The 137105-nt window shown below is 40.2% G+C and overlaps 16 protein-coding genes and 1 pseudogene across 41 annotated transcripts; 7 read left to right on the forward strand and 10 right to left on the reverse strand.

Moving 5' to 3' along the window:
• Nucleotides 1-953: 953 nt before the first annotated feature.
• On the reverse strand, nt 954-22025 carry LOC115742376 (DExH-box ATP-dependent RNA helicase DExH8). Its single transcript, XM_030676612.2, has 14 exons — nt 21723-22025; nt 20339-20516; nt 19115-19288; nt 18494-18641; nt 7114-7428; nt 6228-6374; nt 5976-6156; nt 4704-4981; nt 4492-4611; nt 4274-4418; nt 3907-4175; nt 3636-3827; nt 1751-2287; nt 954-1425 (listed from the first exon to the last, which is right to left on the reverse strand). The coding sequence occupies exons 1-14, from the start codon at nt 21886-21888 to the stop codon at nt 1210-1212; spliced, it is 3066 nt and encodes a 1021-aa protein (XP_030532472.1). The 5' UTR covers nt 21889-22025; the 3' UTR covers nt 954-1209.
• Nucleotides 22026-23561: 1536 nt separating this feature from the next.
• LOC115742379 (SWI/SNF complex subunit SWI3A) lies at nt 23562-27375 on the reverse strand. Of its 4 annotated transcripts, XM_030676620.2 has the most exons (8): nt 27189-27375; nt 26525-27099; nt 25755-25802; nt 25094-25597; nt 24625-24791; nt 24491-24540; nt 24228-24385; nt 23562-23996 (listed from the first exon to the last, which is right to left on the reverse strand). In XM_030676620.2, exons 1-8 carry the CDS (start codon nt 27265-27267, stop codon nt 23805-23807), a joined length of 1773 nt encoding a protein of 590 aa, XP_030532480.1. In that variant the 5' UTR covers nt 27268-27375; the 3' UTR covers nt 23562-23804. The 4 variants fall into 4 exon arrangements, with proteins under 4 accessions (XP_030532480.1, XP_048138743.1, XP_048138742.1 ...); XM_048282786.1 differs by lacking the exon at nt 25755-25802 and having other exon boundaries at nt 24228-24395; nt 24495-24540; nt 25094-25594; XM_048282785.1 differs by lacking the exon at nt 25755-25802 and having other exon boundaries at nt 24228-24395; nt 24495-24540.
• A 4562-nt stretch (nt 27376-31937) lies between these two features.
• LOC115742397 (NADH dehydrogenase [ubiquinone] iron-sulfur protein 5-B) lies at nt 31938-35145 on the forward strand. Its single transcript, XM_030676660.2, has 2 exons — nt 31938-32222; nt 34800-35145. Exons 1-2 carry the CDS (start codon nt 32073-32075, stop codon nt 34899-34901), a joined length of 252 nt encoding a protein of 83 aa, XP_030532520.1. The 5' UTR covers nt 31938-32072; the 3' UTR covers nt 34902-35145.
• A 3676-nt stretch (nt 35146-38821) lies between these two features.
• LOC115742388 (serine/arginine-rich-splicing factor SR34) lies at nt 38822-44234 on the forward strand. Of its 7 annotated transcripts, XR_007199282.1 has the most exons (16): nt 38866-38938; nt 39130-39222; nt 40320-40385; nt 40463-40537; nt 40625-40736; nt 40826-40872; nt 41005-41062; nt 41353-41402; nt 41521-41577; nt 41681-41781; nt 41861-41955; nt 42682-42781; nt 42870-42991; nt 43245-43278; nt 43654-43742; nt 43918-44234. XR_007199282.1 is itself a non-coding variant. In XM_030676638.2 (14 exons), the coding sequence occupies exons 2-14, from the start codon at nt 39136-39138 to the stop codon at nt 43919-43921; spliced, it is 870 nt and encodes a 289-aa protein (XP_030532498.1). In that variant the 5' UTR covers nt 38822-38938; nt 39130-39135; the 3' UTR covers nt 43922-44234. The 7 variants fall into 7 exon arrangements, 1 of the variants encoding a protein (XP_030532498.1); XR_007199281.1 differs by having other exon boundaries at nt 42682-42991; XR_004015554.2 differs by having other exon boundaries at nt 42870-43278.
• A 2250-nt stretch (nt 44235-46484) lies between these two features.
• LOC115742382 (beta-glucosidase 11) lies at nt 46485-51359 on the forward strand. Its single transcript, XM_030676629.2, has 13 exons — nt 46485-47141; nt 47297-47360; nt 47842-47897; nt 48099-48174; nt 48277-48348; nt 48458-48545; nt 48770-49025; nt 49245-49360; nt 49735-49955; nt 50368-50396; nt 50528-50615; nt 50734-50824; nt 50949-51359. The coding sequence occupies exons 1-13, from the start codon at nt 47010-47012 to the stop codon at nt 51187-51189; spliced, it is 1530 nt and encodes a 509-aa protein (XP_030532489.1). The 5' UTR covers nt 46485-47009; the 3' UTR covers nt 51190-51359.
• Nucleotides 51334-53687, reverse strand: LOC115742393 (universal stress protein PHOS34-like). 2 transcript variants are annotated; one of them, XM_030676654.2, is made up of 4 exons: nt 53274-53687; nt 52528-52613; nt 51894-52015; nt 51334-51631 (listed from the first exon to the last, which is right to left on the reverse strand). In XM_030676654.2, the coding sequence occupies exons 1-4, from the start codon at nt 53467-53469 to the stop codon at nt 51544-51546; spliced, it is 492 nt and encodes a 163-aa protein (XP_030532514.1). In that variant the 5' UTR covers nt 53470-53687; the 3' UTR covers nt 51334-51543. The 2 variants fall into 2 exon arrangements, with proteins under 2 accessions (XP_030532514.1, XP_030532513.1); XM_030676653.2 differs by having other exon boundaries at nt 52528-52622.
• A 146-nt stretch (nt 53688-53833) lies between these two features.
• On the reverse strand, nt 53834-56849 carry LOC115742394 (universal stress protein PHOS34-like). Its single transcript, XM_030676655.2, has 4 exons — nt 56568-56849; nt 56308-56402; nt 54359-54480; nt 53834-54132 (listed from the first exon to the last, which is right to left on the reverse strand). The coding sequence occupies exons 1-4, from the start codon at nt 56740-56742 to the stop codon at nt 54045-54047; spliced, it is 480 nt and encodes a 159-aa protein (XP_030532515.1). The 5' UTR covers nt 56743-56849; the 3' UTR covers nt 53834-54044.
• LOC115742375 (ABC transporter C family member 4) lies at nt 56252-78819 on the reverse strand. 2 transcript variants are annotated; one of them, XR_007199279.1, is made up of 13 exons: nt 78632-78819; nt 75651-77828; nt 75208-75528; nt 75017-75103; nt 74315-74932; nt 74048-74212; nt 73535-73829; nt 72933-73147; nt 72488-72793; nt 72288-72351; nt 71951-72190; nt 71592-71797; nt 56252-56262 (listed from the first exon to the last, which is right to left on the reverse strand). XR_007199279.1 is itself a non-coding variant. In XM_048282516.1 (12 exons), the coding sequence occupies exons 2-12, from the start codon at nt 77745-77747 to the stop codon at nt 71697-71699; spliced, it is 4509 nt and encodes a 1502-aa protein (XP_048138473.1). In that variant the 5' UTR covers nt 77748-77828; nt 78632-78819; the 3' UTR covers nt 71387-71696. The 2 variants fall into 2 exon arrangements, 1 of the variants encoding a protein (XP_048138473.1); XM_048282516.1 differs by lacking the exon at nt 56252-56262 and having other exon boundaries at nt 71387-71797.
• Nucleotides 59027-60400, forward strand: LOC115742386 (annotated as a pseudogene).
• On the reverse strand, nt 61537-67314 carry LOC115742383 (RNA polymerase II-associated protein 3-like). Its single transcript, XM_030676630.2, has 12 exons — nt 67105-67314; nt 66474-66554; nt 65869-66006; nt 65638-65762; nt 65190-65311; nt 64947-65029; nt 64540-64686; nt 63884-64018; nt 63472-63672; nt 62890-62984; nt 62702-62799; nt 61537-61901 (listed from the first exon to the last, which is right to left on the reverse strand). Exons 1-12 carry the CDS (start codon nt 67144-67146, stop codon nt 61798-61800), a joined length of 1371 nt encoding a protein of 456 aa, XP_030532490.1. The 5' UTR covers nt 67147-67314; the 3' UTR covers nt 61537-61797.
• A 9303-nt stretch (nt 78820-88122) lies between the features above and the next one.
• LOC115742392 (uncharacterized protein OsI_027940) lies at nt 88123-90718 on the forward strand. Of its 9 annotated transcripts, none has more exons than XM_048282893.1 (7): nt 88171-88289; nt 89071-89275; nt 89658-89811; nt 89897-89940; nt 90028-90036; nt 90097-90166; nt 90389-90718. In XM_048282893.1, exons 1-7 carry the CDS (start codon nt 88285-88287, stop codon nt 90478-90480), a joined length of 579 nt encoding a protein of 192 aa, XP_048138850.1. In that variant the 5' UTR covers nt 88171-88284; the 3' UTR covers nt 90481-90718. The 9 variants fall into 9 exon arrangements, with proteins under 9 accessions (XP_030532503.2, XP_048138850.1, XP_048138852.1 ...); XM_048282895.1 differs by having other exon boundaries at nt 90103-90166; XM_048282897.1 differs by having other exon boundaries at nt 88175-88289; nt 90103-90166; nt 90392-90718.
• Nucleotides 90719-91582: 864 nt separating this feature from the next.
• Nucleotides 91583-93889, forward strand: LOC115742387 (syntaxin-related protein KNOLLE). Of its 2 annotated transcripts, none has more exons than XM_048283038.1 (3): nt 91583-91745; nt 92080-92653; nt 93186-93889. In XM_048283038.1, the coding sequence occupies exons 2-3, from the start codon at nt 92080-92082 to the stop codon at nt 93551-93553; spliced, it is 942 nt and encodes a 313-aa protein (XP_048138995.1). In that variant the 5' UTR covers nt 91583-91745; the 3' UTR covers nt 93554-93889. The 2 variants fall into 2 exon arrangements, with proteins under 2 accessions (XP_048138995.1, XP_030532496.2); XM_030676636.2 differs by having other exon boundaries at nt 93192-93889.
• A 302-nt stretch (nt 93890-94191) lies between these two features.
• On the forward strand, nt 94192-98274 carry LOC115742384 (WD repeat-containing protein GTS1). Its single transcript, XM_030676632.2, has 8 exons — nt 94192-94417; nt 94602-94809; nt 94931-95026; nt 95451-95525; nt 95667-95777; nt 96282-96373; nt 96778-96862; nt 97741-98274. The coding sequence occupies exons 1-8, from the start codon at nt 94272-94274 to the stop codon at nt 98107-98109; spliced, it is 1182 nt and encodes a 393-aa protein (XP_030532492.2). The 5' UTR covers nt 94192-94271; the 3' UTR covers nt 98110-98274.
• A 283-nt stretch (nt 98275-98557) lies between these two features.
• LOC115742395 (probable U6 snRNA-associated Sm-like protein LSm4) lies at nt 98558-101366 on the reverse strand. 3 transcript variants are annotated; one of them, XM_030676656.2, is made up of 8 exons: nt 101221-101366; nt 100994-101039; nt 100668-100709; nt 100427-100525; nt 100216-100293; nt 99560-99599; nt 99130-99297; nt 98558-98835 (listed from the first exon to the last, which is right to left on the reverse strand). In XM_030676656.2, the coding sequence occupies exons 2-8, from the start codon at nt 100994-100996 to the stop codon at nt 98813-98815; spliced, it is 453 nt and encodes a 150-aa protein (XP_030532516.2). In that variant the 5' UTR covers nt 100997-101039; nt 101221-101366; the 3' UTR covers nt 98558-98812. The 3 variants fall into 3 exon arrangements, with proteins under 3 accessions (XP_030532516.2, XP_030532517.2, XP_048138702.1); XM_030676657.2 differs by having other exon boundaries at nt 100994-101040; nt 101224-101365; XM_048282745.1 differs by lacking the exons at nt 100994-101039; nt 101221-101366 and adding an exon at nt 100830-100856.
• A 1380-nt stretch (nt 101367-102746) lies between these two features.
• Nucleotides 102747-111298, reverse strand: LOC115742377 (DNA mismatch repair protein PMS1). 4 transcript variants are annotated; one of them, XM_048282396.1, is made up of 12 exons: nt 110788-111296; nt 109949-110272; nt 108386-109417; nt 108044-108199; nt 106911-107176; nt 106697-106823; nt 106286-106354; nt 106053-106126; nt 104944-105009; nt 104200-104303; nt 103393-103574; nt 102747-103227 (listed from the first exon to the last, which is right to left on the reverse strand). In XM_048282396.1, exons 1-12 carry the CDS (start codon nt 111025-111027, stop codon nt 103108-103110), a joined length of 2760 nt encoding a protein of 919 aa, XP_048138353.1. In that variant the 5' UTR covers nt 111028-111296; the 3' UTR covers nt 102747-103107. The 4 variants fall into 4 exon arrangements, with proteins under 4 accessions (XP_048138353.1, XP_048138352.1, XP_048138350.1 ...); XM_048282395.1 differs by having other exon boundaries at nt 102747-103208; nt 108044-109417; nt 110788-111298; XM_048282393.1 differs by having other exon boundaries at nt 102747-103232; nt 108044-109417; nt 110788-111298.
• Nucleotides 111299-111906: 608 nt separating this feature from the next.
• On the reverse strand, nt 111907-113239 carry LOC115742391 (stress-related protein). The gene is made up of 3 exons (XM_030676642.2): nt 113097-113239; nt 112694-112918; nt 111907-112474 (listed from the first exon to the last, which is right to left on the reverse strand). Exons 1-3 carry the CDS (start codon nt 113130-113132, stop codon nt 112040-112042), a joined length of 696 nt encoding a protein of 231 aa, XP_030532502.1. The 5' UTR covers nt 113133-113239; the 3' UTR covers nt 111907-112039.
• Nucleotides 113240-115942: 2703 nt separating this feature from the next.
• LOC115742396 (rapid alkalinization factor-like) lies at nt 115943-116510 on the reverse strand. The gene has a single exon (XM_030676658.2). It carries the CDS (start codon nt 116482-116484, stop codon nt 116110-116112), a length of 375 nt encoding a protein of 124 aa, XP_030532518.1. The 5' UTR covers nt 116485-116510; the 3' UTR covers nt 115943-116109.
• Nucleotides 116511-137105: the final 20595 nt, after the last annotated feature.

Here is a 137105-nt window from a genome sequence, read left to right on the forward strand (position 1 = left end):
TATCGGTCTCTTTTTTTTTTTGTTTCTTTTGCTTTTACTATTTGTAATTCCGCTGAGTTTAGATCAACTCAAAAGCAGCTCTGATAAAGTATGAATTTCATGAAAATGTAACCTTCTTTATATTTTTTTTGGTCGAACCAACCTCACGCACGAAACTTTCGAAAAAAAGACCCCTTGAACCATCGATTCATATTTAACCAAAAAAAAAAAAAAACCATAGACTCATTGGACCGGAAAAAAAAAACATAGATTCAAACCTTCATATGGCTCACCCCAAGTTGGACTTACACAGTGCTTTTATGTTGATGTATATAACTGGGATCATAACACAAATAGTAAATAAACTTTGACCAAATGTGCAATTATATATCTAAATTTTTAATTTGTTCAATGTAACTCCTAAATTTTAACTCAATTTGCAATAAGACCCTTAAATTTTAAATTGTCCTTCATAGTCCCTAAACTTTATATTTGATATAGTCCTTAAACTAAACAATTTTATCCTTTTAAATAATGAACCTTTATGTATAATTCTAAAATTAAATTAAATATATATATATATCAAAAGTCCATATATTATATTAAAGTTCAAAAACGACATCGCACGTCAAACTAAAATTCAGAGACCGCATTAAACAAATTAAAAATTTAAGAGACCACAGTGCACATTGAGCCAACGCTCACAAATCGTTTCTGTCATTTTCCCTACATTTTTAAAATTTTCTCCTTCCATAGAAGGAGAGTAGCATCCTATCCAACCAAATTGTAAGTTGCTCTTCCTATCTAACTCTCTTGGTTAAAACTTAAACGCCGTTCTATCCTCAACATGAGAACTGGATCCAAAGTATTGACGTCATTCATCCTAACTGTCGTCTCAAGTCACTTCACATCCAAATTGTCCATGGCAGCTTCAGTATCAAACATCCTAACAGGTCTCGTAAGCGTTTGTCAATCTCAAAGGAGGGAACCCGAGAAGAGCTTCCAATGGCCCGGAAGACCTGGACACGTGATACTCAAGATAATTTGAATCAACCGACACACCGCCTGAAGAAACAATGTAAGAACCGAGAAGGACTTTCGGTAGTTCAATGGCATAGGATAAACATCCTGTCATCTAACATAACACGGCAAGACCTAAGGGCATTCCCTGAAGAACCTCGCAAAGGAGCCATCCTCGAAACTACTTACAAACAATCATCAAACTGAAAATTACTGAACATCATGCAGACATTGTCGAATTGCAGCCCGGAAATCATCAGACTCGATGTCTGATGGTGGGTACAGGTGAAAAACATAAGAGATGGACTTGGATACCACCATCGGTTTCTTGGTGGGTATACCATCCGACAATTTCCCAAAGCTCTGCTCGTCGAAAGGAAATGACCCGCTGAGAAAGAAGAAGCTGCTCCTCCCCAGCTTCTCCACCTGGAACAACAATCACGCAGGTGTCAAAACAACATCAAGGGTAAGGACGGATATATACAAAAGATGTCTTGAACACACTATTTTGAACTATTAGAGCTGCTACTCAAAACCAAGCTGACAAATTTATCAGTGCAGCAACCGATCAGGAAAGAAAAACTCGAGAACGAAAATGAAAATCTAAATTATTGGCCATGCATGGAACTAGTATGCTCTCTGCCGAGCACATGCAATTGCCTGAGGAACACAGATTCTTTACAAGATCCTGTGATCAAGCAAACGCAGCCATAAGAAAACATTATGCCATCTTTTAGCAACAGTAAATTACCTGCAGTTGTGAAAACCTAAGGTTATTCATGGTAAGAATAACCGGCACTTCATATAAAGCTTCACTAAGTAGCCGAATCGCCAAATACTCGAAGAAGTTCTTCATGAAACTTCTCTGTCCCTCCAAATTTTTTCCATATCCATGAATTTCAAAATCAGGAAACCACAAGACGCATTTTACTGACTTCCACAGAACTTGGCTCTTCGCAGATTTCCCTATGATGGTCTGGTATGGGTGATGGAGTCCCCACATAATCTTGACATCAGTCAATGACGGGTCGAATATCGAGGATTCAAGAAGAGATGTGGTGGTGACCATTCTTAAAGGATCATAACTGCGGGCAATGTTGGAGGTATAATGAAAGTTGGTGTCATCCAAGATGAGAATTTTCCCATCATCAGCAAAAGGAAATAACTGAATGAGTAATTCTGGGTCAGCATCGCCATTTTCTGGGATGCATGAACTTGGCTTACTGACTGACGAAAATGATGTGCCCATATCATGAGAGAAGGAACATGAATCACCGTTCCGACAACCCTGCAAATCCAATTACACAATCAATTAATGAACTAGTTGCATTTTGTATGGGGGAGCAAAGTAGCAGCAGTGATAAAAACAAGACTTAGGAGCATATGCGGAGAGTTGTGGCATGACTTAAACATAATCAGCTACAGGTACACTTATTCATGAGCAATCCCACTACCAGCTTTTGAATCTCTTGCTTCAGACAAGAAGCGACCCACTTAGGCTCAGAAGCGTCTAATCTCTTAGGAGGACTATATGCAAGCAATACCAATTTTTGAACTCTTGCCTGTGACAAGGACCAACCAATTTAAGCTCAGAAGCCTCTACCAATTTAAGCTTAGAAGCCTCTAATCTCTTAAAAGGAATATACACAAAATCCAGAAATTTATTTTCTTTTTTTCATTTCAACTCCCATGAAGCATCAATAGCATCCATTTTATAAATACCCAATTAAGGTTTGGTTGTTTTTGCAAAAACTTCTGTTATTACCTTTAGTGCCATAGCCTGTATTTGTTTATACTGTGGCTTCAAAATGAGCATTGACAGAGCATGTTCCTAAAGTGCTATAGACCTTCAGACATAAAGTACTCAAAAGGAATGCTCCACATCAGAGTGACTCCTTCAGAAGCTGCTGAAGAATGAACACCATTTGAAAGTTCCTCATGCACCAGTTTTAGAGTGCTTGCCAAGCATCTAAGAAGAACTGAAGCACTCTGAAAAAACTAAAGCAGGTGGCAAGCAGTACTCCCAAGCACGCGTGTAATGAGGCAATTTTCAATAGAGGCCTCCAAATGACAGAATCATAACGTTGAAATTCTCAAGAAAAAGAATGAATTCTCTCACAAATTTCAAGAACCTCAGGAGACAGAAAAGGTGTTATTCGTGGTCTTAGTTTGATTAACTTAATAACATAACTAGATAGGAGGAAACTTATTGAAGCATATACCACTGAGCATGGACAACAAAGCAATGGAATCTACTATGCTGACAATTTAGCAGATCAATTCACAATTACATATAGAGGGGTTGTATTGTGCTATGGATCAAGACAACCATGCCTTGAAAATGGGGAAGAATCTTAAGTATGTATCATGTGGTTTCTGTGAACAGAGTCTCGTGAATCGTAGTAATGCGAAAGTCAACTATAAGATATCATGCCACCAACTTGTCAATGTTATCTGCTTTATTTGCTTCAGTCAACCGGTAAAGAATTTTTCAATCACATTCATGATAAAGCAAAACATTTCACCAGACATTCACTTGGTAAGTGGTTACAAATGTGAGAATGAAAATTCATATCTGGTTAACACGTGCATGCATATTATATAGAATGAAATTAAAGTCGGAGTGAAGTATGAACCTGTAAAGAGAAGAAGAATTTGCACATAGGTTGTTTTGCTTGAAAGGAATGAGAAAATAAGCAATTACTGCCCCTGTTGCAAGATCCTTTAAGAAAATATATACATATTTCACCCTTGTCAACAGAGAAATCACTCCCAGAAGAACTCTTGGGCTGATCACCGTGGGCCACTCCAGAGTAATGAGCTCTTATCTATTAAAAAATTGCAGACAAAAGAGACTTAATTCCATAGGTATCTCCAAAAAGGAGCACATAAGAGATGATATTGTACCTCTTTGACAACAGCTGTCAATTTGTCAGTCACAATTTTTGTCTGGAAGTCATTTGGGGCAACAAACGGCCCAGCAACACATTTCCTGCTGTCGGCAGAAGAATTAAGTCGTTCGTCATCTAGGCCAGCCGCATCTTCATTTTCATTTGGCAGACCCTCAAGGAGGCACTCGTGTTGGAACTCGTGCGGATAGTAATAAGAAGGAAAAGAATCAGATGTACTAAGGAAGATGGGCCGAAACCGATGCAATGAACTCAGGACATCTTCATCTGAGGAAAAGCAAACTGAAAATCAAAAGGCTGACTAATGGAAGAAAGGGGAAGAGAGGTGACAAGAGAGAACTCAAAGGACAAAGTTGCAGCTGTACATATTTCGGCAACGTGATTAAGTGACGACTGCACAAGATTGTGAAAGAAGCACCATTCTTCTTCAGTCTTCAGCACCATCTTCTCTGTAGCTTTCATGTCATCAAATTGTAGAACTTGATTCAAATGCTTAATGCGATACTTGTCCTTCAGAGAAAAACAACACATAGATATGAGAATGAATACCTGACAGATCTTCAAGAATAAATTATGAGAATACCTTGAAAATGCGCTGCCAAAACTTAAAGGCACACAAGTTCGCCATTAACATCACCTCCTTTTGACCGACTGGGGGGTTATTAGTATCTCCGCTAAAATAGCAGTCAATGTACTTTCTGAACTGGAAAGAGAAAGGGAATAGCCAATGAGTGTAATGACTTTTTCTTGTTGATGGATCTAAATAGAAATTTGCATTTGCTTGATAGGAAGTACCAAATTTTCCTCCCCAAAAGGATGCACGATGGGTAGAGGTTGTGTATCCATCAATACACCAAGAAGAATGCCCTCATGCAGCAACCCAACTTCACCAAACTTGATTATGAGCATAGACGCATCAAAAGACAGAGAGAAGCAGGCAAGCAAACGTCCATAGAATGTTGGCTCAAGCCTCCCTCTAGGAGATGTCTTTAGTGCACCCATAAGAACTAGCAAATCTAATGCATCTTGAACAACATCAGGATCAGGAGGGTCTAAAGCCTTCTGCAACAACACTGACATTTATTTTTCACGGATCAGCATTTCTATTAATCAATACACTGAATATGTGAATGCAGAAAATCATGGAATGAAAAAGGATAATCATGGAAATGTGTCTCGTATATCTTAGAGATCCAGAATAGATGCGAGTTCCCTTTTAAGATCATCCAATGCCAATAACAATCAGATACTGATAGATGCAGCAGGACACGTTAGTAACATAGCTTCAGAATAATTTCTGCATGAACTTTTCCAGTAGTAGTCCTTAGCTAAGCAGAAAAAGGAAAAGATCCAAAGACAATACTTCTTCATTTAGATAAGGATCCTAGCTAAGCAGAAAAGGAAAAAGATCCAAAGACATAAGGACTCGTGACTCCCCTTTCAGTATCTTCCATATGTGGCATGACTTGCCATTTATATACCTGAAGGTGTGTAAGGTACCTATTTCTTGATTAGTCATTTAAAGGGTGACCAAAGGACAGATAAATTCCTCAATGCTTTGTGAATATTGAAAATGAGATGTCTCGAGGTGTTTCTTTAAGCTGGAGTTTGGCTGCATAGGGTTCCAAAATGGAGGGAGGCTGATCAAAAGGAAAAATTTGGCAAGGCAGAATGCCGTGCCGTGACTAATGTAATTGATCTTTTAAAATGCAACACCTAACGGGAACAGAAGCTGTATGGGCAAGTCCACTGGCACAAAAAGGAGGTAAATCGGCTTTGGATTTAAGCGGCAGTGGAGGGGGAGGCCCTTAATGCTCTAGAAAATCAAGGCTTGCTAAAAGAGAGAGGAAAACAAAGAACTCGTCAGTTTTGATTTTGCCCTCTTCCCTACATATGTTTATTTCCCATTCTTTCGCATGATTTCTTACAAATAGGTTGGAGACCCATTTTGCACTTCCAGTTCTAAGAGATGGATGCATCTGGGAAGTTATGTTGAAGGTAAGGCGAAACAGGAAAAGAGAACATTACAACAGAACACTTACTGTTTTATAGACAGAATGAACATACCTCTGGGATCGTTAATGGCCCTTGATTCAGCACAACAGATCAGAAGTACTTGCTGTCGCAGTGATAATCTCAGTATAGTTGGACACTCATACTCCTCTAGATTACTGAAAAATGATCCTGTTACTAATCTATAAATCTCTCCATCACAGGTCCGACCCGTTCTTCCTCTCCGTTGTTCAGCCTGCATAAAACTTTGAATTTCATGAACTTCACATAGAAACTGAGACAAAGTTGCTGAGCTTGATATGATACCTGAGATTTGGATACCCACATGAGCTCTGAGTGTTCACTTTTCCTATTACCATCCCAGTAAACTTGCAATGACCGACATGAATCAATTATAAAAGCTACTTTTGGAATTGTCACTGATGACTCCGCAATGTTTGTAGCTAATATTATCTGGTCAAAAAGAACTTTCAAAGTCACAAGGAACTCAAAACATATAATATTTTCTCTGACTGGCCAAAGAAAAGAGATCCAACTTATTCATAATCTATATTATTAAGGAAAAGTCATATTTGTCTCCCTTATTTGGCATTCCAATATAACCCTTCCTACTACCCCCACTATTTCATCAGGTAACCACCCACTTTATACATGTCTGATAACTATCAATTATCACTATATCCACCCCACCAGATAATCACTTAATTCCTCTCAATACTTTTTTCTTTGTTAATAACCTCCCACTCTCGTGCACACATTTCAACACTAATAATGGCATAAGAAAACGTACAGTCCCACAGCAAATGCTATAACGGTCTCATACTAAATTCACACTGATACACACACATAAGTTCGTAACCTAACAAAAGCGGAGACAAGCTAATCCATTGCCTTCATGAAGAGAAAATGCCTAAAAGATCTGCACCCGTGCAATGATATCAGTAGGGTAAGCAAGATCCTTGGCTTCCGTTTTCTGCATCAGTCCATTGACATATGTGTTGCTGAAGATTCCCAAGTCAATATAAGCAAAGTTACCATCTAAAATCTATTGATACAGTTTTCCATTGCGATAGCATTTCAAAAGTACATAATTGCCATGTTTTATTGCTTTCTCAAATACTTCTGCAAATTAAGAGAACTCCAATTCCAAAACATGATAATTTTATTTGAGCTTCCCAAAAGTGCATCTTACCTTACGGTGGGACTTCCAGATCTTCATTGCCAGCAAAGCTTGTTCTGTGTCTATACTACTATGTAAAATATGAACTTTGAACAATGGACTTAAGGACTTCAAAAGGCGCCATTGCTCCTCCAGTGAACGGTACGTTGGCAAAAAAATCATTATGCTCTTCTCAATGTCGGGCTCATTTTCATGGATATGCATTACCAAATCATGAATGAGTTTGTGAACTTCAGGCTTGATATTTGCATGGGCTGTTGAAGGGCTTTCCCCATTGCAATATTTCACTGATGATGACTCCGAACTAATTCCGAGCAATTTGGTTACCTGTTCAGTAAAATCTAATAAATCCATCATTCCTCCCAAGCTAAATTTGTAAAAACCTTAAACATACTTATTTCTTTATGAGAAACATAATAATTAATCTTTCCATAGAGAAAAGACAACTGTCAGGAATTATCATGCCTCCCAAGGTCACCCTTGGTTCTATCATCACTCGATATTTACCATCCTTATTACAATTGGCGGACATATTTGGAAGGCCCCTTGCTCATAATGTCTTTACGCATTTTAGATACAAACTCAGTCTTTGGACTATCCCAATGACAAGTTTGATGGGGAGTGTTGATCCACACATTCAACCTCAGGCTAAACCAAGCCAAATTCGGAAGATTTCAATTAACATCGCGCATGACAGATTTGATGCTGAGTTGTTTTTACTTTTATTGGATTCTGTAATTAAGATGTTTCACTTGCCTTTTAGATTTTTGTTCATTAAAAGAATCATGGGACCATTATTTCTCTTGTATACATATGAACCTCTACCAATGAAATGGTATAAAAAGGGATTTGTATATACTCTCATCTTCATTTGTCTTTAATAACTTCCCCATCATTCACCATCACTTTTCCAACCGATCACTGCTACCACGATGACCTCTCCTGCGTTCCCTCCTGTAGTAACTGCAGCCTAGACTTAATAAGAATCCACATCCCCGTCTCAATTCAGACCGCAACATCCATACTAACTTTCAATCTCCCGACCTATCCCCATCCAAATCAAAATCCTCTAGGTACACCAGCCGATGATTGTGCCGAACCATTGGAGCATGCTCACATGTCTAGAGTTCATTCTAAATCTTCATCAATGAGGCAATTGCTTCCATTGTTGTCATTAGTTGTTACTAGACATGCCTCCGCTCTCAGGGATTTTGTCAACCAACTGACATAGTAGAAATGGCAGAAATGCAGATAAATCAATCCTTAGAAAACGCCCCAGGAGCAACACTCTCACAAGCACAAATCCAGGGAAAAATCTCATAATTCTTTCATTAATTTAAAAAAATAAGCTGCTTTGCAACAAAATAAAAGCACATGTTTATATAGTACTAAACTAGAAAAAAAGAAAACACAATGTCGGAAAGTATTGTTAGTAATAAGGGTTTTACACACACACACACATGCATATGATTTTTGAATAATAGAAAGTGATAATCTCTTCAACATGATATCGGTAGGGGTGAGCATGGTCTGGATTAGTTTGGTTCCCTCAAGAACCAGAGGCCGGACCAGTAGTCCCGGTATTTCTAGAACCGGGGATCGGACCAAAGGTCTCTGGAACAAATAAAATGAGGAAAAAAAAAGTAAAGGGAAATTTAACTTGTTTGATAAATGGTAAAAACTCAAAGAGAGGATAGATGAAGTGCTCACTCTTTGTCCAGGGCAAGACTTTTGTGGTCACTAACCATGATAAGAAATTGTCGCATCCTCTATTGAGAGGAACTTCGCATTGTGTAAAAGGGTATTGCATTTCGTCTAAGAGTCTAGGGGAACTAGTATAGAACTATTTGTGGTCAAGGTTCGTTTTGATTGCTTGGCATGCTCTGTTTAATAACAAAGTTGAGGTAAGAGCTTGCAGTATGTCATTGGAAGTTCGTGTGTTTTTTGGCAAGGACTCTGTTGTGGTTGATCAAGGTGTTAGCGTTGTCATTTCACGAGAGCACCAGTATGTGATTGAGACGTTATTTGGTAAACTCACCATGAAAATATTGAGGACAGTGGGACAGGAAGATATAGTCACAGCTAATCTTCAAAAATTGGAGGCTGCAAGCAGGACCGTGCTGTCAGATCTCGGGGCAGCTGCTTTTCCGAGGGATGGTGGGAGTGTAACTGGGAGGGGAGAGCTTTAGAGAAGTTCCCTAGCAGAAAGCACCAAGTTCTCTAGAGTAGGGTTTGGAAAGAGTGATCAGGGGGATGACAGTAGATCACTTATAGGAGCTGAAAACTAAGAACATGGTCAGAATTAAGTTGTACATTTAAAAATAAAAATAAAAATTCAAAATTTGTCAGTCCGGGTGGGCGGTCCATTGGTCCAATTCCCCTAGAACCGGGAATCGGACCGACCGAACACCGGTTCCATCTTGAGGAACCGGAGACCAAATCGGTGACTTCTAAAACCAGACCAAACCCGTCTGTGCGGTCCGTCCGGGCGGTTCCCGATCCAATCGGTCCAACTTGCTCACTCTTAGATATCAGAGCCTAATTCCTAATCCCTTGAGGTCACCGGAAAACCACTGTTCGGGCTGCCAACAGCAAAACCCTAGCCTACAATTCCGGTGACTCACTCGCTACCGCTGACTCTCTCATCACCAGCAAACTGCTCGACCCTCGCCTCTCCTCTCCATCTCACCCCAGCTAGTCCACCCAACTCACTTTGCCCCAGCCCCTCGCCAGCCTGCTTACACCTCACCATCACATCTCTACTGCTCGTATCTCACCACTGTAGCTCAAATCCAGCATCACCAGGCCGTGATAGTGCCAAGAACGACGTCGCAAAACAAGTCAACGCTAAATCCACTGCCGCCCAATGTTGCCCAGTCTTGTTGAGCTCAAATCTAGCGACGTTCAGCCAAGACCTGACGTTGAAACCCACTGTTCTTCACCCAAGAAGTTGATGTGTCTTTGTTCTATGCTGATTTTGTTTGTGGTCAACCTCATTATCTCTGTGTGTGGAGTTGCATTGGATCGAAGGAAATATTGGGAATAAGGTTGCTGATTTTTCGATGATTCATACCTTTACTTACTAATAGATGGTATCTACAGACCTCTCTAACGGAATTCTTGGGGAACCAAATGCCTTTCCATTATATTGTTACGGCGTTGTATACCAATTTAATGATATTGCTAAGTCTCGGGAACTGCTGAGACTAGTGGTGGTCGGATTGAATCCTATTTTCTTTTCGAAACTACTTGTGTGATTAATTGGATTTTTGGATTTAATTTTGGGGGGGGGGCCGCGGCTCAATCACATTCTCTATTCACCGATGGCGGGATCAACTTCTAGAATCTCTTTTGCTCACTTTCAATTAACCTCTGTCAAGTTGGATGGAACTACTTATACGTCCTGGTCTAAAGCCGTCGAGGTCTATCTTATGGCTACCAAGCAACTTGACTATCTAACGTCTACGGTACCGGCAACTTGATTATCCAAAGTCTATGGTACCATCTAACAAGGATAAAGTTGTTGATTGGATTGCGGGAGATGCGATGATTCGGACTCTTTTATGGAATAGCATGGACCCTAAGGTCAGTCCTCACTTTATTCAAGTATGACTCGCTAAGGCATTTTGGGAGAAATGCGCATTGCTCTGTTATGGGCATAATAATATAACACGGGTATGTGGCACGTGTGAAGCCTTATTTGATATTCGGCACAGAGATCAATCTTTATCTGATAATTATGCTTGGTTCATGACCTTTTGCCAACAATTGGATACTTATCTTCTCACCTCGAATGATCCAATTGTTTTGGCCAAATGCCAAGAGGAGTTGCAGTGGTATCATATCTCAAGTCAATGAGGCCTCAGTATTCATCTCGTCGACAATATACTATAGTAGAAATTCTAATAAGAGTTCCCTTTTACACATAATTATCAATAAAGAATATATAGAAGGGAGATAGAACATCCCAGCAAGAGCCGAAAGGCATCCTAAAGGAATGGTAGCACCATGATCCACCCACGCGGCCACCTCTCATCCCGAGCTTCTTTGAAAGTGCTTTCTTTTGAGTGAAGGCAGCATAAGTGCATTGGTCACATAGGCTTGATTCCTGGAGGTCTGGAGAAAGCTGCAATGAGATAAGCGCTACGCTTTCCCATGGTCTTAGTGGACATAGAGGTCGAGGTTGAGGTTACCAATGTCATGGATGCGGTTTTTTCCATAGTGGAGGTCGTTTTGCAGGGTTAGTACTTGTGGAGCCATTAGTTATGGGAATTGTCGTGGCTCACGCTATAGCCATCATTGTCAAAGAGCCAAACATACAAAAGCTTATTGTTATACTCTTCGCCCACAGCTTAAACTAACACTTGTTGCCCATGCAGAAATTGAGAATTCTGTTGTTCCTCCCTCACTGGTTCCACAAAGTTCGAGTACTATGCAAAATACAAACAATCCCGTTACATTGACACATGTTGATTATCATACATTGGTACGCTCTGAACAAATAAAAGGATCTTCAGCTCCTACTGCAACTTCTGCACAAACCTCCAAAGGTAGTTCATCTTGCTTGTTTCCTACAGCATCTGACTCCTGGATTATTGACTCTGGAGCTACCAATCACATGATTGGTAACTCTAATCTACCGTCTTCATTTCATTCTACATCTCCTTCATTGTCAAACTCAGCTACAATAGCGAATAGCTCACAATCTCAAGTAACTGGTACAAGAGTTGCTCATTTGAGTCTCTCTCTTTCTTTATCATCTATCCTTCACCTATCAAAATCTCCTTATAATTTGATTTTTAGCTCATTAACAAATTGAATTGTTTTGTAACCTTTTCCTATCCCCGCTATGTCTTTCAAGATCTAAGGACTGGGTAGATGATTGGTTTGGTTTTTTTTTTTTTGGGGGGGGAACATGAATAAATAAAATGGCTTGTACTATCTTCACAAGAAGGTATTAGCTACCGCAGCTGTGAAGCGTACATCCACCGAAGTATATCGGATGCATTCTCATGCTTGTCACCCGCCACCGAACAAACTTCGGTGACTATTTCCTAAGTGTGTCAATTCCTTCCAAGCTTGTCGGTTTGGTAAATATCATAGAGCCTCTTTTCCTTCCCGCATTCAAAACCATGTGTTTAGTCCATTTGAGCGGGTTCACTCATATGTATCCAAATAAGTATCGGAGATTAGTTGGTAAGTTAAACCATCTTACCATCACAAAACCTAATATATCTTTTGCTATTAGCGTAGTAAGCCATTCCATGAGCAAGACCCGATATACCCCTACCCCATGCTTCGAATCGCCAAATATTCGAAGGGAGCACAAAGTAAAGGACTAATGTTTAAGAATTACGGTCATCTAAACACTATAAGCTTCTATGATGCTGATTGGGTTGGATGTATGTCATATGGATAGGATATCTACTTCAGGCTATTGTGTGTTTCTCGTGTGATAACCCGAAAACCCTCACCAGCTTAAGAGTGAATTAATATTTGCAGATTGTTATCCGAACTCAATGGTGTTTTTAAGGAATTACTATTGGCCCAATAATATTTTTTAGGGGCACTAAGTATTTAACTAGGGTCCTATCGGGTCAAATATATGCGAAATTGGGACAACCGGAGACGGGGAACAGCACGTGGCTGCACGTTGGGGCCCACATGTCACCGCCACAAGACACGTGCCAAAGGCGGTGCCACGTGTCCCCGTAAGGCGACCCGTGTCACGCCGTGGTGCTTCGGGCACCGACTCGCCCAAGCCGACCGATCTTCACTCTGCTTCCCTATATAAACTTCTGACGTCGGTTCATTTCGTTGTACGATCGTCAAAACACGTTACTTTGCCATTATCCATACCCGTCCGCCGCCATCCTCTCTCTCGGCCGTGCATCCTCACCGTTGTGGTCGCGCTGCCACCGTGCCGACGCATTGCCGTCCACCGATGCCATGTCGCCGTGCCGAAGTCATCAAGTCGGCTTAAGGAAGGTAAACTCAAGATCATTCGTTTGTCGTTTCTACTTCCGTTTTCTTCGAATTCATAACTAAGGCAAGTAGATCTCTAGTCCTTATTACTAGGCTGTTTATGGTTTTCCATTGTGAACATTGTTTGCCAATCTGTTTAGCTATGATGACTTCAATTTGGATGATTCCGAGGTTCTGAAATTCTATCTTTTGAGTTCCTTGGATTTTGGTTTGATTATGAGATTCTATTCCAGTTGGATTCTGAATTTGATTATGAGATTCTATCCTTTATGTACCTTGGATTCCATCGTGGTGACTCTGTTTGCAATCTTGTGATTCTATAGCCAATTTAGTCATTTGGCCTAGTGATTTCCTTGCGAAGCCTTGAGCTCACCCACGTTGATTAACGCCTTTTTTAAATAAGCAAGCTAGCGAGGATAAAGCCGGTGTGATGTTATCCTCGATTGATGGAGGCCGTGAATAGTTTTGATACTCGGGAGTAGATTATCTTCTTTTGTAAATCCTCCTAGGTTAATCCATTTGACTAAAGAAGTTATGTAAATGGCTTAGACCATATGTGAATATGAAGTATACTTCCCGAACAATCTTGTTGCTAGAGATGTACGTTATTTGGTTAGTGAAAACCATGAAAAGCCATACCCTTTTCTTTATAAGCGTGCCTGCCGGTGGGTGTTTAGTGGTTTATCATACACTTGTGCTGTATGGCCGCCCTATCGAATTTTCTATTTAAGCTTCCGCATGCGCCATAGTATAATGAAAGATTAAAGCAAAAAGAGTGTGAGTTTGGTAAGCCTTAAGGTGTGGCAGACTAGGACTCTACATCTCAAAAGTAATTTAGTTGCGCGGAGAGCAAGAAACAACATGTAGTTACCTGATCAAGCGCTTTAGCTGAATATCGAGCTACGGTACATGTGATAATTGAATTACTATGGTTGAGGATGTTACTATCGGAGATTGGAACGTCACCGTTGAATCCATCAGTGTTATATTGTGATAATCAATTTGCTATTCATATTGTATTTAATCCTGTCTTCCATGAGCGAACTAAGCATATAAAGGTTGATTGCCATTGTCCGAGAAAAAGTTCAAAAAGGGGGTATTATTCTTCAACACACAAAGACAGAGGATTAACTCGCAAACATCTTTACCAAGTCTCTACAAGGAAATAGAGTGAGCTTCTTATGTAACAAGTTGGGACTATTTGATATTTACATCCCAACTTGAGGGAGTGTGCTGGAAAGTATTGTTAGTAATAAGGTAGAATAGTAATAAGGGTTTGATATATATTCTGACCCTATTCTGATTTTTGAATAATAGAAAGTGATAAGCTCTTCAATATACATGAGTGTTAGAGGAAAAAAGAAGCAAATGATATTATTCAGTAAAGTAGTATTTATACATTTTATTTTATTTTATTTTATTTTTTATGATCGAGGTTCCGCGCGGCCGGCGAGCTTCGCTCAACACGGCGGTGGAGTACGACTAGTCCTCGGGAGGGGCTAGCGCGAGAGCCCACCACCACGACCCTCCACTTAAGACACCGGCGCCGAGGAGTTTTGAACCTCGGACCTCTCGTGAAAGGAACTAAACTCAAACCAACTCGGCCACCTATGGGTGGGTGTAGTATTTATACATTGGTAACCAAATAAACCCAAAAGACCAGTTATCATGCCCAACTTGTTACAAATATATTATATCCTCCCGTTACCCAAAGGTTTAGCAAAAATGTCTGCAAGTTGTTCACCGGTTCTAACATGACTAGGAAGAATCATTCCACTATGTAACTTCTCTCGAATAAAATGACAATCAACCTCAATATGTTTGGTTCTCTCATAAAACACGGGGTCGGAAGCTATATATGCATTGCAGCCTTATTATCACACCATAAAGGCATAGGAACCGAAGCTCTCAAGCCTAACTCGGTCAATAGCCGCTGAATCCACACTAATTCACATGTAGCTTGTGACATGGCTCTATATTCTGACTCAAGACTGAAATAGGCAACAACTCTCTGTTTCTTACTCTTCCACGACACCGGATTTCCTCCGACAAATGCACAATAGCCTGTAGTAAATCTCCTATCATCCGAAGACCCCGCCCAATCAGCATCGGAAAGTCCTTCAACTCTACTATGACCACGATTTTGGTAAACAATTCATTTTCCTGGAGTCATCTTCAAGTATCTTAAAATTAGAATTACCGCATCCCAGTGAGAGGTACGAGGAGAAGACAAAAACCGGCTTACCACACTAACCGGAAAGGCAATGTCCGGTCGAGTAATTGTGAGATAATTCAGTTTGCCTACCAATCTTTTATATCTCTCGGGATTATTGAATAGCTGTCCTCCCTCCGCAACCAATTTAACTCCTTGTTCCATGGGTGAATCAAGGGTAAAGTGATCTTTTGGATTTATTTGGTTACCAATGTATAAATACTACTTTCTTGAATAATATCATTAGCTTCTTTTTTCCTCTAATATGATATCAGAACCAGGTTGAAACCCTAAAACCTAAAACTAGCCGTTTACCACCGTTCACCACCAAACACCGCCACCAACCACTACTTAATCACCGTCGACCACCCACCGCTTACTCACCTTCGACCATCGACCCTCTTCCCGCCACCGCCAAAGACGACCACCAATCCCCTTCTCTCCGGAATCCCCGGATCTAGCGTCGCCGGGCCCCACGAGCTCGGACCCAGGCTAGCCCAAATCCAGCAACCCTTGCAAGGGTGTCGCTTAGGCCAACAAGCCTAGTTCTAGCATCACCTGACGTCGACTAGGCCCGGCAAGGCCGGATTCAACATCTACGAGACCCGGCGAGCCTTGTAGGGACGTTGCTCGGCGTTGCTTAGGCTGGAGAGTCAAATCTCGCGTCGCCCATCGTCGGTGAGCCTTGTAGGGACGTCGTCTAGCATCATGGAGGTGTCGTCCATCGTCAGCGAGCCCGGATCCGGCACTCTGCCCTCGGTTTTGACCATACAACCCCCACAACCCCTCTATTGCTTGGCTATGGCTCCATAGGTTTGATTTTTTGGTGAATTGATGGTCATTACAGCCCTCTGTTGCTCTATTATAGCTCTACGGGTTCATTTTTGTGGATTGATGGTTATTGAGTTTCAAAGCCGGAGCATTGAAGTGTTAGCTTGTTGATTAGGCTTGATGATTATGTGGGTAGCTCTTAATTAGAGATATTGATCTATTTGTGGAACACTTCTGACTTTTTGGAGCTGACATGAAGCTGGTTAGGTGAATTTTGGAGTTGATTATTTAGGATTTTGGTAGATTATTAAACTATTAAGGATGGGCGATCCTGATAAGAGTAAAGTTAAGGGTAGTTCTGAGACGAATAATGTTGTGATGATCGAGGTGATTTCGTCCTCGTCTAATCAAATCACCGATAAGAAACTCGAGGGTGGTACAAACTTTCATCGGTGGAAGAAAATTATGAAGCTTACTTTGACGGGCGGGAATAAATATAGACACTTAAGCGAGACTAAGCCCACAAATGATGAGACTTGGGATGTTATTGATGCACATATTCTAGGTCGGATGTTAAAACTCTATGGAGAGTAATATAGTTGATTTAGTAACTCATATTGATATAGTTAAAGAAGCGTGGGAGTATTTGGATGTATTGTATTCGGGCCAAAATAACCTCTCACAAACATATGAGTTATCATAGGAATTTTACCGATCCGAGAGGAAGAGGCGTTCTATCATGCAGTACTTGGCTGATTTTAAGAGAATGTATCAATGATGTTCTCCCTATTTCAGCCAATGTTCAGCAAATGCAACTTCAGATAGAACAATTGATCGTAATGGGATTTCTAGGAGGTCTTAGCCCCGAATATGAAACTGTCAGGTCTCAAATTCTTGGAGGAGAGATTGTTGCATCACTCACGGATACGTTTGCTCGGGTTCTTCAAGTATCTTGTGAGTCTTCTCGAGATTCCACATCTGTGGTAGATAATTTAGCTCTTGTGTCACGCTCTCAAACCGGTAGTGGAATTAGGAGTGATGGAGGATAGAATGAACGTGGTGGCCGAGGGGGAGGCCGAGGCACGGGAACAGGGAGAAGCCAATGCCAACCGCATCTTTATGGACAACCTCAACCGTCTACCGATAACTCGGGGGCAGCCCGAACTTGTCATTATTGTGGCAAATCAAGTCATATTCAGAAGTTTTGCTACAAGTTACATGGGAGACCAGGGCAGCAACAACAATTTGCAAATATAGCATCTGGTGCTAATTCTTTTCCACGGTCTTCTGAGGGCAAGGTAGTAGTTATGTCCGAAGAGGAGTTTGCACAGTACAATCAGTCTCAAAGTTCAAAGCCTACTTCTTCCACTGCTACTTTAGTACGGATAGGTAATGCTACTGCGTGTGTTTCAGTTGCTTCTCGTCCTTGGATCATTGATTCAGGGGCTTCTAATCATATGTCGGGTCTTTCGGGTATATTTTCCTCTCTTACTCCATCTTCATCCACAGTTACATTAGCCAATGGTTCATCTACTCGGGTTGAAGGAGTTGGCACAGTTCATCCAACTCCTTCATTGCCTTTCCCCTCGGTGCTTTATCTTCCACAATTTCCGTTTAATCTCAACTAATATTCCTTATTTTCTTATTTCAACTAATATTCTACCTATGCATAAAGAAATAAAAGTAAAATCCCACTCACACTCTAATTAGAAAATATCAGCCATTAGGGTAATAAACGACACCAAATATTGCCTTGACGGACTCCCACGTAACGATTTCAAGAGTAAAAGGCAAACTTTATGAGTATTCTCCGACACTTACAATCAGAAGTTAGAACAGCCACAGCTGCAAAATCGATCCTAGGTAGCTTCTTGAAAATCTGCTTTTAAATCGTTTCAACATCCTCTTGCTTCTGCTTTTAGAAGTCTGCTGCTTGTGACTTTCTGAAAGCAGGAGCAAGAACTCCCGTATTGCCCTATGGGCATTATGCTTCGCCAGTAAGACTGCCACAGGAACTATTTACTACTAAGGCCAACATGAATTTTTGTTCATTTGTTCACTAATACACAGTGATATCAGGGAGTAATTCATATCGCAAGTATTAAAAAATGAGATTAGGAACCGGGTTGTAATGCCAAAAGTTCAATGATCCCAGCAAAGTCAATAACTGTTCAAGCATTTGATAAGTGCAAAAACATGGGTGGCTCAAATAAATGAAGAGGCAATAGGAGATTCAAGGTGTTACCAATAAAATAATAGTCAATCTAAATACTAAAAGCAAAAGGTAAATTCTTTAGTTAAAAAGCAAAAAGTACACCAACACACCTTGAGATTCAAGAATGCCAAATGATCAACCATTGAGCAGGTACTCTTTAAATTAATGCTGCAAATTTAGGCCTATATGGTGAATAACCAAGCTTTTACCTGCTCAAGATATAACACTCTTTTTTGATAAATGATTTGATTGTTGGAGTTAGGAATGGCAAGCACATCTACTCTTTCATCCCTAGCAATATCTCCAAAGTAGTCCCTGTATCTTGCAGTATCAGCTGTTGCAGACATTAATACCACCCTGCAAAATCCCAAACAGCAACTAAGTTTCTAAGGCCACAAAGCAACCAATATCCATGAAAGATCACATCAAAGAACAGTTTCCTGTATACATCGCAAGTGCAATTTATTCTTTCCACTTGGTTATTCAATCAATGCAATGTAAGTTATTTTATCCGTATGGCTATTCAATCAAATGCATCCACATCCTATTTGAACTAGTATTTGATAGAAGCTTGATACTGATAAACTGCCTGCTGTCATTCTTGTTTTCACAAAAGATCCAGAGTACTAAAAATCCTGAAGATAAAGAAAAACAATTCCAGCACATCATAACCGCAAACTCGCCCAAATATCACCAGCAATTATTATGGATCAAACTATTTGGAAAAGCTTCTACCACACCATCATTTTGTGCAGACTGAACCATAAACTTCGAATGACATCAAATAAAAGGAAATGCACAGAAGTCCAATGAAAAATTGATAACCTGACCTGAGGTTCTTGTTCTTCAGGAGAAACTGCTTCACGCAGACAAGAAGGAGATCGGACTCTACAGATCTCTCATGCACTTCATCTAGTATGATAGCCTTGTAATCAAGCGCATTCCCACCTTTCTCACGTATCTCCTCCAACAAAACTCCTGCAGTTTTGAAAGCAATCTTTGAACTGTAAAAGAAGACAGATAGAAAGGTATAAGGACTTTAGTTTAAGATAGACACAACATAAATGCCTAAGGCACTTCCATATAATGAATCAATGTAAAATTAGCATGAGCCACTGAAAAAAAGAAAAATGTCTTAACCAATATATACATTGAGCATAAGTCAATGGAAGTGACTCTTGCACTTACATGTTTGACCATTTAAGAGAGTGTTTTACTTTCTTGAACATGCATTAAAAACATAGATACGACAGAAAAACTATTATCATATGAACTCAAAAGATAAAATGATCTAACATCACATTTGTGAGGAAAAAGGTCAATTACAATGTCAAATGTGGACCTATTTGTCCAACTTTGTACTTCAATTAAAGACTTTCCCTTTATAATTTTGAAAAAGAAAATAAATTGTTAATTTTTGGAACTTGTGAAAAAATTTTACAGGATTCTACATTTCGATATTTGGATATTTTGACATGTTTCGAGAGTTTCACATTAACTAAAAGTTCAGACCCCACAACTACTTTACATGCAACAGCTTGATGAATACCATAGTACATTCTGCATGCTGTAACTATTTATCAGTTATGCAGATGTTGAAGCCACCATGCTCATGGACATCCTCACTACTTAAGACGATCATAAAATTTGGAAACTCTTTACACTACAAGAAATTGACGGGTAAAGAGTTCATATTTCTGTAATGGTCTGCCTGAATATGTTGGAACAATTTAGCATAAAGGACTGTCAACCTGTGTTATCATTATCAATTAGCTCACTGAAGATTAGCTCAAAGTAACAGAGGAGAGAAAGAAGGCAAATATTAAAAACCTGCAGACAGAAATAAAGGACCGTAGAAATTTAAACAATAGATGACAGGTAGTGCCAGCCAACAGCAAAGGAAGCCCAACGAAAAAGACAGACATCAAACATCATGGACCGTCTAAGTCTTGCTATTAAGGAAATGGTGAAGATATACACACATTTCTTTCAGTTAATTTTTTTTCCGGTGTGTGGGGGGTGGGGGGAGAAAGAGAGAGGCATTGCATCACTACCTGGATGATATATTCTTTAAATGACCAATGTGATATCCAACTTCCCCTCCCAACTCACAATTACGGGCTTTTGCAACCATTTTTGCCACAGCTACCGCTGCAAATCTGCGAGGTTGTGTACATACTACGGGATAGATGTTCCTCTCTAGCAGAAACTGGGGCACTTGAGAGCTCTTCCCTGAATGTTCAGAATATAAAATCAGATCGAAGCCAAGCAGAAAACTGTGGAGGACTAGCAAAAGCAGGTCGTAGCATCATTCAGATGCAGAGAAGTCGATAACACAGGTTCCAATGAAATTCGATTGCCAATCCACATTTGTAACTTCAGGCCAAATACAAGTATAATCATCCCAGTATTGAATTACACAGGTAATTGGCTTACAAACAACATTCAGTCAATAGAAACTTGTGATGATACAGATCTTAAACCCCCCATCTTCAGTTTCAGTCGAAAGCTTCCTTTAAACTGAAGGAAAATCAAATATGCGACTAGAAAAACCAAACTATTTGGATCCTGAATAATCTTTTTCAGTCCTCATAAAAGCTAGATAATAAAAGACTCTATTCAGCTTTAGTATAATAAAATGATGATAATAATAAGAATGATAGCAGTAGCAGCTATACCATTAACAATAAAAATAAACCGTTCACTTCCAGGCATCAAGCCATATCCCCATTTTCCAGATGTGACTTAAGAAGATCGCAAAATTTCAGCTTCCTTCTCCTAAAAGTTTTAGCAATCGGAATAAATAAAATGCATGGTCTACAAGGTTTACCAGCTAAAATGAGCTCATATCTGCTCCAATTTTCCATTCGATAATCAAAATAACAAGATCAAGAATTCTTTAGACAGACTTTCCCTTTCCATGCAACGGCGCTATTGCAGAGATCAACTAAGATACAGAGTACTAGATTTTCAGTCATTTTAACAAAATAAAAACGTTGACGCAATCACATTCCCACAGTTTTGTGAGCTTCGGTACGTGCTGCATCAGACCAAATAATACAGAGCTACACCAAAGTGACCTCTTCATAATTCATGAAGTCTCAGGTTCTTCGGTTCAGCTTCCAAAGCAGCAAAACACCATGAAAAACGAGTGCAAAGTCCTCGAACTAGCGATGAAAGGAGAGGCAACGTGCTGGATAATCGCAAACCAAAAAGCTAGCGAGAATAAAGAATCGTATGCGCTCGATTCGCATCACACGAGTTCTAAAGCTTCTAAAAAAGGAGAAATGAAGCACTTCTTCGCCAGAAATCTCCCAATGACGACCCCGATCATCCAAAATCGCAGCGCCAAATTCAGCGTCTTAACCCATCGTTCACACCTCAAACTTAATGCAACCACAATGCAATGCAGCAGAGGACTCTACAGAGAGAGAGTACCGCATCCGGTTTCGCCGATGATGAGTGTGACGCGATTCTCGAGGATCTTCTCGACGATTTTCTCCCGTAGGGCCAGGATGGGGAGGGGAGGGAACCTGGAGGACGAAGAAAACTGAGACGAGTACGAGGAGCTACACGACGACGTCGGAGAAGAAGGCCCCGCCATTGTCGAAGCCCTCCGAGCACTTCTTCTCTCTCTGTGTTCCGATCGCGAAGGAATCGCTCGCGGTCGCTGCTAGCGAGTGGAAATGAAGTCGAAGCAAAAGCGGGCTCGCTTTTCCCTTTTTCCACAAAAGTTCATGAGGGCGGAAGGTGGTCGCTCCCGCGCAGTCGCGGATCCCCTGCTCGGTGGCGTATTGGGAACTACACGTGTCGGCCTATGGATGGGTTCTGGGGAGGACCTTTGTCTTTGACTTCGAGTGTCGTCGGTTGACTTGCTCCCGGAGAATGGCCTAACGCTGGTCGCGGGGGCACGCGATCAAGCGCCGGTTACCTTCTCCCCCAAGGTCGCTAGAAAATGTGGGTCCCGACATATTCCCTGGGTCTTCGCTTGACGTGGAAAGAACATTGATCATGATTGGACTAGAGACGACTCGGCACGAGATCAACGGTCACGATGTCCCCGGACTAGACGGATGACTCCACGTAAAGGAGCGGACGTCCTCGGCGTCACCCCACGTCGCGGGCTAGTGCTCACCCCACCCCCAACCCCAATCTTTTGTATTTTTTCTGTTTTCCTTTCAAAAAATTCGAAAATAGATCTTTTATGATTTAGAACATTTATCGGGTGATTCCATGATAATCTTTTAGACATGTTATCTCATATATCACTTAAATAAATCAAAAATCGAATCCATCATAATATTACCTTTTTTTTTATCGAATTTGATTAGAAGTTAACACGTTATCATTCTAATAACTTTTGCTTTAGCCATGAATACACGTTTTCTTTTTTGAGTCGAATGTGGATACAAGTTGAAATGCTAAAATGTTATTTTTTGCTTTTTATAACCAACCTTGAGCATTGTCCCACAAGTTAGACAAACGTTTCTTTCATAATTTAATAGATTAATATCATGAAAAATCCTAAATTAGTACATTTATGACAAATTTACGTCAAACTATTTTTTTTACCACAAAAAACTTAAAATCGGTACATCTATGACAAATTTACCCTAAATTATTTTTTTGACCACCAAAAATCCTAAATCGATATATATGTGACAAATTTACTCTAAATTAATTCTTTTGACCGTGAAATACCCTAAATTGATATACCTGTGACAAATTAACCTTCTATTAAATTGAGTTAATATTACGAAAAATCACAAATTGATAAACATGTGATAAAGAGAGAGTAAAAACCCCGAGCTAGTATACTCATTAAGCGCCACGTATCACAAACTTAGTAATTTGAAAGTTAAATTTAACGAAAACTAACGGAGGGTAAATTTGTCACAAGTGTATCAATTTGAGATAAATTTGTTATAAATATACCAATATGGGATTTTTTATGGTCAAAAAAATAATTCAAGGTAATTTGTCATAAATGTACCAGTTTGAGACTTTCCGTGGTATTAACCCTAATTTAATTTAAGGACAGTTTGCTTAGTATTTAGCAAAAGAAAATATCCCTTAAATGCTATTGATTTACATGTGAAATTTTTATAAGGAATTCAATGGAATTTATGTACCAACACGCACATTTTCTGAAAGTTTCAGATAAATTAGATAAACAAAAGTCAAAATGAGAATGCTGCAAGGTTTGAATTTAAAAAAACAAAAATTAAAACTCAATCCAAACTTGCCTTCCGATACCAGAAAGAACTGACTGCAAGACAGCTGAAAGAAGATCAACATCCAAAACTTTAGCATCAGGACATATTAAATTGAATAAAGGTATAAAAGTGCCACGAGACAGAATGACTCGAAAGATGACCAACGCGCATCGCTCCTCCAATGATTAAAACCACGGCCATGTACATATAAAAAAGGAAATGCCATTCATTTTGGAACACAAAAGTTTCATAATTGCCTGCCCACGCATTTCCATCACAGCTTAAATTGCTCACGGCAAAGCCATCAGCTACCAGTCAGTGGTTTCAAGGAGAACTGATCTCTCCACCTAGATATGCCGGCACTCAATGCCTTCTGTAGAATGTTAATCCGCTCCGACACGACCAGCCCTTTAAGGTCATCCATTTCGGCGTACTCTTTCTCCATTATATGTTCAAGATGTTCGAAATACTTGATCTTGTCATGCACTTTCTTCATCTGCCCCAAACAGAAAAAGAAAGGCGATAAATAATATATAAATCCACAAGATCGTGAAAAGTCAACAGAAGAAATCATGCCCAAAACCAAAAGGTTGTAGCCGATAATCTCCGATTCAGTAAAAAGCAAAGCTACCTCGCAGCTTATCACGACTCAAGAAACATGAAGTTGCACTAGAGCATTGACCATCCATATTGCATTACTACTAAATAAGCAGACCGTAAGAATCACCTGTGTTTCAATCATTGAGGCAACTAAATGTTCAATTTCTCTATCTTCCTGGTCTGCCAACAATTTGGCACGAGCAGCAGCTACTCCAAGAGCTGTCGCAGTTGCAGCTCTTACTTGCAAAGGCATGTGACCTTCGGTTGGGAGTGGCCCCTGGGCATCTGTTATTGCAATATGAGATGAAATCAGTCTAGTTCTGATATAGATTATAACTAATGAACCATGAGCACGAATGAAGTTCATATTATGGTTGACAAAGAAAATACCAGATGGGGGGACCTCATCCTTCATCTCGGTTTCTCCATTTTCAATGTCCCTGGAAAGCAGAAGGTATACTCGGCATCATAGTTAGACGAGAGAACCTTTTTTTCACAATCTCATCATAGATCAGTCATGTTACCTTCCTAGGTGGTTCATCGCAGGAACAGATGAACCATTGCTTACATGACTGTTGGAACCATAAAAAATCTCCCTTGGACAAAACGTTTCATTGCAAATTGCTGAAACAGCAGATTCAGTAGCAGCAGAAGCGATATTTGGGCTAACCAGAGCCGACATCAGAGACACCTGATACAGAATGATTATAGAAGTGTAAAAGAAAAACCACATTAAAATTGCCCACCTCATTTATCTATGAGCTGCTTGAAAAGGAAAGATAGCCTACTAATGATTCAGAGTAAATCTCTCTCCAAAGAGAAATGACAGCATTTATCAGGCTTGTAGCATAATATAGCCTTGGAAAGCCGACAAGAATATTGCACCACAAAATATGGAACTTATACAACTGGACTATAAAAAATCACTGACATCCCTAAACAGGGTCTCCATACATGGGTTCGCCTATAAACAACATATAACAAAAAAAGTACCTGTTTCATGAGAGAACTACCACCATCGGAGAGGGAAGCAACACGCTTCTTTTTAAGAGGAGGACCCTCATTGAGAACATCGTTAATCTGGTTCGGCTCAATCTCTTCTGTTTGGTCATTAGCTTGTTCCATAGTTTTGGTTTCAGGTGGTAATTCAGAAGTAGCTGACTGAACTTGAGATACATTGTTAGCATTTCCGTCAACATTACAATCTCTACCATTCCTGTTGGTATATCCTAACATGAACTCCCCAAAAGGTAACTCTATGAGCTTCAAAATGCAATCAAGCTTAGTCTTTGTCTTCACATCTTGCGCCACTAAATCCCAGTCATCCCCATGCTTTAAAATGGATTCCAGAAGGAGTTGAGTTTCTGCTTCGGTCCAGGTAGCTGCATGACTTGCGGAGTTCCCCTTGCCTTCCTTGAACTCAAAATCATCTAATGACTTGTTCTCTCCACAATTTCCATTGTTGTAGCAGTTTGCACAAATGTTAAACTCACCCTGCTGAAGTGTGTACTTAATGGTAAAAGAGAAGTTTTGCGCATCAAAATAGGTAAAATGCAAGTTGACATCTAAAGAAACGACTTAGATCTTGCCCGGTAAACTTTGATAGAGCAAGTTATACGAAAAGGAAACTTCATCAAGCAATTTTTCCACTCACTGCCTGTTGTTGCTGTAAGGACCAAAGCTCAGAGAGAAAAGGAAACGAATGAAAAGAACATGAGGAAGGAAGGTGGGTGAAGCAGCGAATGCTATAGCCCTTTATATTGTTATCCCGAAAGGAATTAAGAGAAGAAGATCAGCCAAAAAGAGGGACGTGGATAAAGAATCACCGTAATGTCCCTTTAAATGAACTTACTCCTATTTTTCTGCTGAGTGCGTAATTTAAACCCCGAATAAAGGGCAACTAAGTATTAACTAATTGTCCGGCGTTTTCTGTCTTCAGTACATGTACTCGCTGCATGAGTTAGCTAAACACAGTTCAATGCACCTACATCAAATCATGGTCTGATTGCCACTTAAATCTAAACAGATCCTTCCATCAAAGAAATTTGCAAACTACGGTCACAGAACACACCCCCACTAGTGCTTCGTATTAAAATCCAGTTGGTTTTTAAAAAAGCGCCAATCAGGAAAACCTGCTCCTTTTGAATAGGTGAGCTCACTGGCCCAATTAACATGAAAAAAATCCAACATGAAGTTGCATCATCTTAGCAAACGCCAAGTTCGCAAGGTGATAAAGACATAGAATCTTGAACCAGATCATCCACAACCATTGGAGCAAAAATGTAGCAAATTAAGTTCATGTGCTGGAGGAGGTGTTCAGAAAGCCAAGCTTAAGTAATGTGACAGACACGAGGAATTGACTCGGCAAAAACATAGCCAGCCTAATCATTTGGTTGTCCAAAGAACTAATCAAAGAGAGTATACCTTTGTATATTCATAGCATCCAGACTCATCACAAGTTCCGCGACAACTTCCACAAACCAACCCCTTCTGCTTCATCAATCCGGCAAAAACGTCGGAATACGAAGCCAGAGAAGGCAACCTAAACTGACCTGCGGTCGACCCCTTCCTGCCATCATGCTTGCCAACAGCCGGAGTAGGTAAAGTCATTGGCCTCCCTGAATTCGGTACCGCCACGACCCGGACCCCGACTGGCGCCCCATCCTCGACCGCCACTCTGCTGCGCCTTGCACCACCACCGTCGTCGTCATCCCCCTCACCGACTCCTCCAGCCCCGCGGCCCGGGGGCGCAGCGAAATTGATGAGCCCCCACTTCTCGAGGAAGAGAAAGACCTTGTGGAGCAGGCTGACGTCGCCGACGAGGGCCTTCCGGACCTCAGTGAAGGTGAGCCGCCTCGAAGCGTCCTCCCTGTACCGGTTGATGATGAAGTCCCTGTAGTCCTTGTATATCTTGGGGGTCCTCGAGATGGAGCTCCCGTCGAAGAACTCCCGGAGGGCGACCCTCTCCGTGTCGTGGATGTCGTCCCAGGAGAACCAGCCTGCGGGCGCGAAACGCCACTGTCGGGTGAGTCGGTACGAGGAAATCGAACTAGGGTTTTGCCGGAAGTGAGAGGGAGAGAGACTTAACTGGAGTGGATGGGAATGGTGTAGAGGTCGAGCTCGTCGAGGTCTTCGCCTCTCGTGTCGGGCCGTGTGGTGGTCGCCATTCGGGAATCTCCAGGAGGCGGGGCCTGGCTCCGCGAGTTGCGAAGGGGACGACGGCACGCGCGCTTGCACTCCGCACCCCACCGTTGCACAATCAGGCAAACCAAAGTAAAAAAGGGGTAAAAGGAAGGGAAATGAAGAAGACCCTATGACTCAATTTGATGCAAAATTCCATGAATTTGTTACCACTCGTTAAATATTTGTTGCCATAGAGTACGTTTGTTTCGTTCCTTTTTTTCGTAAAAATATCTTTTAGACTTTTCGAATGTTTGGAAAATTGAAAATGACAATTCTATTGAAAAAAATAACAGTTAAAAATCGAAAAAAAAAATACCCCTTTTCGATGAGAGGAAAACTTTTTTCATTAGCTACGTCTCAAGTTAGTCCATAGCACGAGACATTAAAAAACTCAAATCAAGCTTAGAGTTGGTAATGCTCTCTCTCTCTCTTTCATCCTCACTGATTACCAGAAATCAACAAAAGAATGTTCACAATTACTATTAATTGATGCTTTAGATTTGAGTTTTTTTCTTTAAAACTTTATCTAATGGCTTACAAGAAATTGAGTGATTTTACATACATTTATGTTTGTAATTACTATACTTTATATTTCCCTTATTTGCTTATTCAAAGCATTTTTTCCTAAAAAAAAAAGTATTTTATTTGACATTGGTTTGATCTTTAATCATTTATTCTATATTAACTCAAATACCAGAAAACTATTTTCCTCTGGTTTACATGCTTCCAACCAAACAAGGAAAAATCAATCACTTTCCCTAAAAGTGAATTTCGGGTAAAACCATTTTCCTTTTCATGTGATATTTTTCTATAAAATAAATGCCCTCGTACTTTTTTTTCTTTTTTTTCAAAGGTTGACTTTTCTCTCTTTCATGTTGTCTCTTCTCCCAATTCAATTTTTTTGTTCTCCCACAAAATCTAACACCCACTATAATGCAAAAACTATAACTAACATCCACTCACAACCACCAATCGGGAAAATTATCAAAAAAATCCTAAATCTAATGCGGTTATGCTAATTCAGTGTTAAACATGTTTTGTTTGCCGATTCATTCCTAAACTTTTGTAATTGTGCATATAGCGCTCCAATTTCACCAACATCTCATTGGAAAGGCTTTCCAAATCCTCATCCTCTCTAGCCACTATTGCGTCCTCACTCCCATTTCAAGGGTGGCGAGACGTCCCATACCGTCCGCCCATGATTCGGACTTGCAATATCTTCTTTAATCTTTTAATCAAAGTAATTGGCACAAGCGGAAGTCTATTGTATAAAAACATTCAAGCGGCTGTACGGGCACGTGTGCACTTCAAACAAAAACATTCAATCAGCGGGCCTAACAAAGGATATGACATTTTATATGGTTCACTAACCAAATACACATATTTCAAACAACTCACTTTTTATTCGTAACTCACCATCCACTCCTCATTGTATATTTATTTAACTACTCACTTTATTTACAACATATACATGGGAGGAGTACAAATGAGGGCTGTCTACTCCGGATTTCCAGTATCATCATCTATAGCCTCCAACTATCTTGCTCATTTGAAAAGTGGTTAATCAACGAGAGTAAGCCGAAGCTTCTCCGCAAGTAGGATTCATAGGCTAAATGACTAAACCAACCATAGAATCACAAGAGTGCAACAGAGTCCACACGACATAATTCAAGATATTCGAAAGATAGAATCTCCGAATCAAATCAAAATCTAAGGATAAAATTACCCATAATAAAAGGATAAACCAAATTAGAGTCATAAATATCACGATTCAGAATCTATCGAATCAAAATTTAGGATATTCAATGATAGGATTTCATAATCTCATAATATCAAAATCAAAGCTATCGCAGCCATATAAGATCGGCAAACAATGCTCACAACAGGAAAACCATAGACGATATAGTACTAAGGTCTATAAATCTACTTACCTCGATAAATCGAGAATTCAACGAACAAATGATCAAATGATCGGACAAGACGAATAGCTGCGGCACCGAATGGCCAAAGGCGGTCGGTGACGATGGGCGGCCAAAGGCGGTGCGGTTCTCGGACAGTGCACGGCTAGGCGATCGCGGCTTCGGCAACGATGATGAACGACCGAGCGGCGAACGGCGACGATGGTCGCGAGCTAAGGTGATTGGACGGTCAACGGTTTTGACAAAGCAATGACAGATTTTTCGATTAAAGCTACTTAATGAACCGATAGCGATTTACGTTATAATGGTTCAATCGGCTTGTAGTCGGCAGCTTGCAGCAACTTATGATTTGTCATGCTTGTCGCGTCGGTAGGTTGACCTACTTGCGGCTGAACTAGAACGTGACACGTGTCCCGCCGCCTCATGAAGTGATGACACATGGCAGCCACATGTCCAAGTCGGCCGCACGCCCGACACGTGGCCCTCTACGTGTCCACGTGCGGCCCGATCCAAATTCAATCTATGGGTGTTCTAATTTCGCACATACTTGACCCGATAGAATCTAATCCCAATATATCATGTCCCTAAAAACAACATCAAGTTCATAATAAATCCTTAAAAACACCCGGGAGTTCGAATAAAAATATCCTCATTACTTAATCCAATAATGAGAACTCATTATTTTCCAATTCACTATTTAAGCAGGTGGAAGTTCATGGGTCATCACAGCGTTAATTCAATCAATTCAACCAATTTTGATCCGTCGACATTGACATGAATGCCGGTCGACGCCAATTGTCCTGCGATATGATATTTTAATAAATTTTCATTTTTTTTTCATTTTTTTTCTCTCTCCCCTCTTCTACTTTTTCCTCTGGCCATGGTCAGAGCCGACAGCCGGCGATGTCCACCTCGCCGGCCTCGGGCGAAGGTTGCCCCCGCGGCAACTGGCGAGGGCGAACCTTGCCAGGTTTAAGCTAGCAAGAGTTGAGACTTGCTTGGTTTGCGGGTACTAGATGGCCAAGGATGAAGGAGGCACCGCGAGGGAGAGATGGGAGGACGAAGACGACGAAGGCGAAGGAGGAGAGGGGAGGGACATTTAAATCAACTTCTCAGTCACAAGACAAAACAGTTCGAGCCAGATCTTTCGTCATCATCATCATGTTCATTCTTCACCATCGCTAGACAGAGGAAGGAGAAGACGGAAGAAAAGAAAAGAAAGAAAAAAAAAGAAAATGAAAAAGAACATATAAAATATTCAAATATATTATTAAAATATTACATCGCAAGACGGCCAACGTCCATATCGGTGCTGGTTGGCAAAAATTGGCTGGATTGACTGAATTAACATACTTATAAAAGATTTAGGACTGAATCGATAAAAAAAAAAGTTTAGGACTGAATTGGCACAATTATAATAAATTTATGATTTTTTTGGTAATTTCCTCCGATTCTGCTACTATAGCCACGGCAAATCACGAAGCTCTTTTAGCCATTTGTGAGCTCCAAATTTCATGGCCATGGGCCATGGCGACGAAAAAGTTTCAAGCCAAAGCGGTCATGACCGTGGCAAACTTCAAATCTCAAGGTCATGCTACCACAACCTATGGGCTCAAAACTCAAATTGGTCATGACCGAGCTGATGTGGTCACGGCCGAAAGCTCAAGGCGGCTGCAAGCTAAAGCTTGAATGTCAAGGCTACCCAAGCTTGGCCATTCGTACGATGGACAACCAATAAATAAAATGTTCGTGACATAACTCCACAACCTCTTTAAGATTAGGCCGCTCTCCTCTCCTAATTTAGATTTGGGCGAGTTTTGGGGATTTTGCTTTCCTAAGCTAGAACCGGATATAGATTTGGGAGTTCCTTATAAATATTCGATACGTGTTCCTTCAACATGTTGATATTGATGTTTTTGCAAGGTGATGGTAATGAGGGCGTTGATCTTAGACGCGTATTGCAAGCCTTGCAAATGGAGTGACCGAGTCCGGTGTGTGCTCTTCACTATATCCGGTGATCGGTCGTCGAACGCTTATGATGGCAGATTTGTTCTCGAAGAATAAGAGTATACTTCTAGCTACATGTTGTACTTTATTATGTGCTTTTATGTTTTTGCTTTATTGTTAGAATCGAAAACCTTCTATGTACCTCTTGATTATTCTAATATATGACTGGCTTTTTTTTTTCAATTTGAAAAAATGCTGCCCGAGCTTAGAATCGGAGCTTGTCTACTAGAATCAAAGCTTGCGAGCATGGTAGACTGATGGCACTCCCCATCTTTCTCTCAATTTTGTCTTTCTATCAAAATTTTAATTGCATGATGCGGTGCTTGTCAAAATTTTAATTGCATGATGCGGTGCTTATCTAGTGTCAATTAATAATTTTGGGTGAATCATAGCGTGATGTGTATTCCGGTGTCCATATCAGCAATTCGATAGTTCATGTCGAAAAATCCGCCAATTAGAAAATGTAATAGAAGAACCAGTGGGGATGTTTTTTTAAGAAGTAGAAGGACGTTTTTGGGGGAAAAAGACGGAAAAGGAAGATTTTGAATTTTTAGGTAAAATTATAGGGCCATTAATGATATCGTAATACTCGTCAAATATGCTTCATACAAAAAAAAAAGGAAAAATAACGGGCAGGATAAAGTATGAACGACCCCAGCATAACCGAGGTAGACCTTACAAGTATGAAATCATCGCGGTCGTTCGTCACCGTCGAATCATCCTTCTGGCAGCTACCTCTCTCCTCACCTGATCATAGTCGAACCTGTTGAGTAACCAGGCAGACATACCTGATACCACCATCCCCATCGTCGAGCTCTAGACGTCGACATCGAGAGCGAGAGAGAGAAGGGAACTCAGGAACAATGGCGTCGGGTTGGGGAATCACGGGGAACAAAGGGAGGTGCTACGATTTCTGGATCGACTTCAGCGAGTGCATGTCTCGCTGCAGAGAGCCCAAGGACTGTGCCCTCCTTCGTGAAGATTACCTCGAGTGCCTCCACCACTCCAAGGAGGTCTCTCTCTCTCTCTCTCTCTCTGCTTGATTAGTTCGCAGATTGAGCCATTAACTTTGCGGAATGCTTATGATAAAACCCTAGTTTCAACAATTGGATTAGGACACCTCGACGATGCCTCGCTTATATCGAATCACGCGATTATCCGAAACTAGTGGCTGTCTTACATATGATGCTTATAGGAAGCTTAGGTATCTTTGCTAGTCTGTTTGCTTAATTAGACTGGGTGTCTGAGTTACGCATTTGTGGTTGATGCCGCAGAGTAGTAGGTGAGCCTGATTGATAATGTCGTGCGATTTATTTGAGAGGAATTTACCATCATCAATGGGAGTATGTCACATTTGAGGGGCTTGAATGGTTCGCCTCTTCTCGTCGCTTTCAGTTTGTGAGCAGAAAAAAGTTTATAAGTTGATATGATTAGTGCATACCTCCTATATGTGATGGAAGGCCTGAGGTGGAATTGGTGCTTATTGCTTGTATACAGCAAGTCTACTTGTATGTAAGCAAAGCCGAACTGCATTATAACGGCAGCTGCATTGTTTTGAAGTGAACTACGTGGTCAAGTATGCTCTAGGCCTTATTTTGATAATCCAATGTTCTCGGGATAGACTGTACAAAACATTTGTTCACTGTACATGAAGGCATCGACACGAGATCTCTGGTTCATTTCTAGATTATGGATTTAGAATTAATTGGTGAATTGCCTTTAGATGCACTAGATAATTTGTGGTTGCAATGACCACAAATACTACAATATTTTGGGTGATGCCTGGAGAACTCATGAGCCATACAGCCATGTCCCATTACGGTAACTTTAGCTGAAACTCGTGGTTTCCTTCTGGGCTACTTAGCCTACTTCCAAATGTGAAGCTTGCAGAGGTAGGCAGAAATTCATTATCCAGTAAGATTGAAATCTGATTGCTGCTAAAATGTTTATGTGCCTTCATAAGGATAGAGGATCAACCCATCATTCGCACGTCAGTGTGCATCCTTTTTGAACTCCTCCTTTTACCATATCTTGTTATGTGCTTGCCCAAAGAAGAACTATCAGGGAAGTAGTTTGGCTTGAGAAAGAGTAGTTTGGGAAGCATATTTTCAAAGAGTTATTGTATCTGTTTGGACTTTGTAAGATGATTGAAAGTCTATATTCTGCTTGCTGGTGTGAGGATCTTCGACAAGAGTAGCATCATGCTGAGGCTTTGAAACTGGCTCTTTCCCTAATGGTGGTTTGAAATCCATTGCTGACTGCATCAGTTTTACCTGCTTGGATTACCGGGTTTGAACTATATATATTATATAAACCATAAGTACCGACCATGTTCAAAAGGGAGGTGTAAGAAAAGCAATAATATCAGATGACAAATTCATGTTAACATCATAACTGTTAATTGGTAAATTTAGATGACAATCTGTCATATATCTGCTGATTGATAGGATAAAGCAATATTCTTGTCGTGCTTTCAAGTATTAAGAATTTCTGTAAAGATTTTGTATGGTACTTGTTTCTTAAATCTTCTTCAGCGACTTTGGGAATTTTAATATTAAAATCAAAATTTAGCTCTTGACATCATGCTGTCGACAGATGGTATCAAACCAGTTAAACGAGTCTTTTGGTTTTAAGAACATTGCTTTAGTGTTCACCCACTAATCTAATCAAGAAGAGAATTTTAAACACTAAGTTGCGGAGTTGAAAATACAAATTACCATATTTTAAAGATACTTACTAACTAGATGCTACCTCCAACAGACTGCAAATTACTGGATTCTTAATGTCCCTATTAATGTAGCCTTTTAGTGCATATTTTGTCTTTTCCAGTACCAGTACCTTTTCTTTTTTCAGCCAGTAAATTCTTAGAATATTCGTCAGGATAAACTTACATAGTTATTGTGCTACTTCGGAGATTTTTCTGGCGGAGCTAAAATGTTGTTAATTTGTAGCAATTTTTAGGGTTGGTCTTCTCTTTGGAGCACTTCGATGAGAGAGAATTGAGAAAGGGTGGTAGATGATTAAGTTGATAGAGCCTTTTTTGAAAGTTGAAAGTGGATTCGAAAAGACAAAATGGATAAAAAGGAAAAGGTTGAAGTTTGCCTTTTCTAGTCAATAAGTGAAACCTAGTTATAGTCTGTGGATTTTCCAGGGGCTGGCTGGTGACATTCTGAGAGCTTTTGTGGGGAAGAGTGTGTAAAATTTTGAGATTTTATAAATGCAAACTCAATTGGTGTGCATATGACAATGGATTGATCCAAGTGAATCAATGGCTTGATGAAGTGATGATTTACATCTCACGATGGATTAATCAGTAATTATCATCACCGAATGTCTTTGTTTAGCTATGCCTCTTCAAATGAAATCCTGCTTCCAATAGCACAATTCTCTAACACGATTATGATGGCTTCATTGTCATTTCGTTGTACACTTTGCTCCTGTGGAGGACTGTTTCACTCAAGTGTGGCGCCAGTGTTGGTGCATAATTATGTTACGACTGTCTTGGATCGATAAATGATGGTAGTTCAGGGAAAAGATATGAGTAGTTAGATACTTAGCATGTGGTTTTATTTTCTTGGTTTTCATTGCAGTTCCAGCGGAGAAACAGAATTTACAAGGAAGAGCAGAGGAAACTTCGGGCAGCTGCACAAAAGGGTGAGGGTGGAGATGGTACTCATGGCCATCACGCATGACAAAAATGTGTCATCTTTGCAAACTCTGAACTGAATAAGCACATGTATGAGGATCTCTTGTCAATTGGACTTTGTCGTTTGACTTTTTTGTACACTCCCAATTTATTGGAGGGTTTTGTTGCTTTGGTCGTCTTTGCAAAAGGGGAATATCCAACCTGTTTCTTGCATATTTTGAAGATTTGAAAGTTGTTTTATAGTTGATTCTGGTCTTTCAAATAAAAGGGCCCTTGTAGGTGGGATGGTAGACATGGCCATATGGAACCGTGGGCCCGGAACCGGCCCGTTGACCGGGCCCACGGTTCCAACCCGGAACCGGAACCGGCCCTTTGAGGGCCGGTTCTGGTTTCTAAATTTTCGGAACCGGCCCGGAACCGCCAGTTCCGGGCCGGTTCTAACCCGGATTTTTTTTTTAAAAAAAAAAAAAGAAGGAGGCTTGGGGGAAACGAGCTATTGGGCCTAGGAACCGGAACCGGCCCGGAACCGGCGGTTCCGTGGAACCAGCCACGTCTATGGGATGGTATGTCTGCCTTACGAACATTTTTTACTTCCATTTCTAGGTCTAGGGACAGATTAGCGGTTTAGACTAAAGCTAGACCATTAAGCAGTGCCCATGATATAAACTTAAATTCCTGTACATTGTCCATTTGCCCTAAACACCTGATCCTCGCATCGGATCATTTGGCTATCCAATGTTCTCTCCATTTGAACAGGATAAATCCGATAAGGCCTTTCCAAGTATGCACGGCGACTAGATATTCAATGACAAACAGAAGCATCTAAAGAGTCGAGAAATGGGGTGAAGTGAGAATATGAGGAAAATTAGTAAAATGGTCTTAAATTTACTGTAATTGTGCCGATTCAGTCTTAAATTTTTTGTAATTGTGTCAATTTAGTCCATCTGATCAAATTTGATCCGCCGGCCAGCATCACTGTCCGACAACTTAATATTGTAATATTTTTATTTTGTTTTTCGTTTTTTTTCTTTCTTCTTTCTTTTTCTTCTTCCTCTGGCCAGCAAGGGCGAGGCCGAGCCTCGCCATCCTGGATATGGCGAGGTCTCGGCCGGCCGAGCCCTGCGATGGTGAGGTCAGCCCAGATTTGAACCTCGCCATTGCTAGGCGTGGCTTGGCCTCGCGCGGCCGTGGCGAGCCATGTTCAAAGCAACAGTCCCTCCATCATCATTTGATTCGCCATTTTCCATCTCTGGCAAGTATCTTGTAAATCTGGTGCAAGTCGTTAGCGAGCTTCTGGTCCTTATATTGCTTTCGGGTCTTCCTACCATCCCGCGTCTTGACCCCGAACTGAAATGCGGCCTTGGGCATTGCTTCCTTCTGCTCATTGTATTTTGCCCATTCATCTTCCGTCTCAAAGTCCCAGCGGTGATGTCACCCCTTTGCCTGTTTAGAGCAGATCAAAATTATATCTAGTGGCAGGCGAGGCTGATCTGATATCTAGTGGCTAGCGAGCTTCGCCTGAGGCCAGCAAGGTCGACCTCACCGGCCAAAGGAAGAGAGAAGACAAAAAAGAAAGAAAAATAAAAGTACAAAATATTAAAATGTTATGTCGTCGGACGGTCGGTATTCACATTAGTCCCCGACGGTCAAATTTGGTCGAATGGATTGAATTGACACAATTACAAAAAGTTTGGGATTAAATAGACACTAAAATAAAATTTTAAAACCGAATTAGCACAATTACAGTAGATTTAGGACTTTCTTAGTAATTTTTTTGAGAATATGCACTTTCGTGTCGCGAAAACAAGCAGCAAAGATTTTGTTTCAATTCAAGTGGTGATTATCCAAGATGGAAAATGCACATGGCATGTCCGTAGTTTCCTTAGGCCACATTTGTTTCACATAATCTTCTGACCTCCGATTGCTGTGGAGATTTCTTTCGTTTCACCTAATCTTTGGTCGCTGGGCTGCCGAGGGCTGGCGACTGGCGGAAGAAGAAAAAGAAAGACAAAGGGGAATAAAATAAAATCAAAATATTTAAATAAATAGTAAGGGAATTATTAAAAAAATTCGAATCATGTAGATAGAGAGAGGAGAGAAGAGAGATTGGTTTTCACATAAAATAATTTCCTCTTTTCAAAAAAAGAAAAAATCATTTTCCTCACTTTTGAATGCGTTTTTTCTATTAATTTTCATTGACTCGTTTATTTTTCGTGAACTGCGCGTTGAAAAATTCGGAATACATTTTTCAGAAAGTTATTTTTCGCGAAATGAACGGAGCTTTAGTGTTGGATGCTCACGACGTGAGAAATAGCCCCCCCTCTCTCTCTCTCCAACTTAGTTACTTGAACCCAATACCAACACGATTTAGTTCTATCGAAATTAGAAAACGGTCAAAGCTTTATCACGGGAGCAACGCCATTGCAGTTAGACCATTTAATTATGGTTTGAAGACTAGACATCTCCACCTCTCCGAATGAGCATTGCAGCTGTACGCCGCTCGGATCTTGCGAGCAGGGCTGTCATCTCTCTTCAACAAGTTGCGTGCTATGTGAAATTATCGAGCGGTAATCCTATTTTAACATTACAACTAATTCGGACATGTCTTGATTTATTTATAATAAAAATAACTGGTTATCCTTCCAAATATTCGGTGATATTATTAAATGAACAGAATAAATGAATAACACGATATGAATTCGCTCGCAACAGCACACGTGCTTTCTTTAGTTTTATTACTGTTCTCATATTTAAATGGGTGACAAAGGAAAAGCATGACGTAAATTTTGTATGAAATGAAAGATTATTTACACTTTAGCTCGACTTTGAGCTTCCGTCAAATTATTTCCTCGGACACGTGAGAATTACATTCGCTTGTCTAAGATGTTTCTTACTTATAAGATTTTACGTTTCACGACTTTGCTTGAATTCATGGTCCGACCTTTGTTTAATATGAAAAACATAAAATATATCTAAATATACAAATATCAACATGCAAAATAATATGTATTTTTTTTCGTGTAAATGACTCATGACCAGAAATTTTAGGTAAACTGCATTAGGGGCCATTGAATTTTAGCAGATTTTATGAGGAATCACTCAACTTTGGCGATACTTCAATTATCAAAAGCAGCAAGGCTTTTATTCTTTATAATTTAGCATTGTGACTGGAGGTAGTTAATCTTTTGGCAACAAACATGATCTCAATCTTGGAATTTTTTTTTTCAAAAAGTCATAGATCTATCGCACTTTTACTAATTCAATCCTAAATATTTTTATTTTATCAATTGAGTCATAAATATTTTCAAGTTTTGTCAATTGAATCAATCTAGCCAATTTTGATGGGAAATTATCAACGTGGATGCCGATTGTCCTATGTAGTACGGCCTGCGTTGACGTGAATAATTTTTAATATTTTTCTTGTTTTCCTTTTTTTTTAAATCTGACGGAGGCCGCTGGTCTTAGGCAAGGGCCACCCTTGCCGAGCGAGGAAAATCCATTGATGGCCAGTGGAAGAAAAAAGAAAAGAAAAAGAAAAGAAAACTAAAAGAAGGAAAATGGAAAAAAATAAAAGGTAAAAAATGAATAAAAATAGAAGATGGAACAAATATGGAAATATTATTAAAATTATAGGTTGAAGTGCATCGATTACAAAAGAAAAAGAAATACTTTTTTATTTTTAAGCCTATTTATCATACACCCAATGATAAATGTGTAAAACATCTTTTCTATTGGTATTGTGTCTAATTCAACTGAAAATCAAGTGACGGTAACGCGATTGCACGTGGTGATCCCCGCGTGAAATTGAATCGACATTCGGGAATGGTTACAAGGCCAATTGGGGAAAAAGAAAATTTTCGGGGAAAAACTTGAATTAGAACAAGTTAAGGGGCTTGCGCCTAATTAACGGAAAAAGAGTGCCCGACTAATAGGTTAACGTACGCCTCCGCACACGTTATCCTTCACTCCCAGTCCTTTTTATGTTCTAGCCCGACCCACATCTTTCGAAACCCTAATCATCGAAGCGCCTCTCTCCTCCTCCTCCTCCTCCTCCTCCTTCGAGCGATCTCTAAGCTTCCGAAGGTAAGCCCTCTCGGTCGCGTCTACAATCAGGCTACGAGTTCCCTATGCTCGGGCCGGTTCGGAAGATTTCGCAGTTTCTCTTCGCTTCTCACCCGTTCTTTGATCTGTACTTTGGCGTAGCTTCTGTCGCTGAAGGTCAATGTCGAGCTAATTTAGGATTTTTTTTTTCGCTCCTTTCTTCGTGGTGCTAGGGAAAGATGAGCAGCCGTGCGAGCAGGACTGTTTATGTTGGGAATCTACCTGGTGACATTCGCGAGAGAGAAGTGGAAGATTTGTTCCGCAAGGTTTGTCGAATTCTCGTCAGTCTTTTATTGGGTTTACAGATTAGCCGATGTTGGATTTCTTTTCATTTCCCTCTTTTTTTTTTTTCCTGTATGCTTTTTTTATATTCCATCGTACTGATGTATGTTTGAATTAGAGGTTTTTAGTGAGGAATTCTCCTATCGTAAGATAAGATGTTGTTCGTGGTGTAGTATGTGCTTCATTCTGTAGTCTCGGCATAAACGATGGGCATGACGATCTAGATGATTGTCAAATTTGTAACTTTAGGTTTGAAGTTTGAATCTTATGGCGATAGTTCTTCTCGGGCTTATACCCTTGGTTTGGTTATGTTAAACAACCACACAAAGTATGAATTATTTTTTTCCTGTACATCTGCTTTTTAATTATCTTGATTATGCTTCCAGTGTTCATACGTGCTATTTTTCTTCTTTTCAATTATTCTGTGTGATCTCGACTATTTCCCCAATGGGGTCACTCGAGTCAACAAAATTTTTTCTCTTTTTCCTTGCTAAATAACAATGCAGCCTGGATAACCACATGCTGATGATTGAACTGGGATGAGATGAATCGCAATTGAATGCCAACGTGCATTACATTATCTCTTTTGTCTCAGGTGCTGAGAAGAATGTTCTCAATCCATGAGCATTCGTTATCTCCTCTTGGTATAACAAGCTAATATATATCTTTAAGCTCCTCATTTACATTATGAATTTATGCAGATTGTGAACTTTTCCTTATGTAAACAAAACATGGGTAGCATCTGTCCTTTGGTGCATCAGTTTTTCTAAGTGTACTCAATTATCTTGCATAAGCGTGTTCCCTTAAAATATGATCTACGTGGATGAATGAGAAATAAATAGTTTCAGGGATGTAAGAAAAATCTTGATTGATGCTCTGCTTGGAAAATCAGGCGTCTGCGCTTTATCGGTCAGTACTATAGAGAATGTAGTGTAATCCTACTTCGTGATAAATCCTACTTCGTGAACTGAGATTTGTATTTACTCATTCAAATGATGTGAGCTGTGGAACAAGTGGCAGATGTCTTTGCTCTGATGAGTATACTTTCTGTCTTCCTTCTCTTGTTCTTCTCTTCTTGCAGTATGGACCAATAGCCCACATCGATCTGAAGATACCACCTAGGCCTCCTGGTTATGCATTTGTTGAGGCGAGCATAAGAATTTAAAGTTGCCTCCCACATTTCCTGGCTGGCTTCTTTTTTCTGACTAAGATTGTCATTTACAGTTTGAAGATGCTCGAGATGCTGAAGATGCCATCCATGGTCGTGATGGCTATGATTTTGATGGGCATCGCTTAAGGGTAGGCTTTCTTCAGAATGAACCTTTACAAATGCTCCCTAATTTACGTTGTGCGATTACTCATTCGTAACTATTTGTTGTATAATAGGTGGAGCTTGCTCATGGTGGTCGCGGCCACTCATCATCATCTGATCGCCACAGTAGCTATGGTGGTGGTCGGGGGGGTTCACGTGGAGTATCGAGGCACTCTGAATTTAGAGGTTGTAATCCTTCATATTATAGATTTGGTGGGTTTCTCCTCTTTTCCTTTGCATACAAATGGCTAATTTCCACACTCATTGTCATGCAGTCCTGGTTACTGGGTTACCATCTTCAGCTTCATGGCAAGATCTTAAGGTGAGAATGACCTGGATCTATCAATAGTTGTTTGTGGTATTCTTCCCTCTGTATTTATGTTGATGTGTGCATGTGAGGTTGATGTAATGAATTTATTCTTTTAGTTAGTTGATGCGTGCTTTCTTTGGTTAGGATCACATGCGTCGAGGAGGAGATGTCTGCTTCTCACAAGTTTTTCGTGATAGCAATGGTAAGCTGATAAGTTGTATGGATTACATGCAAGTTTTGTTGAAGTTCTGTTAAGTTTGAGGTATTAAAAGTTTAAATGTTATAATCAAAGATTTTATTTTTCACTGTGAAGTTGAATAGCTCCAATTTTTTTCCTTTGAGTCCATGATCCAGTTTTCTTATTGAAGGCAGTTACGTGTTTTAGTATTTAATGCTTTCTCATATGTGGAGATTGTTGGTTTTGCTGTATGCATTTCTTTTACTTTTCTTTCTCTTATTTTGATAAGGATGTTTGTTGATCTTGTCTTGAAGGCACAACAGGGGTTGTGGACTATACCAACTATGAGGACATGAAGTATGCAGTAAGTGTTTTGCCTTGTCATGCTTTAATTCGAATGTTAGGATAGTGATTTATTTGCCCAAGCTTGTTGGGATCTTTTAGTCATTCTGCTGATGAGATTGTCTTCATTTTCTTTGCAGATAAAGAAACTTGATGATTCAGAATTCAGAAATGCCTTTTCCCGGTCATATATTCGGGTATGACTTTTATGCTGTTCTTTTATCAGTTACCATCAGGTGCACACCTGTGTGCATGGATTTATGTAATTTAAATTGCTTTCTTATGTATGTTCATGTGCAGGTTAAGGAATATGATTCGAAGCGCGAGTCCTCAAGAAGTCCTAGAGGCCGGAGCTACAGTCGCAGTCCTAGCCACAGCCGCAGTCGGAGCAGGAGTGTGAGGTCTGGTTTTCATGAATCGTGATACATATATTTTTAATTGTCTTTCAGTTTTTATAAACCCTTTTCATTTAAAATGCAGCAAGTCTCCGAAAACCAAAAGTACACGGCGTTCACCTGCAAGGTCTCGATCTCCTTCACGCTCCCGCTCTAAGTCACCTGCCTTATCAGGGTATGCTTTCTCAGGCTAATTGGCTTAACCGTGGTTTGTTCCTGCATTTTTCGAAGCTTTATGCCTTAAAAGTGGTTATAATGCGAAAGGGATTGCAGATATGAAGTTTCAATATTTTCTTTCACAGTGGGATTTTGGCGGGGATTTACCTGACTATGCTGGGGGCCAAGTCACGGAATCATATATTCTTCTTTTTGGTTCTTTGAGTTTGATAATTAGGATCATGTTTTGCTAATGAAATACTGGAATTGGTGCTTGTTAGTTTGCTTTCTCCAATTAAGTCATCTTCTGTTCAATAATCTCTCAAGTTCAAACAGATGATGGGTCTAAGATGTCCTTTTTTTCCCCAACTAGTAAGATTCTGTAATTCTCGTGTAGCAGGCACGTGTGCTCTAACTATTGGACTCATCTTCTCATTATTCATGGGTCTTTACTATTTTTAAGGCATTATCCAATTAAATGTTCATGTGGTTTGATCTTATTTTGGAGATTATTTGATGGCTTTTGTGGGTGGGCTAACACTCGCATCACGATTAGGTGATCAATTCGCAGAATTTAAAACTGTTTTTATATTCATGGTTCTAGTCTGAGTCGCATCAGAACTCAAGTCAGTTAACTTGTACTTTGTTTTTCCTCCATGAACTATTGCACAGTTGGGGGTGTCTTGAAACTTCTTTCCAAATAACTGCTCTTTTGCTTTCTGTATGAAAATCATCTGTTCTCTTTTTATAGATATGGATATGGATATGGATAAATGCGGCAAACTGGGGATTCAATATTAGGATCTTGGTGGGATATGGTTCAGTTGCCTGCAACTATATGGTTGTGGAGGTATGATGTTTTCTAGACGGGCAGCTTTGGAAAGCTTCATGGTGTCTCTGTTCTAATTTAATTAGCATCACAATTCCATGGGTGCTAGATTGGGAACAAAGGAGATCATGGAATAACAGAGCTGGATTCTGTGAACTAGTTTCATTGGGATCTACTTCAAGAAGTCTCGGGCTAATAGGATGACAATCTGGACTCCTTTGGATTGTTTTGGTACTTTAGGGTGCATTTTCCTCATTTGTCTACTTTTCTGATCTTTCAGGATGATAAACTTGTTTCTTTTCCCCTTTAATTTATGCTATTTAGCTGGACTCATGATGGGTTTGATGTTTTTTCTTAAGTTTCAAAAGATTTACGGCTTAATCTTTTCGTTCTGAAAATGGTAATCTGACGTGGAAGAGGCATCAAGGCTCTTGGATGAAAGACGTGTGGATATTAAATTTGGTTCTTTCTGGAACTTTTGCAGATCACGATCAAGATCCAGATCACCATTGCCTTCTGTAAGTTTTTCTTTTGTGGGTATAGGCAGTCTTTTTAACCATGTAATCAATATCTTTTTAATATTTAAGTGGTTTGTATTGCAGTTTGCTTGATAGTGGCTGAACTTTAGGGATGTTGCTCCTGTAGATCTTCTTGCTAAAAGCACCAAAATATATTACATGATCCATCTATGATGGCTAAAAGTGAAGTTATAAGTAGTTTTTAGCTTCTGTTTTGGTTTTGATGGCAATAATTTTAGAAGTAAATGTTTAAATTGTTTAGAATCTCTTTTTTTATCCCTGAACTGGTATCTTGGTTGCATAAAGGTTGGTCTTTTTAGGTCTGTTATCTGTTTTGTATTCGTGTTTCTATGAGGTAATGTTGGCATACTGCAGCGTGAGAAACAACTGAGCAAAAGCCCTAAGAAGCGCAGTGCAAGCAGGAGTCCTAGCAGGAGCAGGAGCAGGAGCAAGAGCTTATCCCGGTCTTCTCTTTTCCAGCATTATAGTGTTTATTACTGTCGTGCTAACTTATATTTGCGTTTATGGAAAGAAGTGTTTATATATGTTGCTCACATTTCACGGTGCTTGTTGAGATTGCTTTGTCATCATCTTGTGTGTATTGCCATTGTCCTCATTCTGGTTTGGTATTATTGACAGGTGATAGGATTGCGGGGCTAGCTGATGAATGCGCGGACCTTGGAAGATGTGACCCAAATGGAGCATTCGTCTTAGCTTAATAATCATCTATATAATTGGAAGACCAGGTGTTAGCTTTCTGAAGACTGCAATATCAGGACGGTTCTCTGAGTGTTGTCAATTGCTTTATAGAACTCATTTAGTTTCCATGAATTCAAACTTGGTTCTTGAATATGCTGCTTGTAAGAGATTTGAACGATATTCATCTTTTCTGAACTGCATATGTATCTAGTTATGTGAGATTGTCGAATTTCATGGTTTTGACATATGACTTAAGTCTCCTTCGGTCAATATTATCAACGTTGTTGATATAAAGCTGTTTGCTGATATAACTTAGCGGACGGGGAGAAATTAGGGAACTTTGTCCTGGTACTTGATACATGATGCTTGGCTTCTGAAAGGGAAATGTCCGCTCTGGAGTACTGAAAACTTTCTGGATTTCTCTTTGGCATTGTACCATGGATGCTCTTGCACTGATACTCGGAGCCCTTGTTCTTTGTTGGGGAACAAAGTCCTTGCTGGGTGCTATGATTAATTTCAAGGTGCAAATGTTAGTTAGATGATTCGAACTCGCATGGCGTGGGTGGGATTGATTCAGCAATCCATGTGGCTCCTCTATTAGCAGTCCTCAGTGTAGGTAGTTTTCCTATTTATTTATTTTTTGGTCAGAAAATGCGACTTGCATTAGGAGATAGTTTACTTAACTTCGTGTGGTTGAGTACTCCAGAGCAGGCCTAGGGTCTAGGAAAAAATTAAAAAAGAAAAGCAAAAAATATAGATGGTTTAAAATATTATAAAGAAAAATTTTCAAATAAGGTCTCGAAGTGCCTAAGAGTCTGGAGTGGATTTTGTTAATGGTGTTTTCATCATTTATTATTTTTATTTTTATTTTTTTCTTCTCTCTTTTTCCTCTCTCTCCCCACCTCCCTTGCCACCCGGCAGTCCGGCATCTCCCTCCGCTTGGACGCTGATGGCCCGGGAAAAACACCTTGATCCTATCGAACACAGCGGTGCAGCAGAACGCTGCGGCCTCTGTATTCGGCGCCCTACACTACGACAAGCCCTTGGATGATGCCGTCGACAACGAGGAGCGACTCCCTGCCAGGCGATCGGACCTGAAAAGCCTCTGCTGGGCCATCTTCCGCAAGACCCAGTTCTTCCAATGGCCCGACCCAGAAGCATCCCGACGAGGGACGTGTTGAGGGGAAAAGCGCAGAGGGTCTGCGGCGTGGGTCGAGAAGGACCCTGATCGGTGCAGGTGGATAGTGACCGGTGGGTAGCTATGGTATTACCTTCTTCATATTTCGGTTAAATAGAAATAGAAAACAAAAGAAAAAAAAAAAAAAAAACTTGACGGCTTCATAATTTGCCCAGCATTCATCATCCGATTAGCAACAGATTTCTCCTGCATAGCGCTCGGTGGCGTGGCGACCGAATACCTTCTCTCTGGATGCACCGGGCCAGGTCTCGCAGACATAAATAAGATCCCTCTGGTCCTACCATTTTTACTAAGTCGCGCCTCGATCATTCGCAAGCGAAGAGCGAAAGAAGTTCAAGTGCGTCTCGAGATTCACTGTCCGCCTGCATGATGCTTCTTGATCTGCTGCTTGGCCTGCTTCTTGTCTGCCGCGAGCTTCTCAATCTTCTTTCTCTGCCCCTCGGCGACCTCCTCGAGCGCAGCGTACATCGCCTCGCCGTCGCCGTCGCCGTCCAGCAACCGCTCCATGACTTCGGGCCCTTCTCGAGCCACGGGGCCTCGAACTCCCTCGGCGCCTTCCCCCTCTGCACGTCCCTCATCAGGATGCCATGTCGGTTGGGCTACTAGAAGAACTGGTTCTTGCGGAAGATGGACCGGCAGAGGCTCTTCAGCTCCGGCCCCCGGGAGTTGCCCCTCGTCGAAGGCGGCATCGTCCAAGGGCTTGTCGTAATATAGGGTGCGTGAGACGGACGCCGCTGCGTTTTGCTACACCGCTGTGTTCTAGAGGATCGAGGTGTTTTTCCAGGCCGTGGTGGCCGGCGGCGCTGCCGCAGGGGAGGGAGATGCGGGACTGGCGGGTGGTAGTGTGTATGACGGGGGCGAGGGAGATGGGGAGGGGAGGAAGGAAGAAAAAGAAAGAAGAAAAAGAAAAAAAAAAAAAGAAAATGAAAAAATAGTAAGTGACGAAAATACTGTTCATTCAAGCCTTTTTATGAAACGGTTTAAATATTTTATGCCTTTATTTGAAATAAGATCCATTTTATGTATTTATTTAAGAAAATAAAGGTATTTTGAGTTCTTATTTGAAATTTTTTATTATAAAATATCAATTAAAAAAATTAGCATTAGCGTCAGTCAAATGAATCGAATCGATACAAATATAAAAAATTTAAAATTAAATTAATATAATCATAATAGGTTTAAAAAATTAACGTTAGCCTTTTTGGCCTCGATTTATTTCAGGCGTTCATGTAGTCACCTATCTGCTTACAAGTCCGTCCTGACCGAGTGTTAGACGTCCTTCGAAATATTAGTCCAAACTAAGACCGGGACACAACAAGATATAATGATCAAAAGCGAAATCTCACAAAACAACATGGGACCAGAACCGCGACATATCCCACGTTGGCTGCTTGTTGCTTGGGTAGATAAGAAGATCACACAGAGGGCGTGCTCTGCACGACATGGAAAAGACTGATCATGTGTCTAGAAAATCCAATCCGAGACGCCTAACCGGAATTAAGGGGTGCAGGTACACTCAGCGAGCCATTCAAATCAAGTGAAAAAGAGGCGAGGAAATGCCGCAAACCACACAAGAAGCATCCAAGAATCGCTTGGTCTACATGAGAGGAGTCTTCCTGGACCACACAGGATACCAAGTCGAGAACGCAAAACTTCTTGTTGTCTGTTAGTACATGAACGATCATGAATGAGAGAAGATGCCCAAGATTTTCTTGATAACTCTCTCTCTCTCTCTAACGCACATTCATTCACGAGCTGTGGATGATGAACTAGTTTTAACTTTTTTTTTTGTGTGTGTCTGTGACTGTCAGTCCAGCGTTTAACGAAAGACAAAATGTGGAGGCTCAGACTCTTGCTGATTCTTGCGGCGCAAGCAGCTCTAACTGCTGTCTTTGGAGCTGATACGTACAGCCGACACGACTTCCCGCCCGGGTTCGTGTTTGGTTCGGGCACATCGGCTTACCAGGTTTTAGCAACTTCCCACGTTGTTTCACTTCTGAGACAGTATTGACAAGTTTCGGCAGAAGTACAGCGAATGTTATCCGTGCGTTTGTTATCGACTTACATGTTTTGTTCATCGGCTGTGATTAACTAAAGATGTGTGCCGTGTGAGTATAATAGGTTGAAGGGGCAGCAAATGAAGATGGAAGGACGCCCAGTGTCTGGGACACATTCGCCCACGCAGGTGACGCTCAATCTATTTCATAAACATTCATAGTTTGTGGCAAAAACTGTTCTATCAGATGGGAAGGCAAGAATTTTCCCATCAAAGGATGAAAACACTACCTGCTAAACAAACTTAAACAGAGTTTAGCCGTGCTTATTACAGGGTACAGTTCTCCCAATATACGCCTACCGTTTAGTAGATCTCATCTAACCACTTCTGCTGTGACTAATGGCGACATCCTATGAAAACGAGAGCATTCTGTGACATTGCCATACTGGCAAAGCATTCGTGTCATTCGTGCTCAAGATGATTCTGCTGATCTTAGAATGTCGAGCTATCTAGCACATGACATCAGCTTCTCGAATCACAAAAGCAGTTATTCTGTTTTGAATTCTAGTGAAGGCAATAGAGTAGACAGTATTGTGGCAATTTTCAGTTAAACATTTGTTCTTTGGTTGACCATTTAACGAAAAGTGAAAATACCCGCTTGATTTTCCAGGTTTTGCAAATGGAGCAACCGGAGATGTAGCTTGCGACGGGTATCACAAATACAAGGTGCGGCTCTTGTCGACAGTTCTCCTCTTCCAAGCATAAATCACAGAACAAGATATCACATCGAGTTATTGAAAGCTAAATAAGTTTTTTACACTATTTTCCTAGGTCAAGGCTATATTACATGACCGCCTGGGGATTGTAATTGTATGTTTGTGGACTATGTTATATCTATGCATTGTAACGTACTTGCCTTTCTTGCAGGAAGATGTTCAGCTCATGGTGGAGACAGGCCTTGATGCCTACAGGTTCTCAATTTCATGGTCAAGACTCATCCCACGTAGGAACCTGCAGTTAACTTGGAAATTTAAGCTAACAGTGTACATTTTATATCCTTTTCTGAAGCATCAGACAACATCGATCTTTCTTTTTGTTCCTCCAGATGGCCGAGGACCTGTGAATCCAAAGGGTTTGCGGTATTACAATAACCTCATTGACGAACTTACTAAAAACGGTTAGTGCAGAATCCGGTTGAGAACTGCAAGTGAAGTTGATGCCAATTTGCTTACAGAGGTTTATTGCCTTGCTAAATTGTTTCTTTGATGATGTTGATGGGAAAGCAGGTATCCAACCGCATGTCACTTTATACCATTTCGACTTGCCACAGGAACTTGAGGACGAGTATGGAGGCTGGGTTAGTAATAAAATCGTGTATGTTCATTGATCCTTGCTGGTCAGAGTGTCAATCTTTTCTGCTCCTCCAGGGGATATAGTTAGGATTGAAACTATGTACTACTATGAAGAAGCAAAAATGCATACCTCAGCATGTTTTCCTGATACTGGAAACCAAAAACCAAATCATTGGTAGTGTCGAAAAATAGTTTGAAACCAAGACTTGCCTTTATTGAGAAGAAACTCTCCATTTCTGGTTGCAGAGAAGAATTCACGGCCTATGCAGATGTATGCTTCAGGGAGTTTGGCGACCGTGTTCGGTATTGGTCTACTGTGAACGAGCCAAACATTTTTTCCATCGGAGGATATGACCAAGGGATTGTGCCGCCTAAACGGTGCTCTCCTCCGTTCGGGTTCAACTGCACCAAAGGCAACTCCTCGTCCGAGCCATATCTCGTCGTTCATAACATCTTGTTAGCGCATGCATCGGTTGCAAAACTTTATAGAGAGAAATATAAGGTATACTAATTAGTTGCAGAAATGTCTTGTGCCCTCAGAGTGAAGAAAAATGTCGTTTCCCTGCTTCATATGTTTTGCGGCCTATTGACAGATTTCTAAGGCGATGGAAGCGAATTTTTGGCCTCTTTGATTCTTCAGATCCTGAATTTGTCCTTTTGATATGTTGAAACTAAAGGAAAGTCCATGATTTGGCTTTGGTGCATTGGCATGGTGCTGCAGGTGAGGCAGCAGGGTTTTATAGGTCTCAGCGTCTATGCTTTTGGGATTTATCCGCTCACGAACTCAACAGAGGACCTTAGTGCCGCGCAGCGCGCCAATGATTTCTTCATTGGCTGGTAGATTTCGAATTCTTATTGCTGCAGTTTTTTTCTGAATCAGCATGACTGCATTTCCTTGCTGGAAACAATTTCATGAAGAAAAGTTCCCAGGATTCTACTCTAATGCGATCAGTTACTATGTTGGCTCTACCCTTTAGGCCAAAGCCGATGAACACATTTGTTTCCTAGGAAAGTATTATGGCTCGCTCGATTATTATATCTGGTACATTGAGACACATTTGAAGGGGGGTTTTTATGCTAAGCCAGTAAAATTGTTAAATTCTTTAGATTGCTGATCCATTTCATCATATTCTTCATCCCAAGTAATTTCTCACTCGAAGTCGTGAGGATTTTCAAAAGCCCTCCAACACCTGCCATTGAAACATTTTCAGGTTGATGCATCCTCTGATATATGGAGATTACCCAAGAGTGATGAAGCAAAACGTGGGGTCTAGACTCCCTGCCTTCACTCCTCTCGAGTCGAAACAAGTGAAGGGTTCGACTGACTTTCTGGGACTGATATATTACACCTCCATTACCATCGAAGATGAGTCCAGCAGCCTGGAGGAAGAACCCAGAGACTTCAACCGAGACATGGCCGTGCGACTTATCAGTATGTTTTTCTACATTCGCATTGCCCTTTACGTTGCTTGCTTCAAGGGAAAAGCTTTGCTTGAAGTTGATGATGTTTCACTGGAGATTTTTGCAGCAGCAGAAATGTGAAAACTAGTGGCAGAATTAGCTGTCAAAGACATAAACTTAGGAAGCATTTTTATTTGCATAATTCACAACACATTACCCCGACGAGTGACCAAATACAGTGATGCCGGCCTTCGTTTTGGCTTCGTGAATAATATGTTAGCATTCGCATCGATGTCATGTGTAAATAATGGTAATTCCGCATGAGCGGACTACCGGAAAGCAGACAAGTTACCATGATCCTTGGACATTTTGTTGTGCTTGAGGAACATTGCTAATACAGGGACAGTCCGTATCTGACTCGCTGATGTTTTCCTTTTCGGCAGCTGGTGGAAACCCATCGCAGTATTTCGAGGTGAGAATTGATGTCCTAAGCCTGCAAAGTTGTGATCTTTCCTGTTTTCATCTTCTTCTCCATCCCCCCATGGTTCGTTTGCAGTTTATGTTTTCTCATCCAATCTTTACGTCTCCGTCCCATGGTTACAGATGCCGATCATGCCGGAGGGTCTTCAGCAAGCGCTCGAGTACTTCAAGCAAGTCTACGGCAACCCTCCTCTCCTCATATACGAAAATGGTCTCTCTCTCTCTCTCTCTCTCTCTCTCTCTCTAAAATCAACTCTTGCTTGCCACAAGGATCCGAGCTTTTGCTTCTCGTGAATCGACTCTGTTCATAAGATCACCATGCATTGCAGGGCAGCGGACTCCGCGGAATACAACTATGCAAGACACGGAACGGATTAGCTACATTCACGCGCATATCGGAGCGGTGCTCGACTCCCTGAGGTGTGTGATTCTAAAACTCAGCCAAATCCTTCAGTCTCTGCAAGAATTTTTTTTTTTTTTCTGGTTGTGATGAAGACCTACCTGGATCGTTCTCTGCTTTGTTTTGTTATTTTTGTCGGTCCAGGAACGGGTCGAACACGATAGGCTACTTCACCTGGTCCTTCCTAGATGTGCTCGAGGTGTTGGACGGCTACGAGTCGAGTTTCGGCCACTACTTCGTCGATCTGGACGACCTGGATTTGAAGCGATACCCGAAGCTGTCTGCGGGTTGGTATGCCCAGTTCTTGAAGGGGAAAAGGGTCGGTCCGGAACCCGGTACACTCATCGGAATCGGGAGCAACCCATCTATTGCCGACAGCAAGTGAAAGCAAAAGCTAGTCAGTAGTCGCAGCTCAGGGAGCTTGATGTTATTCCGATGCCCGCATTCCGGACACAAGACTTGTGATCAATGTTATGTTTGGTTGAACTTCTTCTCGCCTTAGTCAGATCGGTGATGTATGGATATGTATCAATAATCGACATATTTGAAGCAAAAGTTTAGAAGCTGCTTCAGAACATAGTCTAGAGACTGGTAATAACACTGCAATTCTAGTCACCTCGTATGCACAAACAGAACGCAACCAAGTCTATCAGAGAGAAGAAAGTCATTTGTTGATGTCATTACGTGCACACTCTTAATGACATTTATGACTTTACACAACTGCTATCGGCGATAGGGTTCAGCCTTCGATTTTCGGCCTCTTCACGATCAGCACGGTGCAATGGGCGTGATGAGAGCAGTAGTCGCTGACGCTACCCAAAACAGCCCTGCAGGGATAAGCACGTCCTTTTATCGTCAAACGTCGCAAGGGAAAAGAGAGAGATCTACAAAAACCCGTCCAATGTAAGCTCGACTAAACTAACAACCGCTTCGCTCTCATGGTAAAAAACTTGGCAGTCCCATTAACATGTGCTGAGCGGGGGAACAGGAAAGAGAACATGACTTAATTTGCCGATAGAACTTCTAAAACTCTCTTATCTTCTCCGTGAGCTTTGCCTTTAGGATACAAACTGAGTAAAGCGCGCATACCTTTTTATAGTGCCATGGCCGTGACTCCCGACAACTAGTACTGAAGCACGATGCTTTTGCACGGCATCGCAGAGAACGTTCCTAGCATCGCCCTCCATCACTTGGAAGGTCACATCGTGAACCTGCACGAGATCACCAAATGATAGACCGTCAGATGTTAATTTCCAAATAAGTTCAGATCCCCTGAGGCCCATAACACCACAGGTATTGATCCACAGGTACATCACATCTCCAAATTGTGCACTGGCAATAAGAAATCTCAACAAACTCAGGGGCATCACTTGCGGATGCAACTCGATTAAAAGATTGCCTTTTCACATCTAAGCACGTAAACTATAAGGAGAATCATCTTTTTCGATTATCTTTCTGGCCACGAGGTATCCAAGGCCAAGCTCCGAGAGTCCACTTCAAACTATTACAAAGACGCTATCAGTGAAAATGCGGTTACGGTCACAGCCTTATTTCGATTTGGGTTAAAAGGTCTGTCAATCTTGAGATCCTATCTATGTAGACCTTGGCACGCCCGATCAAACGCAAAACGAGCACGGACATTATAAGAATGATGACGAAAAAACACACTGCAGACACAGAATTTTAACTGGTCATGTGCTGAGAGAGGTCTGAAGCAACTTACCGATCTGCTGTTACAAATGTCCTTGGCCTTTTGCATGACCCAACCAGCTATTTTCCTCAAGTCGGCATCGACTATCGGCAAGACCTCTATTACTCCTGCGATATCTTCAAGTTCAGTTACAAAAAATCACCACAAAATAGCTCACTCTACATGAGTCCCCCGGGAAGCACCTCAATAGAAAATAGTAAATGCTCAAAGTTACAATTAACGAACAATAACACACGGTGCGCCAAAAGACAAGCTGCGGATTATGCAAAGCTTATACATTGGAAATGCACCAGACTAGAGATCCTAAAAACACTTCGCTTCAACCGTTTTAAGTCATAAAACGGTTGGAACAAGTGCCACCGTACTTCTTTGCACGAATTTCAAATTATGTCGCATCTAATTTGCCGGTGAAGTACTGTTCCTAACAAGTTTTAGGGCTCAAAATCTTATCACAAAGCTTTGCTTTCAGCGGATCGAAAGCACTTTTCTGTTCTCAAATATTTTCCTGGACACGTTGTTTAAAGGTTCCCCGCATCCGCACGGGCTGCTGACATGATGATAGCTCCTTGCCGCATCGGCATCGCTGAGGTTTGTATACTCCGGGTGACAACAGGAAAAAGATTTAAGGATTACGTTCTACCAGGAGACGAAATAGTCATTGCCGACAAGGCGGTGGCAAATATTGGTGCTCTGCATTATACTACGACTTCCGGTACATTTGCTTCTATTCCTAATGTAGAGATCAGCGGTGAGGTTACCGGGACCGGCGAGGCCGATAGCAGAGGCAGGGCTGGGCTTGGCGTGGACGACGACGAGCTTGAAAGGGAAGTGAGGAGCGAAAGGCACGGAGAAGTGGTCGAGGGTCCACTGGAGAGCGTACCAGCTGAGCTCGCTCTCGTCCACCCCAGCCACCATCACTTCTTGTTGTTGCCTCTCTTGTTGTGTCTCCTCCATGACTGTCAGCTATTCCTGGCTCGCGCTTCGCTCTTTCTGCCGACTTCTGAGACTCTTCGATAGTAATCAGACGCTTCTTTATTGAAATTTATTACGCGTAAACCGACAGACTGAAGCAGCTGACACGAGGAGGTGAGGAAGGTGGACGAGAAGAGTTGACGTGGCTTTCGACAAGCTTTGAGAGAGTTTGAGAAGCCATCTGGAATCTGGAATCATCGAGACAAGGGGAAGAAAAAAGAGGGGGCGTCACATGTCGCCATTTGCGACAACTAAAACCTCTCGTGGGTTCAAAGAGAAACTACAAGTAACGTTGTGAAAGCCCACAAAAGAGCCCCACTTCAAGTCCTGACAAGCAAGAAACAAATCACGAGAAGACATTCCCATGAAGTTATGTACTCGTGGATGGACTACAACGTATACAACTTGACCTGCTGTCCAAATTATAGTGTACATTTTGATCAAGAATTATGTGGTCCGCGCCTTATTGAGTGAATAATAGTGAAACATCTCCGGAAAAAACAGGCCCATTACATTTGCACTTATTCAAACGACACCCTCTGGTTTGTCCTAGACTCTTAGTGCTTGATCTTGGGCTTCTTCACAATCATCACGGTGCAGTGAGCATGGTGAGCACAGTAATCACTCACGCTGCCCAGGACCGCCCTGGAAAAACAAGAGAAGGCAAACCGGCATTAGGAATTGATAACCACAACCGGCATGAGAGTTGAAACAATTTGGTTACGCTCGGGGCAGTTAATCTCCACCACAATTGGCAAAACGAATCCAATCAGCCATTTTGGCAATTTGTTGCCGAAGAGAGTGAGCGAATCTCTGTCAAAGACTATGTAGCAAGAAGTCGAGGGTAAGTATGGCTGAAGTTTGGCTGTACCTTTTTATAGCTCCGTATCCGTGGTTGCCCACAACCAATATGGAAGCGTGGTGCCTTTCCACGGCATCGCAGAGGACATTTCGTGCATCTCCTTCTACCACCTCCAGTACAACATCATTCACCTGTGGACGAGCAAATTCATCAGAAAATATCCAAGGTAACGCCACTTTCTGAAGCAATCGAATAAGTTTTCCAAGAAAAGCGATGTGAATAAGCTTCAGTATGAACCAAGTAAAATGACAACCAACTAAATTTGGTAACAAATAATGCCGAAGCCACTCGATTAGATATGGCAGGACAAAAATGTTTCTAATATGCGCATACACGGAGATAACTGAAATATTATATTGGGATATGCACAAAACTATTCGGAGGTCACATGAGTTACTAATTCTTGCCCCAGTTTATGCAAAATGAAACTGCAAGAGTAAAGTTCTTAAAACTTGACCTCCTGTATCTAGGAGCACAAAAGTGTCAAGGATTTATACACTAAGTCATGACAATACCAGCAATTTCCAAAATCTATCCAGAAACAAAATAGATTGTCAAATTAATCTTAGTCGCATCAAGGCATAGAGCATGGGCAGCATGTTGTAACAGAACAAGGGTTTCTGACATCAGTTTCCAAGGCATGAAGTTTTCTTATCTAAATGAAGATTTTCATTCTGCTGTGAGTTTTGTCAAAAAGAAGGAAACTGAAACATTGTTGATGGCTCTTCAAGATGAAAAGAGACCCGAGTCAGATATTGGTATGTGGATACAGGCTGCAGTAACCACATGAGTGGAAATAAATCTTCTTTTTCTTATCTAAATGAAGATTTTCATTCTGCTGTGAGTTTTGGTGATCATTGTACTGTGAAACTGACGGGAAAAGGTGATGTTAAGATAAGAACCAAGAATGGTTTCGTGGAAACGATCACTATTGTGTTGTATATTGTTGACTTGAAAAGTAACTTCTTGAGTGCTGGTCAGTCACAAGAAAATGTTATGTTTCCACTATTAAGAAGAATGCTTGTGAAATTTATGATTCTGTTAGAGGTGTTATTGCAATTGTTCAGATGAGTTCAAACAGGTTGTTTTCATTATAGATTGAAAGTATTCAATCTTGTTTGATAGCTGAAATGAAAGATCCCTCATGATTGTGGCATTTTCACTATGGCCACTTGAGTTTTGGTGGATTGAAGACCTCCAACAGAAAAACATGGTGAGAGGCCCACCCCAAATAACTACTCCTTCCCAAGTCTGTAAAGAATGTGTTGCTAGCAAACAACATCGTTCTTAATTTTCCAAAGGAAAGTCATGGAGAGCAAAGGATGTTTTGCAGCTAGTGCATTCAGACATTTGTGGTCCAATAAACCCATCTTCTAATGGAGGTAAAAGATACTTAATTACCTTCATTGATGATTTTTTTAGAAAAACATGGGTTTATTTTATACAGGAAAAATCAGAAGCTTTCTCTACATTTCAAAGCTTCAAAGCTCGTGTGGAAAATGAAGCAGAAAAGACCATTAAGACTCTTCGAACATATCGTTGTGGCGAATATTACTTAAAAAGAATTTGAAGTTTTTTGTGCAGAGCATGACATTCGAAGAGAGCTCACAGTCGCATATACACCACAACAAAATGGTGTATCTGAAAGAAAGAATAAAATCATTCTCAATATGGTGAGAAGCTTGTTGACAAGAGGAGAGAAGAGGCCGAATCTTATATCTCATTCAGAACTTTGAAGCCTTTAAATAGGCAAATACGTATAAGATTCGGCCTAATCTCTCCTCTCCTGCAGATATTTTCATACCTCTGTTCCATTGTTCCCGATTCTACAAGGACTGGGACTAGTTTCCTCGTCCCACAGCTTTTCTCTTGCAGAAAAGCCAGCAAAATGCAAAACCTCAGCTTCTACGGTCCTGAAAAAACTAGCCGCTATCTAAGTCGAGACTATCAGTCCTTACCGACTTACTAGCGCAGACCTCCTTGGCCTTCTCCAGAACTCTGGCCGCAATCTTCTTGAGATCCGCCTCCACGAACGGCAGAACATCAGCAGTGCCTGCAGATTTCAACATCGAAACCAGGAAAATCACTGCTGAATCCCTCTTATCACGAACGCAAACTAAAACTCACTAAGCTCGAAGCATCGCGAGCACAACACTGCTCCAACGGTGCATATACGGCAGCGAGGAAACAGTGAAGAACTGAGGGAGCTCGTGATTACCAGGGCCGGCGAGACCGACGGCGGAAGAAGCGGAAGGCTTGGCGTGGACGACGAAGAGCTTGAAAGGGTAATTCGGAGCGAGGGGAGCGAAGAAGCGGTCGAGAGTCCACTCCAGAGCGTACGTGCTGTGCTCGCTCTCGTCGATCCCGATCACCATCGCCGGCTTCTCTGCCATCGCCGCTCGAGCTGGATCGATTCGTCCGGTTGATTGTTTCAGTTGAAGAATGTGGGCAGAGTTCGATTCGACTTTGGCCTGCGAGAGTTAAAAGCGGGGGAGAGAGAGTGTGTGCGTGGTGAATCTGTTCTCGCAAATGATTCGGAGAGAGAAAGCCAAAGGTTATACGCTACATTCGCTCTCAGTTTTAGCATTTGTGCTGGACGAGTAGGAGCCGTCCATCAGCATCGATTTATAGCACGTGTCTGTCCATATGCGGCTGCGGGGGGCAATTGCGTTTGCAGCACGTGTTTGTCCGCGCACGGCTACGTGAGATACCTGGCTATGGCTAGGCGGGACGGGAGGCAACGCATACCACAATTGTTTAGTCAAACTTCTAGTTTTAGATAGGGAGAGGTGATATTAAGGGTGTATTTTGACGACGATTCTCATCCACTCGGAATTGAGTTTTTTTTATTTTGTTTTCTGGACAAATTTTAAAGAATCGGAATGCATTTGCTAACTGTATAAAATTTTTATTCATTTATATTTCTATTGTCTTCTCCTCTTTCTTTGGCGAAGGTAAGGTCGATGTTGCCATGGCCGAGCCTCGCCGACGATAGCAAGGCTCAGCCTTGACTAGGACGAGGCCGACCTTGCCATGGCTGGTGAGCTCAAGCTCGGGTAGCCAAGGTGGCCAAGCTCGCTCATCCTTGGCGAGGCCGGACCTTGCCGTCCCCGAGCAAGGCCGGACCCGCCCAACGACGGTGGCAAGGCGGACCTCGTTCTCATCGGCTTTGGCCTGCGGCCGGTCGCGCGATTCGGAGGAAAAAGGAGAAGAAAAGAAAAAGGAAGGAATAAATAAATAAATAAACAATTAGAATATTATTAAAAATCATCCACGTCGGTCGATTGGTGTCCACATCAGCATTGGTCAACTAAAGTTGTCCGAAATGATTAAATCGACACAAATGCAAAATGTTTGGTACTTAATTGGCACAAAAAAAAAGCTTAGGATTGAATTTGCACGATTACAAAAAGTTTAGGTCTTCTGATAATTCTCCCATCAAGATTCTATTTAACTTTTTTCTAAAATTTAATTAACTTGATCTTTCAATTTTCTTCATCAAATCAAAAGGGTCATTTTTAATTATTAGAATTGGTTTAAAATCTAATTCTCGTTATCTATTGTCAATATTAAATGCACTTAAAGCAAGGGATAGAATAAAACGAAAAGTAAAGTCAATCAGAGTCGAGGAACACCCTTCGATGAGGTCTTTTTTGGGTAAAACACCCTAAAAGAAGCCTTTTTTTTTTTTTTTTGTCTTGGGGAGGGTGGCTTCCACATCAGTAATTTCCAATCAAAATTGATAAGATGAACTGAATTGACACAAATACAAAAGATTTTAAACTCAATTGGGAAAAAAAATTTAAGATTGAATTTTAAAAAATGATCATCATCATAATAGATTTAAGATAATTTTTCCTGGTTTTACGGGAGATTGATATAACCTCACCTTAAGTAGATCTATTCATTTTGTAAGCTTCACTGTATTTTCGTTCATTGGATCATCTCTATGGAGTGTGAAAAGACCCGCCATAGAGAATCTATACATCACCACCCAGACATCTCTTAGAAACGTCAGACAATGACAAGTTTGACCTTTTCGTGAGTAATCTTGGGGTTGGCAACCTTTTAACTTCGTATCGAGAGGACCTAAATGTCAACTTCTGCCTGCTTCGTCTATGCCAGTTTTCTTTCATCCTGTTTCTTGATCTCCAAACGTCTGTGCCGTTTTGCACGTTAGATTGCGGGATACAACAGCATCACGCCGCGCGAATTTAACACAAAACTAAGACTTGTTTAGAATCATATTACTGTCAATTTCAACTTTTTGGTTAGGTGACGTACATGCACTCATTTGAAGGGACAAGTTTTCAGCATAGAGAGGATTGCTCATTTTCATCGCTCAAGGAAAAGTTTTCTACGTGTTACACACAGTTTAAAATTTCAAACTTCAATGACTTTATCAGCTCGCACTTGAAAGATAAATTATATTACGAGAATGGCGCGCGATGATATTATTACAATTAATAAAATAAGATGTAACGTAAATGACGGTGCGAATGAATCAGCCCCATCCAACCAAATGAACTTCACCTACGGAAAAAAAAAAAATAAAGAAAGGAAAACTACAACAAGTGTCTCCAACACAAATTATAAGACAGGGGAAATAGGACAAGCCTCCATACAATGTAGTACCCACAAAAACCCTCCACAAATAGTCAACCATGGGAACCTAGATGTTGTCACAAATGGAGCTGATCCTTGTGAGGAAGATCGCATCTCTCTCTCTCTCTCTCTGAATTTTCAAACATTTCCTTCTTCTTCTGTGTGTAAACTCCTGCCTCCATATCCCTCGTAGTGTCGACATGGGATGCCAATAAGACCCTCTTGTCCAAAGAGTCTGCAAACTGCATGAGAAGATCTCAAGCCTCGAGTCTCTCAAACCATGCAAAGATGTCAACACGCTCCACTCAGCTTGTCCTCACGTACATGCCACCAAACTACCCAATCGATGTCACAAAACTATGCAGAAAGGTTCAAGAAATGAGGGTCCAACCACATCAAGCTCTGTGGTGAAGCTGAGGGTCTCCTAGAGAGCCACTACTCCTCCATCTTGGCCTCCTACGACAACCCGATTGACCGCCTCCACATCTTCCCTTATTTCACCGACTACCTGAAGTTGAGCCAACTTGAGCTCACCATCTTGAGCCAGCACCACTCGGGGGGCGAGTCGAGCTGGGTCGCCTTCATGGGCCCCGGCCTGCTCCTGCGAACCTCGGTTGTCCTAGCCTCTAACCACCGGACCGAGACTCATTTCGACAACTACGACATTGACCCCTCGGCCAATTCCGAGGCACTCCGATTGTTGTCGCCTGACCCTGACCTGTCCAAGAGAATGCTCTTTCACACCACAGATATAATGGATGTCACATGTGCCTTGAGGGACTATGACGTCATTTTCTTGGCAGCTTTGGTGGGTATGGAGAAGGAGCAAAAAATTAGGGTTATTGGGCATCTGGCCAAGTACATGGCCAATGGGTCAATCTTGGTGCTTGGGAGTGCCCATGGTGCTGGGGGTTTTCTGTACCCCGTGGTCGAGGTCAGTGACCTAAGAGGGTTCCAGGTTCGCTCGGTGTTTCACCCCACGGACGAGGTCATCAACTCGGTTGTCATCGCCCGCAAGTACTCGGCGCTCAATCACGGAAAGGGATTGCCGCTTGGACCCATCATGATGCCCAACAAGTGCTGCGAGATCCACCAAGTCTTCAATCCTCTCAACCATGGGAGTATTGTGGAGGAGTTGACCAATGAAGAGAAACCAACCTAAAGATGCTCCGTTCCGTTCCGTTCCGTTCCGTTCTCTCTCTATCTCTAGGTTCGACATACACGCATCTTTTTTATGCGAGCACCTTTAACTTTTCGCCTTGGGCGATGTAGGGTTTGTGCGTCGTACCTGCATTTTCGTGTCGAGAAATAATTCCCATCTGTATTCGTGGAAAGTTCTTTTTCTTCTTTGTCTCTCCGGGTGGTTTGTGGATGTTATGTTGTTCCACTATGTGATCTCATGCAATGGCCAACGGGTCATCAAATGTTTTAATAGCTATCTAATAAAGTGAAACAACATAGATGGAGAAAGAGACCACATTTGATTGATTTTGAGTGATGTTCCTGCTGTTGGAATGCTGTTTTATTTGGATCTTCCGAACCTGTCGTGTCGTTTCAATCTTGCACATCGCCGGGGGGAAGAGAGTTGATGAGCCATTGGTGATGGGTGTTTCGTTTGCATCTCTTAGTCTTGTCTGGCCATGGGAAAGAGACGCTTATTGAAAATTGCCCCCAATTAATTTTTGGTGCGTGCGTGATTGAATTCGAGCCATTCCAAAATTTTGTTTTGTTCTCGGTTTGATTGGACCTAAGCTTGCGAAATGAAACGTGGAGGTAGAGCTCCTTTTTATCTTATATATATATATATATAGATTTGTGGCGATGGCAGAGGATTTAGATGCATGATCTTGACTGAGGGTAGCGTTTCTTGCATCTATTCTTGCAAGAAAATATCGCGATTTTTAAACTTTTGTCGAATGTTCAATTTAGCCTCTAGGTTCTTGTATTCAGTTTTTTTTTTTTTTAATTCTCTTTAGTTGGTCAATCAAATTAAAGTCCATAAGGGAAATGCCGATATGAACATCTAGCGCCGTGCTAACATCCTACATGATAAGCCAAAAATATGAAAAAGGGCAACCCTTAAAATAGATGAAAAGGGAAATCACAAGAAAAATCGTGTGAATAGCCCAAAAACCAATATTTTCTACGGAGAAAAAAGCAAAGAAGATAAAAGAAAAGGAAAAGGAGGGGCAGGCGATGGTGGCTAAAACGTTTGAACGAATAACAAAGTAAATGTCAAATATCATTTCTGCTAATATTTACTCATATGATCAACTCATATCAAGCACAGACGTAGAAGACCCCTCTTGGGCGCCAATCCACGACTAATCGAGGGTCGAGTGGGATTGGGAGCAGCGGTTCGAATGATGATCGAGACATCGCAAGATTTTCATTCAAGCTGTCACAAAATTTGGTGCAATAAGAGACTTCAACTGCTAGAACAAGTGCTGACTTCAGTATTTTCACCTCCGCCGAACTCCCAACAATCTGTCAAAATTAGCCGAGGGATGAAGAGAATGCATATGACACCTCTAGAATCAAGATACACATACTCCTGCTCGGGGTATTAAGATCCTTGCGTGTGGCGTTTCCAAGTGACTGCTGAAATTCATGCGGAACAATATGATCCATATGCTACGATCATCCTTACACGGTATAGCAGAAAAGGTACCTTTTTTACACGTTAAATCTCGCACTTACATCGATCTTCTGAAGCTTTATGGGTGGTGAATAACAAAACAAAGGAGACACTAGCTTTACCCATTGCTCATAGAGATGCACAAATGCACATAGAGATTACAAAAGGGAAAAACTTATCAGCCCCGAAATGTCTGTCATATATCTCACTGCTTAAGGCAGTATTTGGCGCGGAGATTATCGAGAGTCTCTGCATGCTCAATTGGAGTAGCCTCACTACAGAATACTTCCTTCCACAGTCTGAGAAGATCTGCTCCAAAAGAGAACTATGTTCAGATTCTCAGTCCACACGATCATGTTAAGAAGTTCCGCTATCAAATCTTTCCATTTTCCCATTGCCAATGTTGCAAGGTTTTGGCGCACACATCAATCAACAAGTAGCAGCATTCGGTGGAAGATGACCATGACTCAAAAGTATCATCAATGTACCATTCATTCAGCTTCCACATTAGAAGATGTAAAATCTCTCATATCCCAAGTTTTCAAAGATGACCTCACGATGGAAATAACTAGGCCTAATCTGTTTTACATTGCCTTCTTGGCAATTGGCATTGGTGTTAACTTGTATATGCAAAGAGATGCCAAGCACACGCACTGTGCTTTGAAAATCCTATAAACATCTGATCTGTGGTTGCTAGGGTCGAATATAAACGTTGCAACTACACATGCACATACACACCCACACATCAACTCCTACTCCCACGATCAAAGTAACCCTTGGTCCACCATACTTGAATTAGGTGTCGACAAAGACATAATATAACTAGCAACAATATTTTCAGAAATCACCCAACATAATACAGGAGCAGCAGGAGCATCTGCTGGAATTGAAGGAAGCAAATGCTCAAAAGTTATCAGCAGAAATATGCATGCCCATGATACATGTTACCCAAGCAAGAGCTCCTGAGATAGTTTATGACAGTGTGCCTCAATCAAGCAGCACCATACAGTTAAATTACATCAGGACATCGAGCCTTGTAGTAGTGTGTGTATGTGTATTTCAAAGAGATCAAAAAGAAGTGAATAGGTATAATTCAGAAGTGAGCATACCAGCTTTATCTTCAGAAGAAAGACACATGACTATCATATCGAATCTTGGGACCTTTGTCAAATTATCCAAGTAATTAACAGCCAAATCTATGTCCTCACTGTCAAAAGGTAGAAAGTTAACCAAAGGAAATAGCATCAAACTCAAACGAAGTCCAAAGACATCCATGATCACGAGATCCTCTACTTACATGAAAAATGTGGATATACACTTGATGATATCAACCAGTAAAGGAGCAGAGAGTGCATTTTTGAATATCTGTGGCAAAGAACCTGGAGAAGTAACCTACAAATAACAAACAGAAAGAAGTTGAGACAATGCAAGACAGCTTAATATGATTGCCTACAGGAACAGAGCATAAATCAATTCTAAGATCTATAGCACATAAATTGAACATCCATATGCTTACCAGTAAAGCTATCCCATTACCACATTTCAGGCACAATTTCTGGAGGGTCTAGCAATGCTAAATGTTGGATAAACTAATCTTACTCAGACCAGTTAACTAATTTTTACAGAGATATAAGGAATATCTTCTATTTCCGAAAGTTCATTAAAGTCGCATACTTCACAGAAGATAATCTCCTGTCCATTCTCTTACATGAAAGGGAGTGAGTATTAAAGACCACACTCATGCCATGGACTAAGTAGTGAGGGTCACAGAAGGGCCAAACTGGTAGAGAAAACCAACCTTTTAGCTTATAGCATCTCAAGATACTAGAAGAACAATTAGTTAATGGATATAACTACAAAGCTAAATGATAACAAAAACCTTTAACAGATGAGCTTGTAGAGAACGATCGCCAGAGAATCCTCGCCAAGAAACCTCAAACTGATAGGCTGAATTTGGTGGGGTGATTTTTTTAGCGGCTTCAGACATAGCTCGAGAAGCTGCTCGAGTTGCAAGATCTTGCACTGATACCTTCAGCTCCTGCTTTCCAAATTCTGTTGTGATTTTTTTCGCCTCATGTCCCTGAAGATTCAGAGAGAGAGAGAGAGAGAGAGAGATTACACAACTAAGTCAACAATTCAAGTACATAAATTTTCAGTTTAAGTTATGCACGAGCCAGACATAATTACAAGGAATTTTTTGACAAAGAAAATTAAAAAGAAGGAAAAGAACCATAGAAAATTTTTATGAACGTTCCAGAACAAACAAAAAGCAAGAGAGCTCATACTAGGACCTTAGATTTCTCCACAACAGAACCATCGACATCCTTAAAAGTCTTCTTGGAGTCATCTTCACTTCTAGCTCCAATGCTTTTCCTTTTTATTTCCTCAATGTGGACGGAAGGCTTCAACGACACTGGCCCATTTTGCTTTATATTTTCACAAAAGAAGAAAATTCACAAACCATCTATAGTCTAAGGACTTGTAATAACACATTCTCAAACATGCTCAATTTTCCAACGATCAAATCTGCAAGTTGAAGAATATGAGATTTTGAGGTATAAAGATGTGATGTCAGATTTAAAACCCAATTATATTCTGCTCAACAATCAGTAGAAAATCCAAATATACGTAATTCTCGGCATACTCTTGCTTCTTGCAGTTCCACTTGACAGACAATAAGCTGTCGAACAGTTTAAGCTAAAGCAGTGACTTCATGTCTTTGTGCACAATTGTTTATATCCAGAGAAACCGACACAAATGGTGCTCCTTGCCCTCTAGTATCAGTTCGAGGGTTTCATCAGGGCAAAAAAAGAAACCAAACCCAGTCCCCACCCCACAAATTAAAGGTAAAAAAGGAAGGTCGTTTCCGACATCCCGAGTTCCTGTGCAATTTTTTTATGGAGGTGAAATGGTTGCAACTCCACTGGTAGATATACAAAATTCATACCTTGCTATGACCTTGAACTGCAGCTGCTTCAGTCTGCTGGTCGCTGGCAGAGGATGACTGGATGCGCCGTCCATTTTCTGATATTACCGATTTCTGAGGACGTTGAATAGAGCTTCTCAATGCCCCAGTTGCTTTCTTTAGAATCTCCTAGAAGGGCCATCCAACTAGTTTCAATACTGAATTGGAAATGGTATTTACAAAACAAACTTAACAAAACAGAAGACCTAATATGTCTAGGTGCCAGTAGAACCAGAAATTGCTTCTTTCTGGGGTAAAATATCAAGGTGCAGTTTTAAATGCATACTTTACTTCATGAAGCTCTAGACAATCGTCTGTGATTTTCATCTAGTTATACTGGTAAACCAAGGATCATGCAGAAAACATAAAATACAGGGCCAATTGCTTACTTTCTCATTCAAAGATTTTGCATCCGAATACTGTTTCTTGATTTCTTCATTCTGTGGCTCTAACCGAAGAGCAAACTCGGCATCTGCAGTTAGCTATGATCAATATACCTGGCCTGGCAGATCAGTTGTCAAGATTCTAGAATATATAATAGGAACATCCTAAGTGCAAATGATGTTCTCTACTAAAATCATCAGCACAATCTTTTCAAGTCAATGGACAAAACATTTAATTGGCTTACATACCCTCAAGTGATTCTTTATATTTTGCAAGTTCTTTCCTTGCTGTTGCTCGGCGTGAGTATGCTTTTATGTATCGATCATCTAAATTTAAGGCCTCTGTGCAGTCCTCCTCAGCCTCTTTGAACCTAAGGCATCAAGGAAAAAATGCCAGGAAAGAAAAACCAATTAATATGTTCCTTCTTTGATTTTCTACATTTTCAATATAGTGCATCTCTCTTATGACAGAGAACATTGGAACTCAAAGTGGGGAGTCTGGCCCAAAAAATAAATAAATAAGAGAAGAGAAGGGCCCGTGAAGGGGAAGAGGGGGGGGCACCAGCTGTTCTACCAACAGATCAAGCATGTACAGTGAACAGAAGAAATAAATGGCATTTTCGTTGAAGTCCTTTTAAAATATGTATAGCTAGGAAACACATATATTGTCACACAGACCTACAAGCTCACTCTATACCTTCTGATCTTGAGATATGCCATCGCCCTGTTTGCATAAGCTACTGCAGTAGGTGAAAAGGCAATGCTTCTTGAATAGCAATCAATAGCTTCATTAAATTTCTTTTGCTTGAAGAACTCATTACCCTGTCATTGAAGGCATCAATCAAACAAATAGCATGTGCGGCTGATTTCTCATAGCAAGAGACAACAACTGTTGATTACTCAAGCATGATAAGAGGAAAATCCCTACTAGTTCCTTTTCTGAAGCAGCATCTGGAATGGACTCTTCCATTGAGAATCTACCTCCCAGACTCCTTGCGCTACCACCAAGATTGATGCCTGATTTTTTATCCACACTAGGATATCCTCTCGTCGATGACGGTGATTCCTGCAAAAGCCCAATGAAAGATTTGACCATTTATAAGCTCTCAAAGCTTTTCCATACATGTTCATGCACAGACTTCAGTGTCATAACTTTGGACTCCGTAAAATATATCAAGCGAATGATGACTATGCCTCTTGATCTTCACAAATTGAGATCAAAGCTGGTACAGATCAGTTTCCTGCCCAATAGAAAATGCAAGAGAATGTCTTGTATGTCCTCCTAACTTAGAAGAAGACAAAAAGAGCACTTTTTAACATGTCAACCACTTGATAACAAAGCAGATAACATCAGATTAGTACCTAAAAAGAAATTTAAGTACTACCCATCTATCGCAAATACATCTGGGACCCAAAACTTTGCATACCTTCTGGGAAGTTTAAAAGGGGGGGAAATGAGTGGATATACTATCACTCAAGCATACGGTCTATGAGCATGTCAATACACACACACACACACACACATTTTTTTACCTTGTCCGGTCTTATTTTCTTGTCCTTGTCTTTGAGTGAGAGCTCCCAATCCTGCAAGCCATTCAAAAATCCCTGGAAATCCTGGTGGAATGGCCAAAGAAAATGGCAAAGAGAATTCAACTCAACAACAACTATACCAGCAAAGTACATGCAAAAATGGCAGCTACTCATGATCCTCAACTACTTCACATACCAGTATTACAAAGAAATGAGACCTACCAAAGCAACGATCTTTTCTAAAGTGCAACGAAACCAATGCTCCAGGGAAAAAAAAAAGAAAAAAACGAGAAGAAAAGGACGTCTTCACGAAGTCGGAAGTAGCACAGGAACGTCGCCCCAACATAAAAGTGGCGAAATTCCTAAACTCTATGGACTTGCCGTCCCAGTTCAATTGCTCGAAATTGCAAGTGCGAATCGGAATCAGCACACAGCACGGACTAAAATCAAGCGAAAATCTAGCCACTCGAAACGAACCAAAACTCACTCCATGTCATTTGTCATTCACTACAATCATCGCTTTAGAGAGCAACCAAAAGCCAAACGGCAATGCACATGGAATTCACTCAATCGCGAGCTACAAACGCGGTCCTTCACCGTATGCCGAGCGCATGAAGAGCACAAGAGTACGAACCAGAGCTTGATCGCGACCGTGTTTGCTCGGAGCCCGAGCCATGACGATGCTCCGAGGTCCACGGAGCTGAGCCTCCGCCGGGGGTGGGGAGCGTGGTTGAGAGAGACAGAGAGGAGAGAGATTGAGCTCTTCACAGACAACGGAGGCGCGTCGTCGTAAATCGATTTCTCTGGAAAATTGACGAAATTCGAAGGGGCCGAGTTGAGATTGCCACGTGCCAGGCACGTCTACGGGGGACTCACTCGCCAAGCTAAACGACGTCGCGCCAGTGTTTTTTTTTTAAATCCTAAGCAAATCATAGTGATTAGGAATGATGAACTCGACGTCTACGAGATTCGAACCGAAGTTCCATGGTGCTCTTGCGGTACTCAAAGATGGGACACTTTTGTGGATCCTTGTTTTTTTTTTTTGCCTTCCAAATTTTATATTTATTTTGGGGCGAGAGTCGATTAATCTCGTTGGGGAAATTCAACAACAAATATAGTACACGTTTGCTCCCGAACTATTACACTATACACGTTATAAATTTTCATATCGACATACGTAATACGCATTTTCTTCGAACTAATTATACAGTATAATCATGAACTTTTCTTTTATTACGTCTTATAAATTCGGTACATTTTCCTACTATCACTTGCAATGCACTATGACTCTCGAGGAGTAAGAAAGTAATTCGATCTTATTTTCTCGAAGGAAATCTCTCTTTCACTCTTGATTATTGTAAAAAATATGAAAAAGGAAGAGAATGAAATTGACTGACAGTGTCCTCCCTTTTGCTCTTCCAAAAGGAAAGAAAGATAATAGAATAAATATTGAACAATAAAAACTTGTTAAAATTTGATAAATATAGCCGCTTTAAACAGAACTGAGTAAGGCATTCTGAGAAATGAATAAACACAAATTCGATTACAAACGAAAAGTCCTAAAAAAACGAAAAGATCAAATGTCAAAAATTTGTTTTTCATAATGTATATTCAAAGGGTTCATTAATGTGTAAAAGGAGAAAGTTTAAGGGCGCACATATGCTAATTCAAAAGTTTGTAATGTCTCGAATCTTCTTATCGAGGTGCATTGAAATAACAAAAAAAGAAGATCATCAAAACGTCATTTTTTTTTTCCAGTTTTTCTACTTATCATGTCATTTGTGATATCTGTATCCATCTATATAATCCTATAAAATAAACTTTTGAAGTCGGTATCCATCTTCGACAAAAAAAAGAGAGAAGGAGTTGGTATCCATCCTTAGAGTTACCATATTGTCCCTTAGTGTAAATCAATCAATTATGAAAGTAATCCAACAAAGAGAAGGGCTCCCAAGTAAAATTGGCATGGCTGGTTGCTGTCTCTCCCCTTCTTCTTACCTACTGCACTGCACAAAAGAAGAATGCCCTGAGAAAATCTCCTCCGCTAATTAACTTAATGAAAAATGGATTTGCAATCTAAGATACTTTTTTTTGGTCGGAGCAATCTAAGATACTTCAAAAACAACTAAAAGCGGCTATGCAAGTCTCTGAGTCACATTCCTACTTTATTTGTGACATTGGCTCATACATTGGCATACTCGAGAGTCATGTTTTATGAGATGTTCAGGAGCGATACCGTCTTATGTTTGTACGGGATGGATGAATGTTGTGTCAAGTGATTGTGGAAAGCAGTAAGGGTACATCAATGCATATGGGGATGGATGTCGATGGATGAATGCAAATGCAAAATAGATTACAATCACCACCGAGACATAAAAGACGCGCCACTAGCCAATGATTACTACCGGGATTGACGATATTCACCACCAAAGCCTAAAGGATATCCACCAACCGAGAATGAATGGCTTTTTGGCTCACCACCAAGGAATAATCTACTCTCCAAGGATAAATAAACTAAGACATGAGTAATTCACTTTCCAAAGACATTCGAGGAAAATCTTGTATATTCTCATTCATTAAAATTATCTTTTTACAATTGAGGAAAAACCCTTCCTTCATCTATAGAGAGACTACTACATAAGAAATAGAAGATGTGGAACTACCTAACTACTAGAGACATAGAAACTAAAAAACACATTAAAGACCTAGGAACCAGAAAATGCAATAAAACATCTAGAGACTTGAACTTTGACTCTTGAGACTCAGAAACACAATTAAGACTATGAAAATCAAGACTAAGTACATTTGACTGGGTGTAAAGTAATTAAACTAAGATTCTAAATTCGTCCACTAGCCTCAACCAGAAAATAACCATCTTAAACGATCAACATTTATCCAAGGAAATTACTCAGAATAGTCTCCGCTTGAAATGTTGTTGATTAGCTTTGAAATTCGGAAATTAGTTTAGGGAGTCGATAACTTAAAACGTAATCAAGAAGGAAGAATCGGCAACTTCTTGTTCGATAAATCGATCGATAGCCCCTATGTTGATAACTTCATTCTTGACCCATTGAAGCAAGTTATAACCATAATCTGCCTTTGCTTGAATGAACATTAGTTGTAACAGATGAGTCGATGTAATCAAGTTGAAACTTAAGAATTGTTCCATTGAATCGGATGCTCCTGCATCATCGGCTGGATTAATCGATGAGAACCGAGTTGAGCTTGCGAGTTGATTGATAGAGTTCGATGCTCCCGTATCACCATCGTGCCCGACAATTGGGATATGTGGAACTAGAGCGGTTAAGAGTACAAGCTACTTCTTTCCACCATTAAATTACTCCAACGGGTGAGAAATAAAATCGAAAGCCAAAGTTTAGTTTCTAATTTTGGACCTTGATTTTACCTGACCAATTATGCCAAGGTGAAGGGCATAGAAAAGGGCACGTATGGATCCGGCCATGGATGAAAACCTCGGCAACCCTCGAACTTTATAAGCTTCTTAGCCGAGGTTTTATCAACTGGTTCTTCAAGTCCCTTGAAACTAGAATACTTGTGCAACACTTTCGTTCAGACTAGAAGCCTATCTTGTTTGACTAAATCATAGAAACTAATGATCCTGAAACCTTAATCCTATCGAGCTTAGGCAAGAGCCAACAATCGAGGGCGTTGCGGCCCTCGCTCAGGGGTCGGCCAATGACCCTTGTCGGCCCTTAATAAGAACAAAAAAAAAAAAAAGAGTACAAAAAATGTTTAAAAAATATTTAAAAAAAATATTCAAATCAGTGCTAGACATGGCACGTAGAACAACCGGTGTTCACGTTAGCGATTTCCAGCCAAAATTAATTGGATGACTCAATTAGCATAAATGCAAAATGTTTATGACTAAATTGATACAATTAAAAGATTTAGCACTGAATTGGCACTAATACTATAAATTTTGGACTTTTTTGACACTTTTTTCCCATACTAGTCGTTGGCATTTTGGATGAAATAATCTCGATTTATATGTAAAAGATAAAAATGATAGTGGCCTTCTCAACAAACATACTATACAGAATTTGTCCTAGACACATGATGATAAGAAATGCTACTTTTGACCCAAAAATTGCTTGATTTTAGTAATCTTCGTTATCATCGACAAAATTATCAATTAGGAGTTGTCCGTATGAAGACACGTTCGAACATTTCTGTAACTACGTAGATTTTGCTAGACAGTCTAATCATATCATGTGGTATTAGTTTCGAATTAATCATACTGGTGTAATGTCGAATCATGTCATTTGTTTGACTTTTTGTGGCCACAATTTTCACCGGTATCATGTACTTAAGGTGACTTTTTCTTCATATGTAGTCGGGATAAAATTTAGGATATGATATAATTTATCACTTTCAATATTTGGTTTCTATCGCAAACAGGATAAGATTGGATATAAGAGGATATAACCCAAAAATGATTATCCCATGAGGGAGATGTGATAAAAGCAAATAGGATTTCTAATAAACAAAATAAAAAAAAATTTAATTTTCTCGAATAACAAGCTTCTTAAATTAATCAAATTAAGAAACTATACGGATATACGTAATATTTGAATTTTAATATGAAAAAGAAAATTAACAAAAACCATCAATTTCCTTTTTTTTATTCCTATTTTTATCTATATATATATATATATATATTCAAATTTTAGCATTTATAGTCATCCCATATAGTAGTTACTTTAGTATTTTAGGTATATTAGTATAGTTTACTATTTAGTAAAATTTATCAGAGAATGATGGAAGGGCAAAAAAAAAAAGAAATGAAAAAAAAGAGAGGGGAAACTAATATAAATAGGCAAATAGGGGATAATGCAGAAATTTTCTCGGAAAACTTGGATAAATTTATTAGGGACTTACATTGAGTCCAACAATAAATTTTTCTCTAGGTGAAAATACAAAGCGACGTTCGTGCAATAGAGATGGGAATCTCCTATGATCGCCTTCTTCCCCTGCGGAGTCACGTAAAGATTTCTCTTCTCGAGATTAGTACAGAATCTAACAAGGGGCTTTGCGCTTGATTTGCCCTGATATAACTAGTGTTCCTACTCTAAGGAGCTACCTAGAATTACAAGATTCTACATCGATCGCGAGAACTCCGGCCCGAGAAATCCCCGGTATTGATTTTCATCTTCCGAGGATTGGTGCAGCAAACTGTTGGAAACCGAGCAGTGAACAATGTTGCGCTCATAACCCGGACGAGCGGTTCGCGTACTCCTGGACTAATGCTCCGAAAAGCGAAGGCCTTCCCAGCAACGTCGACGGTCTATCGAATTCCTTTGCTCTTCCTGTCAAAGTACAAGAAAACTTCTATGTCAAATAGGTCTGCAAGGGAAGGAAATTACAGGGCTTCTGCAACATTGAAAGATAGGAAAAAAAGACATGATCGATTATGCTGAAAGATATAGAATGAGCTGAGCTTCAAAGAGGGAATGCCGCACCTGCATCGACGACTAGGACACGATCGCAGTCCATGACGGTGGGGATTCTGTGAGCAATGCTGATAATCGTGCAGGTCGCAAAGTCCTCCCGGATGATCCTTTGGATCACGGCGTCGGTTTGCGAATCCACGGAAGCGGTCGCCTCGTCCATGAACAAGAGGCGGCTGCGCTTCAGCATCACCCTCCCTAAGCAGAGAAGCTGCCTTTGTCCCACGCTCCAATTGTCTCCATTGTCAACCACTGCAAATTCCATGTACATAGATAAATCTTCGGGCAACTAAAGAAGGAAAACAAGATCTCAACATCACAATCTTCATCAATCGACAAAGTTCCGTACCCAAGGAATCGAGTTTATCAGGCTTGGAAGCGATCACATCCTTAAGCTGGCACCTCTCTAGGCTCTGGCATTGACAAAGCCAAATGTTAATGGTAACTCCTCTTAACTTCTCTAATGTGATCCGCAATGCATCAGAAGCCTGGTATGTCGTGGCGAAGATGAAATATGACATTTCCTCATTATCGCAAATGGAAACGTACCTTCCATATCTCTTCCTCGGTGTACTGTCCGACTGGATCGATGTTGCTCCTGACAGTGCCCTCAAACAGGACAGGCTCCTGAGGGATGATCCCGAAGCGGGAGCGGAGATCATGAAGTCCTAGAGCACAAATGTCGATGCCGTCTATGATTATCTGCCCTGCTGTCGGCTCCACCAGCCTAAAGAAGACTTGAATGAGAGTGGACTTGCCGCTCCCAGTACGACCGACGACACCAATCTTCTCGCCCCCCTGGATGCTAAGAGTGATGCCCTTGAGCACCAAAGGCGTGTTTGGACGATACCTAACCTGCTTGCAGATTGCAGATGATTATTACTTTACCATTCAGGGAGGATAAAAAAGCCACTGCCGACAAATCAGAAGATCGACAAACACGCCTAACGATATCTTTACTAACATATCCATTTGAAAGATACCCATAAGTTACCTGCAAGTCTTTGAGATCAATATTGCCCCGAAAAGGCCAGTTCGGAGGAGGGAGGCGATCTTTGATTTCCCACGCAGCTTCCGAATGAATGTTCGCGAATTGCTTTATCCTCTCAACCGATACCATCCTGTTCTCCACGAAGCAACTCATATATATGGCCCAGAAGAGGACGGCATTGAGGGACAACCCATAGGAGAGTGATAAACCAACATTCTCTGTAGAATACCGAAGATTTTAGATGACAAAACCTAAACATGCATTAAAGGTCTGCTCGCAATGCCAATAACAAAATCCAACACATTATAGATGTCCATAACTTAGTTTGACTTCAGTCAAATCTTCCGACTCAATGTATGTGTCAGAATCATCAAGAATATTAATTTTTAGTGCTGTGACATTTGAAAGATGCTAACTTAACAAATGGTGAAGTAAATCTGATATGCAGAGTGGCATCATTTTGAGTCTTCTGATCATCACAAGGGGGAACGCCTAGATGATGTTGAGGGGCGTGGAAAGAGAGACTTTTTGAAATACACAACACAACCAACGTTTTCATGCCAAATGGTTGGTGTTTGTGTGATCAAGTGCAACCTAAATTGTACCTGGTCTGATAATGCTGCTGGGCAACAAGACCATGAACACAGCAGAAATGCAGAGGAAGAAGCTTCCGATCAGTTCCAGACGAAAACCCAGCCACTCGTTCGATCCATTGTTGTGGAAATCCATCCGCAGACTTGCATTAACACGATGCACATTCTCTTGACAGAACCTATCCTGCTTTCCGAAAGAGCGGATTGTCATGACGCCGCCAATGCTTTCCGAGAAATGATGGATTACTGGAGCTTTGGTGATGGAGTCTAAGCGCGTCAGTTCTCGAGAGGATGAAAGATAGTATCCCTGTGAACAAGAAGCAACAAATTTCTGTAATGCAATCTTTTAATAGAAGAGATCACTAAAATTATTGGCTCTCTCTTTACAGTAGACCAGGTCAAATAATGCCAATCAAGTGGTATGTTTGGTAAGCGACGAATGAACTTGAATGCTTATACTTCCCAGATTGAGTAAATTCAAAGTAACTGTGAAAAATTAGCTAACTACAAAGAAAGAATTCATACCCTGTACCAGAAATTTAGCCACCCAAGTGGTATTATCAAGAAGACGGTCGGCCAAGCATATTGACACGTGATGATGAAGATGCTGAGAACCGTGATATACATGGCAATGGCCATTCCCATGAGAAAGGGAATGAAGATGTCAACGTTTGTCTGATCAGTTGATGCCTGCAAGCAGAAAACGACAGCCATCACTAAGACAATCTTCGCATTAACCATTATGTACAATCGAAAGACGTACAGAACCTACTAGGGTCGGCTGATCCTTACCCTGGTTAAAATTCTTCCTGAAGGCGTGGTGTCGAAGAATGACATTGGGGCGTGCAAGATGCTGTGGAGAATTTGACTGAAGAAGATCTGTGCTGTCTTCAGCCCCAGAGTGGTAACAGAGAAGGCTCTTACCAGAATCAGCACACAGGAAATACCAGCAATGATTGCATAGACACGAATGAATAAAGAAGGATTGAACGACGTAGTACGCTCGTCTGCAGTCTCGTACGAGAGCCAGTAATCTCCGGCCATTAAGGACGATTGCCATAAAAGTGAGAGCAGCACGACTACCACCACACCCCACCATCCGAAGGCTTCAGTGCAGTACAACTTATACACGTTCAAGCTGACTCGACCGGTCTCCCTCTCCTCGTCCTTGATGAGCTTCGAACTTCCCTTATCGGACTTGACCTGGTCTAGAGTCTTGTTCTCTTCCTCACCATTAGCCTGATAAGGCCTTTGCTGCTTAGTCAGGGAATTATCAAGCTGCGCGGCGGCATGTACATCCACGAGCTCCATGGAAGTTTCATGGGCTGCCACTAATGCTTTGAAATCCAAGCCAGAGTTGAGCAACTCATCGTACTTTCCTGATTGCACGATCATCCCATCTCGCATGACCTATGAAAGAACACACACCAATTAAGAAAAATAAGACATCTTTGATTGTCGTAAAGTTACAGAAAATTAGCAAAGCGTGCTCACCAGGATGAGATCGACATTATGCAAAAAGTCAACTTGGTGAGTAACAAGTAAAATGGTCTTGTCTTTAAGAGCTCCTCTAACACATTCCTGCATCAGGAACAAGCATCATTACATTGAGCATCCTAGTTCTAGTTATAAGGGTGATATCAGTATGATCAGACAAAGACAGAGGAGTTAAATCATCGTGTTACCTTAAAGATTTCTGTCCCTGTATGGGCATCCACAGCACTAAAGACATCGTCGAGAAGATAGGTATCGCAATCCTGATAAACAGCTCTTGCTAGCTGAATACGCTGCTTCTGGCCCCCGCTGAGGTTGATGCCGCGCTCGCCAATCTCAGTCTGGTCTCCAAACTCCATCATGTCCAGGTCCTTCTCTAAGCAGCAGACTTTGATAACTTCTGCGTACCTGTCTTGGTTCATAGGCAAACCAAATAGGATATTCTCTTGGATAGTCCCACTTTGGATCCACGATGTTTGAGCAACATAGGCACTTGTACCACATATCCTGACCTGAAAAGCCACAGATGTTGCATTAGCATTTGATTTTGAGTACTCACAACAAACTTTAGTCTTGGAAATCATAGAGTTTCACTTTAAAAGGGTGACCAGTTATTGCTTTATCAGAAACATACCTCGCCCGATATCTTGTGCATCTCACCAAGAACTGATGCCAGGAGAGATGACTTCCCGGATCCGACAGTCCCGACTATAGCGGTGAGCTGACCTTTCTTAATTTTCATGCTAATATCTTTCAGGACTTCCTCTCCATTTTCATCGTCCCAGCTAAATACTCCGTGCTTAACCTCCATTGCAACACCGTCTCCACAAACCTCCACTCTTTCAACGGAATTTTCCACTAACTCTTTACTCATCATATACCGATCCAGCCTTCCCAAGGATATCATTGCCTGTGAGAGAGAGATCATTGATTGCGGGAACGTCCTTATTGGCTCCTGCAAAATTTTGAAAATTGTTGTGGTTGTGAAGACTGTAGCGGCATCAAGCTGAACTCCCAAGTAGATTGCAGCACCAAATGTGATGGTTGATATCAGCAACGGCGTGCTCCACATGACCACAATATTGCCAGAGATCGAGTACATGAACTTGCTGAGCCAACTAAACTCCGATTCTCGGAAACTTTGGATCCTCTTGTTGAAGTGTTCTTCCCACGCCTGGAACTTGATCACGCGCATGTAATTGAGCATCTCGTTCGTTGCTTTCATCCTCAAGTCACGGTTCTTCATCACATTATACTGAAATCTGTTGTTTCGCCGAGTTCCGAACACGACAAACACAAGAACACCGATGATTCCAACGACAGCCGCTATAACTGCTCCACCGAGGTAATTGTAGAGGAGCACTAAAGCAACACCGACTTGCAAAGGCATCAACCATATTGAATGTAACTGTATCATCATGTCCGAGAGTTGTTGGGCGTCGACCGCCATGTAGTTCACAATCTGCCCAACCCCATGAGATTGGCGAGCTGAGCATGATAACCTCAACCCTTTCCGGTAGAGCGAAGTAATAAGGGTCGACCTGATGAGCATTCCCAGCTTCTGCGAGTTGAAGTTGAATTGGTGGGTGGTCAGGACTTCGACAAACTTTGCGTTAAGAAGGATCAGTACAAGGTAGTAGCCTTCATAAGGGGAACTTCCTTTACCAGCAGTGAAATTGACAAATCCTTGGATGAGAATAGGCCCTACGTACATAACGCACAGCCTAACAATTGCAAGAAAGGCCGTGAAGGCAATTTCTCTCCAAAAGCAACGAATCAATGTGGTTCCAACTGGGTGCTTTGATTTTTCCTGGGGCTTAGGCCAATTCATTTTGAACAACTCCGACATTCTTTCTGCTCTGTGATCAGGTGATAAGGAGGGAATTTCCTCGATTGTGAGAGGCGATTTGTACCCTTTACTCAGAAGCGGATTCATCCAAAGCCAAAAGGCCTTGGACACAAGCGAAGCCGATGCAAAGCTGGTCACATTAGATTTAGTCGAAAGCTGTTCATAACCTGCATCCATCTCTCCATCGGATTCTCGAGCCACCGCTATTCCGGTGGATCCTCTGATAGCAACAAGCAGAAGGACAATGGACAGAGGGAAAGACACCATCGAGACTATGTCATCCAACCTCAAATTTTCATTAGGGGCTCCTTCTACTGAGGCAAACCGGACGAACCCGGAAATAGCAAACAAACCGATAATGACAAAATTCGCCACCCAGTAAGCTCTAAGTGACAGTGGATGAGTCTTGGCTTCAAATCTCTTCTCATGGATGATCATTATAGCAATAACTGCGTGGGTAATGGCCTGAACCAACCAAAAGAGTGCATTCACCAGCTTCCATGGATACTCCACATCCTTGCTGAAGGCAACGATGCAGACGATGGTGTAAGAAAATGCTAATAGGATGGTCACAATCAGAGAGAGCTTGAACCAAACACTAGTTCCGAGAAGGGCTCTTTGGTTTCGGATCAAGGGCTTATTGAAGTCAGGGATGGAGTGACCCCTGGAAGAGAATCTGGAGAACAGCCTGAGAAGAGTGAATACAAGGAGGGCGGATAGGAAGAGAAGGTCAATGGAAGAGAGCAGAGCTCTCTGAGGACAAGGGGAGAGGAAGATGAACTTCAGCCATTGAAGTATGAGAGAAACAGAGCCACTGTTCTCTGGGAATTCAATCTCTGAGGTCGAACAAGAGAGGGAAGAAATCCAAGATCCAGAAGACATATTCACAGCCTTCAAGGGGGAAAAAAAGAGCCAGAAATCAAGTTCTCTGCTCAGTTCTCGTCAATATCTCAATCTCACTCCCTGAAGACAAATCAAATAATCCAATTTGAGATCATTAGCAAGAATTCATGCACACCAGAAAAAAGGAAGAAAGACCCACTACAGAAACCGAAAATTATATAGAAGGGAAGCGAATCATCAGTCCTAGAAGGCCAAGATACGAGGGAAAAATCAGTAACACCTTTCTGTTGAACAGACAAAAACAGTTCTCGGCCCACACAAATATTGGAAATCTGACAGACAGAAGCAGAGAATCTGAGAAAGCTTAAGAAACTGAGATATGCTATTGCTGTGTAAGAGCTCCGCACCAACATAAACCCTATATACGTTCACTAGCTCGCACCAAGACGGGTAGTTTTGAAGATTAAATAACTGCAACTTTCAGCTCCTAATCATCACAACTTGTCAAGACTTGGAATGGAACGCTACTTTAATTAGTTTATTACAGCATAATGATAAAAGGGTTGAAGCATTGACACATAATTACAAAACCCGCCGGTGGATTATGTTCTTCAGCGTGTCGGACGATGAACCGCAACACAACAACGAAACAAGCAGAAGACAATGAGTAAGGATGAGTCTAAACAATAAAAATAATGTAACCCCGCCGATCAAGAAAGAGGAATTCCGAAAGCAGGACTGGCCATGTGCAGACGATGCAACTAAAAGTCCACACACACTGTTGAATCTTGGAAAAACATAGAAAAGGGTTTACAAGTTCATGGCTTATATGTTGTAGAGCAATAAGATGTTCAGGAGAAAAACAAAACGAGAGAGAGAGAGAGAGATGGGTTGAATCTATTCGGGTTCAACGTGTATCGCACCTCGAGGAAGGCAAGGCAACGGCCCCCAACACGACAAGAGCGCCGCGAGGTGGTCGGCCGAAACGACGGCGGGTGTTGGGGTGCGTCTCGGAAACCGCGCCTCAGGTCATGGGGCCTGCATCTCCTGCTCGTAAACGCAGTTAGAGAGAGAGAGAGAGAGAGAGAGAGATTGCGTCAGGAGAATGAGTTGTGCATGGCGAGCAGACCACAATATATGAAGAAGACAGAGTCGATGCACGTTGTTGGTCTAACTGAAATCAGTGCTATGAACGGCGTTGAATTTTCAGGATGCCATGGTCAGAGAGAGAGAGAGAGAGAGAAATTAAAGCGTATTATTGACTCCCGTGTTGAACAGCTAATATTATTTAAAACAACGGTAGAGGATAAATTTTTTGTGAGAAATGGGAAAATAATCAAGGAAATGCTTAGTTTTGCTTGGAATTTATGACTAATCAAATAAAGGACGAAAATTTCACTGACCAAGCCAACGATGGCCAGGAAGGGAAGAAGGAAAAAAAATAAAAGTAAAGAAAAATTTAAAAAAAAGGACGACAATGCCCTTCAACCATGATCTTCTTCTTTGAAATAATGAGAGCACTTCGGACCATCTTTTGTAATAAGATCCATTTCAAGCTCTTATTTGAGAAAATGATGGCACTTCATATCCTCATTTAGAATTCTTCCTAAAATAAATCTATATTTCACCATTGAATATAGTATGTGAATATTTAGTAAAATTTTAAGATCAAAATTTACTTTTCATTGTCTTCACGGTCAAGCAATGCGAGATAAATTAAGAAGTCTACTGTAAATTTTTTTTTATATATATTTTGGAAAGTGAATCCGCATCATAAGCACATGGAAAAATTTCCCGGACTATATAAGGGTGGAAAAAGAAGAAAGTCTGCACTGGCTGACGGCGGGATTGGTGTGAAAAGGAGAAACAATTTTCATTTTTTCACCGATGATAAATCGAGCGAGAGATAAAAATTTAAATAATAAAAATGGAAATATAACAAGGCAATAGACCAGCGGTATTCGATTCGGACATGAATTCATGTGCTGGCCAAACTTGGCGGGGCGCCCATTAAGAGCAAAACCCAAATCCCACGTGCCGTTTCGTCGCGTGGGGCGCACTTTCTGGTGAGGCCGTGAACCCTTTTTCCGTGAGGTGACCGTCATTGCTTTGCTCATGCGGACGGTTAGGTTTCACGTGTTTTTAATGTAGCGGTCCATTTGTGAGGTGTAAACAAATCACTTGCAGCCTCCGATAAGACTACATTAATTGGTACGCGCAAGACGTATGCTAACTTAGAGCTCGTATAGTAACTTTTTTTCCCGTGAAAGTAAGTAATGTGATATTTACAAGACGTGTTTGGTGCATTCCTCGCTCTTACAATGCATCTATAGCCATAGCAGAAAATCCCGACTCGCAAAAAAGATTATGAGCATCATCACAGCTGTATTGAACAGTCAAAATAGAAACTTTCGGTTCAAAAAAATCAAACTCCAGTCGCATTTGGGGATGCAAAATCCTATGTTCGATCAAATGGTGCTTTGCAAGTGCACGAGACGAGCCACGCTGATGTGATTAACTTCCCCAAAGCAAAAACCCAATATCTCTCTCTCTCTCTTGGGTGAGCATGATGACGTGGCGAAATCTGGACCAAGCAGAAGCAGAAGCCGAAGCCGGATTGGTTGGGGGCGACGTGGTCGTATGCGCGTCGTTGCACGTGGTCAATTCGGGGCTTTGTCGTGGCGTGCATTAATGCTTGGGTTCCTGGAGGTTTGACCATTCGGGGCTGCTTTGCGAATATTCTTCTCGGGTCAGAACATGGTTACGTTAACCATCCGAATTCGGAGTCCACGAACCTTTTTGGACAAGAGAGATTTATTGAACAAAATGAATTTTGAGTCCACGTGACTAGAGGCTGACGACGCACACATACTAAATCGTAACGCCATTCTTCGGGCATGACCCGAGATGGAATCTACGACGAGGGTGGCAACTAGTAAGTGGCGAAATGACTCTAGTAGCCCCGGCGTTGCGCACGTGGCAAACTGAGAGTTTTTTTTTTTTTTTTTTGGGTCGAAGCAAAATGAGAGTTGGAATCCTCTAATTTTAAGAGAAAATGAGGTCACCACTAAGTTATCGTTAGTTGTGATTAACGTACGGGCAGCGAAAAAATTATCAAAAAAAATTATAAATCTATTAGAATTGCACCAATTTGGTTATATTTTTTTTTCTTAATTAGATCATAAAATTTTGTATTTGTGTCAATTCAATCCATCCGGCCACAAATCTTTTTTCTTCTCCAATTAAGCCCTAAATTTTTTGTATTTGTGTCGATTCGGTCCATCCGACCATTTTCAGCTAGAAATCGCCGACGTGGCATGATCGATGTTGACGTGAATAAGTTTTAAATAATGTTTTGATATTTTTGAATATTTTATTTATTTTTCCTTTTCTTATTCTTTTTTCCCTTCCTTCTTCCTCCAAAAAAAAAAAGGAAAAACAAAATAAAAAATCAGAAAAATGTTAAAGTATCATCAAAATTATCCACGTCGGTGCTAGTTACACCACATTTGCGATCCCGACCAAAATAATTTGAATGAACTGAATAGACACAAATGAAAAATGTTTATAGCTCAATTTTCAAAAAAAAAAATAATTTAAGATTAAATTGGCATAATTGCGATAAGTTTATGACTTTTTTAGTAATTCTCTCGACGAGAGGGCCAATCCAGGCTCGACTGCTAAATGGGCAAGTTTGAGTAAATGTCTTACTGTTAACGTATTTTGACAATGTCATATAATTACATATTTTTGTCTTATCAATTTGAAAACGCACCTCAATTATTCAGATAATCAATTTGACTGTTCTAGAAAGGGTTAACTTTTTTTATCCTTTCTTTGCGGCTTTGTTTTGTAAAAGGGAAATTTTATATTCTTGAATCTTATTGAGTGTGATATTGGCCCACATCAACTAATCATCGAAGCACTTAAATTTTTCAGAGCGTGACCCCGAGTTACTCTTGAGCGGTGCATCTCAGGAGCTCTCAATGGGGATGGATATCACGGGATCTGACTACAAATAATTATGAAGAAAAGAAAGAAGAAAAAACTACAAATAATTAATTTTGGCAAAAAAAAAAAGAAAATTTACCTGTAGAAAATCTATCAAATATTCTTTTATATCTAGTAAAACATGGTTAACCAAAATAATTTTGAATTGACACGAATATAGGTGGACACATAGATTCGCATGTAATTTTTTCATAATTCATAGAATTTCGAGTGGTACTTTAAATTTCGACGGTAAAGCAAATTCATGTCTTTTATAGAACTGGACCCTAAATTGATTGGATTAACTTCTTAACAAATCAATTGCGGAATGCATCTCGATCGTTCGTTTATTAGTTCGGACACTGTTCAAGCACCAATAATTCATTTATTGATTTGACATTGTTCGAACATTTGACAACCTCTATAGAGTGCGATATCGATGCACCTCCTCAGCAAATCATCGGAGCACATAATTTCTTGCGTCTATCTAACTCTGCGGATGCACACGTTGAGGAGGATTTGACACACACAAAAAAAAAAAGGGTGCTCGGAAAGAAATAAAATAAAAACACAAGAACCTCCGAGTTACTCCTAAGAGGTGAATGTCTAGGAATCTAACTAAATATATCCAATTTGGCAAAAAAGAAAAAAAACCAATTTTGCTTGTCCAAAATTCAACAAAAAAACAAATAGAGTGAATGACTTGCCCTCGTATAGTCCGTAGAGCCGGAGAAGATCCTTGCCCAGCACGTCTCTCCAACTAAGTCAGCGAAAAGACATGACGGATTTCCTTGTCCCTTTGATAATTATTACAAGGAGACGACAACAAGTCCTTCTCTTTTCATTTAGACATATGTACGATTAGCACACTGTCACCTTTGAATGGTATACCCAAAAAAATAAGACAATTGAATTTTATGTATGGATACCAATTCAGTTTTAAATTTTTTGATTTTGTTAATTTAATCTTAGACTTTTGTATAAAATTCAAATGCAGTCATTTCAGCTACTTTTCGCTTAAAATTGATGACGTGGTGAAAATTAGCCTAAAAAATCACATCGGAATTTCACTCGAAGATTTAAAAGTAAAATGAAAAATTTTAAAATTTAAAACTAAATTGACTTATGTGTAACATATTTAAGATTGATCGGGTAATCTTTCGAGTCTTCAATCGGACGAGTGGCTTACAATGTTGTTTATTTTCTTTTGGGTACGACAATGACAACCCTTCATTTCTTTCTCCCCAAGCAAATTTCAGGCGCATAAAAATAGTGAAGTCGATTTGAATTCGTCTTTGTGAAAAACGATTGTTAAGTCATTTCGAATGCTGTCGAGAGAGACAAGACAACGACCGGCAACCGCAAGTCTTGACATATTTTTTAGCCAGGTCAAATCACAAGATGATTCGGGTGGAATCTTCTTCTTGTTTTTTTTTTTGGGTTTCGTACACAACGTTTCTTTGAAAGAGTTACGGCCCATTTGATCAGGCCTCGGTTGAGAAAATTTTACGCGGACTTAGTTCACAAGTGAGATTTACAGGACATAACAAATCACAAATATAAAAACGGCCCGAAACTTATGATTTTATTAGGACTCAAACGTACGTTTCACAAATCTTCGAATCCGATTGGCTAATCCTAAAATTTGAATGGTATTATAAGTCCACCATTTAAATTTTCTTCTCAATTTTCACCTACCATGATTCTTTGTATCTAAACCACGAAATAAGTACATATGACGGGAACACGACAGGTCACGATCGAGGACTTACTTCTCCGAAAAACTATAGAAATTGCTCATATAATTGAGATGTGATGGACAAAACAAATCACGATAGAAAAGCAGCTTCAAATTCCATAGGTCCTACAAATTTTCAAAATCAGATTGGGATGGACTAATAATTTGTTTTTCTTTGGTTTCTTACTTTTCTTGGCCAAGTGCAGCACGTGATTGAATTTTGGCTCCTTCTGTTCCATACGACTAAACTTTTTTTATTTTTTATATTTCGGTAATTATCTTTGAATTCCTTTTTTTTTTTTTTTTGGTTGTTGTTTCTGGTGTGATCTCAATGCAACAGTGTCCGGTCCAAGAACCTTCTTGCCGTTTTGTGCGTGGCCGCGGGCAGAATGAGAATCCCTTCCTCGATCCAACGGCTAAAACACGACACTCCTGTCTTGACTTTCCATCAATCAAGCGACAGCAATTAGTGAAGTCACTTCACAAATTACAGCTTTGTAAGTTCGCCCTTTGATATTCTTTTTTTTTTTTTTTTCTAAAAAGTGTTTGTTTAAATAAATATTTTATTTTATTTTTGAGAATCTATTTGTAACACGTTTCAGCTAAATTTCCGTTCCATTTTTTTTTTTGAGGGGGGACAATATTGTTTGAACCAATCGGGTGATTTGCAGTTTGAAATGATTTGTTTGTTATTATTTCTTGGACTTTGATTAATACCCAAAAAGAAAATGAAAGAAAACTTCTCGTCCAAAGCTCGCTTTTGCATTCTTGTGACTCGTCCGTAAAGTGGAATGACTTTTTTTCAAGCGGTTCTCGCCAATGTCTAGATTTCAATAGCGAGTCGATGGAATCAGGCTTTAATATCAAAAAAAAGATAAAGTTGAAAACATAATAGGAAATAAAAATACAAAATTAGAAAAAAAAAAAATAAGATCCCTTAATACAAAATAAATAAATTAGATTAAAATTTTTCTAAAACTAATTTTTAAATATAAATGTAAATTTAAATTGAATTTAAAATAGGCTTAAATTTTACAAAAAAACTATTTTTTTAAAAAAAGGGGGGAACTGTGATGAGATTTTTTTCAAAATTTTTGCTTTTGTCAATCTTAATTTTTTTAATTTTTAAAATTTTAAATTAAAATCTAAATATTTTTTATTTCCCCATTTCTTAAATTTTTAATTTTTTATTAAATTTCTTAAATAAAAAATTTAATTTAATAAAATTAGTTTTAGAATTTTAAAATTGAATTTTAATTTATTTTAATTTTTTTAATTTATGTAAAGTTGAAATCTAGATTTTTTTTAAAAAAAAAATATAAAAAAAAAATAAAAAAAAAAAAAAAAAAGTAAGAAAAGTATTTGTTTTTTTGAATAAATTTAATTTTTTAAATATATCCTAAATTTCCCCATAGTAGGTTGCTAGAGGAGCTAGTCACTTCAGCTCATTCGGGAGAAAACAAACGAAAAATGACGTAGTAATGTTTGAATTTTGACCAAATGTGCAATATCATCCATCAAATTTAACTCAATATACAATGTCGTCCCTAAATTTTTAAATTATTCAATGTGATGCTTGGACTTTTGATGTATGTTCAATTCAATCTCTATATTTTAGTTCAAGGGCTAAATTATAACATATATAAAAAAGTTCAGAGACTACATTTAAAAGAATTAAAAATTCAAAGAACATATTACATATTGAGTTAAAGTTCAATGAGACATTATCCCAAAAACAAATGGCATGAACAAGATATCATGGTGAATTCTTTTTACAATGAGGAAACCTATCGATCCGGACACTTGAAACATCGCGCTAATCTAATATGGTCCAATATTGAATCATTTGTATTTGGTGGTGCGGCTCTTTGTAAAAAATTCGTGTTTAAAATCACTAATCAAATCGATTTACTTCTAATACTGAAATAATATGACCGGCCTACGATCAAACTCTCTACTAACGAAACAGATTTTCTCCAGGAATGTCCGCAGTGTTCTGGCCTGAAAAACCAAATTGAATGTCCGTAACTCAAAGCAACGTTATCTTCGGATATTTCCAGAATCACTCGCTCGTACATATCAGGGAAGCAAACAACATATGGACGTCACGCATGACGTCTAGATTGCATTATTGGCGGACTATCACGGGACATATGACGTAATATATGCAGGACCCTGGTTTGTCTTTGACCACATAAAAGAAGTGCGAATAACGTCTAATACTGCTATTCAAGTCTTTTGTTGCGTTGCTCTTCATTTGTTCCGAAACGACGAATCTTTTGCATGCGCTCGCTTGCATGTGGAGGACCAGTTCGCGAAAGCCCTCTCGCTGTCGTCGAACGAAACAACGTAGAAGAGCGAAAAGCGAGACGTTACAAAAACGTCCTCGTCCCGCATAATAATTTTGGCATTGGCCACGACCATTCGATTCCCATCACAAGCTTTGCGATTGCGATCAGATATAAGTGAAGCTGAATCGGGTTGCGATCGAGAGGCTTGACTACCTATTGACATCGGTTTTTACGAATTGGACGTGATTGAGAGAAAATCCAAAGTTTGTTACCGTGAAAGAGATGACGCTTGGTCATGAAAGAGCTCATTACGGAGAAGTGGTGATGGTTGGGCTTCATTCACAAGAGATTCTTGTAATACCTCAACCATAATTGATATCGAAGTCAAGTACCATGTTAAAAAAAATTTTTTATTTTGAAAATAGGTGAATTGCAAAGGAAATTGCCGAACTCGTTTCTCTGCGACTTTGATGTATACCCTGAAGGTGTATTTGTTAAGAACAAAAATAGGGGGGAAGTAAATACCTAGGACAATGATCGTCATCATGCATCATGACATCAAAGGTCTATAAATTCTCAGAACTTTTTGAATTTATGAGATGTTATGTATCATTTGCGTTTGAAAGAGAGAAGTCTACAGGTTATTTTTAGGCTTCTTAACTATTTTCTCTTTCAAATCCATTTTTGGAACAAAAATTTATTCTAAAAATAGAAAAATTGTTAAATATAAAAAATGTTATTAATACAAAATCTTCTTCAAAAATTTTATTTCATTTTTAATTTTAAAATAAATTTTTATTAGAAGATATATTTACTTTTAAAAAAAAATTTTTTTTATTTTTTAAAATAGAATGGTTATCATGGGGATCGCGCCCTTATCATATGGATAGGGAATGGGTAGGGGGGCGATTACATTATTGCCACCAATCCCTCGCTGTCATGAGATTGTGCTACCGCAACTCTTCCACCACCTCCTCCTCCTCCTCTTCTGTCTCCTTCATGCAAATCCAAGATGGTGGATCGCACAAATTTGAGGTCGACTACTAGGCACCGAAGGTCGAGATCGAGATCCAGAGAGATTGGCAGACAAAACTCCTTTCTAACATAACGTTTTCTGATTTACTTCATCGTTTGTTTTTCTTTGGTTTGGCATGTTCCGATAATGAATTGGCATATTCTCGTGGCATACATAGCATGGAAATAGAGAAGCTAGAGCTAAAATAAGAAAAATCAAAGTTGCTCCCGAAGTCCTTACTGTGAGAACCTCAACATCTCTAGTTGGACCTAAATCTAATTCCGAGCCCATCAACATATCTAGTTGGTTTCATATTCATTCAAAAACTTAAATCAATGAGTTATGAGTCAACTAAAATATATTGACCACCCCACACGATATCGATTCTCCAATGTGGGACTTTTTAACGCAACTCACACATGCATCTTAATGAATCTCAACAATCTCCCCATCTCGATAAGTCCTCGTTTTAATTAGATAAGTATTACGTCCAACTAACAACATGCTTATATAAAAGTAAGATGGATAAAATCTATACGTGGGATCAATATAACCAAACTAGAAGGAAGATCAATATACACGGTGCTTGTTCCCGAAATAGATAACTAGAAGAACAATAATTTGGGTCTTATCATCAAATCAAGCTCAATTATCGCATCGGTTGAGTGTGCTTAGACCTCGATTAGACAAGTTGCCGCCCAGTTCAATGAAGTATTTGGGCTTTCATAATGCTCATTGGGTTTTCACCTTCTCCTTTGCCTACCCAAAAACCCCGCCCACATCCAATCCTTTTCCTCCCCCAATCTTAAAAGGAGCAACACCAGGCGCATTGGGAACGACCCGCCAAAATCGATGCACCGAACGATGAGACGAATTCTTATTGGACGTTCACGATGGCCCGGTTCGTGTACCCTGCTCTTGTGCCTAATCGCGATAGACCTTATGCTAGAGCTATGCAATTAGAAATGAAAAGAATGGTGCTTAAAGAAAGGAGATATCGCGAATCAATGACGAGCTTCGCTTTTCGGGAAGCGTCTAGCCATCATACTGCACCTTTTTCCCTTTTTTTTCTTATCACTTAAAAAGTTAAAAATGTTAGAAGCAATACATATTTGACGCAATTAATTAATTAATTAATTTTTTTTTTGGGACAAAAGCATCGCGATGAATTTTAGAGCTGATCTTCAAAGCAAATCGAAGGCGGAGCCTACTTCTTTCAAGGCCCAGAGATAGCGGGCCCGCTAAGGGCCCAAAACCGCCGGTTCCGCGGTACGACGACCTAAAGCATATTTATTATTTCCTTCTTCCGGAAGCTGAATCGCTACTGATTTGGACCGTCGATTTCAGGGGACGGCACGGAGACCGTTGGTTCGGTCCAGCAAAACCCCAGTGCGTTTGAGAAAGTACTAGAAGATTGCTTGCACTTGCAGCGCATAAAAGCACCGAGCGGGGGGGAGAGAGAGAAACGGTGACGACGCTTGCTCCATCTCGCTGCTCTAGGGTTTGTCCGATAGATTTTCTGCTTTTCATTTCGGGTCAACCATGAGGTAAGCTTCGTCCTTCGCTCTCTGGTGCTTCCTTGGCATTTCTTTCTTAGTTGGTTCAGTTGAAGTACGCGTTACAGATTCCTTCAGCTGTAGCTCTAGCTGAAACGCATCGCGATTTGGCCGCTTCTGTATGTTTCGTGGCCTGTCGCTCTGACCGGTGATTAGAGCGTCTGGTTCTGTCTTCCTTTTGATCGTCGTTCGTTTTGGTTACGGATCGAGCTGAAGTGAGGGGAAAAATAATTAGGGCTTTTTGACTAACCGTGTTGTCTCTCCAAGGAATAAAAAGGTTGCTTTTTTTCTCGTTTTCCTTTAAAAACTTGTCAATGATATGGAACTTTAGGTAGGCAGTTGTGTTTGGTAAAATGGGAAAGGTGATTAATTTGCTCTGAAGCAGTAGTTTGTTTGAAAACAAGGTTGTGTTTCTTTTGTTTCCCTTCAAAATACTAAGCAATGGTATCGGTAGGCAGTTTGTACTCGGTAAAAGTAGATTTTTTTTTTTTAGGGAACGGTCCTGCTTCTGGATGTCTGCGCTGATTCTGTGGAGCGTGTGAGATTTTTCTCCATCAGAATTTATGGTTCTTGGTCCCTTGAGTGACCCTCTGTAGCTTGCTTTGTATATGGACCTCTTAGGTGTGATTGAATCCACCTGTAGGGGAGTCGTTGCTTGTAACATGTGGATTCGGCGCTTGGGTTAACTTCACTAGATTGGGATCTTTACACCGTGCACGAGTTTTGGAAAATTGTCTTTCTTTCTTTGTCTTTGATTGACCTCTACTTATAGTTACTTAAAACCTTGTAGTCGGCATCCAGAACTGAAGTGGGCACAGAGGAAAGACAAGGTCTTCATTACGGTGCTTCTGCCAGATGCTAAAGATGCAAAGGTCAATCTTGAGCCGGATGGCATTTTCACCTTTTCTGCCAAGGCTGGAGCTGAAAACCATCCTTATGAGCTGAAACTGGAGCTTTTTGATAAGGTTAATGTGGAGGTAAGGAGACCGTATTTGCTAATTATAATGCATTTTCCATTATACACTAGGCCTATGTTCTTGTGCATCTGTTCAGCATTTTATTCAAATGTGGCCGTGATCTGGATGCTGCTTTTAGCACAGCCTTTTAATGGTTGCCATATTAAGCTGCTTCGGTGCACTACAGTTTCTCCTGCCATTGTTGGTTGAAGGACATCACTACTTAATTCCTGAGCGATAAAAAAAAAACCTCTCTTTCGCTCACTCTTGTTTGCTATACTGGAAGCTTCCGTGGTTAGTTCAGAAGGCGAATTGTGAATTACTGTCAGATATTGGGATGCCAAGCTATGAAGTAATGTTGTTATTTCTGATTATGTGCTATTCTTTCAATTTTATTATCTAGGAGAGTAAAATCAATATTGGAGTTAGGAACATCTTCTGCATATTGGAGAAGGCAGAGAAAGAATGGTGGAAAAAGCTGTTGCGAGGAGATGGCAAGCCACCTCACTATGTCAAAGTAGACTGGGACAAATGGGTGGATGAAGATGAAGACACTGGTATGAAGTCGTAGATGCTTCGTTTCCTCATCTGAGATGGATTTAAGTTGGAAAATACTGATGTTTTGACTGTTTCTGACTATAGGAGGAGGTATGGGTGACTTGGATCTCGGGGGCATGGACTTCTCGGTAGGATGTTTTTAACCTTTTGATTTTTGTGTGGTAAAACTTGATCGGCTTTGTTTCTATCTAATAATTACTGGTTCCAATTCTCAGAAATTTGGCGGGATGGGAATGGGAATGGGTGATGGGATGGGAATGGGAATGGGAATGGGTGATGGGATGGGAATGGGAATGGGAATGGGTGATGACATGCCTGAAATGCCTGACGACTTTGAAGACAGTGATGATGAAGGTAATGCATGATGTTCTCTTTTATGGACATAGAATTGCGTTTCTTTACCATTGATTTTTTTTTTTAAATGATGGAAATAATTGTATGACCCTGTTCTTCATATGCGATTTTTGCAATGTCAATCAATGTTGTTTTCAGAGACATTTCTGGTCGTTTTCATGCAAAATTTCTCCGTTGGCTGCTTTTACTCATGTATGAATGTTTGTGTGTTCTCTCATCTAGAAGTCACAAAGCCGGGTGAGTCAAGTGCCGGTGAGGCAGAAGGAGCTGGAAAAAAAGAAGATGAAGCTGGGAAGAAGGAAGGAAGTCACTGAACCCAGTGCATGATTTCCATAGTAGCTAGGAATGTCATGGTGTTACAATCTTTAATGTAACAGTTTCTGGATGATTTTTCCAGTATCTACTGGTGGGTTGATGTCTGTTTTTTACCTCACATAAATCATGATGTTAAGCTATATTTGGCGAGTAGCGGCAGCTCACAGGTAAAATGTTTGATGAGATGTTTGACAATGTATTTGATTGCGACTTGATGGTAATATGATTTTCCCTTCGGGACAGTTGGACTCTGGTCTCTATATTGGCCATGCGTTATATGTTATTTCATTTGGGGACCTTAAGGTAAACACTTTGGTGCCCATAATGCTGTATCAAATCGGTTTGATTACAGTCCATAATCTGAATTATGGGATCAGAGTGGAATGTTACTGTAATCTTAATTATGGGATCAGCGTGGAATGTTGATTGCATTTTCGGGTGTTGCCGACCTCGAGAGCATGGAATGATACATATGACATGACAGATATTATCTATGAGTGCATTTATATTTTTTAATTTCATTTTTGCGAAGAATGAATGATTTAGAAAATATTTTCGTAAAACAATCGTTTGTGTTGCTTCGTCTATGAAAAATTTGGTAATGAAAATAGTTTTTATTGATTGATTATGTGGATGTATACGAATGTAGCCTCTGTTCCAGAATGAGTTCATATGCTTTATCCTCGTGGTAATATCTTTGTAGTAATGCAGATGCCCGAAATGTTGTAACCAGGGTCTGTCCAAAAAATGAAAAATCTCTGCGTTTATATCCATATTTATGAAAATATTTATGTTGTCAACAATATGACAGCATACTCCCCTCAAGTTTGACGATCTGAAATGAGATGGCCCGGCTCCGAAGAACAATCCGAAACACTCGTAAACCAGAGAAGAGGTGGCCTTAAATTTCTAACTAGAGCAGCGAGAGGGATCCAAGATCCAAGAGAGCAGTGGGTCCTATGACCCGGCCCGTCAACAGGGAATCCGGGGACATTAATTATGCGATCGAAATCAAAATCTATCAAATCAAATAGCCGTTGAGATCTCAACGGCTAGTCCACGACGAGCACTCTCTCTCTCTCGCGAATTGAAATCGAAACACACTCACTCACTCCCGATCCTGATCCCAATTGATAAAAGCAAACGCTCCGTCACCTGAACCTTCCCATCTCCTCAACTCTCTCTCTCTCTCTCTCTCTCTCTCTCTCTCTTCTCTCTCACAGCTGTCTCAGGTCTCTCCAGATCGTCTTCAAGTTGAGAAAAGGTAAAGAGTTGCTTAGCGAGTTCCCGCAAATTGAGTTAAAAGTTTCCTCTTTTAGACTGCACGCGATTTTTTTTGCTTGAAGAAAATTCAGGAACAAACAAAACCCACTTGGCTAAAATTGGGAACAATCGCACTCCAATTCGCATAAAGCTACTTGCGATTTGCACTTGGGTAGCTTTTCTTCACGTTTTGCTGCTAAATTCCTATATCAGCTTCTCTTCTTTCGCAGCTCGGCCGAAGAACACATTTGTTTGGTTCTTTTTTTCTCTTTTCCGGAAAAATTGAAGTTTATGTATCATGAGAGGCTAATTTCAAGTGGGTTTTGTTCTTGCAGATGAACGACCTAATGACGAAATCCTTCATGAGCTATGTTGACTTGAAGAAGGAGGCCATGAAGGACCTCGAGGCTGGCCCGGACTATGACCTCGAGATGTCGGCGTCGAAGACCCAGATGGACACTAACATGGGGCTCTTCCTGGAAGAGGCAGAGAAGGTGAAGCAAGAGATGGGCCAGATCCGTGAGGTTCTGGGCAGGCTCCAGGAAATGAACCAAGAGAGCAAGACCCTCCACAAGCCAGAGGCGCTCAAGTCCCTCAGGAGCCGGATCAACGCGGACATTATGGCGGTCCTGAAGAAGGCGAGGACAATACGGTCGCAGCTGGAGGAGATGGACCATGCAAACGCGGCAAATAAGAGGCTCTCAGGATGCAAGGAAGGGACCACCGTGTACCGGACCCGGTTGGCAGTGACCAATGGGCTGAGGAAGAAGCTGAAGGAGCTGATGATGGAGTTCCAGGGGCTGAGGCAGAGGATGATGACCGAGTATAAGGACACTGTGGGCAGGCGTTACTATACTGTGACAGGCGAGTACCCAGATGAGGAGGTCATTGAGAAGATCATTTCTAATGGTAAGTAAGTCTAGGTTTTCTGGTTTGATGGTGTTGATTTAGAGTTTTGTCGTATTCAGTTGATAATGTGGAAGCCTTGTTATGTGCTATATTGCTGATTCTAACGTACTTTTGCTGCCTATTTGAATGGGAGTGAGGAATTAACGTGATTTGGTTCGGTGAAGCAAGCACATGGAATGAGTCCTCTTTAAACTGGATGATCCAAATAATAGCTACCTGCTATGGATTTATCTTGCCTTTGGGTTCTAAAGTTTATAGTTCGTAGAAGAATTTTGGCAGTTTGATTATGTGGGATTAAACCAAAGTAAGTTCCTTTTTCGGGTTTTAGCTAAAATCTTTGTTTGCTAACACTAGGTCAAATTAGTGGGTTTGATGTTGTTTCATAGTAAACCAGTCCTTAACAGATGAAGGACTCTGCATTAGTCTGGTTGCTCGCTTTGATCGGGTCATTGTTTGCGCGTTTTGTTATAAATTCATCCCACCCTAGTGAGTTTTGCATTCAATCTTTCAAACTATTGCTATTTGTTTGCTGCATCAGGAGGCGAGGAGTTTCTTGGCAGAGCGGTACAAGAGCACGGGAGGGGCAAGGTAGTGGAGACAGTGGTCGAGATCCAGGACCGATACGATGCGGCCAAGGAGGTGGAGAAGAGCCTGCTGGAGCTGCACCAGGTGTTCCTGGACATGGCGGTGATGGTGGAAGCGCAGGGCGAGAAAATGGACGACATCGAGCACCACGTGATGAGCGCCTCGCACTACGTCAAGGACGGTACCAAGGACCTGAAGACCGCGAAGCAGTACCAGAGGAGCAACCGGAAGTGGATGTGTCTCGGGCTGATACTTCTACTGGTGATCATCCTAGTGATCGTGATTCCGATCGCCACGAGCTTCAGCCATTCTTGAAGTGGCTATTGTTGTCCTTAGAGTCGGAGGATCTGACGCTCCGTGGTCCGCCGTCTGCCATTCTTGAAGTGTGATTGTTGGGTGGAGGTTGGAGGATCTAATGCCCCGTGATCCGTCTTCTGCTTGTTTTTTTTTTTCTCTTCTTGTGAGATCCTAAAGATTGAAGTGATTTGGATGTTGCAGAGAGAAGTTGGTCCTTCCTATTGGGACTAATGAAGTATGTTGTGTGTAGTGTAAATTCATTCATTCTTTGTGATATGACATGACAATTTACAGGAAAACTAATGTTCCGGCTCTAGCATTGTTCCGACTTCTAAGCAGTCTTCTTGTTTCCGATCTGTCTTTCCCGATGAAGATCCGATCACCCGATATGATACCCGCTTCGGAACTCGATTTTCATGGAATGGGTTTTTTCGCCATGCTGATTTTACTCGCTTTCGCAGGCTCTGCTTGCAGAACCTGCAATGTTCCTTGTGGAGATACTCTGCTTAGGGCTTGAGCTTAACAGAAGTGACATAGGTGACTCTTATTTTAATTTTCGGAAAAAGAGTAATTTCTTAAAATGAAAATTCAGAAATATATTGTGCTGCCGGGGTCCCACACGCTATAAACTCCATACACATTATCTAATGCCTGCAAAACCCTAAAAACCCTAAATCGAGTTCCTCGCTCAAGAAAGGCAGCTGAGGCTAGCTGAGCGGAGCTCGGAGAGAGCAAGATGGAAGAAGCCATGGATATGGAAGTGGAAGGACGACAGTCTCCGTCCAGCTCAGAGCCGAAAGACTTTTCCTTCCGAAGATTGGGGCTCAGAAATTCGATCCAGACGAACTTCGGCGACGACTACGTCTTTGAAATTACTCCCAAGTGCGTGTCTTCTCACTTGCCTGCTCAATTCCCTGTTCGATTCTCTCTGAAACTCGGAAATGATAGAAGTGAAATTTAGGCGATTCGAGAAGTGTGTTAAATTTTCCGAATTTGCGAGTTGAAACGAGCAGCCAGCGGTGTTAGTTTCTTGCTGTCTAATTAGGGTTTAATTTATGTATGGAAGGTTTGATTGGTCGCTAATGGGGGTATCGTTGTCGTCGAATATGGTGAAACTGTATTCCCCGACGACGGGTCAGTACTCTGGAGAGTGCAGGGGTCACTCCGAAACCATCAATGGCATTTCATTCTCGGGGCCATCCAGTCCCCATGTCTTGCACTCTTGCTCTTCCGATGGCACCATCCGAGCTTGGGACACCAGGTCTTTTAAAGAGGTACTCATCTATTTAGCTAGTGCCGCTTGCGCGTTGTAATGAATAAGGACATTGCTAGAAGTCGCTTACTTAGTGCTTTATTTTGTCCTAATTGGTAGTTTTGCATAATTGAATAATGCAGGTTTCATGCATAAGTGCCGGCCCCTCACAGGAGATCTTCAGCTTTTCATTTGGTGGTTCAAGTGACAGTCTTCTTTCTGCTGGATGTAAATCTCAGGTTTGCTTTGTTCTCTGCACATGGAGGCAATTTTTTCCTGTCTTTAAGATGACCTTTTGCAGCGGTTATTTGCTTCGGAAGTTTCTTCAGCTCATGAAAGCTTCCTCTTGGGTCGTGTTTATACTTGATATATGCTTGTGATGCATTTGGCCAACACTTTTTTGCTTCCCAACCTTTCTGCACCCTTTTTCACCACGTGTGGGCTTCGGACGACATGAAAATGACATGGGCTTCATCATGTCACGAGCTGACCTTTGTGTTGTGGCCTGGGTAGCAAGCCCTTAGACTATGTGTTGACTATCGTGCTCAATAGTGATCATTGAAGGATGGACTGATGGTTACAAATTTGAGATCGACGTTGAAGTTATTATGATTATCTTTAGTGTACTAAACGTCTTTCTTCTTCTTTTGCATGCGTCACCAGATAATCTTTTGGGATTGGAGAAACAAAAAGCAGGTTGCATGTTTAGAAGATTCCCATGTGGATGATGTTACCCAGGTTTGTCCTTAGGCACGCTCAGTATGTTCTTATGCCCATAGTAAGAGAATATCTGTTGTCCCATATATATCACAATGCCTGGACTTGTGTTATTATTTTATCCTTTCTACTGCTTCATGCTTTTTATTTTTTTTCTGTTAGGTGCACTTTGTCCCTCACCATCAAAATAAGCTTATTTCCGCTTCAGTGGATGGGCTGATATGTGTATTTGATACGGCCGGAGACATCAGTGATGATGAGCATCTGGAATCGGTAGGTGCAGCTATTAATTTTTAGTATTTTATTAAACTTGGACATTTGTGTGGGATTGATTTTCATGTCTATAAGCAGCATAGGTTGTTTAAAATTTTAAGCTAGGTGAAGGTTGATTTGATTGGAATTTGACGCCTGGGGTTATAGACTATGCTAAAATGTGCATAACTTCTACAAGAAAATTTGGCAGTGGATGCTTAGTGATCTTGGGTTTGAATTTTATTTGGCTAGTGTTAAAGGAGTTAACTACTATACTTAGATTTAGGTGTTTTTTCCTAATTACCTATTTGTTAGTTGGCTATAGTAGTAGAATTCTGTTTTTGGGCATAGAAGAAGACCAAGAAAGACTAGAGCCTTTGGTGTTTGTTCTCCTTTTGCACTGCTCCTCATTTTTATGCACTCTGAAGCACCCAATTCTCGGCGCTATCTACTTAAATGCTTGATCTAGAATGCTATGGCTCAGCGAATTTCTTTTAGTAAGTTTATGTTTGTTTATTCATTTAGGTAATTAATGTGGGAACTTCAATTGGGAAAGTGGGTATATTTGGACAGACATTCGAAAAGCTCTGGTGTTTGACGCATATTGAGACCTTAAGGTATCAATTTTCTTTTTGATGACCAGTGGCAGCTTCCATTAGTCCTCTAGAAATGGTTTTGTTGGATTATTAATTATATTTTTAGGATAAGCTGAATCATATCATTTAATGTTGAGTTTGCATCTGTTTAAAGAGGGTATGTGCATAGAAAAACTAAAGACTAGGCACGATATAGGGCCAATGAGATAAACTAGGCACGTAGGATAGACAACATAAAAGTTATTGTTTATATCAACCTCTTGTAAGTAGACATCTGAATGCAATAGCTTGAAAAGACGTCTTTCATTGTAGAATTATAAAATCTCGTGGGAGACATTGTTTTTAGTCCTATAGTGATCATCTATGTTGACTTGTCAATTGGATAAGCTGTTTTGTATATAAACTTTGAATTGTTGCCTCTGTAGCGTTTGGGACTGGAAAGACGGAACAAATGAAGCCAACTTTGAAGATGCCCGAACATTAGCATCTAATAGCTGGTCACTAGATCACGTAAGATTCTTTTTTCCGGACCGGTCTCTCTTTCCCTTGTTTATAAACAATACTCAAATGGTATCATTTAAAGAGCTGGAGCTGTAGTCTAGAAAGGTACACTTTCACTTGCCAGAAATGTAGGCTATGGAGCAAAGCTCAATCCTAAAGAGAACTTATTATTTGGATGATGAGTCAACTATGAATTCTTTGGCTCCCATTAGGCAAGTGATGTTGCACATTAGGTTCATTCGTTTCATGAAACAATAGTTGCACAAATATATTTCATGTTTGAGTGCGATTCTTTGCGAAGCTACGTAATGTACTTTGTACTAATAGTCCTTTACATCATATGGTGGTCAGAACTTTGTTGAACTGGAGCAAAGTTTACTTTTGTATACTTTCTGCTTACTTGGATACAGTTCCACTTTATTTTTGCTTTGTTCTATTTCTTGCTTTAATGAAAATACCTCTTCACTTGCTGCATGAATCTCTATTGAAGGGGAAAGAATGCAATCTTAATACATGGTAATTCACAGAAGGTGAAAGAACAGAGAGGTAAAAATACTAGAAAATGATCCGGAGCATGAACACAGAAGATGTTATCTAGAAGAAAATCAATTCGAGCTTCCACTGATTTTTCTATGATGGAAATGCGCCTCCAATCATTTTACATCTACCCTTGTTTCTTTTCATTTAAAAATGGTTGCAGTGGGTATCGAGATCTAGAAAAATAGTGGCACGTACCTATGGTCAAGTTTATCCCATTAGTTTTGGTTGATGTATCCCTGCTTGATTTACTTCTGTAGCTGGAATCATATTAGACACAATATCAAGTTTGGGCATTTACCTTTCTGATCTTAAGCGAGGTAGAACATGTTCTTATCCTGTCTTTGCAGGTTGATTATTTTGTAGACTGTCACTCGGCCGAAGAAGGTGAAGGCCTGTGGGTTATTGGTGGCTCGAATGCTGGAACTTTAGGGTACTTCCCTGTAAAGCACGAGGGAGGGGCAGCGATAGGATCCCCAGAGGCTGTTCTTGGAGGTGGCCACTCGGATGTAGTTAGGAGCATATTGCCTATGTCGGGCATGGCAGGGACAAGTTCCAAAACCCGAGGCATTTTCGGATGGACAGGTGGCGAGGATGGTCGCTTGTGTTGCTGGCTTTCTGATGACTCTCCCGCTACAAGTCGATCGTGGATGTCAAGCAATCTGATCTTAAGGTCATCAAGAAGTCACCACAAGAAAAATAGGCACCATCCTTATTAGCTTTCCATCAGATTTGCTTGTTTTGTTCTCATGTATCACTCCGCATCAACATGTGCCGATCGACCTGTATTTGATTGATTTTTTGAAGTACACGACACAGCGACCTGTGCTTGTATATCTTTTATTTCTCCATCATTAAGGTCAAATACCTTCTAGCAGGATTAACTTGTCTTAGACGCTTGAAGATGGACTCCAGCTTTAGAAAGCATTGATGAAACTTAAATCATTGAAATGCCTTGGTATAAACTTTTAGGAAACAAAAACTAATTTTTACCGTTGAAGTAGGTAATATCTCTTCAGCGCCGTGTGAAACCTGATAACAAGGGCACTCACAGTCGAATACGCTATTCTTAAGTTGAGGATGGACGATCATCTCTCTAAAAGCAACAACCTTGTCATGTTGAACATGACTCGCTTCATTCAACAACGGTGACATCAAAATGTCAGGTTAAGTGATACTTGATCGAAGCATTAACATGTTTCACTCAAATGCTTAATTACTTCAAATAGATATTTAACACGGAAAGGAAAGAAACCTCAAAATCTTGCACAACATTGATCGAATACGCCACCTTTAGTAGATGAATCCCCAAGAACGAGATATCAGAATAACTCAAGCTGAACATTTCACATAAATTTCGGGCTCATAATGCCTGAAAAAAAAAAGCAGCAAACTTGCCCAACTTGCAACATCTCAGTTTGTTCAGCCACGGCCTCGCCCTCCACCTGTCACAGCAAAGCAGAATCCTTAGTCTCTATACTGTAGATTTCTTTATGAGATAGGCTCAAGTATTGGCCTATTCAACTCATAAGTGATGACATACAGTTCAACACCAAAATAATGGTGCCAATAAGACAATGATTTATATGCTGGCAAAATTCAAATCCTTAACCTTCACAGTATGCTTTTGGTCAGACACAAGGACAGATAAAAGTCTCATTGTCATTTTTTTTATTTTGTTTCATTTTTACTTCCCGTATTATTTTAACCCATCTCAGCACCAGAATTGTAGATCTTACCTCTGTTTCCACTTCCCTTCCCACCAGGTCCGCCTTTGCCTCGGCCTCCGCCAGCACCCTTGCTGCCCCCATCCTCGAGCCCACGCCCAATTCCTTTAGCTGGCCTTCCACCAGGACCGTCCTCTCTGCCTCTTCCTCTTCCACGCCCAACACCAGGTGGCTTTCTATCTGTACAAAGAAATGAAATGCAGGCAAAGTTAGAGCAATCTCAACTTGTTTTGAAATCAAAACAAGCAATTTAACACAGTCCTAGACAAGAAACTTGGAGACTTTGGACTAAAGCTTTTGGCATCAAATCAAATAAGGACCTATTTGCACGCTTATATCAAATTCACGACATATAATTGGTGCAGTAGTATTTATATGTTCACTTGTCTAGGATTCAGCTAGGAAATGTAAAAAGTTTTTCTCCTAATTAGCTGAAACATACCTGAGCGACTCTTGGTTTCTTCCTGCACTTTATCAATTACCTGAAAGGAAAATCAAATCGATCAGGTGACAAAAGTACATAAAACAACTACAGACAAAACCAGTGGGTCTACTCTTTGTTTGGTGAATCTCAAGCAATCAGTTTAGAACAAAAGAAATCAGTAAAAAGCCGCTTAAAAAGGGTTGGGAAAAAATTCAGAAACTCTTGCATTCTGTCTGATTCTTACAGGTATAGAGGATCTTAAAGAGGGATTGTTGTCCTATTAGCAACTTGCAGCTAGTACACTTTAAAAACCCAAGCAGTCATCGGTAACTGATGAACTTAAACTAATGAGCAACCCCTAGCATCATATATCAAGAAATTCAGATCAGCCAACGAGCCTTCAAGGCAATAGTCATCTCTCCACAAGAAAATTCTCTTTTCTCCCTATGAACTAAGGTGTATGAAGTTTCATATTTGGTTCTTTAAGCAAGGGCAATAGACCCTGTGAGTAGTCCATGTAAATCACATCATTGTTGCAAATCCTCTAATGTGAAAACAATTTACCTTCAGGCATGATACATGGATAACATGGACAAATAAAAACTACCATGGCTATTAAGAAACATCTAAAATCTTAATCTTTCCAAATTTTAAGAACTTTGAGGCACACTTACCTCATCCGGAACTCGGAGATATTTAATTGTATTTCCACGGATATAGCACTCAGGCATGCGCCAAAACCTATCTCCATCCTGCGGAGCAAATCAGGATATCATACATGACTCGTATTTCGCCTCGTTTTGTTGAAAGGGGAGCGGATGAACTCCATTTTCATAAAAAGAAAATTAACGTTATAATGAGCAAGGTAGGTTAAAGTAAAATTACTTTGGAGGTACAAATGACTTCACGGAGATGGATGTTCATCCATGTATCACAGTTGACCAGATGTCCATTGTAAGTTTCTCCATTCTTCAGTTCCACCAACTGTCAAGATGCCAAATCTTATTTTACTTAGGTCCATCACAAAGCACGATATGGGTTGTAAAACACAAACTTAACCAAAACGCTGTACATTCCAAGTGCAAACATAAACCCCCGAGCGCACGCGAGAGAGAGTCATTCTTACCATGGGGTGGCCTTGCGCAGTCTTGAGTAAAGAAAGAGGAAGCTGCAAACATCAAGCGACCACACATGAGAATTCAAAAAAACATTTTATTAAACTTCTGCTTTACTATGGACTCCTTTTGGTGGCCAAGAGTCACTGAGCAAGAGACAAAATTTCCATCACCAAATTACTCATCCTTAATCACTCCAACCATCGCAGAGGGCCTCAAGCCGACAAACAGAACAAGAATTCAAAAGAAAACAAAAAGCTACTTAATCCACGGTTTTTTTATCAACTCAAATCTACTAAGCAGCAAAACGAAGAATGAACAAGAAGAGCACACGTACCATCTCTTACGGTGAAAAAGAACGGAACACCCAACAAGAAACAAGACCTGCAAAACAAAACCCAAGTCAGAAGAGCCGCAGAGCTTTTCGACCAAATTTCAGGAGGGCTCTGAATCAGATCGGGGGTGGCAAACAACAGAGGAAAACCCTAACTTTCTTCCGGAGATCGCCGTGAAGCCAAGAACATGGTGGGCTTAAACCCTAAACCAACGCGAGAGGACAACACGTACCTTTGAAACAAGCGAATTCGAACAGGTCCCCACTTTCAGAAGCCACGAAAAAGGGGCGCTCCTTCGATCTTTCTCTTCCTTTTCCCCCTCCTTCGATCTCTCGCTTTGAAAGAGGGGAGAGAGAGATCAAGTGAAGACCTTTTGTGTTGTTTCTTTGTTTTCCTCCACTACTTGATTTGACTGAATACTCGAACGTAGGTGGAGTCGTGAAAACAGGAGGAGAAAATCTGGTCATAAATAAGCGGAAATCGAAAATTTATTGCCTGTTTTGGAATTTTTCTCCTAATGTCCGTAATTGATGTTCACTTATGAATCAGTTTATTTGTGAAAATACAAAACAAACTAGAGTCTTTTTTTTTTATTATTTTGGTCAAAAACGAACTAGAGTTCGTGGCTTAAAGATTTTGCATTTTTTTTTTTAAATTTTGGCGGCTTGAGTAATAGCCGGTCGATGAACTTGCGAATTGCGGAAGTATAGATGTACACTTAATAGTCTGTGCTTAGTATATCATTTGGATCTTTATGTGAACTAAGCTATGATCATAACAAATGTGATTTGTTTCATTTTGAAGGAATCAACACGAGTATTTCATTAGCCTTTTCATCTTCTTTGATTGCGTTGTATCCTTGCATAATAAGTGAATTCTGTAATTTTTTTTTTGTCAAATGTAAATTTGGTATTTGATTCATGAACTTGATTATGAAATTCAAGTACGTCGAGATTGATTTTTTTTTTATATTCTTACTTAATTTAAATTTTACAAATCACATGCTTTGACTGTTTTTAAAATTTTTTGAAAACTTCCGAAACTTTGACAATATTCAAATGATTACGAATCAAATCCACAGATAATTTAGACCCAAAAAAAAAAAAAATTCGACGGATAATGGTTTCATAATTTTTTTAATTCAAATAATATTATAAATTTTGAGGGGACAATAAAAGATTATATTATGCTTTTTCTTAAGTCCAAACCAAAGAGCCCTTTTAAAGTAAATAAGACTTCACACTTTCGAGAAATCACAACCCCTTTTCTTATGCTCAAAATAGGTTGTCTATGCAAAGTGCGCTTTCGCTAGCCTTGTTTTATTGAAATCATTTCTTCAATCACTTCCTAAATTTTTTGAAACGACACACACGGTTTTTGAAGATTGGCCCAATGGGCAATAACGTTCCTAAATTTCAAATTTATTTAATATGATCGTATGAACTTTAGCTTAACGTGAAATATGTCCCCGAACTTCTGATTTGTTGATATGATTCCTGAATTTTTTATACATGTTCAATCTAGTCTTTACACTCGATGAAAATACTGAACATGCACAAAAAATTCAAAGACCACATTCAACAAATCAGAAGTTCAAAGACGACATTGCACATTTAGGTAAATTTTAAGGACCACATTAAACAAATAAAAGTTCGAGGACATTGCCCACTGAACCAAAGTTAAAAATTTATTTGTGTTACTGTCCCTAAATATTTCTACTTAGCTAAATAAAAAGGAATTGCGAAACATGGTTAATTAAGGAGATTAAGAAATTAAATTGTTATAATATCATGAACCTTTATACAAATGTACACTGCCAACAACAGTAATGGCAAGTGCAATTAAAATTAAGGTGAAAGGCTGCTGCCAGCGTTCAGATCATCACAAATCCCGCCTGCAATAAAATTCACTTACTCTCGTTTTGATATCAATAAATTCCCTCTTCATGGAGGGAATCCAGAATTCTGAAGACAAAATTCATACAACAATTGCATGAATAACCTCCCATCCATCATCATCTGGCAGCTAAAAGAGTGCTGCTGACGGTCGGATCATAGCATAAGTTACAAGGCTTGGTTACGTAGTTCACAGCAGCATCATGCGTGGATTGTCAAAACTAAGCACACTCTTCGTCTAACCTTTTGCAAATGGCTGTCAAGTCGACCAAATGCCGCATCGTCGGCCTTCCATGGGGGCAATTCCAAGGAGACTTGAGATCTGCCAAATGTTCAAGTATCTGCACCAAAGATGGGTCGGGCGGCAAACCAATTATATCACTGTCGTTTTATTATCGACGGCTAGCCAACAAGCCCAGATAGTAGAATTATCTAGCCATCCAAGGTAAATAAGCTTCGCTACAAGGGGAAAATATCCATAAAAGGCAAAATGACATGTCAATCACCTTTTGCATCTCGCTTTTTCCAAGAGGATCTCCAATCCTGACAGAGGATCTACATGCCCGTGAGGCCAGCATCGCACGAACTCTAGATGGGCATACAGAACTGATAGTGTCCGATCTGTAAGAGCCAAGTATCGAGCATTCCCCTTGGCCGTCAGCAAGAGTGGAGATCAGGTCTTTGACATCTGTTTACAAAGGCAGTCAGCATTCTACATCTTGTAGTGTAATTTCAGCTACCACAGAAGTACTTGCAGAGGTGACTTTCCTGGACAGAATGTGGAAGTCTACAGTGTAGTCGCATATGCTTATATGCTTATCAACTGATCCTCTTGGTGCCGTAGAGATGACATTCTATAAGTAATCATTATCCAGTAATAGATGGACCTAAATTGTTAATCTATTCCAAAGAAATGAGAATGATCTGCCCCTGTTCTCTCTCTTGAGACAACTACTTCCTAATGCTTTCCACTTGCATTCTAGAGGCACGGTTCAAACCGAAAAAGGTTAAGCTGCATAATTTTGACCCTTCCAAAACCCGATACAGAAGGAACCTGGCAAGGCTGGCATCCTTAATTCATTTTCAGTTTTACCTTTCATCAAACAGCATATGATTTGTTGGCCAAAACTAAGGACACGTTAAAATCTTCTTATGAAATAATTCCATGTCCTGCATGAGCGTCCAGATATTATAGCTTTGACTTAATAGCTCAAAAGGGTAATCGGATGGATGCTCAACACAAAAGCTTGACTGAACATTCTGCAATTAGTAATTACCATCACCTTGAAAGAGGGAATCTAAAGAGGAAGTACCTTCTACTCCGAAGGTTATGTTTTTACTGAAGGGAATGGCTGTTAGTCTAAAATGGCATCCTGGTGGAGCATGTGGATCTTCTTCCAGGGTAAAACCATTCTTCCTGACATTTAGCAAAGACACAAACGTTATGTCACCATGAAATGAAACACTGCACATTGAATGCACAACAAAGTTGTGGCATGGAGTAGAATCACCAGACATAGAATGTTCAACACAAATGAAAATGACATTTGTAATTCCACTTGCTAGTTTTCCGACTTTACTATCACCCTAGAAATTGGGATAGCAGACTACAAGTGTAGCTATGAGAATGATAAAAGACATTGTCAGAAGAATGTTATGTCACTAGTTGTATGTGCCAACTGCAATCACCGTATATGAACTATTTCAATAAAGCATTTCCTTGATTCTTTTTCCTTTTAAGATTAGCCTGCCCGAGTCCCAGGAACCATCCTCAATGTCTTCAAAACTTCTCTTATTACCTGAACACCTAGCATTATGAGTTCCAAAAAATTTCCTCCAAAATCATCAGCATCGTCAAGATGGTTATGAGAAGGCATGGAATTTCGAGAGAAGAAAGAACTGTAGGAACTCTTTTTAGCTGACAAATTATTCTGTTCATTTTCCTGTTTTCCTCTATGACATCCTTTCTTTATTCTATATTGACGAAGCAGGCAATTTCGTGGCAAATATGAAAATTCTAATAACAGCATAAAGACCAGATGGGATGAAGATTGCACCTGATTGTGTCCATATGCATTGACGCTACCACTTCTTCTTCAGGAGATAACTCCAACCTTAAAGGCCTACATATGAGTTTAGTGTAAAATCAAAACTTGAATTTCTATATTCAAATGAAATGTTTCATACACTGGAAATAAACTCAAGCAAGTAATTCAATCCCAAATCCAAGTCCAAACTTTGCAACTATGGTAAATATACAACAGATTTCTGCCCAAGTAACTTACTGCTTTAAGACGCAAAAAAAAAACTTACTGCTTTAAGCATGGCATACAGAAAGGACATAGAGAACAGCATTAACATAGACATTTGCATCTACCTGATTATCATGCAGCAGGGTCAACACAGGTATTGCCAAATGATTCCAATAGCATGCAGATTCAGTAGTTATGTTAGTTCCACAAACAAGATGAAATTTCCAACTGTAAACCATGGAAAATGAAGCTAAGACACTACTAAATTATTTGAGCATGCATAGTGAAATTTAATGTCAAAGCTTTAAACCTTGAACGATGAAAATGGATACTCCAAACATATCTCAAGGTTGCATCACCATAATCTCGTGATACCTGGTCTTCTAACTGATCATTATTGGGGAAAAAAGACACATCTTGGAGGAAGTCCCAAGACAACAAACCTGAGCTGGTTCTGCCATGTTCACTTAACAAGCAGAAACCAACACTAGGTATTTACAACAGGAATTAATGATATTGAAAGCATGAAGTTAAATTAATTACTGACTCTGGTCACCAAGTAAAGTCATCTCGGAGCATGTCTGAGAGCTGGAACTTTGGAGATAAATTTTCAGGTATGGCAAAGGAACAACAAACTGACAGATCCAGCCAAAGCCAAAAGGCAGCAGAATTTGGAAAAACTTTCCCAACAAACTCTTAAAGGGTAATTTAATTGCAAGATACAGTTGACTCCTAGATCAAAGTGTTCCGCAAGAAACGAGAGAGCAGTAAAGCCCAAATTAGAGGCCCCAAATCAGTGTCTTATGTGGCCTTTTTAAAAAAAAAAAAAAAGTCAGGCAAATCTACATTCGAGGAAGAGTTAGGTATAGGTCAGTGACTAATAAACTCAATGAAGCAGATATTAAGCTCCCCACCTAAGTAAGGGCTGTTGGTTCAAGATGGTGGAATGGCAGAGACGCTCAAAATTAAACTTCTCATCAGCAGCATGCTGCAGAGAAAAGACTTGGAATCACTCATCCATCTTAGCTTAAGCAGTCAAATGATAATTGCAGGAAAGATGCAACAAATGCTCATCATTTGGCAAAGAAGGGAACAAAATTTAGATAACCAACGCAGAATTAAGCTCCGAAACAATGTTTGAATTTACCTGATCCACTATAAACAAGTCTTCATCTAACTTGCCAACAATAAAACCTAGGTTGAATTGCCCGATTACCTGCAGAATGAAATAGACAGATAACAGTGTTAATGTACAAGAGCTGCCAAAAAGATTGACATAAATTGAGCAATTGAGGGTAGCTAATTCAGTATTCAGTATGCGATCACCATGCTGGGGCTTATAGAGAAGAAGTGGCCAGTTGCCACACATGAGAAGCAAAACCTCAGTTTAGTCAAGGTGTCATGCTTCGTTATCACACAGTAAAAGGGGATCCAGAAAAGAAGAGTAACCATGTCTCCCACAAAACTGCTATTTCGGTTTACTTAAGCAAATCTCAGGGAGACATACAAGCTGATGCTCAAACATTTCCATGTTCGTGACAAATATATGATTTATGACCTGCATTCGACAAAAATCTTCTTTCTTGAAACATATTTCCAACTCCTTTGTTGCTGCAGCTAAAGCCCTTGCTTTTCGCTCCTCATTGTCTGGCTGAGAAACCTCCAGTGTTGCAGCAGCATACTGTCTGCGAATTAGCATCAGCACCCTTTTTTTATCAGAAACAGAATGGAGTTTTGACTATCAGTTGTATCACAAAAGTGAAATTGCAGACCTTTTTGACTTCACAATCCTACATCTATAACCCCCTGACTGCAATCTGGAGAGCCTCTTCTGTCTTCTTGTCTGTAGCTCTTGAAAAGAAAATTGCAAAGAAGAAAACATCCTTTCACTAGGCAAAGGCATCTGAGTATCTACTATGGACCCAGAAGCTAGAAAAGAGGTATCTGATGCACAAAGATCTTCTGCCAAATTGTCATTGCCCTTGCTGATTAAAACTTCCTCAGCAAGAGGCAATACTTTCTCCTGATCCATCAATACCTATAAGAGGAAGAGACCATGAAATGAAATTCAAAACCTGACAATTGAATCACTAGAAAACACTGTTGTTAAATGAGGTGGCTACAAATTCTTGTCATGAGAGAAGGCTACATCAAAGTATGCTTCTAGTGATTGCAAAAAATGCCAACCAGTTTGCTTCATCCGGAGAGTACAGCAGTCGGTAAAATAGAAGGTGTGCATATTATTAACAATCTCTATTTACTAGCTAGTTACAATTCCAGCGATAACCTACTCCCTTCAATTAAGGCTGCTTTGTGTGCACCAAATAATGAATTCTGAAGCAATCAGGAAGCAATTTGTGGCCTGAATTGAGTCCAACAGGCGTGACCAATCAAAGTGCTCCTGAAAAATGGTTGAGCCATACACATGGAAGCAATTCCAGACTTAAGCTAACAATAGCAGTAACATGGTGTTTAACCATCAATGAGACATGTGAATACTCATTGTAGCCAGCACATCACTTCTCTTCTTTCCAATTGGAGGGCATTTTACATAATTCATTTGCTCATTCTCATTCTTGTTTTTCATTCGTCTTAAATCCATAGCTTGTCTAAGATTTTTTTGGTCACACACACACATAGGACTCAAAGCATTTCATCATAGCATCCCAGCACGACTATAAGTCCCAAAGACATATTTTGACAAAAAGCATGGTACAATGCTTAAATCGAGTTATAGCATGGTTCATTTTCGACCATGGTTGTGTGAGTTTGCACTTGCTTTCGGGTGACAGGCAAACGCCTAGAGAGCTTTTGTATGGAATTGAACACAAAAGTTTACTAACTTTACAAACTACCACAATTATGCTTGTAGCTAAATTCATTATAACAATAAGCTGTCACGTACCTCCTCAAGCTCTCCCTCATTAACGCTACCATCAGAAATATCAATTTTTCCAGAGAGTTCTTTCTTATGATGCTTGGAGGGCACAAACTCAATTTCTTCATCAGCAACATCAATTTGCTGATGCTTAGCTGGACAACTTATGCCTACAGAGTGTATTTCGGAATGGTCCTTCTCCAACGGAAGATGAAGCACGTGATTTCCCTCATTGACACTGCCATCAGAAATATCAATTTTTCCAGAGAGTTCATTCTTATGATGCTTGGAGGGCACAAACTCAATCTCTTCATCAGCGACATCAATTTGCTGATGCTTAGCTGGACAAGTTATGCCTACAGCGTGTATTTCTGAATGGTCCTTCTCCAACGGAAGATGGAGCGTGTGATTTCTTAAGACAGGCATTTCAGATAGTGCAAAAGTATTGTTCTCATGCTTTCTCTTACTTACAGTAACAAAATTTTTAAGTGATGACTGAATACCGCTTGAGCGACTGTGAGAATCTCTTTGAGAAATTGGATTCTCAACTGAACCTGATAGGTTTTGAGAATGTTCTTCAACAGTGATGCCTTTGTGGTGGGTTGTCATTGTGCTGTCGTTGAAATAATTAAACTTATCAAGACTGTGAGCTCTCAGAGTGAAGCCCCGAGTAACTAATTTATCACCTTTATGTTTATTCAATCCTTCCACCACGGGGGAGGCCTGAATTTCACATCTGACTTCTTGAGGGGAAACATCTTCATCTGCAGCATGCTCCACAGCAAGATCTCTCATATTATGGCCTTCCCCCAAAGGTGATTCTTTAATCAATGGATAAGATTTATCATCAGAAGAAAGCATCTTCAAGCCATCCACTTCCCTTGAAGGATCCTCGACCTTGTTAACACAAAAGCTTGTGTTGCTTGAGGAATAGATCTGCTGCAAACCCTGCCTTAGGGCATGTAATATGGAGCTTTCATCAGAAAAAAATATTTTCCTTTTGTCAGGGGTTACATTAACATCACAAGCTCTTGTTGGAACAGCGAAGTCCATAACTGCAACAGGATACTGCTTTGAGTTTGCACCTTTATATAACTCATTAACAAGCTTGCTTACTTTAGGCATATCAACCGGTCTTCCATTCACGAAAAAGAATTGTCTATCTCCCAAATTGCGTCCACTACCCAGTCCAGGCTTGGAAAGAAAACCCTCAACTGTACAATCCTCCGAAACACTAATCGTCACAGGCTCTAGGCATTTAAATGTATTCATTCCAAACACTGTTATGATATTATCTTTGAGAGAGCCACTTCCTTGTGTTTTAAGTACGACAGACTTTGCATTTCTTCCAGCTGTGTTGGTACAAACAATCCGAACTCCCTTGGCAATAAGAGCATAGGCCTGAAAATCAAAGTTATTGAAGGAAATGCAAATTTTCTAATTAAGGATGCTGAAGCTGCACCAAAGAAATAAACGACATTCCATACTTCAAATGCCAAACCGAAGAACTTAAATAGATAATGATTCAGCAGGACAACATAGTGGCAGAAGTGTGATATACTGAATCTATGATAAGATAATCAGAATCTATACGAACCTTGAACCGTAATCCTGAAAGAAACAAAGCACCTATACTAATTACACAACGAAAACCACTTGTCAAGAAAGCCAGCAAAAATCAATAATGCAGAAAAGATGCACCTAGTTTCCCACACAAATACCTACCATACTACTATGCTCCAAATTAACAAGTTCAGATTTATCGACAATGGTAGTACATGTATAGATATTAAGCTTGCCGATTTCGCAATGTTATAATACCCAGCAGATGTAGAGTATGTAGCCAAAGATAATCAGAGGCGAGATGGTATTGAAGGATATAAGCCATAACAATAATACAATTCAATTGTGAAGCTAATATGAAACACTCACATTCATTAAAGATATCAATTTCCCATATTCTTTACGGATATTTCGGCTAAATTCTTTGCTTCGCACCGGCAGATTCGAGAATAGCTTTTTGACAGTAACCGTTGTCCCAACTTGACGCGCTGTCTTCGTCTCAGCGATTAGTAACCCCGTGTGGTCAAAAGTCAAGTGCGTGGCGACTGACTCATTTTTTGTCCTCGTCTCAACTGTTAAATTCCCTAAGGCACAGAGGGAGCTCAATGCCTCACCTCTAAAGCCGAAAGTCGTCAACGACTGAAGATCCAGAAAATCAGCTAGCTTGGAGGTGTGATGCTTAAGGGCAAGAACCTGTATTGATCAAGCACTAAGCCAATATTAAGCAAAGTCTTGATAAAAAACCAGTTTAAGGCTAAAATCTAGCACGATTTTGATTACAGGAAATCCACCACATTAGGAAATAGGATTCAACTGAGCCGTTTCCCAACAAACAACTTTTGAGTTTTTTTTTGAGTAATCAAAAACTACTGTCCTGCTTTCAGTAAGCCACTCTCTCTTTTCTTATTTCCTTATTCATATGTTTACACGCCCATCCTTCTACCGATCATCATAGTGCTTTTCTGGCACGGTTAAATTTTAGAGCAATCACATCCACGTTCAGTTCAACATCGTTTGCTAGTACGAAGCAAAAGAGCATTGCCCTACAGTACGATGGAGATCGAGGATCAGAATGGACGCCATTCCAGCATTGACCGAGCTAAATCAATACACCCTAACCACTCTTTCACTATTGCACACATGAAGAGTCCAAATCCCGACACGCACATAGTCTCGCCACCCGAGAGCCAAAGTAAGACGAGCAATACCTTGAAGTTGCTCGGCGAAATGCCGCAACCGTTGTCGACGACCTGGAACCACTCCTGCCCGTACTCCTTGAGGGCGATCTCGATGCTGGTGGCGCCGGCGTCGAGGCTGTTCTCGACGAGCTCCTTGACGGCGGAGGAGAGGTCGAGGATCACCTGGCCGGCGCATATCCTGTGGACGGCGCTCTTGTTTATGGGCCGAATGGCTGGAGAAGGAGAAGCCTCCGGCGTCTCCGCCTCCATCGAAGGGGGGCAAAAAGAAGCCCTAATCACCCGAACGTCGGAGTCGCACCTCTCGCCATCGGAGGCCGGTTAACTAGTGCGAAGATAAACGAAAGGCGCCGATTCCTGACTAAGAACGCCACGAGCCAGTGAGAGTGACGGAGTGGGTGTTCTGGGTTTCGCGGCGGGTTTTGCCGCCAAAAGCACTGAACGACATCGAGCGAGTCCCGAGCGGTGGCAAATTCGTGAATACGAAGCGCCGGTGAGCCCACAATCGTAAAAGCATTTCAATCAAATTCTTCTGTGGGAATAATTACCAATTAATATCGATCATCTTGCTGAGATTATCACGTAAACAGGCGTATGCACAATCGCTAGAATTTGGTTTCGCGTGAAAATAATCGTCCCGCGCTGTTATTCATTATTAAGGCCTCATTTATTTAAAAAACATCTTTTTAAAAAATAATGACTTAAATTGATTACAAAAATAAATAGACGAAAAAATATTTTTTACCATCTATGACAATATTTAAACATAAATTATTATCACTAATAAAAGTATTTTTCATTAATTAAATAAATTAAATAATATATAGTAAAAATAAAATTATTTTTTACATATAATTCACTTTCTGCTAAATATAAATAAATCTACTAATCACAGTCATAAGCGACTAATTAACTAAAAGGAAAATATCGAGTTGCTCGAAATGGGATGAAATGTGAATCAAAAAAATTGTTTGACTCGTAATTCACCTTGATCAGAAATACCGTACCGTACGAAACATCGATTTTGGGCTATCAAGCTCAACGATATTTTTATTAACATGTCGTATCGTACGAAACATCGATTCCGACCGTGGAGTCGACACATGGAATATCTTCTAGTAAGTGGTGATGTCTCCACCGTAACAAGTTTCTGCACTCGCACACAAAATACCGTTCATCGTCGGCCACACAAGACTGGAAGAAAACAACCAAAACCAAACGGGGACCTCCAAAGCAAAACGCGCCTCATGGAAAGCGGGAAAAGCTATTGGGCCGTCGCAACCTCCCCATTCGCGGCGGCGGGCCCACGCTCCGCCTCGTCGAACGCCTTCGCGATCCGATCCAGCGGGACCAGCGGCAGGTAGCCCGACACCGGGTAGTCCCTCTCCGCCGCGTAGCACACCGCCCTGTTGTACTTCTCCGCCCAATAGGCCACCGTGGGCACGGCGATCTCCGCCACCTGGGGGAAGAGCGGCATCCCATTCAGGCGGCGCCAAATGGCCACCGCGTACTCCTCCGCCACAGGCTCGCACTTCCCGTACATCTCCCTGGCCGCGGGCTCCAACCTCTTGTACCCGCTCCTCGCGGCGTCCGCAAAGCCGGCGCGCTGCACCTCCGACGCCATGGCTCGGGCTTGGGTCGACGCTTGCTTCACCAGCGACGGCACGAGGCTGTCCAGCTCGTGCACGTACTCGTCAACCTGCGAAGCAGGGGGAAAAAACAACACCTGAACATAGATTATCTCCATAGTTCATAACTGATACCAACGTTTCTTCATCCCAAGAAAATCGCCTGCAAACCGCAATGTCACCGAGCATACGCAACACTGACGTTATAGAAATATGAATAGATTTCCAGGACAAGAGGCAATTCGAGATTAGGCTACAAAACATGACATGCACCGTGTTCTCACAATGACCTTGGAGTCGATGAAGCGGAGGGCCTCGAAGGGCACGTGTTGGAACCTGTCGTACAGCGGCCCGACGACGGTCCTGACGGTGGCCTCGACGGTCTGGACGCCCGGCCTGAGCGGGCCGGAGTTCTCCTTGGCGAATTCGTAGAGGGTGGAGAAGCAGATCACCATGTAAATCGCGGCCATCTGGACGAAATCCAGGTACTTGAGCCTCCTCTCATCGTACTCAACCTATACAACACGGAAAAACAGAAGGAATTCACCCCTTGGTTAGAAGTTCTGAGTTCTTCCGTCCTTTCGTGTTCGACAAAATCATCATTCGATTCTTCGCCTCCCACTCCACTCTAGTGGATTCTTTCAAGAGATGCATTTGAATTGCTCCGCGCATCGAAATCGGAAAACGACTTACGTTCTCCGTTTGCGGTTTGGGCTCGGAATCCGCCATCGTTCTTTCTCAAAACCCTAACGTCGTTGGGGATGCGAAAGACGCCTGCGAAGAACGCCTTCGCTGAGGGAAGTGGCAACCGTTATAAGGAGACGAGGGCTTGGTTTCCCGAAGGACGATCCCCCATCACGTAGGCGACGGTCTAACCCGAGGGAAAGCAACGGCTTCGCTCCAGTCCGAGCCGCGCTGCCACTTGGCGCGCGGTGATTGGCGATGTCAGGTCATGGGCATTCAACGTTGACGGCTTCCGCGCTGACGCTGGCGATAGCGTTACCGGGGACGGGTCCTTGAAAGCGGGTCCACTCGGGACACGTGGAGGGCGCTCGATCGACGGGCAATGAAGATAGTGACACGTGGCGTTGTCGGGAGATGGCTTGGTCACGGGGATTCGCGGTACGTGTCGTGTCAGCATGGTATGGGTAATGGGTATGGGGCATGGCGGTGAGGGTGGGGATCGGCATTGGCACGGAAGACGAGGCAAGCACGGGTCGGGCACGAGGTTCGAAGGAGATGAGAACCATCATATCTTACAAGATGAAATGTAAGAATAAAGATGAACATAGGAATACCGAGATTGTTTCAATTATTTCATGAAAAAATCATCACTGGATCTGGACGTGACAGACTACTTGCAGTTGCCGTCGTTTAAGTATTTACGGTCCATTAATTTGAATAACAACAATTTCTGACAAGTTATTATTTTATTTTTCGAATATTTGATTCACAAAAAATTTATTAATTTGCGAAAAAAAGTTCTCATTTGATTGAAAATAATAATTCTAGATTAGGAGGGAAATGATTTTGAACAAGAAAATTATTTTTTCTAAGGCTCCGTTTGTTTTGTGAAATCTTTTTTCCAAGGAAAATATTTTTCAAATTTTTGGGTTCACATAAAATAAACTAGTTTACAAAAATATTTTCCACCAATAACAAAAAAATAGATTCAACGGTGGGTAAATGATACACTCTTTTTGAAAAGAGAAAATCATTTTCTTCATATTTTCTCCTTGCACTCCTTCGCCTATCTTTTCTTTTTTAATTATTTAAAAATATCCCAAATTTTAAATTTCCTTTTTTTTTTCTATTGCCGGTTGTTGGCAATCAAAGATGGGCAAGAGACAAGCCTCGCCATCCTCAAGCAAGCTCCACCTTGCTAGATTTGGCAAGGTCAAGCTTGCCTGAGGCCGACGAAGCTCTAACTCGACCTCGCCGGCTTAAGGTGAGTGGCCGCAATGGGTCATCGGTCGTCGCCGGGATCGGTGATCGGTAGAGAAATTAAAAAAAATAAAAAATAAAATAAAAAATTCATTTTTTTGGTATTTTTCTCCTGAAAAATCAAAACCACGGAAAATATTTTCCAATTCATTTTCAGATCTCAGCCAAACATTTGAAAATATTGTCATTTTTTCGCAAAATGACTTTTCAAAAAATATTTTTTAAAAACGTCACATTTTTCGTGATACAAGCGGTACCTAAATCACCAATTAAATAAAAATTAATTATTTTCTTCAAATTTGTCGTGAAAATTATTTAAAAGACTTTCAGGATAATAAACGCACCCATAGATTTTCATACTGATGTTCTTATAACTAACACCATTAATTGGGGGAAAATGGACAGACCCTGGGCCCTCCGGGCCTGTCATTGTGGCATACTAGGCAGGCCCAGCCCGACACTTGATGTGGGCCGAATCACTTTCTGAAAAGACTTGAAGCCCAATAGCTACTTATGACCGGGCCACGACGTTCCATGGGAAGCCAGTCACCAAGAGGTGGAAACGAAAATAAAGAAAATTAGGTGTGCACCGCATCACTTTCGCTCTAAAAATTAACTTCTGATCAAAAATTAATTTTTTTACTTTTATTTCTGGAGAGATATATATATTTTTTTTTACTTTGCGTAATTAAAATGCAGAAGTTGATTTTTCGACATTTACTTATGGAGAGAAGTCATTTTTTTTTCTTTGCGCTATCAAAATGATTTTCGCTCCAGAAGTGTTGTCATACGCGCCCTAAAATTCTTGTGTTCTATTTCTTGTCCGGTTTGCTAACGAAACAAAAGAACACAAAGACAATTTGGATAGAGTAGTTGAACATTTCTCCATAGTCATATGTCATTTTAGACATCGGATTAGGATACATGAATATTTTCACAACATGCTTAGGCATACGTACAACAAGAAATATTTTGCAAACAGGGACCGTATATACGTAATTACTATACTTAATCTATACGTTCGTTTCCGTGGAAAACGAAAAAGGGAGAACCTTTGAGGCCTAATGGGAGGCTCTGACCTTCATCTCGTTGAAAGTTTCAGCCTACTTTGAAAGAAATATGAGCGACTCTATTTTTATTTATTCATCTATTTTATTTGTGGGATAGACATGTCTGGATTATTATTCCTTTTTTGCCCCTGGCACGAAGGTTGAACTAATTAACATATATTTTCTTTAAGATGATCACTTATATTACTTAAAATAGTTAATAAATGAAAAATATTTCCTTTATTGATAATAATTTATGTCTAAATATTTTCGGGAACGACGTAAATATCATGATGATATTTTTCAAAATATCCATTTTTCACAAAACAGACGGAGCCCGAATATATTCTTTATTTTCATACATCTTTTCCTTTGACAAAAGTGATGTTGAAGATAATATGTGTCGTGTGTCTCGGGACGACATCTTTCTCGTAGGGGCTATCCAGCCCCCCAGAAGTCGTGTAGGAATTATACGATTAACGAACTAATGATTCGAATTAGCACACAAATTAGAACGGAACCTGAAAAATTAGATACATGAGAACATAGAACAAGAACATAGGCGCGTCATTCCTCAACGAGAGCGACATGACGGCATTGTCTTGTCCATCACGTACATCGCAGGATAGATAGACAGATAGAGTAGGTTGGTTGAGCAGAGGGAACCAAGAAGATCGAACAGCTAGATCGACAATGGGTTCGCACCGCTTCTCTTAGCTGCGACACTGCGTCACGGCGGAGCACGACCGGCTGTAAGGGTTGGCCTGCGCCCCCTGCTGGCAGTTGTAGTAGGAGGCGCCCCGCTGGGAGCACGGGACCGTGTTCCGCTGCAGCGCCCCGTAGCTTATGTACTGCGTCGTGGCCAGCACCCGCCGGTTCACCTCCGTGTCCATGGCGAACTCGCCGTCCTGATCGGCCATGCACTCAGCGACCGACCCCCGGCACGGGCCAAGCCCGGAGGAGGCGGCTGCAGCCACCCAGGCGAGCCCGTCGCCGCCGACGGCCGAGGCGGCGGACGTGGAGATGGAGGCCACGATGAGCGACGTGAGGAAGAGTATGTGGAGAGCGAGGAGAGAAGAAGAGGCCATTTGGGATCGTTGGACTTGGCGTTGGTTTTGGCTTTGGTTTGATTAGTGGTCTAGCGACTTCGTTTTTATAATTCCATCTGGTATTGGTACGCGAGTCTTTTGGCGCATCGGACAAGAAACGAGTTTATAATTTGGGTTTGATTAATCTCATTAAGGACACTTGTTTCGGTCATAATCACCAAAATGCCACTTCACATGCAACCTCATATATGTACTTTTATCTCATTGCAATTCGTGATGATATTTGATTGGGAAATGCTTTCATGTCCGACAAGATCGTCAATTATTTTTGACTGTAAATCCACACATTATTATCGCGTATTTTGCATAAAGCGCTTATTAATTGAAAAATCGTTGGGTCGGAAATAATGACAGATCTGTTAGACTGTCGGGGTAGTAACTCATTTAAGGTAAACACAGATATAATGTGAGTTACTTTTCAAAAATCAAAAGTTTGTCAAATTTTTAAATGGGTATTCAAAGCAAATTGATTTCATTAAATACTCCATAAAACTTTTGACACGTCGAACTAACAAAAACATTAGAAACTCTTGGTATATCTTGACATCATTAGAAAAATAAAGTCTCGTACAGTAACAGACACGATTCACCTACCATGCCGGCATGCACTTATACGAAGCTTCGAGGATACTGTCGAGCAGAAAACATCGTAAGTGACGACGATCCTGCCTAGTTCTATTTTCTTGGTCTTCATTTCTGCATTGTCTCATCTTTTGGGGTGGTAATGGATTAATGATTACTCAGGTCCATTGCTCTCTTACCTCAAGTCGAGCAGAGGTGCGAGGAAAAAGATCGAGCAATTCCTTCATTTTTTTCTCCTTAATGATCTAAGTCTAAAATCATTGGTAAAATTATGTCGGTGTTAAAATTATTAAACATTAAGTCAACGCTTTCATCTAACGGTTTAAACTTGAGTTAATAGCATAAATAATCCATGAACTTTGATCCAATATGCAATGTGGTCCATAAACTTTTAATTTATTTAATGTGATCCCTGAACTTTTGATACATGTTCAATTTAGTCCTTGAACTATATAAAATTGTTTAATGTTATCATTCTATTAATTCAAGTTTAAGAACAATACTAAATATTTTCATATAATTCATGGGGCTAAATCAAATGTGTGCTAAAAGTCCAAGGACCACATGACACATCATATCAAATTTTTGGGACTATTGTGTCATTTTTTCTTTAAACTTTTAGAACGACTAACAATGATCCATAGAAATTTTCACATATAATGACGAGATATAAAATGTCAAGGATTCAAATATTTTCGAAACTTTGTGCACTTGTGGTGGCCTAGTACAAGATCGATACTCGGGCTTCTCAAGCCGAGTGTTAGGTTTTGTTGGATGCACGTGTGATTTATGTTAGAGAAGTCCAACATCAAAAAATTGATGTGGTGTTGAGCAATTAACATATCCTAATTGGTCTATAACCCATTGACTTAAATTTTTGAGTGAAGATGAGTCCAACTGGATATGTTGATGGACTCTAACTTGAGCTCCCTCTTGGCGATTTCCTTTAGTGAAGGTATCGGACTTTTCTGTTGCGTGTTTCTAACAATTGGTATCAGAGCCGATAGTTGATTGGTGGGGGGGCCCCTAATCTGTTCTAGTGCATGGCGAATATCTCAAAGAAGGAATATGGTGATCAATGCAATTTTGGAATAGCGTGGTATAACAATGCGGGCATGATGGCAACTTTCATGATTCGGTCTAGAGAAGGAAGCCGAGGGTAAGGATGGGCATTGATAGAGATTCAAATTGAGATATTTTGATATAGAATGATACATAAATTAAAAGTGAGCAGACCTAACACTAGAGTTGACACTTGAGGGGGAGATTGTTAGGACGCATGTGTGATTTGTGTTAGAGAAGTCCCACATCGAAGAATTGACGTGGTATGGAGCAGTTAATGTATTCTAGTTTCGACAAAAAAAATCTTAATTGGCTCATAACTCATTGATTTAAACTTTTGAGTGAAAGTGTATCCAACTGAGTATGTTGATGGGCTCGAACTTGGGCCTGGGCTCCCTCTTGCCAATATTTCCGGATGAAGGTATCGAACTTCTGTTGTGCTCTCCAAATAGGTTCAAGTCAAAATGCTACTTTGCAATGCACCGTAATATTTCTCTGTCGATCGAGAAGCTTGTCCCAAGATGGTCCGGCAGCGGTCCTATGTAGTTGGTATACTCTTTGAGTTTGAATATAACTCCCATGTACGAAGACTCTGCATGATAACTGTCGTGCAATTACTTGTGCATCGTGCGAGGCAGTTCGATCTTACCAATTTATAATTCCTAAGATGCTAGAAACATAGCAACGCTGATTGCTATGCAAGGTGCCAAGAGGGAAGATAGGGCAATCATGTAATTATGGGGAGATTAATGGCTTCTTTCGCAAGATCCGCGTTCAGTCGACCAATGGCAAAGAGGAGGCAGCAGCGACGGTTCGAGGGGTTAGTCCAACCACCGTCATCAGTTCGGCTGTCTTTATCTCTGCAACCCTTCTATTAGTCATTAGCATTATTTAAACCCTCAAGTGTTTGTTGCAATGCCAGTTCCAACCACGAAGACCAAAAATCAAATATCTATACATTGTTCATATTTATATATCTTTTCTTTGTGATCCAAACACGATGTGGTTTTGAATATTTGCAAATCCATTTTTTCCCCCTTTTTCCAAAATAAAAAGTACTTGAGCTGGTTGAGAAAACCTGATAATCTTTTTTTTTTTTTTTGAAGTGATGTTGAACACCGGAAGTGGTCGCTCGAACAACTTGGTCATATTCAATACTCGATAAAAATCGCGCAATGACAATTTAATGGGATCTGTCTTGTATGATATGTCAAACATTGCAAGAATTTAGGTAGGTTTTGAAGAAGTCAATCGTGCTTGTTTCTCAGCACCAAACCCACCGCGTTTGAATTGGTATCGAGTGTCCTCTAGAAGAGAACCCAGTGAATGACGATAGGAGTCCATGAAATTTAAATGAAAATGACCATTCAGAGTCCATATTAAGAATTTTATATTAATTACTCTGTCACTAATAATTTTACTAAGTATACGTTGATTTTTACAGTGGTTAAATGTTCAATGAAAGTGAACATAATCGGGCTTTTGGGAAAAGAGAGCTCCACATGTTCTAGCCAAAGTTTAGTTTGCGGCACTCATAATACATCATTTACTCCATGTCAAGATCACATGGTATCCGCGTTTGAACGGAGTATGCAAGTAAAATGCTTAATTTAGTTTGATTTTTGCACATACAATTACAAATGTAAGAAAATAATACAAACATGATGTAATGATTTCTCACATCATCATGCCATCACTTTACCTTGTTTATTATATCAATTATGTCGCCTCAAGCGTCATAAACTCTTTTATGTTTCTCAAAGCAGGAAAAATTCAGAATATTAGCACCTGAATTTTAGTTTGAATGGACCAAGGGTAAAGTATAGCGAGATAGTATGTTGGAAAAGGAAAAATGAAAAGGGTAATTTGGAAAAGGGAGCCTTTAGCCCGATAGTCCGACAGAACTGTTAATTATTTTTAATCACACAATCTCCTAATCAATGAGTACTTTATGTAAAACATGCGGTGATTGTTATGGATTTAATGTTAAGATTATATTATGCCTCACAATACTATCAGGAAAGCATTTTCCTTTAGAAAATGTATAAAAAAAAAGTGAGTAAAGTGTGATGTTGAAAGAAGCTTTATTAAAGTTGGTTTCTAAAAGTAGTTGGTAAGTTTAACGGGTGGGTAAGCAAGGCAAATAAAAATTGATAACTAAATAGAGTAGTTTGTAAATTTTTAAAAAATGAAAGTTGGTAAATAAAAGTTAATAACTTCCTAAAAGAATTGATAAAGTTAATGCAGTTGTAGAAAGACGAATAAAACCGGGTTAAACAAAATGGATGAATCACCAAACTAAGCCAAAAAAATGATGGTGACCAAGTCAATTGGAAGTAAATAGCTCAAAGCTACCTCGTAATTTAATCGAAAAACTCAGTAAGTCACTCAAATAAGATTACTAAATTCATATAGTAGTTAGTAAATTTAAGACGTTGGTAAAAAAGACAAATAAAAGCTGTTAATTTGAAAAAGGTAAAAATGAGTTGATAATTGCATAGCTTACTACAAGTTATCAAAAAATCAAGCCAAACCCATTCCAAACATTTTACATTTGTGCCAATTCAACCCATTCGGTCAATTTTGGTCAGAAATCGTTGATGTGGCACAACCGATCTTGTTGTGAATAATTTTCATATATTTAATGAATTTTTTTTTATTTCCTTTTTCTTTATTTTCTTTATTTCACTTTCTACTTTTTTTCTTCCGTTTTCCTCCAGTGGATCGCCGATCGGCCCGAGGCGAGGGCCGGAGGGGTCGACCTCACCGGCCTTTGGCGAAGCTCGCTCGCCCTCGCCGAGACGCGACCTTGCCGATCCTCGCCTCTAGCAGGTTGCCGCACTTAAGAAGGAAAACAAGAAAGAGAAAGAAAAGAAAAATAAAGAAAAAAATTGCAAAAAATATTAAAATACTATTAAAATCATCCACGTCGGTGCCGGCCGCCCCACATTAGCAATTTCTAGCCAAAATTGGCCAGGTGGACTGAATTGACACAAATGCAAAAGGTTTAGGACTCAGTTGGTAAAACAAAAAAATGGTTTAATACTAAATTGACAAAATTGCAATAGGTTTATCATTTTTAGTAATTCTTTCCCCTTTCTCTTGACACAATGCTCCAGTCCTTGACAAAATTATCGACTAGGTAAGAATATTATAAGTTTCCGACCCCCCAAAAAAGAGAGAGAATATTATAAGTTCGGAGGTCTACGGGTTTCAAGGCTCAATCCCTTGATATGATCCCCCTGTTGGGTCGATCGAAGTTTTTAGTATCTCACGCCTTTTTGACCCAATTTCACATGCCAAAGATAGCTTTCTTCTTCCTCACCGTTGATTTGCGTGGAAAGCCAAAACAGGTCACACTGGCCAATGTGCCCCGTGCCTGAACAAAGCCGAGCTATCGAGGTATTACAATGTGATGGCACTCTTAAGGATCTAACATGATCTTCGCGAGTGGCAACGGGTTAATGCGGAAGGGTGTGAGATTGTTATTCTAACGCTCGTCTTCACGCGTAAGTTGGATAGGTAAATGGTAAGGTAAATAGAGATCTGAAAAGATTTGAACTCTTGATTTATTGCTTTGATACCATGTGAGATTTTATAGAATTTCAGTCAATTATTTTAAAATTTTAAGCTATTATTCAGATAGGGGATTGGTAGGAGGCTATTCCCCTCCCAGTGCTTTGGTTATTATTACTGAGAAGGAAGAGAGGGATAATTTAAGAGCCCAATCGCCGTCATGATAGGTCATTGCAAGGATGCAACACTCTCTTGATCACTCACGAATCCTATGAATCCACTAAAAGAAATAGAGAAAGGAGGAAAGGAGGAAAAAAACAAGAAGACGAGGGAAACTTTCCAAAATCAATAACTCAATTGTATCTATTACAGTGAAAGACTCAAGGTTGTGTTTGGTTGTTCGAAATTCTAATCAGTATAAGATTTGATAAGACCGATGAGAAATCTTATAATACTACTATGTTGTATGTTCTACCAATTCTTTGCGGAATCGAAGTAATAAAGCTAGATATTTTCATTCCATATATATCTTCTCCATTATTTGGTAAAACTGCCATGTAAATGACAGATAAAAGTAAAGTTCTTGTCATCATTAACTCCCAAATCCAATAACCGAAAGAGGAAAACTCCCAAATCTGACAACCTAAAAAATTAGCATATTAAGGCTTTGTTTGTTTCATGAAAAAGGTTTTTCTAGAATTCATTTTCCACAATTTCTAGCGTTTGGGGGTGAAAAATACGTGGCCAAAGAAAATGTTTTCCGGTCAATAAAAAATTTCCTTCTAAACTGGCGAAAAGGATTTCCATTTCTGAAAAACGAAAATCATTTTCCGGTCTTTTTCGTAACCTCTCCTATCACCCTCGCGTCTTCTCTTCTTTTTGCCCTCTTCCTCAAGCGTTGTCTCCTCCTTTTTCCAGAGCAGCGATCGATTTGACTCTTTCGCCCCCTCTTTGGTGGAACCGAGCTCCGTCACCGGTCCCTTCCGCCTCTTAAATTTCTATTTTTCGTCGCTAAATTTTGCGACACCGAATTAGCCACGAATTTTTTTTCGTTGCAATTTTCGTCGCAAAATCGATTAGCCACGAATTTTGCCAAAATGTTCGTGGCAAATTCCGTAGCTAAAACCTTGTTTTTTTGTAGTGCTTCTTCTTGGCGTCGGAGCTTGAGGTCCGGTTGCCTCTCACTATCATCTCGTGGCTTTTCTCCATCGAAGTCGGAAATTTCATAGCATGAAGCAAAACGATCTTGAGTGCGATTGTTGTGCATCTTTCTGTTCGTAACTGTATCGATTGACCAGAGCAACTTAGTGAATTGAAGTCAGCGCTAGAGATTGTAGCAGCGAAGATGAGCCTTAAACTCGGTAGGGTCATCCTCTATCTCTATCTTAGTAAATTCGTCGTAGGAGCAAAGCGACTGTTCAACGAATTGTGCGAGAGAAAAGGAAATTGCTGTTCACCATCTATGATAGACTGACACGCTTACACCAGCATGCACAGAGGACGCTAGCAGAGGGAGAACTCTCCCTTTCACTGTTTCATCATTTTAGGTATCATTAGGGGCAAAGGAAGAGGGGTAGACGCAAGTTTGTTCATTGTAGAGTTCTCCCACCGTTGTTCTCCATTCGGCCATCATCATCGAAGCTCCTGATGCACAACACTCCCTCCAGTGAATTGGAACAGAGAAGGAAATTGGCATGTGTATCATAAGCTACATGGTGATTAAATTCTGTCAAGAGTGACGGTACGTGAAGCCTAAGAGATGGTTTCTATCATGAATTATGGGCAACATGATGTTAAATTTAGCAAGCGAATGAGCGTACTAATGTCTTTCTTCGTTTTCGTAAGGAATTGATATGACTGTGCATGTGAACTCAAAGGCATGGATATAACTAATGTTATTCTCTTGAAAAATGTTTTCCTTACCAAACGATAGAAAATATTTTCCTTATCTTTTTTAGATTTCAGCCAAATAACGAAAAATACAGTCATTTTTCTGAAAAATGACTTTTTGAAAAATATTTTTCAGAAACGCGACATTTTCCGCGAAACAAACGGAGCCTAATTTTTGAAAAGATGTTGTCGGTCAAGATGTAAGAAAGGCTTTCACTTGAAGAAAAACAATGTCTTTTTGCCAACCATATTCTCTGTGAATATCTATACAATATTATTTCTCGTGATCCCACCCACCACTTTGATATTTCAAGTCATATATTTGATTACACGACCTTTTAAAGTTCTTCATTTTTTGACTCCACGTGATTACTAACCTTGATGATAGAAAAAATAGGGAATTTTTCTTCAAACCACTTTTCTAACATTGTTATGTAACCATTCTTCGTGCCACCAACAAACTTTTATTTCTCTCGCAGCTAGTTCTTTCAAGACCATTTAGAAGTGCATTTTGGACACGCATGAGGAACATTATAATGTAGGGTCATCTTTGCAACATTATAATGCTAAAAATTTCTCTGCGTAGAAAACATGAATGGCCTTCTTGTATAGCAGAATAAGGAAGGAGCAAAAAGAACTACTCACTTCACGTTGCTTGAAGAGTTTCGAGCCCCACGCAGCACAAATCGATCGCATTTAGATGAGTAGAAAGCTTAAAACCTCACAAGGTTAAGCATTTTAAACAATCTGACTAGGAAAATGTTGCCCAAATTAATCAAAATTTTGATTGGGCATAACTTTTTCATTCGATATTCCAATGACTCGATTTTTGCATCTACGAAAAGACCTTAAGCAATTACTTACGAAATGTGGTCTGAACTAATGAAAAATAAAAATGTCGAGATCACGAATTTTCATATCGACATTTTCATATAGACAAAAAAAAAACGGTCAGGTGAATGTCGCTTGGCAAGACCCTTTGACGCAAGACCCTCTAATGAATGTTGTCACTCTGCATGGCGAATGTTGTCGCCCCACAAAACCCTACGGCGATTTTTTAGCATCTTGCCCCGTATAGCTAATTGGTAATTTGGTACCGATAAGTTATAAGATTAGATACGAGGGTTGTTGCTTGATACTCATAGCTTGAGTCCAAGCCGAATTCCCTTCAGATTTGGAGTATATTCAGAACCGTACTACATGATATATCTTCCATAAATAATCCACACATTGAGAGAAGGCTCTAGTTTAGGATATTATTATTATTGAAAGAGAGGAAAGAATTTCGTCGCTCCGCGAAACCCTCTGGCGAATAACGTCGCTTTGCAACACCCTGCCGGCGAATGTTGTCGCCCCGTACGACCCTCCGCAGGGGCAAGACCCCCTGGCGCAAGACCCTCCTCTGCATCATCCGGACCCTCAGCAACCGGCTCCTCAAGCATCATGAATTCGCGTGACCAACGCTAGAGAGAAGCTTGCATCATGTCTCTTGCAGGCTATGGCTCTCGGAGAGATGTTGGGTGATCTTGGACCTGAATTGAAGAATTGTGCTTTAGTTCAAGATGTGGTGTGTGCAACCAAGAGGCACAAGCCTGACAAGATGTACATTATGCAATCCTTGTGAGGAAATTTGCGGGGAGAACTGAAAGAGCTAGAGAGGTAGTGATGCGCAAAGATTTTCGTGCTCACATAAGGCTGGCCAACGCTTTACGCGATCATGTAACGAACAATTGCAAGATTTTGATTGTCGGCAATCCCGCAAGAATTATTGATTGTGCATAACGAATTGGCTTTTAAGCTCGTACTTGCTTCTTGGTTTGTTTATATTCCGCCCTGAGTAGGCCTACTATGTGAGTTCCCACAATTTCGTGTATGAAACTCCAATCGCCTTAGATTAGATGAATAGAAACCTCCAAATCTTCGAAGTCCAAACATTTTAAACAATCTGATTAGGAAATTTTTTAAAATTACCCAAATTAGGCCACATTTTGATTGTGCATAACTTTTTCATTCGAGTTCCCGTTGACTCGATTTTTGCATCTACCAACAGCCCTTACCCAATTATTTAAAAAATGCGGTTCGCATTAAAAAGAATTCTAAAATGTCGAGATTGCGAATTTTTCATATCGAACAGAAAGGATGGTCATGATATATTTATTTTTTGAAAATCCAATTGAACCTTTACTTTAATGATTAGAAAACACTAAACTGCACGAGATCAAGTATTTCAAATCATTTAATTGAACATTTTTTATTATATTAGAAATGTAATTGTTAATCGTAAATTTTATTTGTCCTCTCAAGCAACCAAGAAACAGCCCTTCAAAAGAACAGTCACACATGAATGTTTCTTTTTTCATTTCATGATTCAAACATATACAGTAACATATTTTTTTAGTGCAAAAAACCTAATTACAGAAAATGAGAAAATTTAGTGCACAAAATATTTTCTCCAACACGAAAATTTGTAATAAAAAAACCTAATTACAAAAAACCTAATTGCCCATTTTGTCGTAACGGGAGCCTTATCTATTTCCATCCACACAGTATGGTGAGAAAACTTGATGCCTGGTTTCAATGCACGAATATGGTACTTTGTTCCGTAAAACTTCGATCGCCGTGATTGAAACCTTGTAAGGTCAAACATTTTTAACAATCTGATTAGGAAAATTTTTGAAAAAAAAAATCTATATATTTTTTTACCCAAATTAGACCAAATTTTGATTGGACATAACTTTTTCATTCGATATTCTGTTGACTCAATTTTTGCATTTATGAAAAGCCCTTACCCAATTATTTAAAAAATGTGGTTTGAATTGGTAAAAAAATAAATGTCGAGATCATGACTTTTCAAATTGAAACCAAAGGACGGCCATCATATTTTTTTTTTTGAAAATCCAATCTCCGTGATTGACCCTATAATTTGAATGATTTTCACTATAAAACTAGTCACATGGTCTTTTTTCCCCGGTAATAAAAAATTCAGTGAGATTTCGTGAAACTAAAGTTTTAAGCTGTTAGACGAAAACGTTATTCAAAATAGTTAAATATTTCACTCTCATGCGTAAGCTGGACTTTAGTATAAGCTTAAAGCAAATTTCCTGTTTTATACCATGTTAGAAAATCCTAAGGGTGAGCACGGTTCCAAAGTAGAACCGGAAAACCGAACTGGTGATTCTCGGTTCGATTCCAGGGTCCGGTTCTTGATTCCCAATTTTTAGGAACCTACGATAGAAAAATCCGAGGAAAAAACCCTAAAGAAGCGATAGATACAAACTTCACGAAATTGGGCAAAACTGGCCAAGGGTCTGGGCCGCTCCGCTTCAGTGAACAACGGAAAAGAAGCTCGCGATTTTTCATCGTGACTACTCCAGAAATGTGTTCGTCTTTACTTTGATCCTCTTCGAGAGCGACTCTCTCTTTGCTTCTCTCTCCATCATCCTCATCCACTCATCATCAGATCAGAGAGAGAAGAGGCGCTTGCGATTTTTCATCGCTACTAACCTATAAGAACTCGCTCTCATCAGTGATTCGGTTCGATTTCTTGCTTCACTACAAAAATACACGGATTTAGTCACGAAAAATTTGCGACAAAAACAATTTGTCGCTAATTTCCGACGAAAATAATGACAAAAATAAGATTCGTCGCTATTTGCGACGAAATTAGCGATGAAAAATGTCGTCGCTAATTAGCGACGAATATAGCGACGGAAAAAATTTCGTCACTAATTTGCGACGAAAATGGCCACAATATATTTTTTGTCGCTAATTTGTAACGAAAATAGCCACAAAAAATATTTCATTGCTAATTTGCAACGAAAATAGCCACGAAAAATATTTCGTCGCACGTTAGCGACAAAAAGGGCCATGAAAATATTATTCGTCACTATATTTTGACTGAAAATAGGACTCGTCGCTAATTAGCGACATAAGGCCAAGGTTCGTCGCTAATTAGAGACGAACGTCTTTTTTCATCGCAAATTCTTTTCTTAAAATCTAGCGACGAAAATCAAGTTTCGTCACTAATTAGCCAACTATTATTTTGTCACAAAATTAGATTTAGCCACGAAATATTTGCGATGGAAATTATTCGTCACTAATTTGCGACGAAATTAGCGACGAAAAATAATTCGTGGCTAATTGGCGACGACAATAGCCATGGAAAAAAATTTGTCCCTAATTTGCGACGAAAATTATTTTTGTCGCAAATTAGCGACTAAATATATTTCGTCACTAAACTCGACCAATGCCTCTAACATCGCAAATTTAGCGACAATTGGCTTTACGTCGCTAATTTAGTGACGAAATATAATTTCGTCGCTAAATTTTGCTTACTTTATTAATGATGAAACCATTTTGCGTCGCTAAATTAGCGACGATAATAAATATTTGTCGCTAATTAGCGAGGAAAAATAGTTTGTCGCTTATTTCGTCGCTAATTAGCGACAAATATTTATTGTCGTCGCTAATTTAGCAACGCAAAATATTTCGTCCCTAAAGTTCGTCGCTAAAGCCACCGACAGTTTTATATCGTTGATTTCAAATTTCGTCGGTACATTCGTCGCTAAATTCATACAAGATATTTTGTCGCTAATCTGTGGTGAGTAAAATTTCGCTCTTTATAATGACATTACCTTCTCTCTCCGCACTCTTCTCTTTCGCCCACTCTCTTCTCTCCTCTCTTCGCCCTTCTCTTGTGCCTTATGTCTTCTCTCCTTTCTATTCTTATTTGTGCCTTATGGTAATTTATTTCACTATTTTCTTCTATCAATTGCCACAAGCTTCATGAATCTTAAGTAATTTCTATTTTTTTAGGTACGTATCCATTTGAAGGTCTCGCCAAGTGAACCTTGCATTTTTTATCAAATTGACCACTTCTGCTACAAAAAGTTCAATCGGATGCTTCGGTAAGTCTTCTTGACATTGTAATTTGTTTTTTTCAATTTCAAAGTAAAATTGAGCACATGGATTGAAATAAGTTATGGTGTCTCTGTAAAAAAGTGTAGTAATGCACAATTAGTGACAATATTTGTAAGATTATTCCGTTGGATTATTCATATAGGGTTGCGGTGAATTGAGGAGATCCGTTGAATTAGTGACGAAAAAAATACGTTCGTCACTAATTAGCGACGAAAATTTTTTTCGTCACTAATTAGTGACGAATTTTAAATTTCGTCGCTAATTTTTAGTGACGAATTTTAAATTTCGTCTCTAATTTTTAGTGATGAACGTTAAATTTCGTCACTAATTAGTGATGAACGTTAAATTTCGTCACTAATTAGTGACGAACTTTAAATTTCATCACTAATTAGTGACGAAATTTAATAGTGACGAAATTTAAAGTTCGTCACTAATTAGTGACGAAATTTAACGACGAAAGTATTTTTTTCGTCGGTAATTAGAATAAATTCTTATTTTTTTCACCATTTTCTTCTATGAATTGCCATAAGCTTCATGAATCTTATGTAATTTTTCTTTCTTTAAGGTAAATGTCTATTTGAAGGTCTCCAATCCAAGTAACCATTGCAATTCTCATCAAATTGACCGCTTTGTGCTATAAATATTTCAGTCAAATACTTGGGTAAGTCTTCTTGATATGATATTTTTTTTTCAATTTCAAAGTAATTATTGCGTCACGGATAGAATTTTAATTTTTACGATTTTATGGTTTTAATTAAGAATATTAACTAGTAGATATGGTTTTTTAATATTTATACGGACACAATGCAAAGAGCCGGGGCTTGGATGTATAATAAGAACTTACCCGGACGACGAGGATTGGTGATGAGTTTCGACTTGGGTTGGAACAGTTTTTGGAATTTGCTAGTAGTAAATTTGAGTTTATGGATGGAAATAAATTAAGGTGTCCGGTAAAAGGTGCGGAATAGTAAATTTCATGTGTGTGACAAAGTTAGAGAACATCTTTGTAGATTTGGGTTTACTACGAACTATTATAATTGGACTTGCCATGGTGAACCATTTATATTCGATGAAGAATATCGAAGAAGTGATCAATTTTCAGTTAGGGAAGAATGTAGCTATTATAACCAATTGAACCCATATCAGAGGATGGTGATTGATGTAGCTGGTCAGAATTTCATTTCAGAATCGAACCATGCAAGTACTAGTTTTGCTTCTACATCCGAACAAGTAGGTACTAGCTATACACCACAATTGGAAGAGGCGGGAGTAACAGGTATTGATGAGAATGTGCATAATGAAAATTTTACATCTAATCAGTTCTGGGAAGTCTTGAAAGCAGCAGATGAACCTTTATGGGCAGGTTGTGATAATCACACTAAGTTATCGGTGACCGCAAGAATATTAAACATCAAGGCAGAGCATAATGTGTCCGAGAATTGCTTTAACTCTTTTGTTGACGTAATGCGGGAAGCAATGCATCGCGATAACATCATGCTAAGTGATTTTTATGACATGAAGAAGCTAGTGGATAACTTAGGTCTTCCAATTGTAAGGATTGATGTATGTAGTAGGGGTTGTATATTATATTGGGCGGATGATGAAAATGCCGAATCTTGCAAATTTCGTGGCCAACCAAGGTACAAGATTAGCGGGAGGTAGGGTCGTAATAGGAAGCGCAGACCATGCAAGCAATTGTCTTATCCGCCCTTAATCCCCAAACCGCAAAGGCTTTATGCGTCTCAAGCCACTCCTGAACACATGACTTGGCATGCAAATCATGAAACGAGGAGGGTTCGATGTGTCATCCTTGGATGCGAGGCATGGAAACATTTTGATAGAACATACCCCGAGTTTGCGATGGAGCCTCGAAACATCGGGTTAGGTTCGTGTTGATGGATTTGCCCCATTTGGAAAATCGGGAAAAATTATTCGTGTTGGCCGTTATCTTAACTCTATACAATCTTCCACCTGGTATGTGTATGAAGACACCTTACATGTTTTTGACATTAATCGTGCCTGGCCCGCAAAATCCGAAAAAATTGATAGATGTTTATATGCAACCATTGATTGCGGAGTTACGAACTATGGGATGAAGGTATTCTTACGTATGATGTTTCTACTAATCAAACATTTGTAATGAAGGCTGCACTTCTTTGGACGATAAATGACTTTCCAGCTTATGGGATGTTATCCGGATGGAGTACTGGGATCTTAGGATGTCCGATATGTATGGAGAGATCAAAGTCATTGATTAAAACACGGTAAGAAGGCCAGCTATTTTGATTGTCACGGACAATTTTTGCCGATAAATCATATATTCCGAAGGAATAAGAAAGAGTTCATCAAGAATAAGATTGAAAGAACATTCCCACCATTGAGGTTGACAGGTGATCAAATTTGGGAGCGAGTGCATCATTTTCCGACCGTTGTTGAAAACCCCCTTGGCACGACTATTGCGTACGGAAGCACACATAAGTAGACTAAGCATAGCATATTTTGGGATCTACCATATTGGAAGACCCATGTTCTTCGTCATAATCTTGACGTCATGCACATAGAAAAGAATGTTTTCGACAATATCATACATACCGTGATGAATGTCACTTGGAAAACGAAAGACAATTTGAATGTAAGAAAAGATATGAGAGTTATTTGTGATCGGCCAGCACTAGATGTGGATGCAAGCAGCAGGGGACCAAAACCAAAAGCGGTTTACACATTGAACAGGGAGTATAGACGGGTTGTTTGTCAATGGCTGAAATCTATGCGATTTCCTGATGGATACGCTTCGAACCTCGAGAGATGTGTTGATTTGAATGAATGCAAGTTAACGGGTTTGAAGAGTCATGATTGCCACATATTTATGGAAAGACTAATTCCAATAGCCTTCAAGGAACTTCTACCAAATTTTGTATGGGGCGCCATCACAAAGTTAAGTAATTTTCTTCATGATATTTGCTCGACGGTGTTAAAAGCATCACACATGGAGAAGCTGGAGAGAGATATTCCAATCATTCTTTGCAACTTAGAAATGACACTTCTTCCATCGTTCTTTGATTCAATGGAACATCTCTTAGTTCACTTGCCTTATGAGGCCAAAGTTGCAGGTCCCGTCCAATTTCGCTGGATGTATCCATTTGAGAGGTAAAATATTTTTCTTAATAAATTTGAAATTATTTTATCACTTATTATGTTCTGATAAACTTTTTCCAATTGGAACTAGGTTCTTATATCATTTGAAGAGAAAAGCGAAGAACAAGGCATGTGTTGAAGCTTCAATTTGTAATGCATATATTGTGGAAGAAGTGACAACATTTGTATCATACTATTTTGAGCCGCACGTGCAGTGGAAGAGACGGAGAGCAGGAAGGAATGATGAGGGGCCCATTGCTCCCAATTGCAAATCATTCTCTATTTCCAATTATCTTGGTCGACCAAGCGGTGCATGTAAGTTTTGTTATTTAACAGACGAAGAATGGCGAGCAGCCCGTACATATATTTTGCTGAACTATCCAGAAGTAGAGCCATACTTCGAGTAAGTGTACTTTTGCAAATATATTTATTGTGTGTCAAATATTTGCTAATATATAAATGATATTTGTTAACATGATTTTTCGAACTTCAATGTATGGACTACCATCGAATGACTTTCAACGTTTGTGTGATGAAGAATTTGCAGCATGGTTCAAAACATATGTAAGATGCCTATAGACAAAAAGCAAGTTATTAATATTTTGTAAATCGTTATTAAAAAATATTATTGACTTTGCGTGTGTGCATTCGGGTTCATAGTAATCATGATTAAGTCGAAGAACAAGGATTACTATATCATCTATCATGAGGTCCACAAAGAAGGGTACGAACTTGGCCAGCATATTTCATAAACGGGTACAATTTTCACACTCGAAAGTATGGAATGGGAAAAACTACAATAAATAGTGGTGTGTGTGTTCGATCATCCAATGATGGAAGTGCGAAAGATGATTTTTATGGCTTGTTGGATGAAATCATAGAGATAGAGTACCCTGGACCATTAATGAAGGTTGTGTTATTGAAGTGCATGTGGTTCGATCCTATCGGAGGAATGAAGGTGCATACGAAGTTTAATTTGGTTGAAGTAAATCATAAGAAAAGGTATATGAAATATGAACTGTTTGTCTTGGCACAACAAGCAATTCAAGTATATTATGCATCGTCTCCTAGTTTGAAGCGCGACAAAGCTGATTGATGGCTGTATGTAAAACCAAAGCACGAAGAAAAATCGAAGAACACTGGAAGGATATAGCGTATCAACAAGAGGAAGTTTGTAACACCGTTGAAGTTGAGGAATACAACATTCCGACTTTACGAGATCCTTGTGGAGCAGTGATAGATGTGGATCCAATTGAAATTCGTGAATCAAATGTAGAATGTGATGAAGAATCTGACTTCGCGACAGAGGATGAAGATGAAGATGAAGATGAATGTGAAGATGAAGATGGAGATGAAGATGAAGATGAAGATGAAGATGAAGATTAGGATTTCCGACACTTTCACTAATAGGACATTCATTGCTCATTTGCAATGACTTTAATTATATTGTTGTTGTTATCGTTATAAATTATTATAGTTATTGTTAAATATGTCTTGAATTTTATGTATTTAGTCCGGTTCATCATTTGACCCGACATACAAGATATTTTTTAGGTAAATGACCTGATATATTTTTGTGTGGCCCAAAAATGGAGAAAAATTGAGATTTAGTTCGCGACGCGGAGAGTTGGGCCGATAGGCTAGGCTTTTTTCGTTCCTCACTAATTAGCGATGATATTCATGTTTCGTTGCTAATTACATTTAGCGACGAAATTAATTTTTTATCGCAAATGAGCGACATTGAAAATTAGCGACGAACATTGTGCTTCGTAGCTAATTTGCTTATCATTAGCGACGAAATTCATGTTCTGTCGCTAATTTGCTTCTAATTAGCGACGAAATTGATGTTTGTCGCTAATTGCTTTACCAACGAAATTCATTTTTGTCGCCAACTAGTGTAATTAGCAACGAAATTAATTTTTCGTCGCAAATGAGCGACATTGAATATTTAGCGACAAACATTGTGTTTCGTAGCTAATTTACTTCTAATTAGCGACAACTTCATGTTTTGTCGCTAATTTGCTTCTAATTAGCGCGAAATTGATGTTTCGTCGCTAATTTAGTTTAGCGACGCAATTAATTTTTCGTCGCAAATGAGCGACTTTGAATATTTAGCGACAAACATTGTGTTTCATAGCTAATTTACTTCTAATTAGCGACGAAATTCTTGTTTTGTCGCTAATTTGCCTCTAATTAGCATCTAAATTGTTTTTTGTCGCTAATTTAGTTTATCGACGAAATTTATTTTTTGTTTCTAATGGCCAACATTGAATATTTAGCGACGAACATCGTGTTTGTCGCTAATTTGTTACAGTTGGCCACGAAAGCTTGTTCATCGCTAATTAGCGACGTAAAGATAATTGTGTGCTAATTTTTGTCGCTAATTAGCGACGATAAATTAATGTCGTCGCTAATTAGCGACGAAAAATCTTTACGTCGCTAATTTTTTGTTGCTAATTAGCGACGATAAATTAATTTCGTGGCTAATTAGCCACGAAAAATTAATTTTGTAGCTAATTAGCGACGAAATTAATTTTTCGTCACTAATTAGCCATGAAATTGGTTTTTCGTCGCTAAACCCTATCAATATAACCCACAGCACGACATCTTCACTTACCCCTTCACTTCCGCGTCTGCTTCTTCATTTCCTCCTTCACTTGTTTTTCATTACCGAACCAAAAGCATAGGCAATACAAGGAAAAAACCCAGCAAACTCAACATGTGCGACCCAACTCTGTCTGTCTGTCTCTCTCTCTCCGCCCATAGGACAACGTAGTCGAGACGGGTTTTTCTTTTTTAGCCTCGGTTTCTTCCTTCTTTCCCTTCTTGTCGCGTTGGACAGCGAGGTGGTCTACGTGCTTCATCACCCATCTTTGCAATTCTTTGTGCCAGTGGACGCAGGGAACTGTTTCCGCTCGTTTTTCCTTTGGTCAGAGTCGATAAAGGTAAGACCTTGTGACGATCTGCTCATGCTCGATTTAGGGTTTTTTTTTGGGTTGAGAGGGGTCTTTGTTCTGGTGGGTATTCGCTATAATGATTGGTCAGAATTGCTTCATTTGATGTTGATTGTGGTGGGGATTTGGGAGTTTTTTTGGAGATGGGTTTTCGTCGCGTTGAGCAGCGAGATGGGTTTTGTCCTTTTTGGAGATGGGTTTTTCGTTGTATTAAGTTTGATCTTAAAAAAACTATTAAACGCTGCTGTGATTGTAATAAGTCCATCGATAGAACAATCCTTGAGGGGTCTAAATATCAATTTATAGCTCGAAGACTGGAAGGACTAAAAGCATGTTTTCTTGGAGAATGATGAAGTAGTAAATAGACAATTTGTAGTAGGAGATTGGTTATCTAGTTTGATAAGCTCTGACTAGTGTCTATATGCTGAAGAACATTATCCTCTTCCATCCTTCCTCTCCATTCTAATCCTGTTATTTTCTTTAATGAGACACGAGGACAAGGATCCACTATCTAATAGCCTAAATACAATTGTGGGGATGCTTGATGTCTCGGCAGAATTCTTGCTGATTAGTGATGAATCTCAACTTTAATTGATCTGTGTAATCTTCGGTACCTTTACCCTCGCCCTAATACCTTTCTCCTCGGGAGCAATTCATAAGAAAGAGCAACACAGCAGTTTGAGACCCACAGATCCGAGGTCGAGACCCCCAGCCTTGATTCTCGATTCGACTAGACTCTTCGCAGCGTTCAAGGGTACGTGCTTTTGAACTATGGATCCATGAATTTCATTTATGAGCTTTACCTTGGTTTTGCCATTGTGCTACTTGAGTATGAACCAAATGCATCCAAATGCATTGCTTCAATGATCCATGCAACGGCTATAGGCTGCTCAAGTATAAACCCGAGAATGGTGATGAGGTTTGCGTTGTACCGAGTTGACGAGCACTACAAATAGAAGATGCGACATGGATCTAAATTAAAGACTCATCACAAAGGAAGTCCTTTTAATTGTGCTACTTTGAGGTGAGGTAGGCATGTGGAAGATAGTCCTGTATTGGCAAAATTAAAGGTAAGCATTCTTTGTGCAATTGCAATGGGCACAGAAATACTTGATTTGATTTTTCACGGGCTTTATGAAATAGCTCATTTTGCATGATGCCACTACTTCATAGGCTTAAATGTATGATGGCGGTACGATTCCATTAATCGATGGGATCTCTGTTTATGAAATTGCTTGCTTCTCCAAATCTAGAAAATAGGTGGAATTCAAGGACCACTCCATCCATATGCTTTTTCTGATTGATCCACAATATACTCTTAGTCAAGTAAGATAGGATATATTAGCCATGTTTTAATACTCTTAGTCAAGTAAGACAAGATATACTAGCCATGTTTTAATCCTCAAACCATTTTCGGTGTTGGACACGAGGTATATGGACAAGTACATCATGAACCTCCATCTTTGTGGTTGCCTCTTAAAACTAGATTCAGCAGATATATTATAACAGACCAGCCCCCGATAACAAGATTTCAATAGGTTCCTTTGGTGCCAGAGATTGCTATTTATCGTAGGCAACCATTGATCCTTTCGATTTCTCAAGTTTCTCACGTGCTCTCCGGACTAAAATGGTAAGTTTTATGATGTACGTCTTTATGTTTCCCTAATACATGTTATTATTTTTGCTGATATTTATCTAACATTTTTATTTATCAGTATCATAGACGTGGAGGTTGTATGCCTGGTGCAGGTTCACAAAGAAGACCGGCAGCCCCTTCCCATTCCCTTTCCCCTTCCTCATCCCCGTCCCAGCAATCTTGCCCTTCCCTTTCATCTCACCCTCAACCATTACATGCTAATCCTCAAGAGCATTTTAGGGGACAACTTGGACACATCCAAACCGAATCTACTTTAGTTCCTTCTGCCTCAGCTCCACCTTCTTCAGTGGAACTCTCAAATGATGAGGAAACCATAGCCGAGGAAGATAGCCGGCGTGTAATATGCCCACATGGAGATTCGTAAGTACTTTTTTTTAAAAAGTAAATCTAATATTTAGGGTATACCTTCGTTTGGGTTGTAGATATGGATGTGAACTGAATTGTCCCCATTTGCAGATTTGAAGAAGGTATGTACGTCGTGCGAGAAATTAACAAAATAATGAATAACTATTGGAGGGGGCCGTGGATTAGTTATAGTAGCGCTCCAAAAGAAGTAAAAGATTTGTGGTGGAACGAGTTCAAGGTAAGTTTTCTACTTCAATTTTCTCACACACTAAGTTCGGCATAAATAAAGCCAGTTGTTTTTCTATTGATTACGGTGGAAATTCAGTTGGGATGAATCTCAAGAGAATGAAATTGTAAGAATTTTTAAGAAGAAAGCTGGTGATCACATACGCAATGTAATGAATAAAGCAAAGACAAAAAATGTGAAGCCAAATTTTATTAGTAGTGACGATTGGACCGAAATAAAGAGAAGTTGGGAAGGTGAAAAAATAAGCAAAGGAGTGAACAAAATGCCAAGAATCGAGCCTCTAGTTCTAGCG

Source organism: Rhodamnia argentea, chromosome 7, assembly GCF_020921035.1.
Source record: "Rhodamnia argentea isolate NSW1041297 chromosome 7, ASM2092103v1, whole genome shotgun sequence".
NCBI lineage: Eukaryota > Viridiplantae > Streptophyta > Magnoliopsida > Myrtales > Myrtaceae > Rhodamnia > Rhodamnia argentea.

Excerpts from the sequence above, each read along its gene's own strand:
- LOC115742376 (XM_030676612.2), bottom strand. The coding sequence starts at position 21,888 with ATGGCGGGGCCTTCTTCTCCGACGTCGTCGTGTAGCTCCTCGTACTCG. Across the intron at positions 6,375-7,113 it reads TCTGGAAGTCCCACCGTAAG|ATAATATTAGCTACAAACAT; the intron begins GTAAGATGCACT and ends CTTTTTGACCAG. Across the intron at positions 3,828-3,906 it reads TGACAGCTGTTGTCAAAGAG|ATAAGAGCTCATTACTCTGG; the intron begins GTACAATATCAT and ends ATTTTTTAATAG.
- LOC115742379 (XM_030676620.2), bottom strand. The coding sequence starts at position 27,267 with ATGGCGACCACCACACGGCCCGACACGAGAGGCGAAGACCTCGACGAG. Across the intron at positions 27,100-27,188 it reads CACCATTCCCATCCACTCCA|GCTGGTTCTCCTGGGACGAC; the intron begins GTTAAGTCTCTC and ends TCGCGCCCGCAG. Across the intron at positions 23,997-24,227 it reads CCTCAATGATTGAAACACAG|ATGAAGAAAGTGCATGACAA; the intron begins GTGATTCTTACG and ends TGTTTGGGGCAG.
- LOC115742397 (XM_030676660.2), top strand. The coding sequence starts at position 32,073 with ATGGCGTCGGGTTGGGGAATCACGGGGAACAAAGGGAGGTGCTACGAT. Across the intron at positions 32,223-34,799 it reads GCCTCCACCACTCCAAGGAG|TTCCAGCGGAGAAACAGAAT; the intron begins GTCTCTCTCTCT and ends TTTTCATTGCAG.
- LOC115742388 (XM_030676638.2), top strand. The coding sequence starts at position 39,136 with ATGAGCAGCCGTGCGAGCAGGACTGTTTATGTTGGGAATCTACCTGGT. Across the intron at positions 40,386-40,462 it reads CTGGTTATGCATTTGTTGAG|TTTGAAGATGCTCGAGATGC; the intron begins GCGAGCATAAGA and ends TGTCATTTACAG. Across the intron at positions 40,873-41,004 it reads CTTCATGGCAAGATCTTAAG|GATCACATGCGTCGAGGAGG; the intron begins GTGAGAATGACC and ends TTCTTTGGTTAG.
- LOC115742382 (XM_030676629.2), top strand. The coding sequence starts at position 47,010 with ATGTGGAGGCTCAGACTCTTGCTGATTCTTGCGGCGCAAGCAGCTCTA. Across the intron at positions 48,175-48,276 it reads ATGGTCAAGACTCATCCCAC|ATGGCCGAGGACCTGTGAAT; the intron begins GTAGGAACCTGC and ends TTGTTCCTCCAG. Across the intron at positions 50,616-50,733 it reads TCTCCTCATATACGAAAATG|GGCAGCGGACTCCGCGGAAT; the intron begins GTCTCTCTCTCT and ends CATGCATTGCAG.
- LOC115742393 (XM_030676653.2), bottom strand. The coding sequence starts at position 53,469 with ATGGAGGAGACACAACAAGAGAGGCAACAACAAGAAGTGATGGTGGCT. Across the intron at positions 52,623-53,273 it reads TATCGGCCTCGCCGGTCCCG|GAGTAATAGAGGTCTTGCCG; the intron begins GTAACCTCACCG and ends AAGATATCGCAG. Across the intron at positions 51,632-51,893 it reads GGCCATGGCACTATAAAAAG|GGCTGTTTTGGGTAGCGTCA; the intron begins GTATGCGCGCTT and ends TTATCCCTGCAG.
- LOC115742394 (XM_030676655.2), bottom strand. The coding sequence starts at position 56,742 with ATGGCAGAGAAGCCGGCGATGGTGATCGGGATCGACGAGAGCGAGCAC. Across the intron at positions 56,403-56,567 it reads CGTCGGTCTCGCCGGCCCTG|GCACTGCTGATGTTCTGCCG; the intron begins GTAATCACGAGC and ends TGAAATCTGCAG. Across the intron at positions 54,133-54,358 it reads GGATACGGAGCTATAAAAAG|GGCGGTCCTGGGCAGCGTGA; the intron begins GTACAGCCAAAC and ends TTGTTTTTCCAG.
- LOC115742383 (XM_030676630.2), bottom strand. The coding sequence starts at position 67,146 with ATGGCTCGGGCTCCGAGCAAACACGGTCGCGATCAAGCTCTG. Across the intron at positions 64,019-64,539 it reads CAGTTCAAGGTCATAGCAAG|CAAAATGGGCCAGTGTCGTT; the intron begins GTATGAATTTTG and ends GAAAATATAAAG. Across the intron at positions 62,800-62,889 it reads TGTATATCCACATTTTTCAT|TGAGGACATAGATTTGGCTG; the intron begins GTAAGTAGAGGA and ends ACCTTTTGACAG.
- LOC115742375 (XM_048282516.1), bottom strand. The coding sequence starts at position 77,747 with ATGTCTTCTGGATCTTGGATTTCTTCCCTCTCTTGTTCGACCTCAGAG. Across the intron at positions 75,104-75,207 it reads CAGGGACAGAAATCTTTAAG|GAATGTGTTAGAGGAGCTCT; the intron begins GTAACACGATGA and ends TTCCTGATGCAG. Across the intron at positions 74,213-74,314 it reads CAGGAAGAATTTTAACCAGG|GCATCAACTGATCAGACAAA; the intron begins GTAAGGATCAGC and ends TTCTGCTTGCAG.
- LOC115742392 (XM_048282890.1), top strand. Across the intron at positions 89,276-89,657 it reads TTGATAAGGTTAATGTGGAG|GAGAGTAAAATCAATATTGG; the intron begins GTAAGGAGACCG and ends TTTATTATCTAG. Across the intron at positions 89,941-90,027 it reads TCGGGGGCATGGACTTCTCG|AAATTTGGCGGGATGGGAAT; the intron begins GTAGGATGTTTT and ends TCCAATTCTCAG.
- LOC115742387 (XM_048283038.1), top strand. The coding sequence starts at position 92,080 with ATGAACGACCTAATGACGAAATCCTTCATGAGCTATGTTGACTTGAAG. Across the intron at positions 92,654-93,185 it reads TGAGAAGATCATTTCTAATG|CATCAGGAGGCGAGGAGTTT; the intron begins GTAAGTAAGTCT and ends ATTTGTTTGCTG.
- LOC115742384 (XM_030676632.2), top strand. The coding sequence starts at position 94,272 with ATGGAAGAAGCCATGGATATGGAAGTGGAAGGACGACAGTCTCCGTCC. Across the intron at positions 95,027-95,450 it reads CTGCTGGATGTAAATCTCAG|ATAATCTTTTGGGATTGGAG; the intron begins GTTTGCTTTGTT and ends ATGCGTCACCAG. Across the intron at positions 96,374-96,777 it reads ACGCATATTGAGACCTTAAG|CGTTTGGGACTGGAAAGACG; the intron begins GTATCAATTTTC and ends TTGCCTCTGTAG.
- LOC115742395 (XM_048282745.1), bottom strand. Across the intron at positions 100,526-100,667 it reads CTGCGCAAGGCCACCCCATG|TTGGTGGAACTGAAGAATGG; the intron begins GTAAGAATGACT and ends GCATCTTGACAG. Across the intron at positions 100,294-100,426 it reads AAGTCATTTGTACCTCCAAA|GATGGAGATAGGTTTTGGCG; the intron begins GTAATTTTACTT and ends TTTGCTCCGCAG.
- LOC115742377 (XM_030676613.2), bottom strand. The coding sequence starts at position 111,027 with ATGGAGGCGGAGACGCCGGAGGCTTCTCCTTCTCCAGCCATTCGGCCC. Across the intron at positions 106,355-106,696 it reads AAGATTTTTGTCGAATGCAG|GTAATCGGGCAATTCAACCT; the intron begins GTCATAAATCAT and ends TTCATTCTGCAG. Across the intron at positions 103,228-103,392 it reads GAAAAAGCGAGATGCAAAAG|ATACTTGAACATTTGGCAGA; the intron begins GTGATTGACATG and ends TCTTTGGTGCAG.
- LOC115742391 (XM_030676642.2), bottom strand. The coding sequence starts at position 113,132 with ATGGCGGATTCCGAGCCCAAACCGCAAACGGAGAAC. Across the intron at positions 112,919-113,096 it reads CCAAACCGCAAACGGAGAAC|GTTGAGTACGATGAGAGGAG; the intron begins GTAAGTCGTTTT and ends CGTGTTGTATAG. Across the intron at positions 112,475-112,693 it reads TCCGCTTCATCGACTCCAAG|GTTGACGAGTACGTGCACGA; the intron begins GTCATTGTGAGA and ends CCTGCTTCGCAG.
- LOC115742396 (XM_030676658.2), bottom strand. The coding sequence starts at position 116,484 with ATGGCCTCTTCTTCTCTCCTCGCTCTCCACATACTCTTCCTCACGTCG.